Source organism: Tenrec ecaudatus, chromosome 14, assembly GCF_050624435.1.
Source record: "Tenrec ecaudatus isolate mTenEca1 chromosome 14, mTenEca1.hap1, whole genome shotgun sequence".
Taxonomy (NCBI): domain Eukaryota; kingdom Metazoa; phylum Chordata; class Mammalia; order Afrosoricida; family Tenrecidae; genus Tenrec; species Tenrec ecaudatus.
Window position 1 is genome coordinate 112,300,056 of NC_134543.1, and position 144,179 is coordinate 112,444,234.

General features: G+C 47.4%; 1 protein-coding gene across 1 annotated transcript; it reads right to left on the reverse strand.

Annotated features, from left to right (window-relative positions):
• Positions 1 to 2,351: 2,351 nt before the first annotated feature.
• On the reverse strand, positions 2,352 to 52,719 carry TNFAIP8L3 (TNF alpha induced protein 8 like 3). Its single transcript, XM_075530794.1, has 2 exons — positions 52,541 to 52,719; positions 2,352 to 3,910 (listed from the first exon to the last, which is right to left on the reverse strand). The coding sequence occupies exons 1-2, from the start codon at positions 52,590 to 52,592 to the stop codon at positions 3,348 to 3,350; spliced, it is 615 nt and encodes a 204-aa protein (XP_075386909.1). The 5' UTR covers positions 52,593 to 52,719; the 3' UTR covers positions 2,352 to 3,347.
• Between the last annotated feature and the right edge of the window lie 91,460 nt (positions 52,720 to 144,179).

Here is a 144,179-nt window from a genome sequence, read left to right on the forward strand (position 1 = left end):
GAACACCTGTCTTCCTCCCTGGGGGTGGGACACAGTCTCTCTGCTTGACATTCCTGATGACAAGTTACATGGAGCTACCCTGATAGAGTCACAGCCTTGGAGCTGGAGGAGCCATGTGGAAACCCCTGACAGTGCTGAGATGCTTCCACTGCCATTGGGCCCACCAGACTTTCCACCCAGTGACCTGTGATCTTCCTGCATTTGGTGTCATTGCATGTGTAGCCTGAGTGTGAAGAGAAATTTATAGACTGGTAGTGGACATATGGGCTAATGTTGGACTTATGGACTTGATCTGGATTGGGCTGGGCTGTTTTCTTAATGTACAATTACTCTTTATATAAAGCTCTTTCTTATACACATCTGAGTGTCTATGAATTTGTTTCTCTAGTCAACCCGGACTAACACACCTTTACTGCGAGCCTCCCTTCATATGCTGTAGCGGTGTGTTTCACCAATGATAACTTTAGCCCTTGAAGCCCCTGAGGTGCCCTGCAGACCCATAGCAGTTGCCAGGCATAGTTTGGAAAACCCATTAAACTCAATGGCTTTCTTTCGCTTGAGGTGACAATCATCATTAACAGCATTTGAGACATGGAGACACCGGACCCTGAAATTAGGTGGCATCAGTGGCTATTAGCTCATCATCACTACATGCTTCATGGTGTATAGAGTGAATAAGTTATTGCAATTTAACAAAAAGGCCTAAAAACTCTTTTTGGAACTCAACCCCCTACCTGCCCTCCACCATCATCTTTCAGGAATACTAGATGGTCTTTACTGAGGAAAGTTCTTGTACAAGTCTTTCCCCTAATAAGCAAGACCTCTATCTAAGACAAGAGCAGAAGCTCTACCTGGCTGGGAGTCCCTGCATGATGCAAAAGGTGAACAGCTCAACTGCTGGGAGATGTGGAACCTTCTGCTGTAAATGAATTTCCCTGTGGTTCCGCTTCCTGAGAGTTTGATCACATCTGAGGTTGATGAGTGAGGGCCAACACTGATGAAGGCTCAGATGGTCATGTGGCAAGGCCAATAAAGACCTTGGAAGATGGAGGTTTACTGGAGCTTCCAAGCTGGAGAGAATGAACATCTGCCCTGCAAGAGGGAGCTCTGTGTTGAGGTTGCTACCCTGACCCTAACCAGATTCACATCTATTGAGTTGATCCCGACTCTTATCGACCCTATAGGACAGAGAACGTACTCTCATGAGTTCCTAAGAGTGCAAATATGATGGGAATAGAAAGCCTCATCTTTCTCCCATGGTGCTCTTGTGGCCACCAGGAGCCTGTGTGAAGCTGGTGGTTTTGAACTGACCTTGCATTTAGAAGCCCAACTCATAACTAGCTCTGCCTCCGGAGCTCTTAAGTCCCCTCCTTGAGCCACCCCCACCCCTTTTGTTGGATTTTAAAAAATTATAAAGTCTTCCCCCTCAATTTTGTGAGTTGTTCCATCAGATGACCAAACCTAAGAAATAGAGAAGGGACTGGTAAACCCACTGATCTGGCCCCCAGGTAATAGTGATGAGAGGAGGAACCAGTGCCAGCGGGCGTGGCCCTGGGAGAATGGGATGGGAGAAAAAGGGCGGTCTGGAGGAACTGGTATTGGAATTGACCAGGACAGGGAAGCTGAGATTCCATGGACTGGCCTGAAACTCAGTTACCACTGCTGATGAGAGGATGGAGGTCTGTGTCCTTTTGGAAGAAAGGCTGGGTATGGACTTTTGAGAAAGAATGCATTTGAAAACCCTGTGGTGCCCAGTTCTACTCTGACACACACATGGGGTTGTCGTGAGTCAGACTTGACTTGATGGCAGCTGGAGGATCTTGCTTGGGCTGTGGCTCCCAGGGCAGGTCCCGTGGATGCGATATGACACCCTCCCACAGCCGTCTCCTTGTGCTCCTGGTGGGGGCAGAACGGTGAAGAAGCCACGTGGCTGAGCAATGATATGGCATTTCCACATTGTCTTCCGGTGAAAGAGAGGCACACTGGGGAGCAAGAGGCCTGCAAGGGGGAGCAGGTCTCAAACGTGGTAACTTGCAGATGTTGTAAGGAAATAGACATAACTCAAAGGGAAGATGGTAGAAGCCTTGGTGTGAAAGCCTGGCCATCATCCCTCCAGAGACGGTGGCTGGTGGGTGATTCCCCTGCCTGTGTGCTGGCTCTCTCCATACCACACCCCAAGTGCACTCCCCACCCCATCCCCTGAAGCCACTTCCTGTTATGGCTGAGGCGCCCGTGGGTCTCGCTTCTCCTTTCCTTCTTCCTTCCAAACCCACTACTCCGAACTCCATGTCTAACGCCAAGAGGTTTGATTTTTGAATCACCACTCCAAGACCTCTTGTTTGAAGGGTCATTTCAATTTATTAACAAACCAGAGGAGACAGCACAAAATAACCAAGAAAGGTCAAGGGCGATGGGTAGGGATTCATTCTGCCTGATTCTCTAGTACTTCCTGGAATAAACCAACCTTTCTTCTGATTTGTGCACAGTGCTTCTGAGACGGTGTATGTGTGTGTGGGGGTGGGTGCGTGGGTGCGTGTCCTTGCGCCAGGCACGGGGCTTTTCTGCTTCTGTGTTATGGGTGACACACTCTCCTCCATCCTCTGGTGTCCCTATGGGAAACCTCCCTCAGCAGAATCATAATCCTGTACCTCTAAAACCCACCAAGGGTGGGGGAGGGGCTTTGAAAAACATCTTCCAGGTTTGCAACTTTTGATTTTGTTTGAAATAGAACATTCAGAGACAGATGGGCAAACCAAGCTCATTGGATACTATTGCTCTTTTCTTCTCTGCTGCGTAATAGCCAAGAGCTAGGTTTCACTCTTGCACACTCAGAAGAGAACACAGTAAGACCTCACGTTAAGAATTTTGAAAGGTATGAGTATACACGATCTCATCTGCTCCTCACAACAGCCGTGGGAGGTGTGTGTGTGCATATGTGTGTGCAAGCTCAGTGGGGTGGGCAGGCATCTCCGTTCCAGGGTCCAGAGGACAGGGTTGTCACTGGTGGAGGAGGTCTTGACTACTGGCCCAGAGGTCCTCCCACTGTGCAGGCTGAGCCGGTGGACGGACTTCAGGGTATGCAGAGCAGCCTTTGTGCTCAGAGTAGATGAGGTGCCCAGCGAGCTTGCAAATCAAGGGGAGGCGAAGCACGGACCTCCTCAGGGAGCTCAGGGGACACACACGCCTGCTCACAGCTCAGCGTCAGAGGGATGCACAGGACAGAACATCAGCATCTTCCACAAGCGTTTCTTGTTGTGTCTTGACTCGCACTCAAACCACAGAGGGCGCTGCGCTGTAACCTGCAAGCAGCCAAGTCCAGCGGGGGTTGTGGTGGGGTGGGGAGGCATTCACAGGACTTTCTCGTCTATTAATTTATTGATCCCCTCGCAAATCCTCTTGAGGCTGGGCCTAGAGTCCCCATCCAGGCGGTAAAGGGTGGAGAGGAACTCCGTGTCGGCAAAGTGATTGAAGACGTGGTTGATACGCCCGTGGCTCCTGGGCGTCAGGTGTCGCTGCACCAGTTCGTGCACCAGGTCCTTGCACTCATGCAGAAGCTTGGAGAGCACGTTCTTATCAAAGGTGTAGTCCACCTCATAGAAGCTGACCATGGTCATGGCGGTCTGGTTCAGCTTCTTCCTGAACTTCTCCACGATCACCATCTCCTCCGGGCTGAACTGGCTGTTTCGGTAGAGGATCCCGATTTTGATCGCCACCTTGATTAAGTCTTTCATGATCTTGTGGGCTTCTTTCTTGTTGCGGGTGTGCTCCTTGGTGACCCTGTAGAGCTCATCGAAGATCTCGCTGCTGGTGTCGTCGATCAGCATGTTGGCCACAGTCTTGCTAGCTAATTTGCTCAGAATCTTCTTCTGGGCTTGAAGGGCAAGGCTCTTGGAACTAAACACATCGGGACCTATGGCAAAGAAAGAAAACAAAGAGTTGTAGAAATGTGAGAACCCCTTATGATCGTTCGGGAAACGAAACCCGAACTTGAGCTGATGGTTACAGAGCACATATGTAATGCCTTTATATCCTACAACCCCCACCCCAGAATCCTCACCACACGTTTCCATTTTGGAACTTTCTAAACTGTGATTAAGCTCCTCTCTCCGCTGCAGGGAGAAGCGCCTTCTTCTTGTTCAAGCCAACACCCACTGTTTTAGACCCACCAGGTCTTCCCAATGCTACTACCTTTACAACTGCCATCACACTCAAAATAACGCAGCCGTGTGAAGCACACAGGAGAAGGGGTTGCTTCATGGCAAAAAGGAGGCCCCATACCCAGCCCCATTCCCTTAGTAGACGCGGGTCTTGATCATGGCGGCCTTTGGACTGAGTCATGGATTTCTTAGCCTTAAATATATGCTTTCACTTGGACACCTTGGAAACTGGACCGTGTCTTACAATCCTTGTTGCAAGGTAGCAGTTGTGCTACAGTGCTAGTAACCTGGGCGCACATCAATTTAGAGGTCAGGTGTCAGTGCGATGGAAGAAAAGCCCGGAAGCAATGCTAAAGCACTCCTGGATGAAGTATCGCCTCGTCAGAGCTCCTGGTGACCCAGAGACGGCACCACGTGGAAGACCCGCCAATGACTTTAAGTAGCGAACGTCTCAGAAGAGTCGGGCTGTGAATGGAAAGAAGCCCTAAGGAAATTTTTTATTTTGCTGGTTATTTTCCTCTCATTGAATGAACGAGAGCAGTGGACTAAAACAAAGCAGAACAAAGCTATATCCAGATGCACCTCGAATAGCTCTTTCAGTAACTAGCAAATAAAATTCTAAGGAATTAAAAAAAAAAGCAATGGTTCTTAACTTGATGGATAGCATTTATTTTTTAAAATTTCTTCTTCATCAGTTGCCGTTGAGGCTACTCCGACTCACAGTGCCCCTACAGGGTATGCCAGGGTTTTCAATGCCGATTTCCGAGAAATAGATCTTTCTTCCAAAGTGCGTGTGGATGGACTTGAACTACAGGAGGTGGTACAGGGCAAGTGGGCCTCAATAATGAGTGCGTTAAGTGTATGCACCACTCAGAGACTCCTTTCTTGCCCTCACTGCCATCGAGATGATGCTGATTCATAGCGACCCCATAGGACAGAGCAGAACGACTCCTGTACATGTCTGAGACGGTGACTGTGTAGAGTAGTAGAAAGCCCCATCTTTGTCCCGGGAAGTGGCTGATGGCTTTCAACTGCTGACCTCATGGATTGCAGCCCAATATGTAACCACTATGCCACCAGGGCTCCCTTCTTACTTTAAGAACATATAACTTAATGGCATTTACAACTGGTGGCATTTTATTTTATTATTATTTTGGGTTATAAAAATGTCTTCTTTAATCAAGGGCTTTTAAAACATGGAACAGATTTCGTGAATAAGATGGAAAGTTTCCAATACACCAAAACACACATCCGCAGTCACCATACACACAGTACCCGGCAGGGAAAATAAAAAACAGAAATACAAAACACCAACAACAGCAAGTTTACACAACACTTATAAACTGAGCCCTGTGATCTTATCTTCTCAGGTGCTTTCTCCTCCTGCCAGGGGTGCTCTGCTGGACACAGCTCACCATGGCTGCTGGGGCCACGGGCAGCTGAGACCGGGGCCCACAGAGCAGAGCTAACAGGGCGGCGTGGCTCTGCGCATGCGGCAATGCAGACGAGCATTTTGGATTGATTCAATACATGGAGCCAACGACTGGCTAGAGTTTGTGTGGCAGTTACATAATCTCCTATCAATGAGGGGGTGGAGTCTAGCCTGTCAATCAAGTAGCAGCTTGATGACCTCATTTGGAGGCATCACGGAAATAAAGAGCTCACTGGAGGCCAGATACTTGCTCTACTTATCTTCCTGCTACACATTCCTGTTGAACAAGTCACATGGAGCTACGCTGATGGAGCCAGGGACCTGTGCCAGCGCTGAGCTTCTTCCACCGCCACTGGATCCACAAGACTTTCCACCCACTGGCCTGTGATCTTCCATTGCATGTGTTGCATGAGTGTGAAGAGGAATTTATAGACTGGTGTCGGACATATGGGCTAATATCGGACTTATGGACTTGATCTGGATTGGGCTGGGGTGTTTTATTAATATGCAATCACTCTTTTATATAAAGAGCCTTTTCTCACACACATATGAGTGCCTCTGGATTTGTTTTTCTAGTCTACCCAGACTGACATGGTTGGCATGTGAGTGGAGCTTGACTTCTAGACTTATCTTCCCAAGGTGGGTCAAGCTGCCTGAGAGCAGGCACAATATCTCCCACAGCACCTCGCTCCGGTCAGAGCAGTGGAACAGATAGCTATGAAGAAAAGACCAGAGAAATGGGAGAAGCCAGGAAGTATTATTACAAAACCATAGAAACCTTTCTTAAACAAAAAGATCAAAACATGAAGCGGGGTTTCTTGGCGCATCCTCCATCTGGGCGATCCACTCCGAAAAGGCAGCGTTTCCATCTCTCTGGCCCTTCCCCAAAGCAGCCTGCGCGCTGACCTTCACGGTCCAAAGAGCAGCGCTGGCACTCTCCAGGGCCTCAGACCGCGTGCCTGTCCCCCATTCTTTGAGTTTGGGGAACAAAAAGACACCTGAAGGAGCAAGGTCAGGACGGGAGGGGTTAGGGTATGGTGTGCCAGCACTGTACTCAGGAAATGCGCAGGGCACTATGGTGATGGAAACAATTCCTGGGAGCAGCTTCCTTGGCTTTTCTTAAAATGTCTTCCTAATAGGTCTCCAGGATCATCCTGTGCCTCCCAGGGAAACTTTTCCGAGATTGCCCCCCTTGGAATCCACAGATAACCCCCTCAATGTAGCCTCAGGAACTAACCTCTCTGCCTTGAATTCATCTGTGAGATCTACCCGACATCCTTTAAGCACTTAATCCATATAAAAGAAGTTGTTGTTGTTGTGTGTGTGTGTGGGGGGGCAGCAATCTCATAGGCTTGTTGCAAGCTTCCGTGACTTGAGACGATGTCCACTTAAGCTGTGTTAAAAATGTGACATTAACTCCCTGGGCTTCAAAATAATTTTTCCCTCTGGCACAACAAATCTCTCTCTTTTTGGAAGGCACCTCAACAAGACTAAGACAAGTGTCTTCCAGAGAGCACTTGTCTGTGGCCATCCACCGACTGCAGAGACAGACTGAAGCAGGTTTGATTTGGAATAAGTCTGTGCAGCTATAAACTGGAAACCCAATCGTATTTCTTTTTTGGCTCACCCTCATATTTCAATAGAATTATAAAGCAATGAATTGCAGTGCAGAGGAAATTTATACTAAGAAACCCGATTTTCCTCAGTAAACATCTTGAGGGTCCTCTAAGAGGTCACAGAGCCCCGGGACTGGCTCTCGCCCCAGCCAGTGTTCTGTGACCACACCGAAGTGGCAGGCGGATGGCCAGATTTCCCAGTGTTTGCTCTCTTTGGCCCAGGATCTCCACATATTGCATCCCACCCTCTCTGCTCTCCATATACCCGCTCTCCCTGTGGTCAGTGATTAATCTCTAGAAGCCCCAGCCTCTCAGACTCAGACTCAATAAACACTCGAAACACAGTTAAACAGAGCCCTGACACGCCCCCTGCGTGCCTCGCCCTCTCCCCGAGAGGTCCCGCAGTGCAACTTCAGCCACGTCTTCCCCAATCAGCAACCCCTCCTGTTCCAGGGCTTCTTCTGGCCCTGCTGGTCCTTGCTGGGCATGGTCTGGAGTGGCTGCTTTGGAATCAGCAGAACTCAAGCAACAGGCTTCTTGGGCACCCATCACCCCAGGAAGCCCTGTCCCCCAAGTTAAGAGACCACACAATCTCCACAGCCAGGTGAACCTCACATGCCTGGGGTTTTCCCTTAGACCTCAGAGCCAAGAGTAAACCCATTCTTCATGGATGGTGCACAAGGAATTAACAGCAGCTCCCGTCTCGTCTTTGCTATGAAAAAGCTCCAACTAGATGAGTCAGTCAGGGTGCGATGTAGCACCGATGAAGAATACAGCTTTCCTCCAATTCCTAAATGCTTCCTCCCCACCCACCCCAACTACCATGATCCGAATTCTACCTTGCAAGTCTGGATAGAGCAGAGGTTGTACACTGGTGCAGATAGGAGCTGGAGGCAAAGGGAATCCAGGGCGGATGATCCCTTCAGGACCAGGGGTGTGAGGGGTGATACTGGGAGGGTAGAGGGTGAGTGGGTTGGAAAGAGGGAACTGATTACAAGGATCTACATGTGACCTCCTCCCTGGGGGACGGACAGCAGAAAAGGGGGTGAAGGGAGACGCTGGACAGGGTAGGATATGACAGAATGGTGATTTATAAATTATCAAGGGCTCATGAGGGAGGGGGAAGCGGGGAGAAAGAGGACCAGATGCCAAGGGCTTAAGTGGAGAGCAAATGCTTTGAAAATGATGAGGGCAAAGAATGTACAGATGTGTTTTATACAATTGATGTATGTATGGATTGTGATAAGAGTTGTATGAGCCCCTAATAAAATGTTGTTTTTTAAAAAAAGAAACAGCTCCAACTTCCCGACAGACACTTCCAGAGTTTGCAGCAGACATTCCCCCTCCAGTTTTATCGCCTACCAAGTGATCTCTGTAGGAATGACCTTTGCTCCAAGGGGAGGAAAAATCAAATTTGTCCTCCAAAGACAAATATTTGCAAGCATTAAGGAGGTTCAAAGATTGTGCTGTGTGCTTTGAAGTGAAGTCCAAAGCAGAAGCTTAAAGATAAGTTTGACTAATGGCCCTGTCACTGAGCATCTGCGTATGCCTCCTCTGGCAGATGATTTGGATGCGGCTAATGCAATGGAGGTGCATCCGTTAGGGAATTTAAAAAAAAGTCATATCTTTGTAGTCTCAGTTCCTAAAAACTGTGTGACTAAGGCACTTTTAAAGGCTCTCTGGAAAACCAGCCAACATGCGTTTATTCGGGCGCAGTGGAGTTCCTGGGTAGTACCATTAACTAATGAGCTTGGCTCTGATCGAAAGGTGGAGGTTTGACTTCACTCCAAAGTACCCAGAATAAAGACCTGGCCATCTACTTCGAAAAACAAAACAAAACAAAAAACCACCCACTGAACACCCTAGGGAGCATGGTTCTATGCTGACACGCATCAGGATGCCAAGAGTTAAAATCCACCCTATGGTAACTGATTGGGCCCTTCTACCCACAGAATGTTTTTTAACGTGTGGCGAAAACATACAGAACAAAACATATGGCAGCTCAACAATTACATGTGCAATTCTGTGACGTTGATTATTATATCCTTTAAGTTGTGAAACTCCTCTTGCATCCTTTCCTTTCCCAAGGTACTTTAAGACCATTAACATGTCCATACTCCATGGCCCCAAGTAAGAACTGCCCCCTTGGCCCTCCTTCTACCCCTGGGGACCTTTGTGGTTTCTGTATGTTGCTCACCATGGAGCCCCCGCAGCATAGGGGGCCACACGGCATGCTGCTAACCACCAGGTTGGCAGTTCGAATTCACCAAGGAGGCTTTCTGCTCCCATCAAGATTTCCATGGGGCTGCTATGAGTCAGAGTTGACTTGATGGCAGTGAGCTAGTTCTTACATATTGCACTAATGCCATGTAACTGTGATCCCGTCATGTCTGTCCTCTTGTGACTTTCTTTGCTCAGTGTGATGCTTTCTAGGTTCCTCCCCTCTGTGGTCTGCACCAGGACGCGCCTTCTTTTTGTGGCTGAGTAGTAAGTAGTTCATGGGGCATACGCATCACACGTTGATACCCACTGGTCATCGGATGGGCATTTTGCTTGGTCCCACCTTTGGCCTGCTGTGAACAGTGATGCAGGAACATCCCATCGTCATGGCGACCTTCCCTTCTGGGTCTACAACGAGGGCTGGGGTTGCTAGGTTGGTCATATGACAATCCTATGGTTAACTTTTTGAGGACCCACAACTCTGGTCTCCCCCCAACCCCCCGCCACATCCCACATACCATTTTCCATCCCCACCATGAGGGGGCCTAGTAGGCGGGGCTTCTTAGTTCCTGAGAAGATTCCACTAAGTTTAAAGCTCCACTTTTTCCATGAGCTTCTGGATGCCCCCGCATGTTATTTTTCGAGCTTGAAAATATTTGATTTGGTCACTTCTTAATTCTATACAACTAAAGAACGCACACCAATCTGAGTTAAGTGAAAATAATGTTCTGATGAGCACCAAGCATATAAAAGATTTCTTCTGGGTTATCATGATCATTTCGATGAGATTATAATTTAGATACTTAGTGAACATTAAAAATAAAGCCATTAGAAATGCACCTCTCGTGGAGATGGGTGAGGTTGCCTTATTTAAAGGAGATACCCCTAACACCCGCGTTGTACGCGGGCTCCTGGTTGGGCCAGGGGGGTTCTGCACCTCGGGTGATACGGCACCTGCCTGCTCTCATGGCGGCAGCCTCATGACAGCGACAGGGAAAAGAAGCGAGAGTCGCCACGCTTTGGTCTCAGGTTTCTTCTCAGGCAGATATGCGCTCGGAGAAAAGTATGCATGGAAGTTGGAGAGAGCAGTTTGGATCTCGCAGCCAATCCCCTCCCAACGCTCACATCTGCATGACATCGCGGAAAGCCTGGGCTCTCGGGTCAGACTGCTCACGCTGCCGGTCAGAGGGCAGCTCTGTAGGGAAAGAGCATCCACGGCAGGAGATGCTAGTCGGGCGTCCAAAAACGTAAGGCTAGGAAACACTGGGGGAAGAAAAGCCATGCGGTCTTTCTGTAATGTGACTTTAAAGATAGTTCTTAACACCGTGAGGGGTTTTGTCCATCTCCCAGAGACGAGCGAGGCTATGAGGGAACATGTCCCAATGAATCTGATCAGAGATTGGGCTCCCTTGGGCTCCTCAGTGGGGTGACCCACGATCGAGTTGTGCCCAGGCTGAGAAGCAGTCCGGGCAGAGGACCTTCCGTGCTAAAATCAGGAAAGTTCCGGACAAGTTGGTGCATACTGAGGACATGAGAACTGAAGGGCAGAGAAGTAACAGAGGGAAAACAGTCAAGGGTGGAAGAAGATGACACCCCCCCCCCCGAGTTTAAGGTTCAATCACCTTCTCGGGGAAGCGGTCCGGCCGTGTGGCCACATTGGCTTTTAAAGCCTAGAGTTTACCATTGGTTCCTGTTCTCTGTAACTGTTGAGCATTCAACTATCCATTCTTGTCTACATAAAGTATTCTGGGGGAGTCTGTCCAAAAGGATTTAATTGGGTCCTACTCTGAGGGAATATATGGTCCTGCAGTGAGGCAAGAAATAGACAAAAAAAAAAAAATACAGAAGCATAAAAAATCACCCATCTCAAACTGGCCTGAGTGGGAACAGTTTGGGGCATCCCCATGGGCCAGGAAGGTGGACGTGAGTGTGGGTGGATGGGCATTGCCAGGAGGTTGGGAAGTAGTTTTGAGTCATGGCTCTAGGCTGGTAATTTCCCCCAAGCCACAAAGGCCCTGGGTGTTAGTCCTGTTACGTTTCCAGTCACTTGCTAGTCTAAGAAGATGCTATTTCTCTACAGGGGGACTTGTGACACAGGCGTCCATGGTGAGATCTCACAGAAACTTATCAAAACCCCAGGAAAACTTTATGAACAAACAGTAGATTCCATCAGGCTACCCCAGACTGTCATTATCAAACTCGTTGGAAGTCGCTCAGTAAATCACACATGCCCTAAGTTGTTGGGGCGTGTTGCAGGAAGGGTCCCCTGGTTATGACAGCATGCTCCGGTGTGCATCCTGCAGGGCAGGACAGTCAGTCTGCAGACGCCGACACCCCATGCAACCAGAGAGCTTAGGCCTGTTCACTCGCTGCAGGCCTTGAGAAGCCCTGCAGTAAGGACATTCGTCTAGTTTCATTTCATCTACTACTTCCCACACTTACTGGACTTAGAATGAATGAAAAAACAAAAGCCATTTATCTATCATCCATCCATCCATCTATCCATCCATCCATCCATATATCTAATCCATCCATCCTATCTATCTATCTATCTATCTATCTATCTATCTATCTATCTATCTATCTATCTATCTATCTTTCTATCTATCTAATCTATCCATCCATCCATCCATCCATCCATCCATCCATCCATCCATCCATCCATTTGTTGATGGTGGCTATGGGTCATAACTGACTCAATGGCACCTAGCAACAATAGCGTCCACCAACAGTGGGTGGTGCACATTATCAGAAATGCTGGGACATGGTTGAGAGAAATTACATCACGACACTGTGGTCAATAGAAGACTTTTGCAGCTTCCAGGGGTCCCTGGGGGGAGGTGTGGGGAGACCCCATGGTTTCCCATGTGCAGATATCATGGAACACATGACTTACGGATTAGTGTGTGCACTGAGGAAGAGACTTCTGCCAAGGAACCCCATTGGTGACCCACCAGGAGGGACACTGCAGGCTGAGAGCAAGCAGCTGAGTCGAACTTGGGGAATCAAGGTTGGGAGTACACCTGGGATTCTTGGAAAAACAGGCCTCCCCAATAGACACATGCTTCTTTAGAGAAACACTGAAAGATCTAGGATAGGACTTGGCAAAAATTCTTCCTATCCACAAAAATCCCTAAAACTCAAACTCACCGCTCTAGGGTGTTTTCCCATTCACAGAGACCCTACAGGGCGGGCTGGAATTGCCTTGGTGGGTTTCTGAGAATTTAATTCTTTATGGAAAGCTTCATCCTTCTCCCAAGGAACAGCTGGTGGATGGAGACGGCTGGCCTTGGGGTTGGCAGCCCAACACATAACTACGATGCCACCAGAGCTCCTGACACAGCTTTAAAAAGGTCGTTTTAGCCAGCACCATGTCTCTCAGCCATGTTTGAGCCAAAGTCCCATTCCCAACCAGGAAAGGTGGCGGGGCTGTCCGCCGTACTGCAGATTCTCTGAGAAAGGGAGAGGATGACGAGGCGATAGTAGAGTTCACCTCCAGCACTCGAGACAAGATCGAGGAAGCTGTGAAATCCACCCTGAGGCGGGGAGCCACGGGGGTTATCCTCAAACCAACATGGATGGAAGCGTTCACATGAAAGGAATCTGAAGGCAAGGATCTGAGAACACGGCCCCTGAGGACGTGTCCAAAGATAGGCCAGGCACGGCCGATGCTGGGAACTTGGAAGGGCGTGGCGTCTCGGGAAGGAGTGTGTGGGACACTTGTTCACCAGGAAGGACAGCTGTGTCAAAATCATGAACTGGGACATGACCTGTGTCGCAGTTGCACATGGACAGTTCCCACCTCACCTCTGAGAACAGCTTTCGATGTCAACAGGAAAGGGAATGAGCTCAGAGCAGTAGGTAGGAGTGAGGAGTGGAGATGGTACCCCAAGACAAGCACTCTGCAATAAATGAATCAGGAGCCCCAGGCAAGGCGGGGGATCTGAGGTTCAGAGAAGTGAGGAGGGGTCAGCACCTGGGCAGAGGGCAGTCATGGTGACCAAGTGTGTTAGTCCGGGTAGACTAGAGGAACAAATTCATTGACACTCATATAGAAAGAGCTTTATATTCAAGAGCAATTGAATATTGAGAAAACATCCCAGCCCAGTCCAGATCAAGTCCCTAAGTCTGATATTAGCCCATGTAGCTGATACCAGTCTATAAAGTCCTCTTCAGATTCAGGCAACACATACAATGATGCTGAATGCAGGAAGATCACAGGCCAGTGGGTGGGAAGTCTTGTGGATCCAGTGGCAGTGGAAGCATCTTAGCGCTGGTAGGAGTATTCACGTGGCTCCTTCAGCTGCAGGGCTCTAGTGTCGCTCCATGTGCCTTGTCAGCAGGAATGTCTCGCAGGGAGTGTGTCCTACCTCCAGCTATTTACCTCCTTAGCTCAACTCTCTTTCATGTAACTAGTAAACCAAGTTTCTGTCATTCACCTGGGCCGATGGAGGGAGAAAGCTTTGAACAAGCTTCCACAGACAAGGCAGCTTCACAAGCTACTTTGAACTTGACATTTCAGAATGAGCACGCAGCTTTCTGTTCATCTGCTTAACTATCCAGAAAAGCTACCTGGATCTGTCAAATCCCTACTGGGGACTCCCATCTTCTACAGCGGATAGTCCCCCTGCCCCCAGCCCGCCCACTTTCCACATCCTTTCCTGCTTCCTGAGTGTATGACGAGGAAGGGCTTGGTTGGGTGGGCTATCTATGACCAACCATCTTGTTGTCTTTCTTGGTTGGCCCTTAGAAGCTGGGGGGACATAACTATTCAGAAATTTCACAGTGTTTTGAAAGGCAAATGGAACACAGTTGCAGTTTCCAGAAGAAATAACTGAATTGTTGAATTTCCAGGGGAACAAAACTAGAAAACATTTTTTTTTCCTTTTCGTATCAAACGGTGGCCTCTATCTTTCTCTGGGGTATTAAAGCAAGAGTGCGGAACTGGGGGATCTTGGATGGCAAGACAATGCCAAGAGATAAGGTGGGGCCTTTGTGCTGGGGGCAAGCAAGCGCCTCAATCGCCCCTCCATCTGAGGGGGAATGATCAAAGCTTAGATGTTTATGAAAAATGCCTTTGGTTGGCTCGTTCCTCTTTGTGCGTAAGTAAGCGAGCACTCCCGGAGCTCAAGACAGATATTTTTGGATATCTGGAAGGCATCACTATAAAATAGATCATCTGGGAGGGTAGGGGTGGATCTTTTGCCTGGGGGTTAGCTCAGCACATCATCAAGGCCTTCTTGGGTCTGGCTCCTCCCAAACTTTTCAAGGGAGCAGTTTGCCTTGGAGACTTCTTTCCTGGCTCACACTTAAAAAAAAAACAACAATCACTTTATTTGGGACTCCTACAACTCTTATCACAATCCATCCATTCATCCTTTGTGTGAAGCACATTTGTACACTCATTGCCCTCATCATTCCCAAAACATTTGTTCTCCACTTAAGGCCCTGGTATCAGCTGCTTATTTCCCCCTCTCCTTCCCACTTTCCCCTCCCTCATGAATCCTTGATAATTTAAAAATTATTATTTTGTCATATCTTACACTGTCTGACGTCTCCCTTCACCAACTTTTCTGTTGTCCATCCCCCAGAGAGGAGGTCACATGTAGATCCTTGTAATCGGTTCCCCCTTTCCAACCCACCCTCCCACCACCCTCCCAGTATTGCCACTCTTACCACTGGTCCTGAAGGGATCATGTGCCCTGGATTCCCTGTGTTTCCAGTTCCTATCTGAACCAGTGTACATCCTCTGGTCTAGCCAGATTTGAAAGGCAGAATTGGGATCATGATAGTGGGGGTGGGGCCGAAGCATTTAGGAACTAGAGGAAAGTTGTGTTCCATCGTTGCTACATTGCACTCTGACTGGCTCCTCTCCTCCCTGCAACCCTTGCCTAAGGGGATGTCCAATTGCTTACAGATGTGCTTTGAGTCTCCACTCTGCACTCCCCCCACCCTCATTCCCTATGGTAAGATATTTTGTTCTGATGATGCCTGATACCTGATCCCTTCTACACCTTGTGATCGCACAGGCTGGTGTGCTTCTTCCATGTGGGCTTTGTTGCTTCTGAGCTAGATGGCCGCTGTTTACCTTCAAGCCTTTAAGACCCCAGACGCTATATCTCTTGATATCCTGGCTCACACTTACTGCAGGGAAGCCCTCCCAAAATCAATCCAACTCACTTCCTGGTGGGTTTCCAAGACTATAACTCCTTCCAGGAGTAGGAAGCCTCATCTTTCTCCTGCAAAGGAGCTGGTGGTTTCAAACCATTGACGTTGTAATTAGCAGTCCAATTGCACCACCAGGGCTACTCACTGGGAGGACTTAGGGTCCCCCAAATTTCTACCACCTGCTATAATAAACAGGCAGCTTGCAGGTTCTACATTTAAGGTCACCAGGACTTGGAGGCACCAGCAGTGGGGTGTGAAAGTACTAATAACTAATCCATAGGCCGACCTTGGCCCCTCACTGGCATCCTGAGGAAAGAAAGGAAGGTCCCATTACTCTAGAGGCCACCATTACACTGTACAACATCACGCTATCCCTCCATTTCAGAAGTTTTTAATTTATTTCTGCATGTGTCTGCTTGATTCCACAGACTTGTGGATTATGTTACCTAGTTCTACCTAAGCCAGGTCTCACAAAATGGACTGGTGTATTCAAAAACTCCGGCAAGAAATCAAACTGGTCTGAAGATGATGCCCAAAGTCACGCAGGCACCTGCGACCAGCAAGGAAATGGCAGTGCCGGCAACGATCCTACTTGTAGTAAGAGCTTTTCCCCAGCCACACTGCAGGATACACGCAGTGATCCAATCAGACAGTATGGCAGGCTGCTGGCTTAAGTTAAAAGAACTGGAGGTAAGATTATGATGAACCAGATCAATGAAAAATGCTAACGGGCTTTACCAAAATGTCTGTATATACAGGCTACAGGTCACACCCGAGGAAACTCCCTTTCTACCGATTGGCTACTCATAGCACAAATCTCAACCTGGAGGTAATTACATTGTATCCGATCTCATCAGGGGGAGAGCTACATCATTGTATAACTGCCAAACAATATAACTGCCAACCGCTGAGAATCAAGGCCTAACCAAATGGACACATCACCTTAACCATCACCGGCGGTAAGGGAAAATGAGGTTCTATGTAAGCATTATGCTGGTGGTGGTGGTGAAGGTCATGTGTCAGCTCGGCTGGGCCATCATCCTCACTGGTTTGACAGTCATATCCTGATATAGCAGTCATCCTTCCGTTTTGTGATCTGATGTGGTCATCCTTCATTTTCAATGAATGCCAATTTTCACATGACATTTGGATCTTTTATTCCTAGCTTATCCTCTGGGAAAGCACAACAGGAATGGCATGAATGACTTTTGGGGGAGGGATAAGCCAAAGAGGACACCAAGTGCGTCTTTTCAGGGCTTGGAACCAGTTCAGTCTGTTTGGGCCCTACCAAGAATTTGTCTTTCCATCACTGAAATATTGAATTAGACAAAAGACATTGATAGAGGTATAACCAAAGGCATTTACATATGTAAATATATTAATATAGAACAATAGGGATACAGGTCTATGTACATATACTTATAGGTTAAGTATTAAGGTAGAAGAAGGACATGGGCCTTTACTCAAGTCCTCCCTCAACGCAAGAACACTTTGTTCTAATAACCTGGCATTCTGTGATGCTCACCTTTCAGACACGATTGCTGAAGACAAAACGTGTGCAAAAGCAAATGTGGTGAAGAACGCTGATGGTGTCTGGCTATCAAAAGAGATAGCATCTGGGGTCTTAAAGGCTTGAAGTTAACAAGTGGCCACCTAGCAGGGAAGCAACAAAGCCCACATGGAAGAAGCACACCAACCCGTGTGATCATGAGGCGTCGATGTGATCAGGTATCAGGCATCAGAAGACCCAAAGCAAACAGTCACACCAATGCAAGTGCGGAGGGTTGGAAAGGAGACCCAAAGCCCATCTGTAGACAACTGGACATCCCTTCACAGAAGGGTCACAAGGAAGGGACGAACCATCCAGGGTTCAGTATAGCACTGACCAAACACACAACATTCCTCTAGTTTTATAATGCTTCCTCCGCCCCCCCAATCATGACCCAAGTTCTATCTTATTAATATGGCTAGACCAGAGCATGTACACTGGCACAAATAAGAGCTCTTGACACACAGAATCCAGGGCGGATAACCCCCTAAGGAACAATAATGAGAGTAGTGATATGAGGGTAGGGGGGAAGGGGGAGAAAGGGGTAACTGATCGTAATGATCGATGTACCCCCCCACACACACACATACCAGGGGGATGAAAAACAGAAGTGTAGGAGAAGGGAGACAGAGGATGGTGTAAAATATGAAAATAAAAATAATTTTTAAATTATCAAGGGTTCATGAGGGTGGGAGGATAGGGGAGAGAAGGGAGAAAAGATGAGCTGATATCAAGGACTCAAGTAGAAAGAAAATGTTTTAGAAATGATGATAGCAACATATGTACAAATGGCATTGATACAATTGATGTATTGATTGTTATAAGAGCTGTAAGAGCCTGCAGTAAAATGTTTTATTTAAAAATAAAATAATAAAATCTGGTATTAAAAAGAAGAAAAGAAATATTGAATTAGAGCCTACGTTTGAACAGATCTCCAAGTGATCCTGTAAGATTCTTATAGATCTTGTCATGCTTAAGGATGTTGAAATATAAATTCTAAATCCATATATCTGAGTCAGAAAGGCAAATTCTCAGTAGGGGGCTCTACCAGAGACAGTTTGAACTCCAACTAGAGCCTTAAACAGGCATCGATTTTAAACCCCTCCTAACAAGGTGACTGAACATGCATCTTTGTATCCTCTGAACATCTTTGTATCCTCCTGAACATGCATCTTTGTATCCTCCTAACAAGGTGACTGAACATTCATCTTTGTATCCTAATTATGTGATAGAACAATGCCACCTATTCATGCAAGGCTTTCATCTTTAGAAGGGATTCTATATATTACAACAGAGCAACCTAATTGATTTTGTTTTTCATACTGACTCGACAGCCGGCTCTGAAAACGGAATGAGTGTTTGATGATCTGACTTGTGGAGCTGACTGAAGCACATCCTATGAAATCACTGGGGGGTGAATCATGTTCAACTCAACAGGTTAATTTTGGTTTATTTGAGAGATATTTTTGTCTCACTGCATTAGATGAGCAACCATCACTGAAAACAACATTCCCTTCAATGATTCCTTTTTAACAAAAGCTTATTTATTCTCTTGATCTCCATTGCTCCCCTGCTCCCTCTCCTTCTTGCCCCTCGCTTCTGTTTGTCGCTCCCTCTCTGACTTCTCTAGTCTCTTCTTGAATGGCAGGTCAAACTCAGGCGTATTAATAAGAGACCACTTGTGTTACACACACTCTTCTGAACGATGTCTGCCTAGAAATGCCTCAGATATTTGCAACAACTCTTTGCAGTAGGTACCAATATCCTCATCACCCAAATTTTACATCTAAACAAAACCAAACCCCCAGACCCACTGCCATGGTGCTGATGCCGACTCAGTGGGACCCTATCGACTCAGTGAGACCCTACAGACAAAGTAGAGCTACCCCCAATGGTTTCAAGGATGAAAATCTTTAGGGGACCCAATTGCTTCATCTTTCTTCTGCAATATGATGGGTGAGTTTCTAAGAGTCAATCTTCTGGTTCACAGACAAGCTCTTAGCTTTTCAGGAGGTGGCAGAGCAGGGATTCAGATCCAAGCAGTCTGCCCAAGGCCTGTGCTTTTAGTCAGACCCATTAAACTGCATTCATGAGGTGAAAGATAGTGGCTTAAATGCTTTTTGAATTGTTGCCCACTTTCAGATGGTGATTATGCAATTGGGGTCCCCCCCCGAAGAATTACTTGTTTTAAAAGCACGAAGCAGTTGCAACACACTGAACAACAACATCATGCTTGTGTTGCCATCACCCATGTTGAATAAATCAGTATTTTTCCCCCTCAAAGTTAGTCCCCTTTGTTCTCAACTGCCTCGCTCCTTCTGTCTTCCCAGAACAAACTCCACTCTTGAAGCTGATGTGTTGCCGTCCTCTCTATATTCATCTATATTTTTTACCTTATCAGTACAAGGGAACTTCTGTGTTCAAAGTAAAATTCCATCATCTTTAATTTTCATTTTCCATGGCCTTTCTGCAGCTCCTCCTATGGATACATCAACATTTCATTGCTTAGGTCGAGAGATTTTCAACTTTCCATAAACGTTCCCAACACGATTGCTGAAGACAAAGCGGGTGCATAAGCAAATGTGGTGAAGAAAGCTGATGGTGCCTGGCTGTTAAAAGAGATAGCATCTGGGGTCTTAAAGGCTTGAAGGTAAACGAGCAGCCATCTAGCTGAGAAGCAACAAAGCCCACATGGAAGAAGCACTCCCACTGGTGTGATCACGAGGTGCCGATAGGAACTGGTATCAGGCATTAAAGAACAAAAAATCACATCATTGACAACAAGGGGGAGTGCAGAGTGAAGACCTAAAGACATCTGTAGGCACCTGGACATCCCTTACAGAAGGGTCACGGCGAGGGGATGAACCAGTCAGGGTGCAGTATAGCAACAATGAAACATACAACTTTCCTCTAGTTCTTTAATGCTTCCTCCACTCCACTATCACGATCCCAATTCTACCTTCCAAATTTGGCTAGACCAGACTATGTACACCAGTACAGAAAAGAGTTGGAAACATAGGGAATCCAGGACAGATAAACTCCTCAGGACCAATAATGAGAGTAGCGATACCAGGAGGGTAAGGAAAAGGTGGGGGGACAAAGGGGTAACCGATCAGAAGGATCTACATATAGCCCCCTCCCTGGGTGACAGACAACAGACAAGTGGGTGAAGGGAGACATCATTCAGTGCAAGACATGACAAAATAATAATTTATAAATTATCAAGGGTTCGTGAGGGAGGGGGACAGGGAGAGAGGGGAAAGTGAGCTGATACCAAGGTCTCAAGCAGAAAGCAAATGTTTTGAGAATGATGATGACAACAAATGTACAAATGTGCTCGACACAAGGGATGTGCGCATGGATTGTGATAAGAGTTGTACGAGCCCCCAATGAAATTATTATTTTTTAAGTGCCCGAGCACACCAGTTGATGCAGGGGCCCTGATGGTGGAGTGTGGTTCACCTGTTGGGCTACTAACCGCAAAGTCAGCAGTGATACCGGCAGCCATTCCACGGGAGAAAGACGGGGCTTTCTACTCCCGGAAAGAGTTACAGTCTCAGACACCCACAGGGGCAGGTCTAGTCTGCCTTCTAGGGCCTCTCTGAGTGGACAGCGACTCGATGGCAGTGAGCTTGGTTTATATGAATCCTTCTGCCGCAGTTCATTCACCACGACGCTTTCCTCATTTATCCAGGCCAGACATCTAATTGGCTTATCAAAAAAGATATTAAAAAAATAAAGGAAGCGAAGGCAGGGGGCACCTGTTGCCCTTGACCAGTGCTGACTGATGGTGGCCCCACGTGTTACAGAGCAGAACTGCTCCGGAGGACGGTCGTGGGGCTCTGACTCTCAAGGGAGTGCATCTCCAGGCCTTTAAGCTCAGGTTCGCTGGGTGGGTGTGACCTGCCAACCATTTGGCTCGTCACTCACTGCCATTGGGTCAATTCTGACTCATAGTGATCCTATGGGACGGGGTAGCACTGTCCTATGGGGGTCTCCGAGACTGAAATTCTTTACGGGGGCGTCGAGTGCAAACCATTGTGCCGCTTTAAGAGCTCACTGGAACTGAGCTGATTCTAACTCACAACTAACCTACTGGTCAGTGCAGAACGGCCACCGGGACTTTCCAAGCTGGTAAACCAGGGTGCTCAATACATTGATTGTGATCTACTAGTCGCTCACAAATCTAGTGCGGGTAGATTGCATGGCATTAAAAAAATAGACGTAAGCCTATCATCAATCCCGTCACATCCAGCTGAAGTCCAGAGCGCATGAACAGTTCTGGAATTTACTCACGGAGGGAAAGTACCCAAACATGAGAAAATGTGCTACCTGCTTGACTGTATTATTCGGCTCTACTTATTGATGTGAGTCAGCCTTTCCCACATACATATCATTAAGTCCAAGTACCGCTCCACCATGACTGATGATCACTGGAAGTGTGCTTGAGGCTGGCTGTCAGCGGCTACTGTCCGGACTACGCATCCCTGGCTCATTCCATTCAGTTCAAGTCATCAGAGCAAACTCAGGTCAGGACAAAAAGTGTACATAGTTAATTGTGTTGCGTAATATGGACGCATGCGGTTCCACAAGGCACATAAACGCACACTGTACATATAAAGAATTCTCAATGCCTTAATGAATAAATGTAATGAATAAAATATGTTTTGCATTTTTGTACTTGGTAGATCATTTTGACTTGATCATTTTCTAAGTAGCTCGCATGCTGAAAAAGTGTGAGCCCCCCCTGCTGTAAACCTTTGTCGAAGCCAACCCTCTTTCTCCACCCAACCCTGGGGTATTATCCGTGGGTGGCCATTGAAGTTCTTCCCACTTTCTGCAAATAAGTCCACAAACACGTCTCCCTGTGCACGCACAGCACTCTCCGGGGTTTCAGACCTGGACTCCACCTGCCACGTCAGCCAGCACTCATTTGCACTCCCGGCGGCAGCCTCTAGCGCTCCCGCGGTTACCCCCAGCCCCCCCAGCCTTTTCATTTCCGCCAATCTGACCTGCAGGAAATGGTATCTTCTTTTCATTTGCATTTCCCTGATTGAGAGGGAGCCGGAGCAGTATTATTTTGTGTGTTTATTAGTCATTCAGGCTTTCCTTGTCTGTCACCTGCTTGCTGGTTCAATTTATTCGTTCCTCATTGGGACTATATGCGTTTCCCTGGTTCATGTGTAGCAGTTTAAAAACTGCAGTCTGGGTGCTAATCCTCTGCTGATTGCAAAGTATAATTCTGAACTTCCCAATCCGTAGCATGATCCTTTATGGGATGTAGATTCTGTATGTTGTTATTTAACAACAAGCAAACCCTTTCCTCGTGTGGGATGGTAAACGAGTCTCATACAATTCCCAGATGTTTTGAAGTTTTCCTTTTCAATTTAGGGCTTTAACTCATCTGGAGTTTATTTGTGCCTCTTGTGGGAGAGAGGGCATCTTCCTTTCCTCACAATTTATTCCGTTCATTGAATAGTTCCTCTTTCCTTGATTGGCTGTTAGGCCGCATTATACCATACCAGACCACTATACAGCACAGGTTTACTTCTGGACTTTTGACTTTGTTTCTTTTGCGTAGGTCTGTACCAACATGGGCTGTGATCTATATGGTTAGCGGTTCAAAACCACCAGCAGCTCCACAGGAGAGAGACTGGGCTTTCTACTCCCGTAAACGGTTCCAGTCTCAGAAACTCACACCGGGGTCCCTAGGACTCAACATTGACTCGGTGGCGGTGGGTCTAGAAGTACCAACACCACATTGTCCTAGCTATGATGCCTTCTAATAAGTCTTAATAGGCCATAGGGGAAAAGCACAAACCTTATTCTTTTTTAGAAATACTCTTAACTATTTTTGCCTTTACTCTTCTATACGAGCTTCAGCATCACTAGTCAAGTTCCACGAGCATCCTGTATTTACGTAAAGTGCACCTGCAAGATACGGACTTTCTCATTCCTGGACGTCTCTCTCGAGTCAGACCTTTGCTGTCCTTCAATGTCACCTCCACAAAGCTCCTGCATATCTTTCCTTAGAGTTATTCTTAGATCCTCTGGAGTTTTGGTTGCTACTGTAAATGTAAAGTTTTTCCCTATTAGTTTCTAAGCGGTTATTAGTAGTATATAGGATCCCAATTGCTTCCTGGATTTTAAAACTGCTATTCTAGTTGATTCTGCATAGCATCTCCCGGACTTTTTCATACTCACAAAGCCTACGCAAAACCCCTGTTGTCACCCGCCTCTCATTCCTTTTTCTAGCCTTCCTGCACTGTAAGCTCATCCAGCAGGATGCTGAGCAGCCACCTTTTCCTTCATCAAGGTTGCCTCTAGCATTTCCCCAGTGACCACAGCGTCTACTATGGGTTTTGGATGAATACCAATGACCAGGTTAAAGAGTCGTCCTTTGTTTCTGTTTGCTAAGGCTTCATTTGCTTTTCATTAGAATGTCTCTTGATTTTAGCAAACATTTTCTTTGCCCCTATTGAAAGCATCATGATTTAATCTCCAAACTTTAAGTGTTGACTTAAGCAATAATTTAAAAACTTATTTTCTTCATAATTACGGGGTTTATTAGAGAAGAAACAGTTTACAATTCAGGTTCGAGAATGACCCAGGATACAGTGTTTCAATCAGGACAGCCTCTTCTCAGCTGTGCCTCAACCTCTTTGGGCCCTATGGCCCCCTGACTTCTGCCTTTTTCAGGTAAGTGATACAAAGTTCGTTTAACTCTGCCAAGTAAGTGCCCAGCAGGACTCCACTCTGCCAAGGAGCCTGGAACCCAAGGCGGTCTCTGCCTCCCTGAGTAGGTGTGCCTAAACCACGAGCCACCCCACCTGCCAGCAGGCCTCCTGCTCAAAGGCACTTCGTCTTTTCCCCTTGTGGGTCTAGAAGCCAATTGCAGCATCTCCTGCCAGTCTTGGGGTTCCATGGCTCTACTGCCACCACCAACTCATTGCTGCTACTTATAGCAGGCTCCTGGATTGAGGAGGTCCAGCGTAGGGATCTTGGGTCCAAAGGACGCACTCCACCCCTAGCTCTCCCCTCTTCCTTCCTTCCTTCCTTCACATACATACAGTACAATTGTTCAATCATATTAAGAAGAATTGTGCAGTCATCAGCACAATCAATTTCAGGGAATTAATAGATATATAACATATATTCCCTTTATTTGTGGATTTCAGGGAATATATATATACATATATATATATATTTCCTTTTATTAATGGATTATAACAAACACAGGGGAAAACATGGAAAACAAGGGTGTACATAGCCCTAGCCGTCAGAACAAGGACCGCATCCCAGGAAGCTCCCTGTGCAGGGGACCCTATCTTTTCTTCTTCTGCCCCACACCCTCCTTCCTTCAACACCTTCTCCCCTCTCTCCACCCCACTCCCATTCCCAGCTCACCAGAGCCTGCCAAGTGTGCTTCTTTGTGGTGTGAAAGCATTTTTCTCAGTGTTTTCTTTTATAATCGTGATCTCACGTAATACCGTATCTGTCGTTGTGAGGCTGGCTAACTTTGCTGAGCACCATGTTCCAGTCCTCTCTTTGTCTCCTGTGCGTGGGTGTTCTCCACTATATCTGCTAGTGTATTTATACCTTCCGTTTGTCCCGATTTTTTCAATGATGATCTTTATAGCTCAGGGTTGATATTTATGTCTCAAATCTATCTCGAACTCCTTTTTATATACGGTCTGAGATATGTGTCCTGTTTCATTCTTTTGCAGTCGGAGAAGCAATTTTTCCAGCACCATTTGTTGAAAAGACTGGCTTTTCTCCATTTAATGTGTTTGAATTCTTTACCAGATGTTTGTCGGTGCTTGGCTTTATTTCTGGGTTGTGTGCTCTGATCCATTGGTCTCCATATCTATTGGCGTACCAATACCAAGTTGCTTTGATTGTTCTTGCTGTATCATCAGTTTTGAAAACGCGGAGTGAGAGGTCTGTTTTGTTGTTAAGTAGTGTTTTGTTTATCCTGGGTTTTAGAGTGGGTGATTAGTTTTTCCATTTGGATTTGGATTTGGATCAGAATTGCATTGAATTTGTAAAGTGGTTTTGGAAATACTGACATTTTAACTATATTAAGTCTTTATTTGTGAACCATGAGTCTTCCATTTACGTAAGTCCCTTTTGTTTTGTTTTTTTGTAGAAGTGTTTTATAGTTTTGGTTGTATAAATCTTTTTGTGTCTCTTTTTATTTCTAAACATTTTATCTTTTGGGTGGTTATTGTAAATGTTTTTAAATTTTATTTTAATGTTTTTATTTTATTTAAATTTTATTTTAATGTTTTTAAATTTCCTTTTTTCGAATAGTCCTCTTTCTCAATATACAAGGATCCTATTTTTTTGGTATGTTGATCTAAGCAATATTTTTTTAAGTTTAAACTTAATTTTTTGAACCATTATTGCATTCCCAAAATAAGTCCTATGATGCATAAGTATTTAACATGCTGCTGAATTCTATAGTAAATATTATGTTTAGCATTTTATAACTGTTTGATGATAAAACTAGGCTGTAACTTTTCTCCAATACTGTTCTTGCCCAATTTTGATGTTAGCCTCATAAAATAGATTCAATAGCTTTTCCTCTGTTCCATTCTGAGTCCTCTTCCTTAATATCAGGAATCTGATTCCTATCTTCTTCCTCTGTTACTTGTGTGAGCCAAGGATTAACAGTCTTTTGAAGGATTAGTAAAAGTTATCATGAAGCTCTTTTGACTGGTATGTCTTCTGAGAGCGGGAATCAAGTACAGAATCCATTACTTCAACGTTTACTGTTTTCTCGGGTTTGTAAAGACTAACCATCCTCCCCCCGAAACAATACATATTACGTTTCACCTTAACAACTACTTTAAGCTTCCTCACTCTTTCTTTTCTTGCCCTACAGGGCCCACACAGTAGCAACCACGCCATGGTAGCTTGGCTCAGGGATAATGTGATGAACGTCCTTCCTAGGGATAATGCCCAGCACGACCCCTTTGTTTATCTTACGGGGAAGACTGAGGAGCGATCTCAAAATATTAAAAAAATAATTTTATAATTTAAAAAAATGCATGAACCCTGAGAAATGTCAGAAACGACCAGTCAGCTAATGGGAGGAGAGGAGTCCTCTGCAAGCCCACCATGCATCTTGCTAGACATCGTGTTCAGTCTTCATCCTGCTCGACATCATTGTACCCAGTCTGCCAACACTCTCCCAGGGAGATGCACTGTGAGACTCACAAAACGGGATAGTTTCTAATCTGCATGGTCGCTCAACATATCGAGGGTGTCTTTTATGTCCATAAATATACGACACTATCGTTCAAATAACTGATTTATGTTGTTCAGAATATACACAGTAGGATGTACACCAATCCCGCCATTTCTACACATACAGCTAATCGCCACTGATGGCATTCTTCAAGGTGGGCAACCATCCTCACCTTGTTTCCAGAGTTCTTCCTCCATCATCGACATAAACTCAGGGCCCCTCAATTTCCCATCGAATCTTTGACTCGCTGTTGTCCATTTGATTCCCCTTAGGTAGATCTTAAACTCTGTTTGCTTGCAAGAAGACTCCAGGGGACCTTTGGAGTTTAAGGTATAAAACTTATCTCCGACCAAGTGAGAAAGACTTCAAGTTCAGATATGGGGTATCTAAACCAGGAAAATAAGAATGATTGGTCCCTGGATAAAAGCTATCAACAGTCCTTTAGAGAGAACTATAAGTCTAGTATCTAGGTACAGCAATCCTTACAGAAAATAAGGATACTCTAATGTGTCACCCTCCTTAGTAAACTGAAAGAATTTAGGAGTTTAATGAAGGCAGACCATGTATGCTTTAAAAATTACTAGAAACATGCAATTACTGGATCCACTTTGACTGGCAATATTCGGTGTGCATGCACACATCCACCACAGACTGTGTCCTTCCCTGCAGCTCATGTCTCATGCCTGCCTGGCAGCTCCAGCATCTGAAGTTTCAACACCTCCAATAAGCATAGCACAAATGTTTTAATTACAGTTACAAAATAACATAAAGATATTTCAATCTTTACAAAATAAAAAGTATGCATGACTATGGCTAGAAGTCGAATAGTTAAGGTGAGATAAAGGCAAAAGCAGACCAACCTCCACAGTGACTGCACTTCTGCCCACCATTCACAGACTCTACACAAAAGTGGGCAACCACCAGTCTTCTGAGGCACTCCTGATGCAGCAGGCACCCCCTCACTCCCTCTGCAGTGCCCCAAGCTGCCATGGGCCACCATAACGGCTTCTTCTGAGATAATCCAGTATAGCACCATACTCGTGGGTCCATCAAAACCCAACTAGTGTCCCTTGAGAGGGACACTATCCAACTTGCCCCTCCAAATAACAGAATACTGGTCAACAAGGGAAAGAGTGAAGCAACAGGAGGATAAAGCTGCAGGCCAATTACATAGTGAAATTAGCTAGGCACTTTGAAGAAGCATTCTTACAAGTCTTTCAGAGAGAGCCAGTGCTCTTCAACTCACTGGAAAATAGCACGTGCCCCCTCTAAAACAACGCAATGCAAAAAGCAATTATCCCCAGCAACCTCAAGAAAAAACAGGAAAAACAAAAGGCAATGGCAGGAGATGGGCTGAAGCTAACAACATGCATAGAAGAAGCAGATATTGATCTGCCACAGAAAGATATTTTCAGAATGCTGCTTGGATAAGGTGACCAGATTTTAACATTGGTAAAGTGGAACACCATTGATAAAACTCATATCCTGGTAAAATAGTCACATGGCAACAGAAAAGAATATACCCTAGCTTGTCGTGCATTCTTTCCAAAAATCGGGACTTTTTGAAAACGCCGCAGGACATGGGACAAATTGCTACAAATTGGGACTGTGCCGCCAAAAATGGAACATGTGGGGTAGTCTACAGTCCTCCTCTCTACCAGCTCAGCTATCGAAGGGTGCCCGAATACAAGATGTTGAACAGACCAGGTAGCAAACACCAAGGAACATCATTGTGTGATCACCTTCCTCACTTAAATGCTGAAGATGATTGTGTTCATAAGCAAGTGTGGTGAAGAAGGCTGATGGTGCCCGGCTATTGAGAGACATAGCATCCGGGGACTTAAAGGCTTGAAATTAAACAAGCGGCCATCTTGCCCAGAAGCAACAAAGCCCACATGGAAGCAGCACAACAAACAACAAAGGCAGGGGTGGAAAAATCACATCACTGTGAATGAGGGGGAGTGCATGATGGGGACCCAATGCCCATCTGTATACAGCTGGACATCCCTTACAGAGGGATAGTGGGGAGGAGGTGAGTCACTCAGGGTTCAGTGTAGCAACAATGAAACTCAAAACATGCCTTTAGTTCTTGAACGCTTGCTCCCCTCCTAATTATCATGATCCCAATTCTACCCTGAGGACCTGGTAAGGCCAGAGGATGCACAGTGGTGCAGTAGGGATCTGGAAACACAGGGAATCTAGGACGGATGAACCCCTCAGGACCAGTGGTGGGAGTGGCGACACTGGGAGGGAAGGGGGTGTAGAAAGAGAGAACCGATCTTGGGGATCCATGTGTAACCTCCTCTCTGAGAGATGGGCAATGGAAAGGTGGGTGAGGGGAGATGCCGGGCAGTGTAAGATAAAATAATTATTTATAAACAATTAAGGGCTCAGGGGGAAGGGGAAAGCAGGGAGGGAGGGGGAGGGAAAAAAAGGAAACTGAGCTGATTCCAGGAACCCAAGTGGAAGGCGAATTTTGAGAATGACGAGGGCAATGAATGTATAAGGGTGATTTACTCAATTGATGTATGTATGGATTGTGATAAGAGTTGTATGAGACCCAATAAAAAGATTTATTAAATTAAAAAAAAAAACACCTTATCTCCGGCCAATCATTTCAGGGGTTCATCCAGCCTCCATGGCTCCTGCAATTCCGGATTCCATGAGAGTTTGAAATTCTGTTCTGCTTTTCCCTGCTTTTGATTAGGGCTCTTTTCTAGAACCTTTGAGTGACACGGCGGCAGGCAGACACCATTGAGTTCTTTTGGTCTCCTGGCAGAAGGGGAAGCCATGCATGGAGGCAGTTAGCTCCATATGCCTTTTTCTGCTACTCCTGACTCTAAGGAGTCCTAGTGGTGCAGTGGTTCAGTGGTTCAGTGGTTCAGTGCTCAGCTGCTAAGCAGAAGGTTGGCGGTTTGAATCTGCCGGCTGTTCTATGGGATTCAGGTGTGGCAGTCAGCCTCCATAAAGATCTTCAACCTTGCCTACCTTATAGGGCACTTCTGCCCTGTCCTATAAGGTTGCTCTAAGTCAGAATCGACAGCAACAGGTTTTCTGTTTTCAATATTCCTGACTCTCCTTCCTCTGTTGCTTCATGCAAACAGAGACCAACTGTTGTGTAATTGATGACCACTTGCAGACCTGTAAGAGCCCAGGGACTACACAATGAACTAGAAGAGGCTAGCCAGAAACACCAGCACGTTATTAAGCCAATTAACTCAGGTGTCCCGGGAAATCATGACTGCAAACCCGAGAGAACCAAATCTTATCAGGTGTTTAGTTGTATCTAATGAACTCCTTTTTGTTGGTGGGGGAAGGGGGTCATTGTAAATGTATTCACCACACAGCTTTCCCCAATTCAGTTTCTTACCCATGTACAACTTAAACAACATTAATAAGCTGCACGACTGTAGCCTTAATGTGGTTTTTACATCATTTTGATGACAGTATAATATTCCACATCACAGACATGCCAGAGATTCCTCTATCCATCCCCTTTAAATAGATTTTAAGCAATTTCCACTTTTGCTATGACAACATGAGGTGTCTGCAGAAAGTAATAAACAACCCAATACCAGCATATACAATGAGGAGGGGTTGTCTAAAGATGTCCCTTATTAATTCACAAGACTCCCTTTTAAGGACCCTTCCTAAGCCAGGAAGTGGCAGACACCATTGCTGGGGAGCCCCTCAGATGGGCTCACTGGCCCTGCCCAGCCCCACAGGCCTCCTACCAGAGGTCTTCCTGTCCAAGATCAGTCAAAGGATAGAATGAAACCAGGAGGCAAAGAGCAGCAGCTCAGCCCTGCACAGACGGGGCTTTGTCTTAGCCCAACTGATTGACGATGGCCAGGTGGGTGAGAACATGATCAGACATCAAGTCCTTTCTCCCCGAGGGTGGTTTCCTGCCTCCCAGCCGTGCCTGGGTTTCCAACAGACCTTTGCCTGGTGGAAGAGGCCGAGCAGTACTTCTCTGTCCCAGCTGAAGGACTTCTCCAGTTCACAGATCCCCTTGCCCACTTCACCTTTCTTCCCAGGTGAGCTCTCTGCTTTCCATACCTGGTGCCTGGTGGATCACTAGAACTAGAATAGAATCTAGCTAAGGAGATGTTATTCAGTAGATGTCTCATCGATGAATGACCACATGAATAACATTAGGGCCATCTTTCTCACTCTGTGAGGTCCCGATCTGATCAGTTTAGGACTTATGCCTGGAACAAAGCATGGAGTCAGAAAGTAGAGGTTGAATTAAATGCACTCAAATGTCTTCCAAACTGAGCGTGAGATCTACCTCTTGCCTTCCACACATCGACACTTTGTCAGCTCACTAGGGCATTGCCTGTTTATACCTGGACATGTAGCGTCAGAACCCAAGGGGGTCAGTTGTGTCTCTGTCCCCTGCCCACACACCCATTGTTTAATAATAGCAGGAACCCTCTCTCCATGGCATCAGCACCCATCCCTCTTGCCACCCCCAGAGCCTCCCTATTCCCTCTCCTTCACACTCACAGGCTATTTTAATGCTTGGGAGCTGTCAGGGATCAGAATAGCACAGGCCAGTCTGTCTCTCTGGGTGATCCTCTCTCCAGGCAGCTCCCAAACTGTGCTCCACCACAGGCGGCATTCCCAAGCCCAGGCTCGAGCCACCAGGCTGCCAGCAAGGAGGCTGGCAGGATGCCATGTTTAGAGTCATGCATGAGTGCCAACCTGGTACTATTTGAAATTAGTAAATAGGTCAATGCAATGACAAACACCAGGCTTTGCCTGTATTCAAAATCCCGAGTTTAGACCAGTGGTTCTCAATCTTCCTAATGCCTCGACCCTTTCATATAGTTCCTCATGTGGTGGTGACTCCTCACCACCCCAACCATAAAATTATTTTTGTTGCTACTTCATCACTGTCATTTTGCTACTGTTATAAATCGAGCGACCCCTGTGAAAGGGTTGGTTGATCCCCAAAGGGGTCGCGACCCACAGGTTAAAAACCACTGGTCTAGAGACATCGCCTGCATTTGTTAAAAACTGGGCAATAAAGTGGAACATAACTCCATCCCCTAGTGAAAACCCGACCAACAGAGGACAGTGTAAGGCAGTGAGGGTCTCTGGTTAGAAGAGCCACAGCCATGTGTTCGCGCCCCGTCTAGCAAAGTTCAGACAGAAGAGAAAGAATGCACCGTGTGCTGCAGCTAGCGAGGATGGAGCGGAGCCCACGAGGCTCAGGAAGCCAGAAGGCACTCTGAGAGAGACATGGCTTGGCAGACAGCACTATGCCTGATGTAACGTTCTACTTAATTTTTTAAAAAAGTGGAATCTGCATGTTGTACAATGACATTTGGGGATTTCAGTCAGTCTGAATGTGAACAGCAGGAAAGAGGCAGGCACGTGCAATGTGCAATGCGCTGCTTATGGGCTCGCTTGCGAACATTCTGTAGTCATCGCCCTTGTTCCTTGACGGGAGGGCCGGCAGTTAGCGGGGCGGAGTGGCAGTGTGGAGGGAGGTGGTTTGCAGGGGGCTGGTGGGGTGCTGAGGCCCTCAGGGAGAGATGTGGGTGCCGCACTCACCTGCAAGTCCCCCCAGGTGGGGTCCCTAAGCTCTGATGGGATACCTACTCTGAAGGATCACTCTCAATCCAGGGAGAGTCCCATTGACATCAGTAGGGGCCAAGCTAGCGGTGGAACTCTGATTTCCTAAATCTCACACACACACACACACACACACACACACACACAGAAAGAGAGAGAGAGAGAGAGAGAGAGAGAGAGAGAGAGAGAGAGAGAGAGAGAGAGAGAGAGAGAGAGACAGAGACAGAGACAGAGACTGAGTCTTCTTGTTTAAACGGGATTCTCCCCATATGTGCTTCTCAAAGGCGTTGTGTCCAAGGAAGATGGTACCCCACGGGGAATACAGAATGGCGCCCTCACAAGGGCAGTAGTCCTCTTCCTTCCCCCGCTGGGTCTCGTCCTCAAATCAAGTCACCAGGGGCAGTCACTCAAAGAGGCTGAGGACGATTGCCCTGTGGACTCAAGGTGCCAGGGCTGTGGCCAGAGAGAGAGAGAGAGAGAGAGAGAGAGTTGCTGCACAAACCGTGGGCAAGTCACAGAGCCCGCAGCAGACGTGGAGGGAAACCCGGTTCCAGTCCGCCCTGCTGCTCACCCTGTCCTGGGAGCCAAGCCCGTCACCCCTCCGAGCTCTCCGCCTGGTAAATGAGCGAGCAGGTCTGCTGCCTTCTTTCATAGCCTCGATTTGAATAGGAAGCTCTTGCAAATCAGAAATCGTTTTCCCCTTTAATCCCTAAGAAACAGCAGTGGGTGCACACCAGACGTGTGCTGACGCAGCGGCGGCTGGATTATCAGCCTGCCTGTGCTCCCACGCGGCCTCCCCTCCAGCCTGGCTCGGCTCCTGCCTGCTTTGAACTTGGTGCCACGGGCATTCACCAGGGAGCCTCCCAGCTCTCCTCTTTGGTGGCTTCCCGCCGACATGCAAGCCCCTGACTTGCCCGATTTCCTGGGGCCCTGGTCCCCGGCTGCTCACCACAGGCCCGCTGACTGTCCGCGGGCCTCTTCCTGCGCTGGCCTTCGTGCCCACAGAGCAAGCCGCAGACTGCCAGCCCCACCAAGCCCGGCCCAGCGGGGGCCTCAGCCACTGTGCTGGGCAGCTCCACCCGGGAAACCTCAAAGCTGGCAGCCTTGCTAACACCAGGGGGAAGGCGGCTCAGCCCTTCCCTGGTCTCACCCCGTTTTGCTCTGGGCGCCCCTTCTCCAGCTCCCAGCACCCGCTCTGCTACCCTCCCACTGTCTAGAACAAGCTCCTTAAGATCCCGGGGTTCAAAGTTCTCCCTTCTCACCTACCGAGGCCTGTGGCTCACTGTTACTTTCCAGAGGCCGGGGACGCCCGGCGGCTCTGTTCACTATGGTATCCCTGGCGCACAGGGGCAGCTCAAGGATAAAACTCACGCCAGTAGTGACCAGCACCAAACCTACAAGCGAGCGTAATCATTGTCCTCTTCCCGTGACCCCATCTCTACTCCAGTGCCCAAACCACCAGGAAGACAGCCTAGCACAAAACTAAAGCACCAGGTCAGTTCTAGCCCTGCACGTGGGGCCCAGACCCACCTAAAGACCCCCAGCAAGAAAGACCCGAAACTAAACAGCCGCTATGATGGGGTGTGGGGGTGCAGTTATCTCCGACCAGGGTGGGTACATAAGGAGGGAGGGGGTGGCAGTGAGCAGTCTAGTTTAGTGAGTTAATAAATTCCACAGTGGGTTGCTTACAGCTCTTTTACACCTTGATCACCTCTGTCTGAAAGTGCAGGTCCATCAGGACGGTATGTTATGGTCCATATAATCAGGGAATTGCAAAACTTGGCAAATTCCAGGTGCTTGAGCAGCATGAGTGTTCCATAATTGGGTATGTTCCCACCTGGACTGAGTAAATATTTAAAAGTCTCAAATAATTTTAAAAAAAGCCAAACAAAAACCTTCGCCCATTCACAAGAAGAAGATAGTGATTGGTCAGCCCAGGAAGTGATGTCATAGAAAAAGAGGTTGGGGGGTCCCGTATATCTGTGCAGGCTGAGGAGAGGAGAGCGCAGAGATATATGGGGAAGTGGGAGGAGGGAATGGGCAGGGGAACTATGGCTTTCGGTTGGTCTTTCACTTCAAACCTAAGTGCAATGCCCTGACCACTCCCTAATTGTCCCCCAGGACTGCTTGGAAACAGGGGAAGGCATTTTTGGTTTTCCTGGTGTGGTGTGGCGTGGCGTGGCGTGGTGGTGGTGGTGGTGGTGGTGGTGGTGGTGTGTGTATGTGTAGCCACACTAGTGTGTATGTGTGTGGGGAAGGGTCCTACAGGCTATTAGTGGGTGGGGCTAATCATCTTGTAACACCTGGGCAGTCCCTCAGAGACATCAACTTCTCACACCTGGGCTTACCTGACCTCAACGGGTATTAGCCTGTTTTCCGGACCTACCTTCTCCTCGACTTCTTCCTCTGCCTACGCCTTCTTGAGGTCTGCCTCTTCTTCTGCCCAGGCCTGCAAATTCCATTGAGTGTACTCTGGGCCCCCTTCTCTCTGATATGTCACCCCTTCCCCATGACTGACCCTTTCTACACGCTCCCCTAGCCCAAGCCCCTCTCAAGAGGCCACCTCCTGATCGATACCTGCCTGTTGGACCACTCCCTCCAGATTCCCACAGACCACCTGGTCAACATCAACACACTCCAGGCCCCCTCCCTCTATGACACATGGCTCTGCTGTCTGCCTAGTGTCCAGGCCAGAATCAAGAGCTATGCTTGTTTTCTTTCTCTCCGTCACCTCCCGCATCTACTGGGCACCAGACTGAATTCAGCCTCCTCTACACCTTCAAAAGCATCTGCCTTGCTCTGCCTCATCCACACGGCCTTATTGCAGACCCTCAGTTTTCCCCTAATCACCTATATCCCCTTACTGATTTCTCCACCATGCTTTCAAACTTTTTTCCTTGGTGCTGAGGGCAGGGCTTAATAATGCTAGAAGGCACCTTGACTGGCTTCCCCTAACCTTGTGACTCTTCAGCATGACATGTCAGGGCACTGCTGTGATGACTCATCTCCCGCTCTCCTCTCCAGCATCACCCTCTAGACTAGAAACTCTTGAGCTCAAGGCACCAGGCTCTCTCATGCTGTCCCCGCGGTACCTTTGCTGTAACCTGTGCCTGGATGCCACGCTGCCCCACCACACACACTCCTGCTCAACCTCTAGACCTCTGCTGAGTGGGGTCACCTCCTGAAGGACCTCTGGGCGGGTTCTCTCAGCAATCGTTGTTCCCTCTCGTCTATTCTTATCATCTGGCAGTCTCATCATCCTTTTGGACACGCGTTTCAATTTTCGGGTCAAACCTCAGCAGCTACGTTGGGATGATTAGATATCCTTCACAGCTGAGTCACACACTCTTTCAGGGTACCCATGAATGCATTTCCTTTCTTGCTTTCCCAGGAGCCAGACACTGCCTCGTCTCCCATCCAGAACTCACGTCATCTCATGTTCTGAGGACGTGTTATCACGAGGGAACAGTCCCTGGAGAAGGGCACCATGCTTAAGCAGAGGGTCAGGGGAAAAGAGGAATGCCCTCAATGGATGGACTGGATACCATGACGACAATGGACTTAAATACAATAGCCACCGTGAGGATGGCTCAGGCTGGGCAGTGTCTCATTCTGTACTTGTACGAAAGGCTGGTCGATACGAATCATTAATGGCCAGATTGAACCTAACAGCACGAAGACTTGCTCATTCCCAAAGAAGAGTGTAATGTTCTTCTTAAGAGGTTCAAGCATAGCTAATAATAATAAGACTTCAGGCCACGCACCCTGCCCCTTAGAGACCCCTATAGAAGTTCTCAGTTCTCTGACTCAGATCTGGGAATCTATCACTCACCTCTCCTGTCTGGATCCTATTTCTTGGCTCTCAAGACTTCACCTTTTTTAGTTTGTTGCCCTAAGTCAGGTGGGTACACCATCTGGCACCAATTAAAAAAATAAAACTCATTGCCATCAAATCACTGCTAACTCATCGTGAACCTAGAGGACAAGCTAACACTGCCCCTCTGGGTTTCTGAGACCATAAATATTTCTGGCAGTAGACAATCCTTCTCCTGGGGAGTAGCTGGTGACTTCAAACTACTGACCTTTTGGTTAGCAGCCTAACCTGTACCCAGTATGTCACCAGGGCTCCATTTCCCATAGGGGCCAGCAAACTACCTTAATGAGCCAGAGTATTGGGCCAAAGGTCAAACAGAGGATATTAGGTGGCACTTATTAAAAACCAGCCGCCAAGGGTTGGTTCTGACCCGGCGTAACCCCAGGTGCGCCCCTGTCAAATGGTGCTCCATTCTCATTGATTTTTCTAAACTAGAACCCCATGTCTTTCTGCCAAGGCACCTCTGGGTCGACTCAAACCTCCCACCTTTCAGTTAGCTTCCGAATGACGTAACCATTTGTGTTACCCAGGAGCTCCATAGTCTTGCATAGTCATTTAAAAATGTAGAGGCCATTCTTGACCATGTGGACCATCGAAAACAGGTAGAAGGCTGCATTTGGCCCGGGGGTGCAATTTTCCCACCCTACGTCTAGCAGCAGCCCGAGAATGGGAAATTAGTGAAATATGGAATACAATAAACTTAGGTTTTATGCATCTTAAAATCTGTTTCCCTCAAGATTTACAGCCTCGGAGGCCCTGTACCAAGAGTTGCTCTGAGACTGAACTGATTCAATGGTGGTGGGTTTAAGTTGAAGAGGGGGTATCCCTCAGGTGGTGGGTACCCAAAAAGGCTGAGGCAGGCATGACTGGCATGACTGAGGCAGGCATGACTCTCAAGAGAACAGGGCCCATCCTACAATCCTGCCCCTTTCACTGTTCCTGTCACCTGGCCTCATCTTCTTTTATTAAAACAACAAGTTACTGGGAACTGGGTGGAGGTTTACAAAGCAAATACGTTTTCCATGCAAGAATTCATACCCAGTTTGTTTCATGTCATTGATTGCATTACCCACAATGTAACAGGACTTACCCATTTGCCCTTTCTCTTTCTTTCCTACCCCCTTCCTGCCTTCTCAACTTTGCCCTTGAGCAAAGACTGCCTTGTTGATCTCAAATGGTTGCTGGTTCTAAAAAGCACACGCCTCCCGAGTCTGACTGCACTCCTTATAGAGCTGTCTCTTGTTTGGCTGCAAATTGAGAGGGCGTAGATGGGTGGTTGGTGGGTTCTGTTTTAGGTCTGAAGGTTGTCTATAGCCTCCAGTTAGCTTTTTTTAAAACTTAATGTTTTGTTCCATATTTTTCTCCCAGTTTATTCAGGACGTTTCAGAGTTGTCAGTAGTGGTGGCCGAGCACCATCTAGTTCTTCTGGTCTTAGGGTTATAGCTGACATTTGTGTGGAGTATTAGTCTATTGGGATCATTATTTCCAAGTGTCCTTGAGTTCTTCACTCTTTTTTTTGCACCCTTACATGGCCACACACAAGCTTCTAAGACACTACCATTCTGATCTATGTGCATATATTTATAGGCTTAGTACTAAGGTAGCAGATGGACATTGGGCCTCCACTCAAGTCCTCCCTCAATGCAAGAACACTTTGTTCCATTAAACTGGCATTCCATGATGCTCACCTTCCCAACACGATTGCTGAAGACAAAGCAGGTACATAAGCAAATGTGGTAAAGAAAGCTGCTGGTGCCCAACTATCAAAAGATATAGTATCTGGGGTTTTAAAGGATTGAAAATAAACAAGTGGTCATCTAGCTGAGAAGCAACAAAGCCCACGTGGAAGAAGCACACCAGCCTGTGCAATCACAAGGTGTTGAAGGGGTCAGGGATCAGGCACCAAAGAACAAAAATCATTCATTGTGAATGAGGGGGAAGTGCGGCGTGGGGACCCAAAACCCATCGGTAGGCAACTGGACATCCCCTTATAGAAGGGCTATGGGGAGGAGACAAGCAAGTCAGGATGCAGTGTAGCAACAATGAAACATACACTTTCCTCTAATTCTTAAATCCTCCTTCCCCCACCCCCCACTATCATGATCCCAATTCTACTTTAAAAATTCGGCTAGACCAGTGGTGGTACACTGGTACAGATGGGAACTAGAAACTCAGGGAATCCAAGGTAGATGATCCCTTCAGGACCAGTGGTGAGAGTGGTGATACTGGGAGGGTGGAGGGAAGATGGGGTAGAAAGGGGGAACCCATTATAAAGATCTATATATCACCTCCTCCTTGGGGGACACACAACAGAAAAGTGGGTGAAGGGAGATGTCGAACAGTGTAAGATATGACAAAATAATAATAATTTATAAATTATCAAGGGTTCATGAGGGAGAGGGGGTGGGAACGGAGGGGGGAAAATGAGGAACTGATACCAAGGGCTCAAGTAGAAAGCAAATGTTTTGAGAATGATGATGGCAACAAATGTACAAATGTGCTTGACACACTGGATGTATGTTAACTTGTGTTAAGTGTTGGACGGGCCCCAATAAAAATGATTATTAAAAAAAGAAGAATATTCACAGTGTTGCACAGTGACCACCACTACCTATTTCTAGAACGTCTTCATCCTCCCAAACAGAACCTCTGCGGTCACCAAACAATCACTTCCCATTTTCCCCTCCCCCAAGTCCCTGGTAACGGCTGTTCTACTTTTGGTCATCAGACATTTGCTTGTGCTAGAGATTTCATGGAAATGGAACATAGAATGGTTGTCCTTTGTGGCTGACTTACTTCACTCAGTACAACGCTTTCAAAGTTCATCCACGTTGAAGAAGCACCACGATTTCATTCTTCTTCATGGTGGAACACGATTTCTAGTCCATTGTGTGGTTACACCCCACCTGGCCCATCCAGTTACTGAGGGACCCTTGAGTCCCATCTGCCTGCTGGCTAGCGTGACAAACGATGCAGTGAATGTTAGTTACAAGGCAACCGAGTGCCCTGCTCTCCCTCCTTTGGGGTATATACCTAGGTGTGGCATCGTGGGATCCTGGGGTAAAGCTTGGCTTAGCTTTTTGAGGAGCCGCCAAACTTCGTCTGAAGGAGCCACATCATTTTTCTTTCTTTTTTTTACATTTTATTAGGGGCTCATACAACTCTTATCACAATCCATACATGTACATGCATCAATTGTATAAAGCACATCCGTACATTCTTTGCCCTAATCATTTTCAAAGCATTTGCTCTCCACTTAAGCCCTTTGCATCAGGTCCTCTTTTTCCCCCTCCCTCCCCGCTCCCCCCTCTCTCATGAGCCCTTGATAATTTATAGATTGTTATCTTGTCATATCTTGCCCTATCCGGAGTCTCCCTTCCCCCCCTTCTCTGCCGTCCATCTCCCAGGGAGGAGGTCACAGAAGCCACATCATTTTTCATGCACACCGTGAAGGTTCCGGCGTTCCCATGTCCTCGACCACACTTGTTCGTTTCTGTCTAGTTGTTTGATAAGAGCCATTCTCTAGTGGGTGTGACTCGTATCTCACTGCACTTTTGATTCGCAATCCTGAATGACTCACGGGCCGGGGCACCTTTTCAGGTGTTTCTTGGCATGTCTTCTTTGTAGAAATGTTTCTTCATTTCTTTGCCCATTTAAAAAAAAATCAGACGGTTTGTCCTTTTGTCGAGTCATGCTTTCATGAAAAAGTCCTTCTCTGTCTCATAGCGACCCTACAGGGCAGGGTAGAACTGCCCGGGGGTTTCAAGACCGTAACTCTTTCAAGGCATAGAAAACCTCGTCTTTCTCCCGAGGACTGAGTGGCGGTTTCAAACTGCTGACTCCATGGCTAGCGGCCTCCCGAGGCGCTGACCACTACACCACCAGAGTTTCAATGAGTTGGAATGGCCTCAATGGCAGTGAGGTAGGTTTAACGGCCTCCCGAGGCGCTGACCACTACACCACCAGAGTTTCAATGAGTTGGAATGGCCTCAATGGCAGTGAGGTAGGTTTAACGGCCTCCCGAGGCGCTGACCACTACACCACCAGAGTCTCAATGAGTTGGAATGGCCTCAATGGCAATGAGGCAGGTTTAACTCTTCCTCCAGTTGTAAAAGTCACACAGATCCAAAATCTATGTGTAAATGAAAAGGATGTAGGTACATATTTGGAATGGGGCAAGAGAGAGAGAAGTCATGGAAGGAATGAGCATCCAGGATACCAGCAGTCTACCTAGCAAGGGGACAGTCAGTAGCCCAACGAGTAACTTACGACACCCCCAGGGCTCCTCGCTCTGTTCTGTAGAGCTGGGATTGACAGTGGATTTGGTTGGAGGGTTGTCTGTATACATGCATATAGCAAAACTGGGGTCACACATTATCAAGCGTTCTTTCTTGACGTGACATTGTAATATGACCATCCCAACACCATGAAGTATTCCTCAGACTAGTTTTTTTCTCAACAGCTGACTAATGTTCCAGTCGGTGGAAATGTCGTGATTCATTTAAGCAGGCAGCACACAATGGAGTGAATATTTAATAGTGTGTTTATTAGGTTGGATATGTAGATGCGTTTCTCCCTTCCTCACCCCTGCTTCTTGTACGCGGCAGCTTTAAATCGGGCACATCTGCCATTTGCCGTGCGGCGTGGGGTCATTTCATCTCTGGGTCTGTTTCTTACTCTGAAACCAAGGCTAGGAACGCCTGCTTCGTCCGTGTTGTCGGATCACAAGCAGATCTTATGGGGGGGGGAGGGGGTGGCTATCTCATTTGCATGACTTTGCATTTGTGTGACTGCCTTGGTGGCTGCCAGGCCACGGGCAGAGTTGGGGAGAGGGGGGAGGGGAAAGAATGGGCCTTCTGAGCAGTCTTCTGGGCAGTCAGGTCCAGGCTCTGGGGAAAGGTAGGAGTCTTGCTTAGGAGAGAGGCCAGGGTGGGACGCACAGCTTTGCGGAATCTCACGCTCCCTGCGGTAAGAATGGGTGGTCGTTCCCAAAATGAAAGCGTGTTGTTGGCAAGGAACAAGGTCCATGTCTGGCCACGGGGGGGTGGGGGGGGGGAATAAGTGGGAAAAGAAATACATATTAATGAGAAGGAAGGACTGAGGGAGGGCACGGAAACCCCAGGATTAGACACAGAAAAGTCAAAAGGAAAAAATATGGCCAAGAAAAATCCAGGTTTAATTCCCCCTAGACACACCTCTGGGCTCTCTGCAGCCGGCCCTGTCTAAGCTGTGTTCTGACAGCCTTGCTTGGTTGGGACGCTGTCAGTAAATTGTGCAAGGTAAATCCTAAAGGTGGGGAGGTCTAGCACAGATGAACAAATAGCCGTGGCTCTTTACACTGCCCACACCCCCAACAAAAAATAAAGAAGAGAAAGAAGACAAGTCAATCGATGCAAAGATGAAACCTAACTGGAGTGTCAGAAGCCAATACATCAATTCCTGAAATTGACAGCTATTTAATAAGCTCAACAGAAATGGGTGTCTCAAAACCTAACAAATGCCCCAAACAAAACCAAAAATATCATGTTGATGTGAATGAGGGGGAGTGCAGAGTGGAGACCCAAAGCTCATCATTAGACAATTGGACATCCCCTTACAGAAGGGTCACAGGAAGAGACGAGTCAGTCAGGGTGCAGTACAGCATCGATGAAACATACAACTTTCCTCTAGTTCTTTAATGCCCCCCTCCCACTCTCATGACCCCAGTTCTATCTTACAAATCTGACTAGATCACAACATGTACACTGGTACAGATAAGAGCTCACAACACAGGGAATCCAGGGCAGATAATCCTCTCAGGACCCATAATGAGAGTAGCAATACTAGGAGGGCAAGGGAAAGGGGATGCGGGGTAGAAAGGGGAAACCAATCACAATGATTTACATATAACCCCCTTTCAGGGGGACGGACAACAGAAAAGTAGGTGAAGGGAGACAGTAGTTGTAAGACATGAAAAAACATGTATAAATTATCAAGGATTCATGGGGGGTGGGAGAAAAAAATGAGGAGCTGATACCAAGGGCTCAAGTAGAAAGAAAATGTTTTGAGAATGATACTGGCAACAAATGTACAAATGTGCTTGACACAATAGATGCATGTATGGATTGTGATAAGAGGTGTAAGAGCCTCCAGTAAAATGATTAAAAAAAAAAAACCTAACAAATGCCTCTTGACTCTTAAAAAAAAAAGTAACAGATTTCCATGAGCTCCAAGGAGGGCTATACTTAATGAGAAAGGGAAGGTGTCTTGGGGGTCTGAGCCTGGGCTAGGGACAGTCCTGGGGGTCTGAGCCTGGGCTGGGGATAGCCCTGGGGGTCTGAGCCTGGGCTGGGGACAGCCCTGGGGGTCTGAGCCTGGGCTGGGGACAGTCCTGGGGGTCTGAGCCTGGACTGGGGACAGTCCTGGGGGTCTGAGTCTGGGCTGGGGACAGCCCTGGGGGTCTGAGCCTAGGCTGGGGACAGCCCTGGGGGGCTGGAGCCTGGGCTGGGGACAGTCCTGGGGGTCTGAGTCAGGGCTGGGGGATGGTCCTGGGGGGGATGGAGCCTGGACTGGGGATAGTCCTAAGCAGACTGAGCCTAGGTGGAGGGACCCAGGAGGAGGAGCCACAGGAAAGAAACGGTGAGCAGAAGGCACTGGAAGAACACAGTGGAAGGTGCAAGAAGGGAAAAGGGCAGGGGTCCTGGTGCTGTCCCAGTACCCAGAATACCCCTGGAGGCCCAGCGGCACTGGACAGGGCAGACAGACCTTTTTTGATGACCGTGCACACTTGGGGGTACGAAGAGAGGGGCTGGCCTCCCCTTCTAGTTCTGAGTCTACTTAGCAATACTTCGCCATGTTATAAACCATATCCCCAGTTGGACATTTCAGAAAGGGGGTGGGGGGGGCAAGGGTCTTGCTGTCTCATACCCTCCCACTCCCCTCCAAGAAAGGCCTCTCATTTCCCATTCCTTTGGGGCTCACACTTTTCCTTTGGGAAAAGCTCAACTGTTCTTAGGGTTCAGTGGACCACTCTCTTTGAACGCTTTCACATGCTCTAGAGCAGGCGTCCTCAAACTACGGCCCACGGGCCACATGCGGCCCGCCGAGGACATTTATCCGGCCCGCCGGGTGTTTTACCCCCATTTGTTTTTTTCACTTCAAAATAAGATATGTGCAGTGTGCATAGGAATTTGCTCATAGGTTTTTTTTTTTTAAACTATAGTCCGGCCCTCCAACGGGTCTGAGGGACAGTGAACTGACCCCTGTTAAAAAGTTTGAGGACCCCTGCTCTAGACAGAGCTTCTAGAGTGAGCTCACATTCCTTGGTTCATAACACACTGAACCTAAGAGTGGTCACCGAGAGACAAAGTGGGCTGGACACTGGTCCAGCGAGGCTTCGCTCGGCAGCCGCAGCCGCATCTGTGAGTTTTCTCTCCCCCTGGTGTCCCGTGGGTCCCCATGTCCCATGGACTCTGTACTTGATGCGATGCTGCATATTGGGGTGGGGAGGGGGAGGCTAAAGACCTGGCTTAATTGCATTCTAAGAGAAACACCTCCCTTCCCTGTTTTCCGCTCCTCCTCCGTCCTCTAGGGGCCTGCCACACTCCTGTCCCAGAGGATGCCTGGTGCTGTGGGGTCTTGCAATGTCTTCTCTCCCTGGCGGGGCCTTGTGGTGACCCTTGCTCACCTGTCCTCTCTTCACTAGCCCCTTGCTCCGTGGGCCATGCTGGCCAAGCCTGGCCCGAGTGTTAGTGGGCTGGTACAGGTCATGCCTGCAGCAGAAAGAGAACTCTCGGGGATGTGATTAAGATGCCCGGTGGCATCTACCAGCCTCCCTGGACAGGCGCAGACTCTGGCTTCCCATCCTCTGAAGAGCTCGCTGGCCTTGAACAAGTCCCTTAGCCTCTCTGCGCCTGGGTTTCCTGCTCTGTGCAAGGGTGCTGATAGCACCTAGCCCAGAAGGCTGCTACGGCATTAAAAACCTCACCGTTAGCCGAGTCCCCGAGGCACGTAGTTGTTGCTTCTGTTAGCTGCTGTCAGCTGGTCCCTGAGACTCATGGCCAGCCCCGCCCCAGCCCATGATGAGTTGTGGCTACCACTGCTGCTATTTGTCGGGTTTCCACGGGATGATTTTTAGGCGTAGATCACCAGGCCTTTCTTTCTATCTGCCTCACTCTGAAGGCTCTCCTAAAACCCGTCTCGTAGCATAGCCACACACAAGCGCTGCTGGCCAGAGCGGTGGCGGCTACACAGAACGGCACTGGCCAGGACTTGAACCCAGATCTCCCACACAGTGGAAGTGAAATCACTATTATTTTTCATATGAGATCCACCCCATCGGTGCAGACTCTCTAGGGCTTCGGAGACTGTGCATCTCTGTGGGAGCTGACAGCCTCATCTTCCCCAGGTTGGGCCTGAGCTGCCGACCTTGCAGTTGGCATTCCAATGCCTTAGCCCATGTGGGGCTGGATTCTGGCTGGACGGAGGCCGTCTTTACAGTTTCTGATATTATTTACTACTCCCCATATTTGCCACATTGGCAATTTGTCAACTCCAGCTCCTCCTGCCCACCCCAGTCTCCACTCCCCACCCCACCACTCCTGCCCCAAGGCCCTCACTAGCAGCAGCTCAACGAATCTTCTCCTCACATGAAACTGGATGCCCCCACCAGAACTGGGGGGCTCCCCCGGCCACTGCGGCTAAAATCTGCCTCTCAGAGGCTACGGCAGTTTCGCAGAAAGCATATTCTATTTTTGAAAACTGATCCCAGAAGCTGTGTTTGTGTTTTAAACAGTTTAGAGCAAGCTTTGGACACAACCAAAGCATCTCCTTTTTCCCTCTGAGAACCGAGTTACAACATACTGGTTTCCATTAGGGTGTGGCCAGCACTTTCTGGGCCGCCAAGCTTTCCATTCGACAGTCTGCACGCTCACAGATTTTCCATGGACCGCCTCAAATTTATTCGCAGGCAAGGATGTTTAGAAAGCCAACACGAATGTGAAATTGTTCTATAGCAGCTCCAGAATCTGACCATTAAGTTACCAAAAAAGCGCATTTCTCTCTCTCTCTCTCTCTCTCTCTCTCACACACACACACACACACACACACACACACTTTCTCCACATGCCTGTGTGTGTGTGTGTGTGTGTGTGTGTGTGTGTGTGTGTGTGTGGCTAGTCACTCTTCTTGTCTTCGTATATATTTCCTTGCATTGGGCTGTTAGGGGAATTATTTTTAAATTCTCCTCCTCTCTCCTTTTCATTTCTGTGCAGCCACAGAACACGGCCCAACCACCCACCTACACAAGCTTTTTACATACAGTTGGAAGCCAAGTGGCTGAAAAACAACGTAACAGTGTCTTTATAGGCCCTACCATGCGCATCCCACCAGGAGCCGGTGGTAATGCTGGAGTAACATGAGCCCATTCGAGAAAGCTGCGAATGGAAAGTGCGACTATCATTTAGTTTTGCTGACAAATGGAAAAGCAGGTGCCCTATTTCCTCAAGAGAAAACAACGTAGGGGATAGAGCCGTGGATGTACACACTCGTACCCATTCTCTCTCCACCCCCAGACACATACACGCGGCTACAACAGCGGCAGTGACATCCAGCGCTGCTTCTGGGTAAGACACTCCCCTTCTCTCACTAATTTAGGGGCTCCTGTCCTGCCAGTCTGCCCACGCCTTCTGTTTCCCTCTAGCCGAGCCCTCTTTCTTCTCTTCCCATTCAAATCCCCCCACCCCTTCAAGGGTCCTCCATGGCGTCTTTCCTGCAGAGCTCAAGGCAACAGGTTTCCCCATGTTCCAAATCCTACATGATGCACTGCTGATGCCACTCTGCCCGCCAGCTCGGTCTCTCCTGCACAGCACTGCCTGGGTCTAACCAGTTTCCCAAAGTGGACGATGCCGCCCCCTGGTGGGGGGGTCTGGAACAACCCAGGGGAGCTGCACAAACAGATGCCTACACTTTATCCTGGATGGACGGCTGGAACACAAAGGTCTCTCATTGCCAAGGGAGTGCTCGGTGATTTATTATTATTACTTCTGATAAGGGGATACTAGACCAAATAAGTTTGGGAACTTAAGGTCTAAATCATCTTAAACAGGACTAGATAGAGTTTTACAGCTCCACAACTCTCCCCTGAACTCTGCTAGTAGACCAGGCCCCTGTCTCTAATAAAACCTCCCTAACAACTTCTGGAGTCACCTGTAGGGCTTTGCTGTGGCAAAGGGCCAGGTTTGTTCTTCGGAATGGAGGGCTTCTCCACTGCCTGTTGGGTGTGCTCCCTGCAGACAGCCCTCGGCTGAAGGGCACAGTCTCGCCCAAGGCTGCACCTCAGGATGCCTGATCCCTGTGGGAGTTATGGGAACTTGACTTCTTTCCCCGACTGAGAACAGTTCTGAAGAGCCATCCTGGCACATGAGCTCTGTGGGACTGGTTGGGGCTGTAGTTGCATCTGCAACACACACGTCAGCTTCTCTTTCTGCCTAGTCTAGTTTAGCTTCCCTTCCCTTCCCCAGATGTGGATCCCAAGGGCAGAGTCTCCAATAAGCCTTCTGCATGCTAAGCTCTAGCCCAGAGTCTACTTCCTCAAGAACCAACCTACAAGTCCCTCCTTTCCTCTCCCCCACCCTCTCTCCCTCTATCCATCTAACAACCTGCTATGGTGTTTAGGGGATATGGATGTGTGTGTCTGTGTGTGTGCTGATGCAGATGAAGAAGACCCAAATCTTGCCCTTAGGAAGGTAGCTGGGTGCAGGAGATGAGATGGGTACAGGAGTAGCTATGGGTTGCAGAGTCGGAAATGACTGGTATCAAGGAGGAACACAGCAGAGAAGGAGCCATGTGGAATCGCAGGGCCGGGCCGTGGCAGAAGCCTTCTTCATACAATGCCTTGGTCCATGGCCACTATGCAGGGGATCCCCCTCCCCTATAAGATGACATTCTAGAGGACAGGACAGACTCTGTCCCCATCTCCCTCCACCCCCATCCATCCTAACAGAGCAGGAAGCACAAGAAATCTTAAAGTTGGGCCCCAATTAAAATTTAAAACCTGCCAAAGGGACGTTTCGGCAGTTCTGTATTACACGGCAGGTTCCTGGCTCCCGCTCTGGCCTTTTTTTGTGCAAAGTTCTCAGGAGGCACCTTAAGATGCTCACTCATTTATTATGTCCATAAAATCTCGGGAACATGAAAACGCACAAGGCAAGATCTTTATCCTCAAAGCAGCCACAACTCACTGCGTGGAACCGGCAGACACCCACCGGTCCAACAAACAGGAATGAGAAGTAGAGGGCTCTGACGAATAGCCAAATGATGTGTGATCCCCCAGGTTGGTCCCTACTGTCAGTTGGCCTGCCCATCAAACTGCCGGTTGACAAGGTGTACTGAACGGCCTCCGCCCCCCCCCCCCCCCCCCCCCAGTCTGGGTGTGAGGAACAGGACAGTGAGAGTCAACAAACTTCACAGCCCCTCAAGTCAGTGTGCTGAAGGGGGTGTCTGGTTAAAGGGGACCGTAGGCTACAGCCAAAAAGCTCTGTTGGGAAGTGCCTGGTGGGAAGGAAGAGAGGAGCGGGGTGCCAGAGGTGGCGGGGGTGCATCTCAGGCTGGGGGAGCCACCGCCTGCCTTTCCTGCTTCTAGGGCATTTTCCCTGGGCCCTTCTGCCCTCACCCCAGGGAAACGTGCTGTAGCATGCATCCCACTCTCCTCTCTCCTCCACTGCTTTTGTACAATCTGTTACCAACTTCTGTTGTTTGTTTCTGGGAAATGCCATTGGGAGCCTTCCTATCCTGCCCGCCTCAATGTCGCACCCCCTCCGACAGGGTGACCCCAGGCTGGCAGTGGAGGCCTGGGGCCTAGGTCACCCCAGTCCGTCTCCAGGCTGGCACGGCCTCATTTAGGAATACCGGCTCTCATTCCGTTCAACCATCAGCCACGGCTCTCTAGGCACCATCAGCTCCAGGTTTTTTAAGACCTTGTCATTATTCAGCACGTCTACACTGGTCTAAGGGCACCCTGGTCATGCGACAGTTCGGCACTCCGTTGCAAAAGGACCGACTGGCAGGTCACACCCAGCCGCTGGCTCTGTGGGAGCTAGCTGACGGCTTAGAAAACCCTCTGGGGCAATTGCACTCTGCGGCTGAGAGCTGAAATGGACTTGGTGATGGCTAACAAGAATAACACGGCCCATCGAGTGGGCAGGGGGAGCTATGAGGTGCGGTTCTTGCTTTCCATGTGTGAAAACTGAGTTGATTTCTAGCCTCCCAGCCTCATCTGATTGTCAGGCGGAGGCCTACCTGTTGCTAGGATGCTGAGCAGGGATCGGCAGGGCTTCCAGACTCAGAAGGGGCTCTGGTGCCATAAATGGGTTCCCCAGAAGGTCAGTGGTTTAAACTAGTCAGCTGCTCCTTTGATGACTTAGAAACACCCTTGGGAGCCCTAGGGGCAGCTCTCCTCTGGGCTACAAGGTCACCACGAGCTGGGAACAACTTGAGGGTAGTGAGTTAGTTATTTATGTTTCCAGACTAAGATGAGCTAGAAAGGCCTGGCCATCTACCACCAACAATGAAGACACCGGAAATCCTCTGGATCGAAATGGTGCCGCTGTAACCAACCACGAAGATGTGCATGATTCAGGGCCTCGTAACAGCACCAATGGAACTTTATTTCCCATCTCTCCTGGTGTGTACCAGGCACTCAGGTGCCTTTCTATTTATTTGTGCCTTTGCTCAAGCTGTGTCTGCCCCCTGGAAGGCCGTCCTTCCGCTTAGTCACATATGAAGCCTACCCATTCCTTGTGCTTCTGTCCACGTGGGCCAAGCTTAGGCCCTGGGGAAGGGAAGGTAGGAAGGACATTCATGATTAGGAGTCCTCTGCTTTCTCTGGTCTTTATGTCTGTAGAGGACCCCTTATCACCGAGTGACAATGACAGATGGCAATGCTTCTCTGCAGCAACTACCTTGCTGCCTGGACGCCCCATCAGCTCAACTGCCCTGGCCCAGCTAGCTGTGAGTGGACGTGGCTTGTCTTCCCTCTGAGCTGGATAAGACCATCGTGGTCTTCAAAGTCAGACAGGGCAAAAACTGACATTGCTAATGATTTATTTATTCCCTGTTGCTTCTTAGGAAGGGCTCAGTTGCGGAGTGAGCCCACCAAGCTCTATGACTTCTGAGAGAGGCAGCCAAGTTAGGTCTGTGGAATGGATCCAGTGTCCACAAACCCTGCCTCCTTGCTACTCATCAAAGGAACCCCAAAACGCCAGGAAGGCAGAGAAGAGGTGCAGAAAGAGAAGGGCGCAGAACCACCAGCCTGTGTTTCCTTGAAGGCCCAGAAATACAGCTTGAGATGAAGCAGGGGGTTGCTCTGTGAACGATCTGCACAGCCCGCAGTGGGGGGGGGGGGATCTTTAGACACGTGTCTTGAGAGGGGTACGGTCAGGAATGAGGGGACACAGAGATTTCCTTGCTCCTTGGCTGACATGTGACTGGAAAGAAGACTGTAGTGGGGAGGAGGTGAGGTTCTCCTCTGCTCCCTGCCATCTTGAAGGGGGACAGCTCCCCAGTATAGAGCAGGGGAAGAAAGGGCGTCTCCTCTGCTCATCTGAAGTGACTGGAAGAGGGCCCTCTCCCATTACCAGGCTACAACTTGGTACCGAGTCCGCTGCCTTTTTATCACATTCCCTAAAGCTGGAAGACGGGATGGTGGGAAGATGTGGGTTTGAATGTCCCTGTCTTTAAGTCTTGAGCTAGAAGACGGCTGTGGGTGGAAAGAGATCAAAAACAAACAAAACTCCATATAGACACATGCATTATGTATACGCACACACAAGCCAGAGGAAAGAGAGTAAGAAGGAGTTGAATGTTCAGAAGAGGTCTCCCCAGGCAGTCTGAGCAAGGTGAGGCTAAGGGTCTTCTAATTGTGATGCGCATTTTACGGGCTGCCTCATCTCATGGTGTTCACCCAATCAGGTGGTAACAACAGCCCCCATTTACTACCTGGCCACTGCACACCAGGAACATGTTTCATGTTATTCTATGTCATCTCCCTGAGCTCCTTGTGGTCCTGCTGCTCTCCCTGAATTGAAGAGTGGGAAACTGAGCACTGTCGGGGCTAAGTAACTTGCCCTGCAGATGGAGACTTAAAACGTCCCTCTAATTCCACAGCCCAGGCTCCTATGGCTGTCCTGCGGCTTTTCCACACGTTTGCTGAGAAAAACAAAGCAGTCTTCCTAGTGGTGGCATTGTGATTTTAGGAAAGGAGTAGGTGTCTCCCACTGGCACACTCTCCCCGGAGTAATGGATAATCGAGAAGTGTCCAGGTCAGTATCAATATAATGATGAGCCTTTCTCCGCCAATGAGGACCAAAAGTCTCAGACACCAACCAGGGGGGTTCTACTCTATCCTACAGAGCCGCTATGACTCAGAATCTACTCGATGTCCGTGGATAAGAGGAGACAGTGGACTGCAGATGGCAAGGTAAACAGTTCAACACCACCAGCAGATCCAGGGGAGAACGATGAGGTTTTCTACTCTGAGAAATTCTTGTCTTGGAAACCCATGGGGGATTGCCAAGAGTCGGAATACACTGTATGGCAGGGAAGTTGCTTGTCTCTTTTCCGGGTTACATGCACACAGACACACGTGGCAATATTCCAACAGGTCTCATTCAGGCTGCATCTTTCTCAGTTACACAATTCATCATCTCGTCTGCTTGCCTAGAGACAGGGCCCCCGATGAAGGACAAGTGTCCTGTACGCACAGAGGCCCACCCCCATGGATAAGCCCCATCACCCAACCTGTACCTCACTGCTGCTTCCCCCTTGAAAGGTGCAGCCCGGGCAGCGAGGCAATGGATTCGAGGCTTTAGGAGAACACGGAGTGAGACAGAATGACATTTAGCAGAATGGCTTGTGACATTCTAAGAAACGTTCCACTTGTGAGATTCCAGCCCACGGAAAAGGAAGAAACGACCCCAGAAAACAGTAAGGTGAAACAAATGGTAACAGCGCACAAGAGCCGGCTGTCCAACTCCGCAGCTGACCAACCCAACACTGGCTGTCAGTGCTGAGAAGGACTGATGGGAGCATATACAGCGACACACCCCACTGGCGGCAGGGGAGCAGGGAAAGGCACCAGGGTACTAAGAACTCCTGCTCCCCTTCACCCCAGTCCAAACGATCTTGTCCTTTCTTGCCCCTCCCTCTCTCGCTTCTCCAAAGCCATCATGGGTGGGGAAGCAAGAAGAACTATGGAAACCTGGAATCCGGGGAGAGGGGAAAGGTCATGCCCAATACCCTGGCCTCTTGGGCTCTAGAAAGAGACTCAGATGCAGGCCCCGCTGAAACTTTTAAGTGACAAGAGGAAGTCTGTGTGTCTCCATGTGTTACATACAGTCAGAAAGAAACCCCAGAGCGCATGCGTTAGAGTGATAGCCAGGCATACCTACCCAGCGCAGGCGGCCCTTAACACACACAGGAGCCTTGGCAAGGCCACCCTTCCTTTCCGCCCACAGGTGGCCACCACCGCCTCCTCCTCTGGCTGTCCGAATCTCTGTAAAATGGGGGTACTGACCACCTCACCGATTTCGATGATGATTCAGGGGGATACTATATGTATGGTCCTTGGGACAACGCTGGGCACGGCCCCCCCTGGCCCTGGGTCTACCTTTCCTACACCTCCGCCTGGGCTGGCCTCTCCTCACTTGTGCCCCTACAGGGCTGTGCCTAGCATTTGGGGAATGCGAGGGCCACTCTGGGGTTTCCAGCCTGTGCCAGAAGATGACACCAGGCAGGCCACAGGTCTGCAGAGCGCCGCTGGCCCCCAAGGTGCTGGGAACCACAGGCACAAGGGGCCCCAGGTGTGTGGGCCTGGGGCAGGATAGAGTGGTAGAAGCCAGCGGTTAATGGCCCAAGGTACTGGGTGGCTGGCTCCCTCCTGGCGCTCAGTATCAGAGAGAGACAGGGGAGGGGTTCGTTTTTGCTGTTCCCCCACCTAAGTACGCATCCACCCATTGCTTCCATAACTATTGATGGTGAAAAGCTGGCGGAGCCTCTGAGAGACGGGGTTCGGCTTCTGCGCGCCCCCGCGTCGGCGTCTGGGCGCCCCCCATCCGCCCGGACCTCCCCCGCTCGCAGCCCGCCAGGGCTGGGCGAGCACTTCGCCCCCCCCCCCCCCAGTTCCCCAGCAGCCTAAAGAACCACAGCCACCAGCTTCGATCTGACCCCTGCTCGTCTCTTTCCTGCGCGCAGTATCCCGTCGCGCCGCCTCGGACCCCGTCACCTGCCCCCCAGCGTGGTGCCGGCGCCCGGGGTTCTCAGATCAGGCCGATGCTCGGAAAGTTATTTCAAAAGGCAGCTATGTTGCAACCATCGCTGTCGCCGGCGACGGGACGTGGGGTTCCAGGACCCTTCCCCGCCCCCACCCAGCCCGGGGGACCACCACCGCCCCCTCCCCGGCCCGCTACAGCAGTCGGGCAGCAAGCCCCCAAGACCACCTCCCCGCCGCCCGCGCGCCCATGCCCAGAGGACAGGGGAGCCCCAAAGCAAACTCACGGAGCGGAGGCAACCCCCAGTCCCGGCCTGGCAGCGATCGGGCCGCTGGGGACCGGCCTCCCTCCCGGCAGCTCGGGGGAAAGACTCGCGATTTCTGCCCGGCCTCTCCCCCTCCCCGGCCCCCGCGCCCCCGGGGGGCGAGCGCGGCCCCTCGGTACCTGAGGCGGTCCCGCTCTCGCCCTCGCTCTGCTCCCCGGAATCCGAGTCCATGCTGCGGGCGGCCGGCCGCGCTCCGCGGGGCTCTGGGCTGCGGGCAGCGGGGCGGCGCGCGGCGGCCTCGGTCAGGGGGCGGCTCCGCAGCGGCGAGCGCCGCCCGCACCCCGCTCCCCGCTCCCGGCGCCCGCCCGCCGGCCCGCCGGTCGGGGGCTGCGCGCAAGACGAGCGCGGGGCGGAGGCTGGGGCGTGCCGGGGAAGCCCGGAGGAGGGAGGAGGGCGGGGAGGAGCCGGGGCGTCGGGCGCCCAGCGAGCCCAGACTGGGTTTAAATACCCCCCGGGGTGGGGGCGCGGCGCTCCTCCCTCCGCGGGCCGGGGCTCCGCTGGGGGCCCGGGCCCGGGGCCGTCGGGGTCGTGGCCCTCCTCTTGCGGGCGGCCAAGTTTGGAGGCCCCCGTCGGTGGGAAGGCGCTCTTGGAAACGCTGACTCTGAGTCCGAATGCACTCGGTGGCCAGGGGCGCGGGGGAACGGGGGGGGGCGCTCGGTGGCGCGGCGGTTAAAGCGCCGCCCTGCTAAGGTCGTCGGGACCCACCCGCTGCTCTCAGGGCACACCGAGTCTGGGAAACCCTATTCTGCCCGATCCGTTCGCTTTGAGTTGGGAAAAGCTCGCTGGTCTTGGCGTTCGTTTGGTGCCCGCACCGGGAAAGGCGAGGCTCCCTCCCCGGGGGCCAGTCCCGAGGCTGCCCAGGTTCCAGGTTCCAGCGCGCGCGGAGGGCGCGGTCCAGAGACCCAGCCTCTCTCGTTCCCCGGTCGGTCTCCGCAGCCGGAGCCTGGAGACAAAGACCCTTTGCTCTCGGTAGGGGTGGGGGCTACCAAATGGGTACACTGGTGAGGGGCACAGGGCAGGGCCTGGCACCTAGTGAGAAAGGCAACCACACACAGTAGGTCAGGCCGTCTTGGCCGGTTAGGAGCATTCTGCGTGTGGCGTGGGCGGCGCGGGCTGGGGACGCGTCCGCTGAGCTGGTTCTATGCTGGGTGCGCCGGGCCAGACTCACCCTTCCAGTCCAGGAACTGTGCTGCCAATGCACGCAGCCAACTCAAGGGGCAGAGCTTGATTTTTGAAACCTTCTGGCTGTCTAATAAAGAACTCAGAGTGCTAAACTTCCTCACCAGCCCCTTTCCTTAAAAAAATGTTTTGGGGGGTTAAATTTACTTATTAATCTTTAAAAAGAGACTAAATTATGGGGAGAAATGCACGGAGCAAGAAGGGCTCTGGAGACCCTTTGTTGCTCCGTCTCAATTCTCCACGCAGCTTCATGGTGTCTGGAGTCCCAGGCTGGCTTCTCTGCACACAACGTGCGTTTAGAAAGTGCCAAGGAATGTTACTGGCTTGAACAGAAACAAAGTGGGGAGGGGCGAGCAAGCCCTCTAAAAGACGCCCTGCTCTGGATGTCTCCTGGACCGATGGCTTTAATTGAAAGACCCATTGGTGCTCTATGGAAGTGAAAAATGGCTGCGAGTTGGCAGATTCATAGAGGTCACCCTATATGAATATGCTTCTCCTTGACAGGTGTGGACACTGAGCTCCATCAGGGAGTGGGCGAGTTGGTACTTGTTGGAACCAGGTCACAGTATCTCATCTAGACCTGCTCTTAACTTTCAAAATGCAGTGTCTCTAGTGAGTTTTGGCTTCTTGGCTCCCTGGGAGCTGCCTTTCGTGAAGGTGCACAGGTTTCAGAAAGTTCTCTGGACGGCCACACACATGAACTTTAGTGAGAAAGTTCGGTGGATTTCCATGGAGTTGTCAGGAGCCCCCAGCTCGCTGTGTTGACTTTGGACAGGGGCTTAAGCTCCCTGGGTTTCCTCCCAGTTGGCAGCTCCTTCCCAGGGTGGTGTAAGGAGTAAATGAAATAATGGGTGTGGAAATGATTGCCCAATGCTAGGCCCACAATTAATGTCTGATAAATCTCAGCCACAATCGCGGAGAGAACTTTAGTTCTTGGAGCTAATGGATCCCATTTAGACAAATCACATTTCCTGAAATGGGGGGTGGGGAAGGCAGTCAGGGCAAAATTGGGAGATGAGTTTGGGCCGTGAGTGCAATGTCCCGGTGGTAAGGACACACAACAACGATAGGGTCCCAGAGCAGAGCTTATTGGATTGAAAGACATCCACTTCCTCTAAAAGCTAGTGTGGAACAACAGGAAACTCGCTCTGCTCTCTCGGACCTCCTTTCCTGGTACTTGCATATTGTTTTGGAACGGACAGGTGGTGTGAGCTGAAGGATGAGAGAGACAGAAACACCACGAGCAATTAAGGAAGATGGGAAGTCCGTGCACTGGAACTTGGTCAACTGTGAGAGAAGTATCAGGGGCGCGCCTCTCGGATCCACTTCTGCCTTTCGGATCTCCACCAGGGCCTGGGGGTAGGTAGAATGGCGAAGTGAGGAGGGCACTAGGCAAACTTCCCCTAAAAAGTTTGTGAGGTGAGTTGTTAGCTAAATCAAACCTGTTATTTTATATACACTTGTACCCAGCCACGGAAGAGAGCCCTGCTGGCATAGTGGGTGACACAGTGGACTGCTAACTCCAAGGTCAGCAGGTCGAATCCACTAGCTACTTATCTGGAGAAAGATGTGCCTTTCTGCTCTTGTAAAGATTTACGGCTTCAGAAGCCCACTGGGGCAGTTCTACTTTGTCCTCAGGGTCACTGTGCATCAGCATTAACTAGGTGACAGTGAGCCTGTTGGTGTGTTTTTGTATTCACTTGGCTGCTAACTAAAAAACCCAAAGTTTGAAACTACCTAGTTGCTGCATGGGAGAAAACCCCCGAGGATCGATTACAGCCCACGGCAATGACAGGAAGCCTCGTGGGGCAGCTGCCCTCTGCCACGTAGGGGTGAGGTCAACAGCACTCCACAAGAACAACATCATTAGTCCGTCATGACAGATTTCGCCCAAAAGGAAGAAGGCATGGAAAATTGACAACGACAATGAAATCCCCATCAAGTGACAGTAAAAAAAAAAAAAAAAGGAATGTGGAATGAAACAATGGAGGAGAGAGATCCAAGCAAAATAAAGTCCTCGTTCCAGTTTCCTATGCTATGCAATCTGTTGCCATGGGACAGCAAGACAAAGGGAAGTGGCTGCTAGCACGCGCGTGTGTTCAATGAGGAACACGCATAGAACATGCCTGATCTGGCCTCCCCGGCTGGGAAAAAACTGTGCACAAGAAGGAAGCCCTTAAAGTAGTAGCTAGCCCACGACTGACACTTGATGAAATCTGAAGTGGGGGGTCTCCTGCACAAATCAAATCCTAGTGCATGTCTCAAAAAAGAAAAAAGAAAAACAGCAACGGCAACAATCTCTCTTAGGGAAGAGAAAGGGCGAAAGGATTTCTTCTGTAGTTCCTCTGTATATTTTTAGAAGAAGGTAATGACTTTACAGGCTTGAATCTCGAGTCTGAGGCGTATAAGCCACCTTCCTCAGTATTCCCACTACATCTTTTTCGGTCTGGCTGCCCTGCAGGACACACGAGTTTTTAACTCTTGCTGGTCATTTTGTAACCTCAGCGCATGAGATTCTTTCTTTTTTTGTCTTTTAAAGGAATTGCTTGCCTTGTGGGGAAAGGATATCTATTTGTAAGGTGTCAAGAATCAGATAATAAAATAGATTCATTTCTGCTAACACAATAATACCCCCGAATCCATGTCAGTGCTATGACTCATCTGCCTGTCTCTTGTGGGATGGAAAGGGAGCTGTCTGCAAACCTTCAGCCGCTGGGGGGAGGGAGTGAAGTGCTCCCCCAGCCGCCCATGACTGCTGCTGCTCTGTTTTAAAAACCCACAGACTCTGAGCAGCCTTTTTCTCTGGGCTGAAGTGGCCCCTGATCCTGAGGAATGAAAGATGGGCCAGGATGTCCACTGTTTTTTGCTGGCTTCAAGCAAGCTTGTCTCCGGTGCCAAGGTGGCCTCCATGGAGTGTGTGTGTTTGGGGGGGGGGGGACTTTCCCTTTTTATTCCTTTCTTTTCTTGCAAAAATAAGCTTTTATTGTTTCCCCCCCTTATTTCAGATGCATTGCACACCACCGAAGAGAAGTTTGGAAAACGCGTGTAAGCCCAAAAGAAGAGAGCCATTTAAATCCATTGTAATTCCATCCGTTGTGATCCCCGCTAACCTATCTTGGAAAAATGTCCGTTTATGGACGGCATTCTGTTTAGGAACTTTTCTTGTTCCCTTTCACTGCTGTGAACTCCGTTCCATCTATTGCTCAACCCCGTGACTTTCCGTAGTGGCGGCGCGGTACTACATTGTACGGGTGTACCACAGTGGACTTAAAAAATCCTCTTTTGTTGTCTATTTAGACGGGTTCCAATTTTCTGCCACACGAGACAGTGTCTGGGGGCACTCGCATGTCTAAATCCGGGCACACACCTTTAATTAATAGGCTCCTTTGTTCCTGGGAGTGAGAGAGAAGATAGAAGAGAGCAGCGGTCTAGATCCCAAGACTTTCAGGTGATCAAGAATGTTTGTGAACATCATCCTTTCAGGTGAAGGGTGAGTTACTTGAATTCATGGTTGAGCGCATGAAGCATTGCTTGAACCAAGCAGGCGTGGGTGGGATGGGAAGTTTCCCTCCATCCTTTCTTTGTGGACAGCGTGTCCTCAGAGAAGCTCCCTCTAAGTCCAGATCTTTTGTGGGAAACAGAGGCAGGTAATGCTGGCCACGCGGCCATCAGGCTTTTCTTCTGAATCCTTCGCTTCTGTCCTCAGGAGCTGCCCCCAGGTCAGCTTCCTGTGCAGCGAATGCATTGAGAGTGACGCTAATAGCACTGACTCAGAGAGCCGGTGATCCTGGGGAAGTGGGAGGGGAAGAGAAAGAAGAGGGAGAAGAAAACGCAAAAGGCTCACACTAGTGTTCCAGGGGTTATTTGTAAATATCTGACAAAGCAGCACCAAGAGCATCGGTCACATCTGATGGGAGACTCTGGTTGTACTTGTTTTCTGGTCTCACCTGTGGCGTTCACTCTGGGGACTATAGGATGTGACTGGGATATGTAGGAGCTGCTCTTCCAGGGACCCAGGTGACTCTGATGTAGCCACCCCTCAGTGACAGTTCAGGCTGGTCCTGAGGCCTGGCTATCCTTCTAGGGAAGACTTGGGTCATATGGACATGATATATGAGCCATGGTTTTCCCTGAGCTCACCCTGAGTCAACAGTTAAGTGAAAGGGCATGCGAAGGGTCAGTGTATTCCCATTAGGTTTATGCAGCAACTAGAGCCTCGCAGTGTGCAGGAGGGCGGTGTGTTAGTACTTTAGAGAAACAAATCCACAGAAACTCATGTATAAGAGAGGGTTTTATACAAAGGTTAAGTGCATATTCAGAAAACATCCCAACTCAGTGCTGCCCAAGCCCACAAGTCCAACATTAACCCATATGTCAGACACCAATCCATAAAGTCCTCTTCCATCTCAGCAAACACACACAATGATGCCGACTGCAGGAGGAAAGCCATGTCAGTGAATGTGTAAACATCTCAGCACTGGCAGGGTGCTTCAGCACCCAGGGCTGTATCGGGTTAGGTCCATGTGGCTTCTCCTCAGGGATGTCTTGCAGGAAGTGAGCCTTGCCAGCTAAAGCAGGGAACTAACTGGCTAAGACAGCTGCACTCTGGTCCGACTATCAGAAATCAAGAGATCCGAGAACTAGAAAGGCGAGACTCACTGAGCCATTTATCTCTCCGCCCTTCAATTGACCCCACATGTGTTTATCAGCCAGGCTGGCACAGTAACTGACTCAGACGGGAGCACACCCACAGACTGGATATGGGCAGTGTTGCTGCTGTTGTTCCTAAGAAGCAGAGGATTTCATATGCAAGAAATCAGTGAGGTTTTTATTGCTTTCTAGCAAAGGTCTGGGATATGTTTATAAATGTTTAAAGAAGAAATCAGTGATCAACCGTAGCCAACATGGCTTCTTTAAGATCATGCCCTGCTGAAACAACCTTGTGAACTTCTTAATTACATTAGGTGTAGGAGCAAGAACTTTCATCCCACTTCAATGTAACTGAGGTAGTTAGCTTATTGTACCAACCTGGCAATAGATAAACACGTGGGGTTAATTGAAGGGCGGAGATATAAATGGCTCAGTGAGCCTCACCTTTGTAGTTCTCGGGTCTCTTGCTTTCTGATGGTCGGACCAGGGTGCAGCTGCCTTAGCCAGTTCCCTGCTTCAGCTGGCAAGGCTCACTTCCTGCAAGACATCCCTGAGGAGAAGTCACATGGATCTACCCTGATGCAGCCCTGGGTGTGGAGATCCCTGCCAGCGCTGAGATGCTTACACATTCACTGACTCGGCTTTCCTCCTGCAGTCAGCATGATTGCATGTGTTTTGTGAGATGGAGGAGGACTTTGTGGATTGGTGTCAGACAAATGGGCTAATGTTGGACCTTTGGGCTTGGGCAGCACTGGGTTGGGATGCTTTCTTGGTGTGCACTTACCCTTTATATAAAACTCTCTTTTATACACATGAGTTTCTGTGGATTTGTTTCTCTAATGTACCCAGACTAACACAGTAACCAATGTTAGCTGAGCTCCCCTATAAGGCGCTCTATGTGCAAAGTGAAGGGAACGGACTGCCCCAGATGCTCTATGCTGCGATTTAGGTGTTGAGGATGTCTTGCATAATTCCCTTGCTGTGAGGTGGCTCTGCTGCTGATGGGGGCCACCCTACCCAGTCAGTCTTGACTTAGGCTCTGAGTTAACTTGGAATCTCTAGTGGAGTGTCACAGAGCTCCCTATCCTTGGCCCTAGTCTAATCTTTGGTGGGGGGAGGGCTCAGAGAGGGGGTTAGTGGTTTAGATAAGGAATTAAATGGCTGTATTTTCCCATTGTGTAGATGACCCTGGTAACACAGGTTAGGGAAGGCTTGCATCATACAGAAAAAAAAATATGGTCCTTGTTTTGTTCACAAGCTCACCCCGAGTCAACAGTGGGGTATTTATGTGTGACTCCAACATGGCAAGGGATAGTGCTTTTGTATGTGAGCTGATCACCCTACATTTGGCCATTAAGGACATCTGGTGCACATGTTAAGGAACTCTGGTGGCACAGTGGATTATGAGTTGGGCTGCTATTCAGAAGGTCAGTAGTTTGAACCCACCAATTGCCCTGAGGGAGAAAGGTGAGGCTTTCTGCTCCTGTTAAAATTTACAGCTTACTCTACCCTATAGGTTCACTGTGAGTCAGAATTGACTCAATGGCAGTGAGTTTAAGTTTGGTGCCACATTTTAGGGAGAATACCAAGAATTTCACAGAGGGAACAAACAGAATGATGAAGGAGACGAGGAAATCATTTGGATCAGGACATTTGAGTGCTAGGCTGGGGAAGGACAAAAACTGAGGCACAATAGAATGATACCAGAATAGAATATATAATGAGTTAAACTTTAGGTGGATGCTGGACTGACAGAATTTCTAAGAAAGGAGAGTCCGGTTCTATGCCAATCCTGGCCTGCTTGTCCCCAGACCTGTTCCTCGACAATTCCTGCTCTGTGCATTTGCCAATCTCCTGTGCCAACTGGTCTCTACCTGGATCCAGTCAATGGAAGGACTGACTGAAGAGTAGAGGGGAGGGAGGAAATAAGTCAGGAGACTCCCAGTCCTTCATATCTCCAGCTCGCACCAGATGGACTCGCAGTGGTTCCAACTTCCACCAGGTGACTCTGGCTCTGGTCTGTTATCATCCCCTTTTCCCTTGGGTCCCTCCAGCCCAGGGTGGTGGTGGCTGCCTGTGGTGGCTACTGTTTAGGTTGCCCCATTTTGGCTTCGCAGTCTCTCTATCACCTATTCTTTCAGCTCCTTACACTGCATCCCTTCTTGTAAAAATATTTAAATATGATTTTTGTTTCCCTGGTTGGACCCTACAGGGAGAAGAAAGAGTCTTCTGGTGAAGAAGGAAGAATTTTCTCGTGATTGGAGTTAGATGACCATGCTGTGGGAGGCTCAATTCCATGACTTTTATGACCCTGTTCAGCCTGTCTTCAATTGGTAGATGATGAAATTGAGACACAGAAGGGAAAAGGCATGCCCACATTTGGGAAGTGGCCGAATTAGGTCTAGAATTAAAATTTCCTAATCCCCAGTCCAGCATTATTTTCTTCTGATATTGGTTCTTTCATCCTGCATTTATCATTATTAACCATTCAACTATGGGATATGTTCCTCTTCTGATTGATGCAAGAGAAAATGGAATCTCCTATTTTTTTCCCCCTTTCGGGTATATTTCTATGACAACCCGGTTCAATAATGCTTACTTGCTAATTATTTTACAGAACAAATACTGCTAGCCAAGTGTTGAATGGAACTTTTTTTTTCTCCCTCCAAGCATTTTTCTACTTCGAAAAGCTAAGTACATGTTCCAATTTGGAAGGTTTCATTTGCATAAGTCTGATTTCATAACTGGCATGGTGAATCGAAGGCTGTGGAGTGGGGAAGCCACCTCAGAGAGCATATTATCTGAGTTTCAAAATAATGGGATGGCTTGTCCGGAGTTAGTGACAGAGCTGGGATCAGAACCTAGGTCTCCTATCAGAAACATTTATAGGCATTCTACTCTACTTCACGACATCTGGTTTTCTTTTGGCATCCACCCTGCGCTCCCAAATCTTTCTCCCTAGTATTGATCTTTCCCCTCTTTTCAATTCTTCTATGCCACTGTCCCATTATCCCATCTCCACTTGGAAGGGAAGTGATCAACAGAAGAATTTGTTGATCTTTCTTTGCAGTTGAAATAAAAATCCCTGCATCTCATCAATGACTGCTCTCTCTCTTTTTAATCTCCCTAAGTCCTCTCCCCTTCCCTTCTGGACTCTCCGACTTTCCATCCCTCTTTAGTCAATTCATCCCACATGTCTTCCCTTAGCATGGAGCGGCATTTCATCAACCCTCTCTTCCGGGTTCAAAGCCAATCTATTTGGTTGAAGCCATCAATACTTCTAAGGGAAGACTCTTCCAGGCACCAGATTTGAGCACTAGTTGTCACAAACCATTGCTCATTCTCTGAGGAACGGTGAACATAATGCCACGCCTGAGAAGGACTCCTGGGCTTGGTTCTGTTACTTCCTTGGCTCACCAGACTGTAGATGGGAGCATCTTCGTACTTCAAGCAGTATAGCAGAGATGGGCCATCCTCCCAAGGCCCCAAATATCACATTTATGTTAGTTCAGACCAGTAACACCAAATGATCTGATGAGTTTCCAGTGTCTCAACAACTTTCTTCTTTGGCTGTCAGTATTCATCTTAGCTGTTTTTCAGATCTTTCCAAGTTTGTATTATTTAGACATTCACGAGTGGATAGATTTACTGAAGCTCTTTCAGGACATGATTATAGCGCAATATGTGAGTCACAGTGACCTTGTTCAAAGGAGCTACCCCTCCCCCCAGAACAGACATATTGATAGCATATTTCCAGTTGGCTTTATTTTGCTCCTCCACCCTTCCAAATTCAGCATTGCTTTTTTTTTTCCCCCAATGTGGATTTCATCTTAATCGCATCATTGTCAAGCTTCCAGGAACCCAGTTCACCCTTCGCATCCCCTAACCCTTGCTTTAATTACTCTTGGAGAAGTTGATGCACACAAGGATCCAGCCTTGGGATTCTGTCCCCAGACAACAAATGTACAGGACACCTGCCTTCGTGTGTGCAAGTGATACTACAGTAAGAGGTAACAGACATGGGGGGTTGTGGGCAGGAGAGAGGGCAGCCTTAAGAAATGAGGCATCTGCTCCATCTTGTTCTGGATGTAAACGTGGAGGGTGGGTCTGCAGTGCCGTCTCTCGGCAACGAACACTCACCTCTTTCTAATGGCTCCATGCTTCCTCTAAGTGCCGGCGGTTTCTCAACTTCTCAGGCTCATCATCTTCAAACGATCTCTTATTTTTGTCTTCATTCCACTCTGGCATCTCAAGTCCTCTCGAATTCTAAAGCCTCTTGATTTTACCCTGCCCTTTCCTTCTCCCCAGCCTCCCTTCTCTGGGTCTTTCTCTTTGGTCTTGATGACTATGTGAATGTGTGTGTGGGTGGTGGAGGAATCTTGAGCTCTGGTTTGGGTGTAGCAGGATTTGGGCACGACTGGAAAAGAGAAGAGCAACCAGCCAAGAAGGTCAGGGGATGCTGTAAGAGCCATCAAGAATTCAGTCCACCCAAAAGTGATGTTGATGTGCTAACTCTTGTCTATATGAACATGACTTTGAGTAGCATGGATGTCTCTGCCTTCCTCTTCTGCTCCACACCACACCACAAGCTCTGAAGGCATGGCAAAAGGAAGAACTGGCCAGAGTCTAAGCAGTGATGTTGAGTCATTGGTGGTTCAAGGTATTAACCCTGCCTTCTATACGGCAGACCTAGGTTTGGGTCCTCACCTGTGCACCTACTGCCAGCCACCACCCATCTGTCAGTGGAGCCTTGCGCACAGCTGTAACGGGGTATAGGTTATGACAGAGCCTAACCTATATCCAAAACCTAAGACTAAGAAGAAAGATCGGATGTTGTACTTCCGAAAACCAGGCAATGGAAATCCTATGGCTCGCAGCAGTCTGATTCCCAGCCAATCACAGGGGTGGTGCCAAGCAGGACAGGGCAGCATTTTGTTTCATTGTTCACTGCGTTGTCGTGCGTCGGGGACCACATTGATGGCAGCTCACAGCAGCTGTGATGGGCTTGTCAAGGCCGATGCAGCCTCTCAGCCATCCCACTTTCACTCTCTGTGTTCCCTGCCCTGTCCCCACACGTAATCTTTCTGGTTCTCAGCTCCAGCTCCAGCCTCAGCCTTGGTTTGTGAGTTCGTCACCTCTCCTGCCCCAGCTTCAGGCCAGTCTCTTCCTTGCCAACCAGCCAGATGCTTTGCTGTAATGACTGGAGGTTTTGACTCTTTGGCTTGGCCTTCATCCCTTCTTCCCAGAATCACCCTCCAGAACATCACACATGGCCACTTGTGGCTGGGATGCCCTAATGCTCCTGGAATTCACATCTTCTTCTTGGCTTTGCCTCTGGAAGGCTGAGTGTTGGTTGGGTAATTTTGGCCATGTTCGAGTGAAGACACCTGGGTTTTTGTCCTGGTTGTTCTTGAACTTGATAGATTTCCTTCAATAAGTCGAGGGTTGCTTCTTTGTTCCTTGGGGGTACTGTGACAAAAAGGAAAAATACTGCAGATGATGACTTTAAGAATGGAATTTCATCTTCTCATGTTTACAGGGGCTGGAAGTCCTGCCAGGGTCTTGGCCAAGTCAATTCAGTCAGATTTCTCTCCTGGTTTCTGTTGTCTGCCAGTGACTCTTGGTGTCCCTTGGCTGGTAGATATGTCCTCACAAGGTGTCTTTCCCTGAGAGGGAGTCGACTCTTTTGACGAGACCCTTCTCAGATGGGACCAAAGTGAGGATCCGTGCTACTCAAGGTCATGGTCATATACACAAGAGTTAGGACATCAACATCATTTTGGGAGGGACTGAATTCAATCCATAACAGATTGTCTGCACCAACCTTCTTCACATGTCTGTTTTGAGGGTTTGCGTGCACCCCTCTTTCCTTCCAGCACAGCGTTCCATCCTGACCACGGCCCATTCCTCATAGATGGTGAGGGAGGGGATCTGTCTTAGTTTCTCCTGATGGGGTAGCTGGACTCCTGCCAGCCACTGCCCGCAGTTTCCCCTTTGCCTCTGAGTGCAGAAGCCAGGCGCCTGGCTCGCCTCAGCTTCCCCCTTTCTCCCACATGTTCTTTTTGGAATATTGTCCCCTCATCCTGCACACTAGCTTTTTCTGGCTAGTCCCCAGTACTTGAAGTTACACAAATAAGTTACTTTTTGTCTCTGGTGGAGCTTGTTTAGCCCAAACTGCCATTTAGCAGACTCCGCTTCAAATATTAATTTAATTAGAGCTTTAAAAAACTTACTGCCAGATGCCTTGAAGTACCTTTAAAAAAATGTTAATCAAAAGCCAGGAAGGAAGCAGAAAGTAAAGAGCTCTTAGTTATTACGAAAGGCAGCTTTTACTCAAACTTACACCCATAAATCTAGTTTTCTTTCATTACACCTACATTCTGTGATGTGTGAGGCCATGAGGAAGGTGTGGAGGGCCTGCTCCAGGCAGGGACTTGTGCACCACACAGTAAGAGCTGCTTTCTGTGCCCATGCCTACATCCCCTTGGCATCCAAACCAAACCAAACCCAACCCAAACCAACCCAACCCAACCCAACCCACCCCAACCTAAATCAACCCAAACCCAAACCCAAACCCAAACCAAACCAACCTAACCCAAACCAATTGAACTCAACCCAATCCAACCCAACCCAACCCAACTCAACCCAAACCCCAACCCCAACCCCAACCCCAACCCAACCCAACCCAACCCAACCCAACCCAAACCAAACCAAACCAAACCAAACCAAACCCAAATCAAGCCCAAACCAAACCAAACCAAATCAAACCAAACCTAACCCAAACCAACCAAACCCAAACCCAAACCCAAACCCAAACCCAACCAAACCATACCAAACCAAACCAAACCAAACCAAACCAAACCAAACCAAACCAAACCAAACCAAACCAAACCAAACCAAACCAAACCCACTGTTGCTGAGTCCAGTCCAGCTCATAGCACCCCTGCAGGCCAGAGGACAGCTGCCTTGTGGAGCTTCTAAGGCTGCGCCTCTTCCTGGGGGCAGACTGCTGCGTCTTTCTCCCACATCCGCCAGAGCGACTGGCAGGTTTGAAATGCTTTCGTTTAGCAGCCAAGCACTTTAACCCCACCCCCCATACCACCAGACCTCCTTGCCCCTTTGCACACACCTTCCCGTCTGGTCTGATGGCGTCTTGCTACAAACATCTGTAGGCTTCTGGAGATGTCGGAACATTCAGAGATGTTGCCACAAAGCTTGATGGACAGAATGTGGTGGAGACGATCTGGGTTTCTGTCCCTCATATGAGACAGCTCTCCATAGTGTCCCGGGGCCCCCGTGGGACGGAATCCTGGCTGTCCTCAGTGGTAACTGCTCCTTAATCAGTTAGGGTGGGCTTGATTCCAGCTCCTGGTGCCCCACGTGTGTCAGAGTAGAGCAATGCTCCAGAGAGCTCTCAATGGCCAGTTTATCAGAATGAGGTGGCCCCGACTATATTCCGAGGCAGCTCCGGGTACACTTGTACCTCTAACTTGTCAGTTAGCAGCCAACCATATGAACTTAGTAGCTGTTTGCATTACCCGGGGACCCCAGGTGCTCTTCAGTGCACCTGTGTCGCCTTCTTTTGCCTTTCTGACTCATTGGGTGCTTCCAGGACTACCTCCCAAAGAAACCACCTCCTCTCCCATATTTCCTGCCCATCTGCCTGTGGGGTAACCCAAGATGTATTACAAGAATGCGGAGCTGAAGGCTGCTGGAAAGTGAGAACACAGGAGAACTGGAACAGGACAAAGGCAAGAACTCCACTGTCTTGGCACCCAGGGGTCATTTAGCAGGTCTGTTGGGACCAGAGGGTGTGACATCATGCTGTGCATCCCAATGGCCATGGCGATGGTATGGGGGTCGCAGTTTTCCATCTAAGGAGACTGGAGAAAAGTATCCCACCTGAGTATCGTTTCCCCATGAAAGAGTGGGAGTAGGTTGTGAACCTGAAAGAAATAATCCCTCAACACTCGGGAAGCTTGAGTGTCCTAGATGCCCCTTCTCCCCTGACAGACAGAGCTGACTGAGTCGCATGTGAACTCAAGTCACTGCCGTCAAGCTTCAGAGCTCCCGGCTCCGGCCGTGTGGTTCCCTGCGTTTCATATCCTGCGTGCTTTTCGCCGTCTTGGGATTTCATCCCTCCTGGAGCATGCTTGCAGAGTTCTTGTGGCAAAGTTCGCCTGCCTGCAGGAGCCCACTCTGCCCGTGACCATTCCAGTGGCCCTTTCTGACCACCATTATCTCATCCTCTGGGGGAAGGGGGGGGGATCTGCTCTGCATTCCGTGTTCCGAAGTCCAATGCACTGAAAGTTGTCCTTCTGTTTTGTTTCCAATCCAAATTGATTATTTTTTTTGCCGCAGTTTTCATCCAGATGTTTGATATCATGTAAACACAGCTGGAAAGTGGCCCTGAACTGCTTACAGATGTACACCAGTGCAACCCTTCCAAAATTACATATAATGATGCTCTGGGTGTATTTATATCTATGTCACAGTCTCTGGCTTGAGCCTTAGCTAGAAGACTAAGTTAGAAGGAAAGTGGAAAAATCCATGTGTGGCGTGATTTGTCTACTGGGTTGAAGGCTTCAAATAGTTAGCAATAGTCAGAGATTGGTGCCTTTTTTTCTTTCCACTGAATGCTTGCATGCCTGTAACTATGGGGATACAGTTTCTGTAGATCCATTTAGCTATAGTCACTCTGCCTATAACGCCTGCTGTGTACTCACTTGGAGCAAGCCAAGACCTCTTCACGGGGTGTTAGGCATAAGAAAGATACCTTCCAAGCTCCTAAAGTCTGGTCAACTCTCATCAAAAGCTTGACTTCAGCACAGGAAACTGAGAAACCATGAGCAAAAAGCAAGGAACACAAAGAGCAATTCCAATCATTTTGATCATTAAGAGGTGACCTGTCCTTCTGGTTATTGATGCCTTTACAGGTTATTTATTATCCTTATAGTTTACTTCCAAAAGGGTGTCGTTGTAGATGGTTTTCTCTCCCGACCCACATGCATTGATGCATCGTGACCTTGACACCCCTCCTATCAAGAAATGGGGCCTGGCACCCTCTTACTGAAGAGTTGTGGAGAGGAGATGAGCCAGTCAGGGTGCAGGGTAGCAACGATGAAACATACAACTTTCCTCTAGTTCTTAAATGCTTCCTTTCCCCCACTATCATGATCCCAATTCTACCTTACAAATCTGGCTAGACCAGAGGATGTACATAGGCACAGATAGCAACTGGAAACACAGGGAATCCAGGACAGATGACTCCTCCAGGACCAGTGGTGAGAGTGGCGATGCCCGGAGGGTGGAGGGAACGTGGGGTAGAAAGGCGGAACTGATTACAAGAATCTACGTATAGCCTCCACCCTGGGGAATGGAAAGCAGAGAAGAGGGCAGGGGGAGACATTGGACAGTGTAACATATGACAAAATAATAATGATTTGTGAATTATGAAGGATTCATGAGGTAGGGGGAGTGGGGAGGGAGGAGGAATGAGCAGCCGATATTAGGGGCTCAAGTGGAAGGCAGGTGTTTTGAGAATGACGATGGCAACAAATGTACAAATGTGCTTGACACAATGGACGTATGTATGGATAATGATAAGAATTGTACGAGCCTCCAATAAAATGATTTAAAAAAAAAGAAATGGGGCATGGCAGCCCTCTGGGGGGCAATGAGTGCTTTCTCTAAGCCCAGAACAAAGAAGAGTGGAGAAAACCAAAGATGCAAAGAAACCATTTCTCCAAAGGATCAACGGTCTGCCTGAAACCCAATCTCTAAGACCCTGTGACCAGAAAAAGTACATGGTACCTGGCCACCATCTCTGGCCGCTCTGAAAGAGTTCACGTTCGAAGGTCCTGGGAGGAACATGTGGAACCAAACTCAAATCCCCCCAAAACAGACAGGGCTTGCTGGTCTGGTAGAGAGTAGTGACACCCCCCCAGACTATAGCCCTTAGGCACCACTCAAGCCAGGAATGGAACTCACCCCTCACTCAACTTTCAGCAAATCAATAGGCCTATAAGGTGAACAATAACACCAGGAGGTTCATACTCGTGAGAATGATCAACCGTCTGAAACAGGAGATGGAAAGGGGAGAGCTCAGCATGCAGGAAGAGACAGAAAGGAAGGATGGAGGAACAGGCAGAGGTGGAAGAGTGCACCTAGAGGGTGGGGATTAGAACCAGTGCTACGAAACAAAATGCGTGTGGATCGCTGAGTGGACAACCAACCTTCTCCGCCAATGTTCAACAGATCACAGATTTAAAATGGAAATAAGTGGGGTCTGGGGTATCCTTGTGTACCTGCTGCCCTCAAGTCGATTCTAACTCACAGTGACCCTGGAGGGGCGGAGCAGAACTGTTCCTGTGGGTTTCCGAGATTGTAAAGGTTGATGGGAATAGACAAGCTCCTCTTTCTCTTCTGGAAGGGCTAGTGGTTTCGAACCACTGACTGCAGTTAGTAAAACTGCGCTCTCCTCCTCCCCGCAATGTGTTACCCTACTGCGCCATGTCCTTGAGTACAGAATGTAACGGTGGCCAGTATGATTACTGATTTGGGGTCTTATCAAGGGCAGCGTGGCAGGGGTGCTGTCCACTTGGCGTATGATCAGGAGCTGCTGGAGTCCAGCCCCATGAAAGCTATCCTGTCAGTGGTACACTAGTTCAGCCAGTCTGTTCAGACTGACCAGAGGATACTCGGGTTCCCGCTGTCCCTCAAAGCTTAACAGTTCCATCATCATCATGCTGTCAGCTCTGTGGGCGGCCCCTTCCCAGGCCTGCAAGTTCTTCAAGGAAGAATGCGACTATCTGAAGGGCCATACAGAGTAGAGCGCCGGATGAAGCCACCTCCCTTGGGTGGGAACAGGGGCAGAAACATCGCAACCTGGAAAACTCCAGACTGGGACCCAACTCTAAGGGAAGCTCACAGACTTTTGGGACCAATAAAGGACTAAGGACATGATTTAAAAAGGAAAGTCAAATGGACTACTGATGGGCTTTTGGTGCCCACTCTTCCCTACCCTTTATTCCCATTGATATGATTTTTTTTTTGGCTTTGTTTTGTTTTGGGTCTTTGATGCCTGATACCTGATCCCATTGACACCTCATGATTACACAGACTGGTGTGCTTCCTCCATGTGGGCTTTGTTGCTTCTGAGCTAGATGGCTCCTTCTTTATCTTCAAGCCTTTAAGACCCTAGATGCTAGATCTTTTGATAGCTGGGCACCATCAGCTTTCTTCACCACATTTGCTTATGCACCCATTTTGTCTTCAGAGATGGTGTCGGGAAGGTGATCATCACAGAGTGCCATGTTAGTAGAACCAATTGTTCTTGCATTGAGGGAGTACTTGAGTGGAGGCCCGATGTCCAGCTGCTGCTGTAATACTTTATAAATAAATATACGTACATAGATCCATTCCCCTATCATTTTATATAAATGTATTTACATATATAAATGGCTGTATTTAGACCTCTAAAAATGTCCTTTGCCTCCCAGTTCTTTCCTCTATTTCCTTTTATTTTCCTCTTGTTCCACTATCATGTTTAGCCTTCATTTGGATTTTGGTAATTCCTCTCAGCTATATTGCCCTTGATCGAGCCCCCCAAGCATCCTCTGCTCTCCTCACCATCAATTTTAGATCACTTGTTGTTCCCTTGTCCCTGGGTTTGTTGACACCTCCTGTCAGAAGGACCACAGGAAGAGACGAGGCAGTCAGGGTGCAGTATAGCACCAACAAAACACACAACCTTCCTCTAGTTCTTTAATGCTTCCCCCACCCCCACCCTCACTATCATGACCCCAGTTCTATCTTTTCTCTTTACATTTAGAAACTGTTTAATTGTTGTATGTTTTGCTATTTCCATCATTTTTTTCTATTTTTAAAAAATGTTTTATTAGGGGCTTATACAACTCTTATCACAATCCATGCATACATCAATTGTGTAAAGCACATCTGTACATTCATTGCCCTCATCATTTTCAAGACATTTGCTCTCCACTTAAGCCCTTGGCATCAGGTCTACCTTTTCCCCCTCCCTCCCGCTCCACCCCTCATGAGCCCTTGATAATTTATAAATTATTATTTTGTCATATCTTGCCATGTCCAATGTCTCCCTTCACCCCCTTTTCTGTTGTCTGTCCCCCCAGGGAGGAGGTCACATGTAGATCCTTGTAATCAGTTCCCCCTTTCCAACCCACCCTCCCTCTACCCTCCCAGTATCGCCACTCACACCCCTGGTCCTGAAGGTATCATCTGCCCTGGATTTCCTGTGTTTCAAGTTCCTATCTATACCAGTGTACAACCTCTGATCTAGTCAGACTTGCAAGGTAGAATTCGGATCATGATGGGGGGGGGGGGGAGGATGGGCGGAAGCATTTAGGAACTAAAGGAAAGTTGTATTTTTCATCGGTGCTATATTGCACCTTGACTGACTTGTCTCCTCCCCTAGACCCCTCTGTGAGGGGATCTCCAGTGGCTGACAAATGGACTTTGGGTCTCCACTCTGCATTTCCCCCTTCATTCACTATGGTAAGATTTTTTTTTTGTTCTGATGATGCCTTATACCTGATCGCTTCGATACCTCATGATCACACAGGCTGATGTGCTTTTTCCATGTGGGCTTTGTTGCTTCTGAGCTAGATGGCCGCTTGTTTACCTTCAAGCCTTTAAGACCCCAGATGCTATACCTTTTGATATCCTGGCACCATCAGCTTCCTTTGCCACATTTGCTTTTGCACCCGTTTGCCCTCAGCGATCGTATCATGGAGGCGTGCAGCCAATGATATGATTTTTTGTTCTTTGATGCCTGATAACTGATCCCTTCGGAACCACGTGATCACACAGGCTGATGTGTTCTTCCATGTGGGCTTTGTTGCTTCTGAGCTAGATGGCCGCTTGTTTATCTTCAAGCCTTTAAGACCCCAGATGCTATCTCTTTTGATTGCCAGGCACTATCAACTTTCTTCACCACATTTGCTTGTTCACCCGCTTTGGCTTCAGCGGTTGTGTCGGGAGGGTGAGCATCATAGAATGCTAATTTAATAGAAGAAAGTATTCATACATTGAGGGAGTGCTTGAGTAGAGGTCCAAGGTCCTTCCGCCACCTTAATACTAAACCTATAAATATAGGCACATAGATCTATTTCCCCATCTTTATATATATATATATATATATATATATATATATATATATATATATATATATATATATATATATATATATTTGCTTATGTACATGTCTTTGTCTAGACCTCTATAAATGCCCTTTGCCTCCCAGCTCTTTCCTCCATCTCCCTTGACTTTCCTCCTGCCCCACTATCATGCTCTGTCCCACCTGGGTTATAGCTATATCTCTTCGTTACCTTACCTTACCCTTGATCATTCCCTACCAGGCCTGCCACTCCCACCTAACCACCAATTTGGATCCCATGTTGTTCCCTTGTCCCTGGATTTGTTAACACCATTTCCTTACCCACCACCTCCCCCTAACCCAAGTCCCCCCGGAACTGTCGGTCCCATTGTTTTTCCTCCAGATAGTTCATCCAGCCTATCTTATTTAGACAGACCTGTGGAGATAATAATATGCACAAAAATAAGACAGAGGAAAACAAAGCAACGGTATACAACAAAACAACAACAACAAACCACTGACAAAGAACAAAACAAAACACATCAAGAAAGAAAAGCTTGTAGTTAGTTCAAGGATCGTTTGCTGGCCCTTAGGAGTGTTTTCCAGTCCAGTCTGTTGCGGCACCATGCCCTGGCCTCAAAGTCCACTTTCAGCATTCCCTGGGGACCTTGCCGCTCCATTCCCTTGCTGTTCTGATGCACACTCCCAGTGCTTTGCCTCGGTGTGGTAGGATCAGCTCAGGTGCAATTCCCACACTGTCTCTGGTGCTGTCCCCTGTAGCGCTATGGGTCAGTGAGGGGCATCATGTCTCATAGTGGGGCCAGCCATGTTGTCCTCTCTGTGAACTTGCTGCTCTAATCAGGGACATCATCCTCATGGCCTGGTGGGCCAGGCTGTGTTCCACTCTCTCTTCCTGCCCCTTCATCTGCTCCCGTGTGCTCTGATCAGATATGTCCCTCTCCGGGAGCTTCAGAATCAATGTCGTCCTTTGAAACAAATTCTTCTGGGGGGAGGGGCAGGAATCCACTTAATTTTTGGTACAGGGGCCAGCCTCCCAGACCTCTCCACTGGTTCCCTACTCCACGCCGGAATGTTGCATTCACACCTTGAGGCACTGGGTTGAAGTCTGGTCCCTCTTTCACTGTGGAGATATAAGCAATACCCTCCCCTTGGGTGGGTTAGTGCCCCATGCCCCCAGCTCCCCTTTTCTTCCTTATTTTCATCCTTTTTTTTTCTTTCCCCACCTCCTCCCCAGTTGTCTACCATGTGCATCCCTGGATTTGACCTGGTCTCTGCCATTCTACACAGTCCTCACCCCAAAAATGTTTGTATACAGTAGCTTTTTCCCTATGCCCCCTTTGCATTTTTTTTATACTTACCTCAACGGGTTCATGTTGTACTTGTCCTTTTGTGCCTGATTTACTTCACTTAGCATGATTTCCTCCAGTTCTTCCCATGCCGCTATGTGCTTCATACGTTCATCACTACTTTTTAGTGATGCGTAGTACTCCATTGTATGTATATACCATGGTTTTTAAATCCAATTGTCAATTGATGGAAATTTGGGTTGCTTCCAGCTCCTTGCAATTGTGAACTGTGCCGCAATGAACATTGGAGCACAGATGTCTGGCCTTGGTTTGTTTCTTGCCTCTTCTGGGTATATGCCCAGTAGGGGGATTGCTGGGTAATTCTATTTTCATCTGTTTTAGATATCGCCAGATTGATTTCCATAGTAGCTATACAGACTTACAGGTCCACCAGCAGTGGATGAGAGTTCCTGTCTCCCCACAGCCCCTCCAACACTTGTTGCTTTCTGATTTTTTGAATTGGGCTACCTTTGAGGGTGTCAGGTGGTACCTCATTGTTGTTTTAATTTGCATTTCTCTTATGGCTAAAGATCGGGAACATTTTCTCATATGTTTGTTGGCCATTCGGATTTCTGTCCCTGTAAAATTTCTGTTCAAGTCCTTTGCCCACCTTTCAAGTGGGCTATTGGTTTTTTTCTTTTTGGAAGCTAGCAGAGTATTGTAGATTTTAGTAATAAGGCCTTTGTCTGATGTGTCATTGCTAAAGATGTTTTCCCAGTCTGTGGACTCTCTTATTACTCTCTTGGTGAATTCTTTAGATGTACACAAGTGTTTTATCTTCAGTATATCCCATTTGTCAATGTGTGCCTCCTCTGTGTGTGTATCCTTCCCTATTTCTGATAGCCGGTGTATTTCCTGTGCCAAAGTTCTCAAGTTGGTCCCAATTCCCTCATTGATGGCCCTAATAGTTTGGGGTTTAACTTCAAGGTCTGTGATCCACCTTGAGTTTATTCTTGTGTATGGAGTGAGATGAGGGTCTTGCTTCATTTTTCTGCAGGTAAATATCCATTTTTTTCCAGCACCACTTGTTAAAGAGGGCATCTGCTTTCCATTTGTTATTTTGGGGGCCCTTATCAAAGATCAGTTGTCTTTATTTCTGGGTTTTCAGTTCTTTTCCATTGGTCTGAGTATCTGTCATTGTACCAATACCATGCAGTTTTGAGAACTGTGGTTGTATAGTATGTGCTAAAGTCAAGTAAAGCAAGCCCTCCCACGGTGTCCTTCTTCTCGAGGAGTTCTCTGCTAATTCTGGGCTTCTTCCCTCTCCATATGAAGTTGGTAATCAGTTTTTCCATTTCTTTGAAGAAAGATGAGGGTAATTGTATCGGGATGGCATTAAACTTATATAGTGCTTTTGGCAGAACTGACATCTTAACTATATTGAGTCTTCCAATCCATGAGCATGGGATATTCTTCCATTTGTTGAGGTCACTCTTGTTTTCTTGTAATAGTGTTCTATAGTTTTCCCTGTATAGAACTTTTGTTTTTTCAGTCAGGTATATCCCTAGATATTTCAATATGTATTTGGCTATTGCGAAGGGTATCATCTTTTTTATCTCTTCTTCTTTGGTCTTATCCGATGTGTATAACAGTCCGATGGACTTCTGCTTGTTGATCTTGTATCCTGCTTTCAGTACTCCCCTTGTGGAACTTTTGGGATTTTCCATATATAAAATCATGTCATCTGCAAATAACGATAGTTTCACCTCTTCCTTCCCCAGACGAATACCTTTGATGTCTCTTCTTTGCCTTATGCTGTTAGCTAAATCCTCCAGCATGATATTAAATAGGAGTGAGGACAAGGGGCAACCTTGTCTGGTCCCCTTTTTCAGTGGGATTGTGTTAGTCTTTTCTCCATTGACTACCACATTGGCTGTTGGTTTTTCATATATAACTTGTATTGTCTTTAGAAACTTTCCTTCCATTCCTATCTTCGCAAGTGTCTTAAACAGGAATTGGTGTTGGATGTTGTTGAATGCTTTTTCTGCGTCTATCGATATTATCATGTGGTTCTTATAGTTTTTCATGTTAATGTGACGAATAATACTAATGGTCGTATGTTGAACCATCCCTGCATCCCTGGTATGAATCCCACTTGGTCATGGTGAATTATTTGTTTTATACGCTTTTGTATTCAGTTGGCTAGTATTTTGTTAAGGATTTTTGCACCAATGTTCATTAGGGATATTGGTCTGTAGTTATCGATTCTTGTGGGATCCTTGCCCGGCTTGGGTATCAGAGTTATACTAGCTTCATGAAGGAGTTCGGGAATTTGCCATCTTTTTCTATGTTCTGGAAAAGTTTGTGTAGGATTGGTGTTAGTTCTTCCCTAAATGCTTGGTAGAATTCTCCAGTGAAGCCATCTGGTCTAGGGGATTTTTTGGTTGTTAACCCCTTGATAACCTTTTCTATTTCTTCTATTGCTATGGGTCTGTTGCGATTCTTGATGTCCACCGAGGATAGTCCAGGGAGGGATTGTTTTTCCAAGAATTTGTCCATGTCTTCCAAATTGTTGAATTCATTGGAGTACAAGCCTTCATAGTACTGTGTAACTATCCTTTTGATTTCATTGGGGTCTATTGTAATGACCCCTCTTTCATCCCTTATTCTTGCTATTGAAATTTGTTCCCTCCTTTCTTTGGTTAGGTTTGCCAGTGGTCTATCGATTCTGTTTATCCTTTCAAAGAGCCAACTTTTAGCCATATTATTTTTTTCCATAGTTTTCTTATTTTCCCTCTCCTGGATCTCAGCCCTGAATTTTTATAATTTCTTTCTTTTGTTATTAGTACGATTGTCCTGCTGACTCTGCTCTAGTTTTTGTAAATTTTGTGCCAGCATATCAATCATGAGTCTCTCTTCCTTTCTCAGGTGTGAATGTATTGCTATGAAACTTCCTCTGATGACTGCCTTTGCTGTGTCCCATAAGTTTTGGTACGTCGTGTGCTCATTTTCGTTGGTTTCTAGAAATTTCCTAACTTCATCTCTGATCTGCGTCAGTACACACTCCTTTTACAGTAGAGAGTTATTCATCCTCCAATTATTTGCTCTTATTTTCTTTGTCTTCCTTTTGTTGACTTCCAGTCTTATGGTGCAGTGGTCAGAGAGAGAGGTCTGTATTATTTCAATGTGATTAAACTTATGTAGATTTGTCTTATTCCCCAACATGTGGTCTATCTCCGAATATGTGCCATGTTAACTTGAAAAGAATGTTAAATTTTTTGTATTGGGTTGAAAAGCTCTGTAAATATCTATCAGGTCAAATTATATCATTGTGGTGTTTAGCTCTCTAGCCTCCTTGTAGAGTTTCTTTCCCTCTGATCTATCTTTCTCAGTGAGTGGTGTGTTGAAGTCAACCATTATAATTGTCAAGTCTGTGATTTCTTTCTTAATCTTTTGGAGTGTTTGGTTGACGTATTTGGCTGGTCTCTCATTTGGTGAATATATGTTTACAATGCTTAATGGTTCATTGTCTGTGATTCTCTTGAGCATTATATAGTGTCCCTCCTTATCTTTTTTTATGGTTTGTACTTTGAGGTCAATTTTATCCGAGATTAGGATTGCAACCCTTGATTTTTTTGTATTGCTGTTTGCTTGGTAGGTCCTTCTCCAGCCTTTGATTCTGAGCCTATTTTTGTCTGTAACCTTGAGATGTGTCTCCTGTAGGCAGCAGATTGATGGGTTGTGTTTTCTAAGCCAGTCTGCTAGCCTCAGTCTTTTAATGCCTGAATTCAGGCCATTGATATTCAGGGTTATTATCTCCATCTGTGGACTCTGTGATGTCATCTTATACCTTTTGTGTTGGGAGTTTTCCTACTTTCTTTTCTCATTAGTGTGTTGTGTGTGTGTGTGTGTGTATCATTCTTGACTTCTTTACATCCTTAAGCCATTGCTATCTTGGGGTCTGTGTTCTCTTTGTTGCCCTCTGGGTGAGGTTGTGTTGACACCAAGCTCCGCTAAGGCTCCAAATGGTCCCGACTCCCGGTAGATCCAGTGGCTGGGCTAAGGTCAAGCCCCAGCCCGCTTCCACTGAGGTAAGCCAAAAGCCCCCAGCCCCTCAAAACCCCGTGGATCTGTGCCTACTTATCTTTATGATGCGCCTCCTGTGATCCAGCAGGGTTGAATTTTCCTCTAAGCAACTCTCCTGGGTTGGATTCTGAGGAGTCCCTCTGTTGTGTGTCACTCCATCGCCATCTTCCCGGAAGTCACCATCAGCTTTCTTCACCACATTTGCTTATTCAACCACTTTGTCTTCAGCGGTTGTGTTGGGAGGGTGAGAATCATAGAATGCCAAGTTAATAGAAGAACGTATTCTTGCATTGAGGGAGTACTTGGCTACCTTAATACTAAACCTATAAATATATGCACATAGATATATTTCCCCATCCTCATATATAAATATATTTGCATATGTATTGTTAGGTAAACTGAGGCACGAAATGAGAAGAGACGGAACATACTCGCCGAGGACTGATTAATAAGCAGGCTTTACTGGGGACAAGTGGATGGGTTCAACAGCCTACAGTAAAGTGAAGCTGTGGAAGCCACCCCAGGAGAGCGCTTGAGGGTTTTTTTATACGCCCCCTCCTTGTTGAAGTTTCTGGAGAGTTGACATAAGGTGAGGTTTTGCTCAGTGGGTGTACGTGGATGTACATGACTATTTGCTCATTGTACGAGGCCAGTCTGTTCTGGTTCTAGGAACAATGATATGGGTGATCTGTGCTTTTAGAGGGTACAGTTCACAGAACTAGCCGTTTCTGGGAAACTCAGTTTGGGGGAAGGGTGTCCATGCTTTTACCAGACATGTACATGTCTTTATCTACACTTCTATAAATGCCCTTTGCCTCCTAACCCTTTCCTCTATTTCCCTTGACTCTCTTCCTGTCCTACTATCATGCTCCGTCCCCACCTGGGTCCCAGTTCTAACTTATAAATCTGGCTAGACCAGAACATGTATACTGGTACAGACAAGAGCTTGCGACACAGGGAATCCAGAACAGATAAACCCCTCAGGACCAATAATGAGAACAGTGATACTAGGAGGGTAAGAGAAGTGGGGGTGAGGAGTAAGGGGGGACCGATCACAATAATCAATGTATGACACCCCCCACCCAGGGGCACAGACAGCAGAAAAGTGGGTGAAAGGAGACAGTGGTCAGTGTAAGACATAAAAAAAATAGAGAATAATGTATAGGTTATGAAAGGGACATGGGGGAGGGAGGGAAAAATGAGTAGCTGATCCCAAGGGCTCAAATAGAAAGAAAATGTTTTGGAAAAGGTGATGACAACCTATGCACAGATGTGTTTGACACAAGGGACATATGTATGAATTGTGGTAAGAGCTGTAAGAGCCCCCAATAAAATAATTCCTTTTTTAAAAAAAGGCAAAGAAGAAGTAGAAAGGGGGGGTCTATATCTTCTCCCCCCAAATCCAAGTGAGGCTGTGACTTGCTTAGATGTAACCCACAGCAGTGGAAGAGCCTGTATCTTTTCGGATGCTAGGTCAGCAAGGTCCATCCACATGGCCTTCTCTCTGGCTGTCGGGATGCTCGCATTTAGGGTCCTCAGTCTCCGTGGAAGAAGAGTGGCCTTTGAGGATTCCATGCAGCGAGGCGACCCCGACCACCTGTCTTTACAAAGTCCCAAACGTGGTCGCAGCCAAGAGCCAGCTTCAACCATCAGACATGAGGGGAACAACACCTCCAGATGAAAGGCCTTAAACATCAAGGAACAGAGGTAAGACATCGATAGTGTGCCCTGTCTACCTGGCACACACGCAATTATAATCAAAATAAAGTAATTGTTTTCAGCTAGGTCTTGTCCCGCCCTGCCCCCCAGGTGTATGCACTGATAGTAACTGGAACCACTAAACTTTTCATTGGTTTCTCCATCGAGTAAGAATCCACACCTGGGTTAAGAGGAGACCCACCTTGCATGAATCTTCTGTTGTGCAGTTACAGTGAGGTCCAGGAAGTTCAGAGCCGATCCTAGGAAAAGACATGGTCACAAGTGACCGGTCTTGGCACAACAGACTCCATTTTGAGTCCTGCACCTCCATCTTAGCTCTCAAGATTGACTCCTAACCGACCTCCCCTCCCCTGCTCAACCCCAAATTCTGGGAACCAGCTCATCCCAAAGCCAGAATGTTTTCTGAAGATATGGTCACTCCACCCATCCCTGACATATAGATAAGATTAACAACCTTCTCCCTTCTGAAGCACCTGTGTGCGCAGATCCTCCCCAGCTTTGATCCTCCCCAGCTGTGCCTGCCAGCAGTGGGCGTAAAAACGCCGCCAGGATTTTTTCCCGGCGTGGCTTCAATAGCTCAATATCCTGAGTTGCTGAACCCGCCCGCAAGCTTCTCAATAAAGCCTGCTTCTAAAACTTTGCTGATTGGATCTTTGGTTCTGTTTCGCACCCCAATAAACCTTACAACAAGGTAGCAATATGGCTCAACAAGTATAAGGTTGGGCAGATGGACTGTCCACCCTGTGCCAGGGCAGGTCTCCCCCAGCAGGAGGCTGCCAGGGCCAAGCAAGGAGCCCCCAGAAGGGAGAGAGGGCAACGGAGAAGTGTGTCTTTGGGGTGTTCTTTGTAAGGTGGGGGATGTCTGGGTCAGAGGACTCTCACAGCAGAATTTGGGGGTCCTTCTTAGTACAGTATCTGGGGTGAGCAGACATTTGGTACAGTTATACAGTGGATGTAAAGCAAGCAGTCTCTTAAATGGCTAATAATCTCTCATCTGCTTATTTGGGCGATTTAAAAAATAATTGAATGGATAAAAAATTGTGATTCGTTCCAGTGGGATTGGGGGGCACCCAGGAGCCCCCCTTTGCTTTGCTGTTGTCAGTTATTGTCAACTTGGTTGTTCACAGCAACTCACCGTCCACACAGCAGGACACAGCACTCCTGCTCCCAGGCCGTCCTCACAACCATGCCGGCGTTTTTGTTGATCATTGCTGCCACTGGACCAATCCATCTGGAAGAGGGTCTTCCTTGTTTTTACTGCCCCTCTCCTTTCCCAAGCATGATGTCCTTTTCCAAGACTGGCAACATGTCCGAAGTCCAAAGTCCAAAGTCCATGAGATGAAGTCTCATCAGTTTTGCTTCTAGGAAGTGTTCTGGCTGTACTTCTTCCAAGACAGATCTGTTTCTTCTCTTCACAGTCCGTGGCACTTTGAATATTTTCCACCGACACCATTGTTCAAATACATTGATGTTTCCTCCGTCTTCCTTATTTGACATCCAACTATCAGATGCATTTGAGATGCATTCAGGTGCAGATGATGCATATGATAGTAAAAATACCATGGTTTGGAGCAGATACACCTTGTTATAGGGAAGTAAATGACTGGGACCAATGCACAAAGGCCATTTTAATTTATTTACTTATTTATCTAACAGCAGCCCTCTCTCAGTGCCCTGGCTTGTACCGTTGAATGGGTAGGAGACAGCTCTTCTGCAGGGATATTGTTGAAGGTGAGGCCAATTTCACTTAGCTCATCATGGCAGGAAAGCCAGTACTCAGCTTTCCTTTGCCTTCTAGGAAGCTCAGGACCAACTCTGTGCCTAACTTCTCTCTTTGTATCCTGTGGAGTGTGTGTGTTTGTGTGTGTATTTCAAGGCCTCTCAATTAATTTTTTTGAATAAGGTGGGTATGTACAAATAAATGGAAAAACGAATGCTCTTCAAGTCACTTGAGTATTTGAGAGTATTACTAGACCGAGCTAATTCTGACCTTGTGTTAGTCTGGATCGATTACAGAAACAAATTCATAGACAGTCATATGCGTAAAAGAAAGAGCTTTATATACAAGAGCAATTGAATATTGCGAAAACATCCCAGCCCAGTTCAGATCAAGTCCGAAAGTCTGATATTAGCCCATATGTCTGATAACAATCTATAAATTCTTCTTCAGACTCACAAAACAGATGCAATAATGCCGAATGCAGGAAGATCACAGGCCAGTGGGTGGAAAGTCTTGTGGATCCAGTGGTGGCGTAAGCATCTCAGCACTGGCATGGGTCTCCATGGGACTCCTTCAATTCCAGGGCTCTAGCATAGCTCCATGTGTCGTGTCATCAGGAATACCAAGCAGAGAGTGAGTGTGTCCCACCTGCAGTCAGCTATTTATCTCCTTTGTAGCTCCAAATGAGGTCGCCAAGCACCGACCTGATTGACAGGCGAAACCCCACACCTTCACTCTCAATAGTCTCAAGTAGGCAACAGGTTATGTAACTACCACAGACATGCATATATATTATAACTAAAATCTAAACATTCTCTACATGCTTTAAAACACAAGAAACTCAAAGGGCTAGCCTGGATTCAGAAGCAAATGGGGAACAAGGGATTTATCATTGCTGATGTCAGATGGATCTTGGTTGAAAGCAGGCTACCAGAAAGATGTTGACTCATGTTTTATTGAGTGTGCCAAGGCATATTTGACTGTGTGGATCATGACAAACTGCGGATGAACTATGGAGATATATATATAAACTTGATTGCCATGGTGTGCATCCATGTCAACTTTGAGGCTCTGTCAGTTAAGATGCTTCCCTCGGGGCAGAGGAAGCCACCCTGCGATGCAGCCCTCCCATCGGGTGGGATTTTGACGGAAGTGGCTGTGACTGAGGCAGATTCAGTGGCTTGGTCTGCAACAGCGGTCAGGGAAGGCCCGTTCCAGTAGAAGGAGCAGTGACACTCTGAGCCCCAAGGGACAGCCTCTTACGCAGTCACGCTTTCCCAGCTCACACGTTCACAGACTAAGTGTCAGTTCGCCTTCTTCTAACTAAGTGTCAGTTAGCCCTTTCCGTGTTAACACTGCCGTGCCCCACCCACTTGTGGAAAATACCACGCTTGCTTCAAAGAGGCTCCCTGCAGAACCACGTGGTTGCTGGCCACGGCTGTGGGTGAGAGTCTGCTTGTTTCTGGGCACGGTCACATGTAGGGATGGGGGCTGGAGAAATGTGCTGCTGCTGCCAGAATAACTCATCGCAGTGCATTCAGCCGAGCGCTGGCAGGCACCTATCAGTGTCAGGGTCTTGGGCGGACTCGTACGTTCCTGCCACTGGTGTAATGTCCCTCTAGAGATCCTCTGCTTCCCAGGCCCGTTACCAGGCGGTGATTTTAAGCACCAGAGAGAAAAACCCCAGACATGTGGGCAAGAACTCCAGCCAAGCTTTAACCGCAAGCTGTCGCGTATCTGTGTAATACCACGAAAGTCATGACTTCACTCACTCCCCACGTTCTTTAATGGCGTGCCTGCACAAATGAGCTCGTGGCTGCTATTAGAGACAGCTCGCTAAGTAGGTATTAGGTTAGCTCACTCAGGGGTATGATTTGGGCTGAATCAAATGGCTCAGCACCTTCACCCCCGCTGGCTATGGTGCCCCAGGGCCCAACCACTACTGACTCATGCCACTGAATCAAAAGTAGGTTTTCAATATACAGGAGTCCCCTAATAAGGTACACATCTCCCTGATGGGTACGAGAAGCAGGCATACGGGAACTCTGAGGTGAGCTGTTGCCTTTGCCAACCTTAGCCTCCCTGCCACCCCTAGGCCTCCAGTACTGAGTCTGTAAGACCAGGGTTGGATGACCCGATCAGCAAGGAAAGCACAGACGTACCTCTGCTTATTTACTAGTCTGTAGCGAACACTTTTACATCATTCAAGATCCTGCTTCTAGGCCTGGTTGGCATGTCTCTCTCCCCACCTCACGACAGCTTCCGACAGAATCAAAGCCTCCTGTCAAATGGACAATCCCTGACCGGGACCAAGTGCCCAGTAAGCAAGGTAAGCACAGCCATACTGGTGCTTATGTCCTAATCCATACAGAACAGTTTCACATGTTCCCTACCACGACAAAGGGGCAGTGAAACCCACGTAAAATTGTTCACTACAGGTTAGGAAGTAAGCCCAAGTAAGCTCTTGCTTACCTCACCTGTTTGGTAATTCATCCCTGCCTATGACCGACCTTGCAAAGCTGGTGTTTCTGACCCCGCCAGCCAAGGGCTGGGTTTGGAATGTTAGTGTCCTTCCCTGCAGGGTTTGGCAGTTCATTCACTCAATCGTTTATTCATCCAGCTGATTGTTTGGAAGCCCTCAGGTGCTCAGGTGCCTAGGCCCTGAGGATACTGGCGGCAACAAAGTCTCCACCCTCTTAGAGCTCACCCTCCTGGGCAGGAGACTATCTGTGAAGGGCTCCTCCAACCATTTCTTGATTCTCAAAGTTCTGCAGCAACCTGCCCACAGAAAGAGCTTCTGATTCCTATCAGACTCAGCCTTATCAGTAAGGGTGGAGTAGCCAAGGTGTACCGTGTAGAGCAGCTGCGAGGGGCCCATCCAGCCTGCGAGAGAAGCAGGTCCAGTGGTCGCATCTGGAATGAATTGTTTGAGCAGGAGGGCCCTTGAATGATGTCCTGAAAATCCAGAGGGCCCTCGGCAGAAAAAAAACTGCTGGCCCTTTGCCTTAGGTAAGTCACACCGCTCCACACCTTTGGTCATAAGGACCTTAAGCAGTCTCACCAAGAAAGGTGTGATGCTTAGGATACCTGGTGGTGTGGTGGTGTGGCCCAGCTGCTGAGTGAGAGGTCCTGTACCCTCAGTGGCTCTGTGGGAGAAAGATCTGGAATGTTCTGCTTCTGGAAAGCTCACAGCCAGGGAAGCCCAGTGGGGCAGGTCCGCCCTGCCAAATGGGGTCGTTGATGAGTTAACCATCAACTCAACGGCACCCGACAGTAGCAGCAGCAGCTGCAGCAACAACCTCCTTCCATGAGGCAGGCCATGTGGGGTGAGCGGCCATGCTTCCATCGAAGGATTAATGCAATTAGAATCTGCTTAAAACATACTGGGTCGGCCAAGGGTAAGTGCTATGGAGGAAAACCAGGCCGGAGGAGAGGGTTAGAGAGGGATAAACTCACATACCCATGGCCATCAAGTTGATTCCAACTCATAGAGACGCTATAGGATAGAGTTGAGCTGCCCCCGAGGGCTCTGGAGAAGTCTGGGGTAGGGAAAGGTGTGGGTGGTCTTTTGTGGGTGCAGGGCACTCAGGAAGGTTCTGCCCAATTACGTAACACCCGGGCAGTGGCTGTAGGCAGTGATCAAGTCAGCGCTACAGAGGAGAGCTTCCCTGGCATAAGGGGCACCTAGGGCGTAAAGGTCTGAGTGGGGAGCACACTTGGTGTGGTTGAGGAACAGCGAGAAGGCCCCAAGTCCAGATGGAGGCCCAGGGACCATGTTAGGTGAAGAAGCCAGAGAGGTGGGTGGGCAGGAGCGGTTAACCTTGATTCCCCAGTCTAAGTGCCTAGAAGGTTGGAACAAACCTTGGTCGACATTTACCAAGCTGGGTCCTCTTCCCCAAGGGCAACGGAGCTCTACCCAGAGCCCCCGCTTACTTGGATGGGCTCTGGAGACTGCTGGCCAACTCCCCTGGAGCTGCAATTTCCTTCTCTCATCAGTAGCCTACTCTAGGATAGGCTCCATCCCAAGCCTTTCTCTTGGATGGACTCAAGTAGCCCTCAGTTGGCCACTTGTTAAAAACTACCAGGTGGGGAGCAAGCCACCTGGTCAGTTAGTTCGTCTTAGCCCTAGGCCTGCTCTGTTCCAGCTTCTACACGATATTGTCCCTGTCCTCCCCTCAACCCCTCCCCAGAGGTTTGGACTATTTGTAGGACTGACTGAAGGACAAGGAGCTGGTGAGAAGGATTATGGGATGGGACCTTTCACCTCTTAATTTTGGCCAGGGCCTATCCTTTCCTGCTCTTGAGATATTAACTGAGCACTTGATATGGACCAAGGAGCTCTGGTGGTAGAGAGGTTATTCGTTGGGCTGCTAACTGCAAAGTCAGCCGTTCGAAACTGCCAGCTGCTCTGCAGGATGGAGACGAGGCTTGTTACTTCTGTCAAGAGTTCCAGTCTTGGAAGTTCACAGGGCCAGCTGTACCTTGTTGGATAGAGTCACTATGAATTGGCATCAACTCCATAGCAGCGAGTGTGTTTTGGTTTAGTAAGGACCAGATACTGTGCTTGACCCGTGTGGAGATGGCACTTAATCTAACCCCACTTCCCAATAAGATATACATTACTTGTTTTATCCCCACTTTATAGATGAAGAAACAGAGGCTCAGAAAGGGACGCCATCTGCTCAAGGTCACATTAGCTGGTAAGCTGTGAAGCTTACGTTGAAACCCAAATCTGCCTTTCCTTTGGGCTGAGAACCCTCAGAAAACAGGAGATTAATAAGGGTTGAATGTAGGTGAGATAGTTAATGTTTATTGTGCCAACTGGGCCGAAAAACACATGTGGGGTTAATTGAAGGGCGGAGAGAAAAATGACTTGGTGAGCCTTGCCTTTCTAGTTCTTGGATCTCTTGTTTTGTGATGGTTGGACCAGGGTGCAGCTGCCTTAGCCAGATTCCTGCTTCAACTGGCAAGGCTGGCTTCCTGCAAGACATCCCTGAGGAGAAGTCACTGGATCTACCCCGATGCAGCCCTGGGTGCTGGAGCAGCCGTGTGGAGACCCCTGCCAGCACTGAGATGCTTACACGTTCACTGATTCGGCTTTCCTCCTGCAGTCGGCATCATTGCGTGCGTTTTGTGAGATGGAGGAGGACTTTGTGGATTGGTGTCGGACATATACATTAATGGGTTAATGTTGGACTTGTGGGCTTGGGCAGCACTGGCTTGGGATGCTTTCTTGATGTGCACTTACCCTTTATATAAATCTCTCTCTTATACATATCAGTTTCTGTGGATTTGTTTCTCTAAAGTACCCAGACTGACACAGGAGCCTCCACACGTGGGAAGAGGTTCTGGCTTGAGTCCTGTAGCAGGGGAGGCTCTGTGACTCTAGCACTGAGAGGACTGCTGGGTGCATCCTGCCTGCATGGTTTTCGCAGTGGCAATGACAAGCCTGGAAGCTCGCCCACCCTCAGCAGCGCCTTGACACCAGCATCCCAAACAGGGTTGCCCCCCCCCCACCTCCCCGGCTCAGAGATGCCTGGTTCCAAAGGAAAATGGTCATGCCTTTGTAGCGTAGTCCCCATTGTATAAATGTTCACGTTGCTGGGCTCATGCCTGGCTTCCCACATCAAACATTCACCGAGTGCTTTCTGGGTACCGGGAACTGGGGACACAAAGCGGTGTACAGCCTGGTCTCTGCTGCCACGGGGTCACCCAGCGCAACGGGACCAAAGAGCTTCTGGAGCTGGCTCCCCTGTGTGCCTGCTTTCTTAAGGACAAGCCTTGCACCTTCCCACCCCCCATTCACACCCACTGTTCCTAGTGAGCTCCCGCTCTGTGTGAGGGCAGTCTCAGAGCTGAGAAGAGACCCTTTCAGCCTTCAGGAGCCAACTAGATTGGGCTGGGGGTGGAGTGTTTGGGCAAGCCTCTGGAAGACTCGATTCAAAGGCCTCTTCTTGCTTAACTCTGTCAGTTAGAAAGAAAACACAACTAAGGTGAAATAAACACAATCCTTTTTCAACAAACTGAGCCTAAAATGAAAATGTAAATGGGCATAAAAAATTCTTTCCGATTGCATTTAAAATGTCCGTATTTTTTTTCCCCTCCACTGAACTGGCGATCTGGAAAAATGTCTACATTTATTTCCCCCGATTCTTCAATCTATTTCCAGCAGATTAGGGAGTGCCTGTGCAATTGTTTAAATCTGTTTTTCTGTTTTCCAGATGTGAACATCACAGGTTAAGTCACCTCCCATTTTCCAGGAGTAATGACAAAAACATAGGCGGGGGCACCGTCCCCCTCTTGGTTTTCTGGGGCCGTCTCACTGACTGTGCAGGAAGCGCTGGGAAGCTTCTGACACGCAGGAGGGGTTCCAGCTGGACAGGGCACTGCCCCCGTCCTCACACAGCGTAATTTGGAAGATGCCAGAAAGCCCCCTCTGCCACGCAGAGAGGCCCTGGCTGCCTAACCCAGTGTCTATAACTGCCCCACTGGGGCGCACTTCCTTTGATGAAGTTTGGGAGGCCACTGGAGTACACGGGGCCCCTTTCTACACGTGAACATGCTTATGCTACGCTAAAGAGACATGCCTGGAGGGAGACCACCCAGATGAGCACTCAGGCTCTCCTACCCCTTGGATCTAGGGCCAAAGACATCCCCTGGATCCCATCCAACTTGCTTCCACAGCCCAGAGAAACCCAGGGGTGTGACAGCTTTGGAGTCCCCTCATTCCCTCGCTCCTGCATGCCCCTTTCTACCACGTGTCTGTCTCATACCCAGTCCAATGCGGAACTGGGCTGCTTTCCAGGTGCCCCTCCCCCATCTTGGCCAGTGTTCCGTGAGCTTTGCAGACACTCCTGAAGATTTTTGGGGTGACTGCAGGAGAGTTCTCTCTATCAGCATACTCAATCATCCACCCCTTTGTCCTCTCCTCTCTGCTCCATCTGCCACAACATCCCTCCACCACCCACCCCCCTCCCACCCAGCCATGGCACTTGGGACTCCGGATTCTGCTCCCTGCATTTGTCCTAGCTGCAGGTGCCCGGCTCTGCATGGGCACCGCAAGGCTGTCCCAGCCTCCCCATGAATCAGACTCCTTCCCCTGGCTCCTGAAAACCTCCTTCATCCACCTGTGGCTCAAGCCAGAGACCAGCGCTATCTTTGCCTCCTCCCTCTCCTGGCCCTCCCTGCTCTGAGGATCTCTGTTCCTCCAGGCTAGGCGCTGTTGTTGTTAGGTATCCTAGAGTCAGTTCCGACCCATAGCGACCCGATGTACGGCACCATCCTCACAAGTGTTCGTATGCTTGAGCCCATTGTTGCAGCCACGGTGTCAGTCCATCTCACGGAGGATCTCCCTCTCTTTCGCTGCCCCTCTACTTTACCGAGCATGATGTCCCTCTCCAGGGACTGTCTCCCTCAACAATACGTTCACAGTACGTAAGATGAAGTCTCACCATCATTGCCTCTAAGGAGCGCTCTGGCTGTACCTCTTCTCAGACAGGCTAGTTTGTCCTTTGGGCAGTCCCTGGTATTTTCCATATTCTTCTCCAGCACGATCACCCAATACATCGGTTCTCCTTTGCTCTTCCTTATTCACCTTCCAACTTTCATCTGAATAAGAGGCAACGGGGCATACAGTGGCTTGGGTCAGGCACACCCTGTCCTCAAAGTAACATCTTTGCTTTTCAATATCCTACGTCTTTTACAGTAGATTTACCTAGTGCAACACATCATTTGATCTCTTGGCTGCTGCTTCCAGGAGCATTGGCTGTGGAGCCAAGCAAGATAAAGTCCTTCACAACTTCCATCTCATTTCTGTTTACCGTGATGGTCCCTACCAGTAGAGCTGGGAGGATTTGGGTCATCTTTCCATGGAGTTGCAATCCCCACTGAAAGTGCCAGAGCTTGATCTTTAACAGCAGGTGTTTCAAGCCCTTCTCGGTTTCAATAACAAGGTTGTGTCATCTGCATATCTCAGGTTGTCCGAAAGCCTTTGGCCAATCCTGATGCCACATTCTTCTTCCTATAGGCCAGCTTCTCTGATGATTTGTGCAATATTCAGATTGAATAAGTATGAGGAGAGGACACAACGCCCACGCACACCCTTCCTGATTTTTCAACCATGCAGCCTGCCCTTGTTCTGTTTGCACTACTGCCTCTTGGTCCAGCCACAAGTTGCACATGAGCACAATGAAGTGTTCTGGGATTCCCATTCATCTCAAGGCCATCTGTAGCTTGTTAGGATCCACACAGTCGGATTCCTTGGCTGGCTACTGACTTTCAATGTAGGAGGGTGGTTGTGTTATAGTGGTTTTCCAGGGCTGCCATCACAAAATACCACAACGTGGGTGGCTTGTAAGAATGGAAATGTATTGTCTCACAGTCCTGGAGGCTGGGAGTCAGAATTCTGGGTGTTGAAAGGGCCATGTTCTCTCCTCAGTTCTAGCATGAAAGAACCCTTCTCCTCAGTTCTAGCATGAAAAAACTCTTCTCCTCTCTCCCGGTTCCTGGTAGCCCCGACATTCCTTGGTTTCCAGTGGAACTCTGTCCTCGCATGTCCGTGCTCCCTGCATCTCTCTTCTCTCGTAAGGATGCCACTCCAATTGGTTCAAGATCTACCCTACTGTGGTTGACCCATGTGTACTGATAACACCCTCAAAGACCCCGTGTCCACACCACATCACTTTTCCCGGTACCAAGGGTTAGGCTGCCACCGTGTCTTTTGGGAGCCCACAGTTCCATCCCTGGCAGAGATAACCTGCTGGCAGAATGGTGGTCCGTTGGAGGGAGGGAGGGGTGTTTGAGGCTGGGAGTTTATTTCCTAGCGGCAGATGGATATAGCAAACACTGTCTTCCATCTGATGATCTGTTTCTTCAGAGTAATCTTTAGAGGTAAATTGGTAGAGATTACGGTACACCTTGTGGATGACCGCAGTGGCCTTCCACCTGCACTGCCGGTTCTTCCATCTTCCTGATTGTTTTCCCCACAGCCCTCCACGTGGGCTCTTTGCTGTTGTTGTTTTTAATAGTTTTATTAGGGGCTCATACATCTCTTATCACAATCCATACATACATCAATTGTGCCAAACACATTTGTACATTCATTACCCTCATCATTCTCCAAACATTTGCTCTCCACCTAAGCCCCTGGCATCAGGCCCTCATTTTTCCCCTCCCTCCCCGCACCCCCTTTCCTCATGAACCCTTCATAATTTATAAATTATTATTTTGTCATATCTTGCCCTGTCTGACATTTCCCTTCACCCACTTTTCTGTTGTCTCTCCCCCAGGGAGGTAGTCACATGTAGATCCTTGTAATTGGTTCCCCCTTTCCAACTCACCCTCCCTGTATCGCCACTCACACCACTGGTCCTGAAGGGATGATCTGCCCTGCGTTTCTAGTTCCTATCTGTACCAGTGTACATCCTCTGGTCTAGCCAGATTTGTAAGGTAGAATTTGAATCATGATAGTGGGGGAGGAGGAAGCATTTAGGAACTAGAGAAAAATTGTATGTTTCATTGTTGCTACATCACACTCTGACTGGCTTGTCTCCAACCTGAGACCCTTCTATAAGGGGATGTGCAGTGACCTACAAATGGGCTTTGGGTCTCCAATCCGCACTCCTCCCTCATTTACTATTATATGATTTTTTTTTGTTCTGATAATGCCTGTAACCTGATCCCTTCAGCACCTCGTGATTATGCAGGCTGGTGTGCTTCTTCCATGTGGACTTTGTTGCTTCTGAGCTAGATGGCCGCTTGTTTACCTTCAAGCCTTTAAGACCCCAGGCGCTTTGTCTTTTGATAGCCGGGCACCGTCAGCTTTCTTCACCACATTCACTTATTCATCTGCTTTGTCTTCAGCAGTTTGTCGGGAAGGTGAGCATCATAGAATGCCAATTTAATAGAAGAAAGTATTCTTGCATTGAGGGAGTACTTGAGTGGAGGCCCAATGTCCTTCTGCTACCTTAATACTAAACCTATAAATAGATGCACATAGATCTAGTTCCCCATCCTCGTATATAAATATATTTCCATATGTACATGCCATTATTTAGACCTCTATAAATGCCCTTTACCTCCCAGCTTTTTCCTCTGTTTCCCACATGGGCTCTTTGAAAGGTGGAGCTGCTTGTGCTGTACCCTGGTGCCTCGTGGTCCTTCGGCTAAAAACACAGATCCGTCTAGCATCTGTTCCCCGTCTCCCAGATTCATGCTGCCTGTTCCAGCCTCGCGTTCATTGTCCATCACTTTGCATATTTATCCGCACCTCTCCAGGTGCCCTCATAGCGCAGTGGGTTACACGTGGGGCTGCAAACCACAAGGGCAGCGATTCAAAAGAAAAGGGCTCCTGCTCCCATGGACAGTGACAAGGGCAGTTCTACTCTGTCCTATGGGCCCACGTGAGTCAGAATCCACTCAAGAGAAGCCAGTTTGGCTTGGCTATCTCTCCCTGGGATGTGCGATGAGCCTGTAACACCTGGTGGGCCCCTCTGCGTCTCAGCTTGACTCCCCAGTTGAGGCCTCACTTCCTCTGCAATGTTTCCTGCCGTCCTCTTTGACAGTGGGCTGGCTTGGGGCTTTTTATGTCCTCTCTAAATACCCAGATGGAGGTGCTAGAGGTCAACCCAGAGGCACCTTAGAGGACAGATCTGGTCACCTGCTTCCAAAAGCAGCTAAAAACTCGACGGAGCGCTGAGCTACAGTGATGCATACGTGGGAGTTCACAAGGCATTGGAATTGACTCGACTACAGTGGGTTGACCCAGATGGAGGGCTTCCTTGGCCAGCTCTGGTCTGTCCTGATAAGCCGTTTTGCCTGCTGTTGCTTGCCCAGTGTCTCTCCGAAGCCAGGCAGGCACATCACGGTGCCTAGTCAACACGTGCTGTAGACATGAATGGACGAATGAACGAGGAGGGTGTCAAAGACATGCTCCCCGATGTTGAAGGCTGACCCAAGGCTGCCCCGGGAGACTGCTTGAGGGTCAGAAATCCTGTAAGTACCCAGCACTCATTGAAGAGAATCCTCATGGAAGGGAAGTTCTCCCCACCGTGTACCTGTCCCTGTCTCTGTACCTGTACCTGTCTCTGTACCTGTCCCCTCACTCCCACCTTCCTCCGAGGCTTGAATTAGGGGCAACACGCAGGCAGTTCAGAGAAACAGGTTTCTTCCCCGGGGAGGGAGAACTTTCTAACAGAGCAGTTGGAAGAGGAGCAATAGCTCTGTGGCTGTGACATCCCACCCGGCATCCTGAGCTGCTAGAGCAGGGGACCAGGCCCAGAGCGGAGGCAGAGGGCGGACCTGCTGTCCTTCGGGTTTCCCCTCTCCCCGAGCAGCTTTGAAATGATTTCGTGGGTTTCTTTTTTTTCTAATCCTTTTTCCTTTTGTTGCCTTGATTTAAAATAGGTGTAGGGATGCGGCAAACTCAAATATCAGAAATCTCAAGAAAATTATGTTGCTAGGAAACCAAAAAAGGTTTGGCACTCTTCCAGGAGGAATTTCCATCCTGTTGCCATATATTGTTCCCGAGTCTTTGCCCAGTCAAATTCCTTCTCTGCGACCCGAATGTCTCTGGACTGGGCGCCTTGCCCCAGTGGCCAACACACACGGGTTCTGAGCCTCAAAGGCCACTCCTTGGTTTCCAAGCTTGCCTCTTTTTCCAAGCAAAGTGGCGATTTGTTGTGGACCTTTGGGGCTCCGTGGAGGAAATACATCCGCTGTCCAGCTCAGGCTTTCTCCACCTGGGTATCTTGTTGTGGGCAAGAGGGGGCCTGGCCTGTGTACTGCAGGGCCATTAGCCGCGTCCTTGGAGTCTGTCAATGGGATGCCAGGAATGTCTTCTTAGTTGTTCCAAGCAGAAGTGCCTCAAGAGACATGCCAATGTTTCCTTTGGTGGTAGTTTGTGTGTGTGCGGTGGAGTGGGTGGGAGGGGGGGAGCAGGCGGACAAAATCACCCCTGGTTGAGAACCATTTCTCTACATAAGAAGTGTGAAAACCAGCCAGCCATCTAGGTGTTGAGTTGGTTCAAGTAATCAATCAGATGGCACACGAGACCCAGCTTTTCTAACGACTACAGGCAAGAAGACCCTTCTGCTCTGTCACATGGGGCTGCCGTGAGTTGGAGCCAACTCAGTGACACTCAACAGCAGCCACAACTTGAGTTTAAGAGGCAGGACCTTAGTGTGACGGTTAAAACTGAGAACCTACAAGGCAAATGTCTTGGGTTCAAATCCTGGGTCTTCAGTCTCCAAGTTACTAACCTCTGTAAACTTTAGCTTCTTCATCTATGCAATGGAGATATTGATCATACTTACCCCATTGGGTAGTTGAACGGATTAAATGAAATAGCATTTGCATAAATGAAATAAAGTTTGCACAGTGTTTACGATAGTGTCTGACATTGAACGAGTCCACAACCCATGAAGCGTATGACTGTTTGTGACAAAACAAAAACTTTACCAGACTGAAGCAAACAAACAAAACCACATCCCCAAACTATTCTTTGGCAAATAGCTTAAACAACCAGCATGCAGTTTATATAGGTGCATACTAACTGTGCTAGCAAACCACCTTGACATTGAAGTGGCTGAACACATTGAGAGCTTATTTTTCACCCACGCAGGTAGTCTAACACTGGTGTTTCTGGTGGGCCGCGCTTCTGAGCAGCTCAGCTTCAAGCCGGCATTTTCAACGTCTATCTTGGGGGCCTGCCTTCTCTGGGATCTTGGGGTTCTCTCTATCGAGCCTTTTAAGAAACATCTTTCCACATATATTCTCATGCTTTCTCTCCTTTCATTATTTTAATAGCTGCATGTAATTCTATGTTGGATGTGATAAAGCTATGCGTTCAAACATCATTTCTTAAACAACCTGATTTTTCAGGTTTCCAGGGCTAAACGGAGTTAAATGGGCTCAGAAGTAGATAGAAAGATAGAAGATAGCTTAGGTGTTAACTTGGAAGACATTTTCCTTGTTCGTATTTTTTCCAATGGTGGTTCCTTTAGGAGCTGCCCGTTTCCTTTTTATAGCCAAACAATGTTTGCAGAATCACCCTCCGGGCCATTGTTTCTTATGATATGTGGCTATTTTATTTTCAAAGGAAAACTAGACTGCCTCCTGATCTGAGATGCTGAGACAAACTCAGCATCACGTACTTGGCATTCCTGCCCAAGGGGGCAAAGACGAAGCATCAGACAAACCCAAATGGGGACAGTCGTCCTAGCACCTTGCTGGTCAGTCTCAAATTACGTCTCAAATAAAATTTAAAAGTAGAGATCTAACATGGAAAACTATCGATGAAAGGACCAAGGTAAACCCTTTAATTTTTGTGACCCCCAGAAGACTTGGACAGAGTCGCTGTAAATGTTTACTTGAAATGGATTGATTCGTGACTCATTAATATTCAGGGGGAAATTTTAGCCTTCTTTGTTCACGCTACTGATTACTCACTCACTGTCATGCGTGCACCATCTCTCAGCTCACTACTCTCCCGCACGTGGCCTTCTCTCACTGAATTGGTCCATCCGTTCACATCACAACCCCTTCTCTATGCGACCACCGTATTACGTGTATCTCTTTAGGGTTCCCAAAGCTGAGGGGGGGGGGTGTCTTAGCAAAGACTCAAGATTTCAGTGTCAGATCCATTGCTGGAGACATTTTCCAAAACTCCACCTTGCCCTCATCGCCCCACCGTATGACATGGTAGCATAAAACCTACTTAGACTTGAGAATGTTTAGTATCTTCCCTATGCCCCCACATCCATGTAGATTCTAGTTTTTGTTCGTGTTGACGGTGCTTTTAAGCTGTAACTCCGTATGAGACCATGCACATCAGGAAACCGATGCCTTCACGCATCAGCCTCTGCTCCTTGCCTTCTCCTCAGAGAGTTTATATTTAAAGGGTCTCTGAGATTTCGTGATGCAGGGAGACTGGAGGGGGAATGCTGAAAGGGAGAGGGAAGACATTGCCAGGAAATTGAAGCTGACCCGTAGACTGAAGAGTTGAGAAAGAGAGGGGGGGGGAAGACACGTGGGGATGCAAATGAGAAAATGGCAAATAAGAGGCTCTGGGGTTTATGACGTTGAGAGGTGGCGCGCAAATGGTCTGCCAAGCTCGAGGTGCGCAGTTTGGACCTCTGTAGAGTGTTCTGAAGAGAAGGCGGCACACTGCTTTTGTTCAGGCTACAGCCCAGAAAGCCCCATGGGTCCCTTCTGTTTTGTAAAATGCAGGGCCCCACAAGGTGGAAGCGGCTCAACGGCAAGCAAGGACAACAGCAATGAGTTGGAGAGCTGGAAGGAAAAGTTGAATTCTATTTTTGTTTCTTTTGCTTGTGCCTTTAAGTTATCACTCCATATAGAAGCTATCTACGTGGACCTGGGATTTTTCAGGGTCGTTACTGTTTCTGGTAGCTGCTGTGGGGACCCATGCACAATGGAGAAGTGCTACCTCATTGTGTGCCATCCCTGTGATTGGTTGTGGACCCAACCATTGTTCTAAGGGTTAGGTTATTCATAGCCCTTCAGTAGCTACCTCCTGCTTATAATTGATAAATTCTTTAATCTTGTCTCCAAGCCACCTACATCACCCCTAGTCTCCCCTGTTCTATCCTAGTATGAACTGCCTTTCTAGCTTAACGGACAGACCCATGGTCCTCCATCTATGCTGAGCAGTGCACACACTTTGTGGTACTGTTCACCATTCTGAGTCAGTCTCCATCTTGAAAACTCATTTCCCCGAGAGTCCTAGGCTCCAAGTGTTTCTCACTCCTATTTGCTATGGATCTTCTCTCCTCCTCTCTATCTGTATTTCTTATGTTACCACCGCTGCTGCTTCTGCTTTCAAACACGATTTCTTTCTTTCTTCTTTCTTGTTTTTGAGAATATGCACAGCAGAACAACCACCAGTCCAACAAGTCTCACATGGACAATTAATTCAAGGACACTGATTACATCCCTTGAGTTGTATAGTCATCCTCACCCTCCTCCACTAACATAAACTCGCAGTCTTCTCGTCTTCAGGGATGCTGCTGTTAATTTCATCTCACATCGATAGATCCTAATAAGGTTTCAAGATGATGTCAGGGCAATAGTTTCACGAGTTCAGTCTCCATGGTTCCAGCAAGTCTGGTTCCCATGGCAATAGGGAAGTTTGTTACGCTTTCCTCCCCTTTTGATCACAATGCTTCTGTAGAATTGTTGATCAACCTGTTCAATTATTGTAGACATTTCTCTGAAAGCCCCAGGTTGTCTGAGAACACCAGCCAGTGCTTTTCGTCTCATGACAAAGAAGGCTGCGGTTAATGGAGGCAATGAGCCACCCATTCTATTTCCTACTCTTCTTCCTAATGCTCTTCTTCATCAATTGCTCCAAGAAAATAGAGACCAACTGTTTTATCTTGGATGGCTAGTTGCAACGTTTAAGACTCCAGACATTGCACAACAAACCAAGAGGCAGAACAGATGTACTAAACATATTACTGGGCCAATTAACTGGGATGTCCCATGAAGCCATGAACCTAACACTCTAAACCAAAGAGCCAAATCCCATGCAATATTTGGATGTACATAAGCAGTCTCAGCAGCTATTTTTTCTTTTTTGTTGTAGATAAATATGTCACACAACTTTTGCCAATTCAACTTTTTTTAAAAACCAGTGTACAACTTATTGAAAGCCACGGCACTAATACGCTGTGCTTTGTTTTGTTTGGTTTTTTTCCAGTCACTGTAAACTGAAACTCCTCACGCACCAACTCCTCGCTTCCACCCTACCTCCCTCTCCTGCTCGCCACGACTGAACTTTGGTCTCTATACATTTGCCTGTTCTTACCTTTTTATATAAGTGCGGTCATTCAATATTTGCCCTCTTGTGATTGGTTTATTTCACTCAGCATATGTGTTCCAGCTTCAATCATATTGTAGACTTCATTGCTCTTGATGGCTGAATAGTACTCCCTCATCTGTGCATGTCACCTTTTGTTTAGCCATAATATGTTGATGGGCATTTAGGCATTTTTCCCCTAGTGGCAATTGTGAGTATTGCTCCAATGAACAATAGTGTGCAAGTCTTTGCTCTCAGTTTTTGGGGAATATGCCTAGGAATGGGATTGCTGGGTCACATGGAGGGATCCAGTCCAAAGAGAGGTGACTCAACAGAATGCACAACTTATAGAACACCACCATTGATATCACATGCAAGTAAAATCTTGATGAAGATCATCTAACATCAGTTGCAGCAGTACATTGACAGGGAGCTAGAGGGTCAGACCGGATTTAGCAAAGGATGTGGAACAAGGGCTATCGTTGCTGATACCCCTTGCTGCACAAGGATCTCTTTGCTGATGGATCTTGGCTGAAAACAGAGATACCAGAAAGATGCTTCCCTGCGTTTCATTGACTATGCAGAGGCCTTTGGCTGTGTGGACCCTAACGATCTATGGCTAGCCTTGAGAAGCATGGGAATTCCAGACACTTCATTGTGCTCATGAAGAACTTGTTCATGGATCAAGAGGCAGTTGTACAAGCAGAGCAAGGGTATACTCATGGTTTAAAATCAAGAAAAGTGTGCATCAGGGATGTCATCTCTCCCCATACTTATTCAATCTGTATTCTTAGAGAATGATCAGAGCAGCTGGATTATATGAAGAAGAATGGCGGTATCAGGATTGGAGGAAGTCTTATTAACAACCTGTAATAGGCAGATGACACAACCTTGCTTACTGAAAGTGAGGAAGACTTGAAGTATTTGCTGATGAAGATGAAGCAGCCCCTGAGGAAAATGAAGGATTGCGGCCTTCAGTACGGATTACAACTCGATGGAAAGAAGACCCAAATTCGCACAACTGAACCAACAGGTGGCATCAGGATCAATGGAGAAAAGGTTGACGTTGTCAAGGATCTTGTCTTCCTTGGATCCACAATCAACGTGCATGCGAGCAGCAGTCAAGAGATGATACGGTGTGTTGTATTGGGTAAATCTGCTGCACAAGAAAGACCTCTTCAAAGTGTTGAAAAGCAAGGTGGTTTCTTGGAGGACTGAGATGCACCCCACTCACATCCTATTTCCCTGAGCTTATATGCACGTGAAAGTTGGGCACTGAATAAGGAAGATTGAAGAAAGGTCGATGCATATGAACGATGGTTATTGGCAATGAATATTGAAAGGACCATGGACTGCCAAAAGAACAAACCCATCTGTCTCGGAAGAAGTAAGGCCAGAATGCTCCTTAGAGGCAAGGATGGTGAGACTTAGCCTCACATATGTCGGAGATGCTATCAGGAGACACTAGTCCCTCAAGAAAGACACCGTGCTTGGTAAAGTGGAGGTCGGCAGGGAAAGAGGAAGGTCCTCCATGACATGGACTGACGCAGTAGCTACAACAATGGGTTCAAACAGAAGAACAATTGTGAGGAGGACCGACCCAGGAGCAGGCGGCCTTTGGATCTGTTGGGCAGAGTGCAGTGATGAGATGGAACCAACTGCACAGGATCATGACAACATCCGTTTGGAGGGACTAGTCCTGGGGAAAGAAATTACGTGTGAGAAAGTAGAAGATCAGCAAGAAAAAGGAACGGACACCGTAGCTGCCACATGGCTCAGACAGCAACAATACTGAGGGTGGTGTGAGATGGGCAATGTTTTGTACCGTTGCCCATTCAGGTACTATGAGACAGAACCGACTAACTCGACAGCACCTAAAAGCAACAACCTGGCAGTTCCGTTTTTAGATCTTTGAGGGGCTATGGGTATTTTCTCACAATGGCTGAACTGCTGTGCACGTCCAGCCATAGACATCTCTACCTGTGTTTGTTATTTTCTACTGCGGTTGGGTTTTTATTTTCTGCTTTCTAAAACTTGTGTCAGTGACATGGTATCTCTCGTGATTTTTGATGTTCATTTTTCTGACATGCACGATGCCGTGCATCCTTTCATGTGTTCGGTTTCCATTTGAATATCCTCGTCGGTGAAATGCCCATGCAAGTTCTTGGCCTGTTCTGCAATCGCTTCCTCTTCCTTTGCCACATGTTACTGACTTCTCAACTGAGCGGCGAGCTCCGTGAGAAAAGGTGTCCCTCTCTTTCAGTGCCAGTTCAGTGGCTGACCCTCGTAGGCTGCAGGACTAGGATATATACCCCGAGTACCTGCCTGTCCCAACGGATTAAACCACAGCTGTCTGTACCCTACACGCTGACTTTGCCCTCCAGAGGCCCTGTGAGCTTCAGTTCTCCCTGTCCAAAGAGCCCTCCGTCAACTGCACTGCAGTTCTTTCTAACCCCACGATTTATTTTTAAATAATTTTAGGAGCAGATTACACGCTGCCTCACCTCCATGGTTGGGTCACTAACTAGTGCTTTGCTCATTTTAGGATGACAGATTTTTCCTTTAAGACGATCATTCATCTCCTCTCCCTGGGCTATGATGATCCCAAGCAATGAGACCACAAGCAAAGGGTCTGTATTACAAGGCAACGATGTATTCCTACCCCTATTTTCATTTTTTATTTTGTAAAAAGTAGTTTTATTGGCCCATACTTCACATACCATACAATTCAATAGTTCAATCATCTTCCTAAGAATTGTGCAGTCACCACCACATTCCATTTTTAGGCCTTTACCCCTTTCCTGTTCTTGTTGTTGCTGGTTCCTCATTTCCCCTCAACCTCCCCTGCCATGTCCCTCAGAAATTGTTAATCCGGTTACTGTCTATAGATTTACTTCCCCTGGATTTCTTATCTAGAAAAAAACACAAAACAAAGACAAAAGAAACAAAAAACCCAACCACGATGGCAAAGCAAAATAGAGCAAAAGTTCAAGAGAAAAGAAAGCAGAAACTATTAAAAAGGGTCACAAGGGAGATCAAATGGTCAAGTGTCACCTTTTCACCGAACGACATCTGCCACAATTCACTTTGCATCGCGCCTGTCTGATAGCAAAGCTGTTCACGTGCCTTGTCAATGGTCAGAGAGGGGTCACCAGAGGATCCATCCGCACGGGGACGCTGCAAATGGATGTTGAATTCAGTCCTGATTAAAAAAACTTTTTTCTTTTTTAACACACTTAAAATATATTCAGTGATCTCTATTTTAAAGAGAACATTTTGCAGCAACCTTCTGATACCTCAGGAGCCTGTGGCGTAGCGGTTACGGGCTGTGCAGCTCACTGCAGGGTCCGTAGTTTGAAAACGCCAGCCCCTCCCCAGGAGAGTGACAGAGCTCTCTGTCTACTCCTGTCGAGAATTCCAGACACTTCCAGCGTCTTCTAATTGCGTCCACATTAGTCAAGAGAAGATCTTATTCTATCTTCCTAGATCTCCACACTGTTCATGCCATCCCCGTCTTTCTTCCCACAGTCTTCTCGGAGAATATCGAAGCAATGATCCCAATTGCCGTTGAGTTAACCTTGACGTGTGCGTACCCCGGCACACCTGTGCTCCAGTGATGGACTTTTCAGAGGTCGGTGGTTGGGCCTTTCTTGAGGGGTGTTTCCGGGTGGTCTCAAGCCTGTAACCTTTCAGTGAACGGTCAAGCTTATCAAGGAACTCCCAGGGAAAGACAGAGAACTCCCAGGAAAGACAGACAGACAGTGTTCTCTCCAGGATGCCTATGCTGAAAGTGTAGCAGGGCCATCCAGTGGGCACCTTTCCACGCTGGGACGCTTGCAGGGAATGGATTCCGCCCCACTTTCCTGGTGCTTCTGTCACCTCCTAGCTCGGTGCCAGACCCCCCATGAGCTTCTCCATCTCCTTATCTGTAAAGCAGGCACACCGCCTACCTCTCGAGTGTAGAAGACTGGACGAGTTAGCCCATAATCGGACCTGAAAGTGTCTGGCATCATGCTTGGTGTATTAACACCCAAACATACCCCCAAACAAACAAAGAAAACCCCACCATGCCCCAAATCACGGCCATCGAGTCAATTCCAACTCATAGTTAAGTGCAGACGTGCTCTTATGGGCTTACGAGGCTGTACATCTTCATGGGAGCAGAAAGCCTCCGGGCTCTGTCCGAAGAGCAGCTGGTGGGTTTGAACCACTGACCCTGCCGTAACCCAGAACCTACCATGTCCCAAGGCTCCTGCTTCGTGTAGACCTCACTGACATCCAGCCAATTTTGACTCAGTGACTCTATAGGCGCTACAGTAGAACTGCCCTGGTGGGTTTCTGAGACTGCAGCTGTTTATAGGAGTTGAGGCCTTCATCTTTCGTCTTAGGAGCTGCTGGTGGTTTCGAACTGCTAACCTTGAGGTTAGCAGGCCCAAGGGTAAGGCTTTTAAGAGGCGTGAAGTCTTTCCTGCCTCTCTCCCCCTGAACAGTACCTCAGAGCAGTGACCCTCCATCTAGCGTGTTGTAGAGTCTGAGTTCTTGGTCCCTGGTGAAAAAGCACGAGAGAGCCTGACTCGGTGGGTCTGAGATGGGGCCCAGGAATCTGCCTTGTGAATCAGGCAGCATTCTTAACAGGTGGTTGGCAGCCCACGCGCTGAAAGACGCCGCTGGGGGAATCATTCTGCAGATAGAGCCGGCTGGGGTCTGGAGCCCCTCATTCAACACCCCTCTCGACTTTACTGATAGAGTTGAGGTGATTGACTCCTGGCCACCCAGAGAGGCAGCAGCAGCAGGGCTACAAAACGGAGCTCAGGTCTGGACTGACAGAGTGCCTTGGCTAGCCCTCGGGCCACCGCCTCCATTTCAGGAAGCAGTGCCTTTCTTGGCTTGAGCTGAGGTTGCCCTGAGCAACTCCTTGGCAATGGCTTCTGCTTGCAGTCTTAGTCAAAAGCTCTTCTAGAAACGGCTTTTGTTGTCGTTGTTAGGGTTACGCCTATACAGCAATGTATACCTCCTTTTCATAGTCTTGTGGGAAGTGACTTCAGATTAGGAAAAATGCCCTCCATTATTGGTTTGCTTATAGTGGATACTTTTGCTGGCTCTTCCATGTTCCTCTGGTGGCCTTCTGAATTGAAGGTGGGACTTCAAACCAGGTCATACTGATTAGAACCCCCTGCTTTGGACTTGCATTTCCATCTCAGCTACACCGAATCCAACCCTGTACTGTAACAAGATCTTGGGGATCGTTCAATTCCCCTGGATATGCCTGAACGATTGAACTATTTATTGATACGCTTTGTAAATTATGTGCCAATAAAACTGTTGGGGGAAAAATAAAAAATCAATTGGAGAGCTTGTAAAACTGTAGATTCTGATTCCGTGTCGCTAGGGTACTCAAAAATCAAAACACACAAACCCTCATTGCCATCGAGGAAATTCTGACTCATCAGCACCCCGGAGGACAGGAGGGAACTGCTCCTGTGGGTTTCTAAGACTTCGACTCTTTATGGGAGTAGAAAGCCTGTCTTTCTCCCACTGACCTGTGGTCAGCAAGCCCGTGCGGCACCATCACACCCCCAGGGCTCCCCTCTAGCTGGGGCAGAATCACAAATTCTCAGCAGGGCGTCAAAGTGGAACTGGTTCAAAGTCTTGGTGTGAAGAGGGCAATACCTGTTAGTGAAAGTCATTTCTTTGATTCTTCTTGAAAGCCCTTTCCTTGAAAATGAAGACATAAATAGAAACACACACACACACACACACACACTTTTAATGTAGTGAATGCTATAAGGCAGGGGTCCTCAAACTTTTTAAACAGGAGGCCAGTTCACTGTCCCTCAGACCATTGGAAGGCTGGACTACAGTTTTTTTTTTAAACTATGAACAAATTCCTATGCACACTGTACTCATCTTATTTTGAAGTAAAAAACCCAAATGGGCAAAAATACCCAGCGGGCCGGATAAATGTCCTCGGTGTAGTTTGAGGCCCCCTGCTGTAAGGTGGCCATCCTTCTATTCATCACTCAGGGCAAGACACAGAAGTTGGCCAGCCAGTCTGCCGGCCCTGGCACACGCCCCACCTGCAGAGCCAGCTCCTCGCCCCTCCAAGGTATGAGCCCCATCCTGACTTCCTCGTACATCTTCACAGCGTTATTACCCAAGTGTGCGTCCCGACTGTGTAGGGGATTTGTCTCTATTACAACGTTTTGTGCTTTTTTTCTTTTTATAATACACATCTAGCTCCTTTCTTCGGCAACAAAAATTCTAGTCCTCAAGGACGCTGGGGATGAAAGATTAAGAATGTCTCATAAGAAGACTTTGCTTTATCCCACGTAACACAGACAAGCGTCTCAGGGTAACAGTACAGGTATCACCAACACGAATGGTCATTACCGACAGTATCAACGGGGTTGAGTGTGTGCAAGTTTTCCAAGGTTCCTTCCTTTCTTCATTTCAAAACGGTCTGTACAATGTTTACCTTGGCAATTTCCAAGTCGGATGGTACACTCTCTTCCTGTCACAGTTGGATTTCCCAGGACTCTGAAAAAAAAATTTTTTTTTCCCCTAAACTTCACTGTCACCAAGTTGATTCCGACTCACAGCGACCCTGTAGGATGGAGCAGAATTGCTCCTGTGGGTTGGTGACATTGGGAATCTTGATGGGAGTTGGCGGTCTCATCCTTCTCCCGTGGTTTCAAACTGTTGACCTACAGGTTAGCAGCCCAACGCATAACCACCATACCACAGTTTCAAAGGGCCTGCAGTCAAATTTCTGTGGTGGGTCTTGGGAATCCGTGTTTCTAGAAAGCTTTTACAAGGCCCTTTTGGGCAGAAAATATTGGCTGTGTTTGTCTGTCCTAACTTGTGGAAAACCATGCACAGTAGAACAATATGTGGCCTTGCCCTCCGGCTGCCCCACAGAGTGAACCATGGGCCTTTCACTGGCCATGGGAGGCGGGTGGTCAGAAATCGGGTTGCTAGCCACAGGTCAGCCGTTAGAACTTACCAGCCGCTCCATGGAAGAATGATGAGGCTTTGTATTTCCAGGAGATCTTCCAGTCTCGGAAGCCCACAGGGGCAGGTTCTACCCTGTGCTAGCAGGTAGAACTGAAACAGAGTTGACTCGATGGCAGTGAGTTTGGGGTTTGGTTTTGGTTGGTTTTCAGAGGTAGATGACCACGCCTTTCTTCCCAGTCTCTCCTGGTCTGGAAGCTCCATGGATACTTGTGCAGCAATTGAAGCTCAACCCAAAGCTCCTGCTCTCCAGCCAGATCTGACTCACAGTGACCCAGAGAACAGAGTGGACAGCCACAACTCCACGGCCATGGGCCTCTGTGGGAGCCGCCGGCCACTGCTTTTTCCAGGGCACAGCTGACGGCTTCCCACTGCCGGCGTTGAGTTAACCACTGAGCCACGAGGGAGAATTTTCAGCATCGTCCCAAGAAAGCCCACTGCCAAAGATTCAAACCCGACTCATAGCAACTCTAGGCAGGGTTTCCGAGGCTGTAGATTTTTGCAGGAGCCCAAAGCCTCATCTTTCTCCCTGGGAGCAGCTGGTGGGTTTGAGCCTCCAGCCTGGTGGTCGTCAGTCCAGCGCCTACCTGTCAGCATCCAAACCTTTCTTAGGTACTTTTTAAAACTAGTGAATCCCAATGATCTCGCCAACCCATCAGTGTAAAGCACCCCTCACCCACCCTTCCTTCCAGTTTTCCTGCCTCTGGTTTCTCTGATCTTGAAACTTCTGTTCAGAAGGTCGCTTCTTCTGGCCATGCAGGAGGGCCATTGCTGGCAATGTAAACACATGGGAGGTGGGCATTGTACCAATGAACCAAGAGAAGGTAGGAAGAAGAATAAGTGGAAAGTAAATCTCTTTAAAAGCTTAGTAATATAAAAGTCAATTCCATAATGATAACTAGGGGAAAATAGTCATAACACATGTGACGGGGTCTATGAGGTACATTGGGGTACCCCTAGCTGCAGCACCTTATAAAATCATCACTCTATATGGCCAGAATGGAAATGAATTTCTCCTACGATGCTCAGAGAAGGTGATACAGTTGAGCAGACAGCTCTCTTCCATGTGGAGATTCAGTGACCCAGACTCTTGGTGCTTCGAGTACCCCCATCTTTAACTCATGGTCTCCAAGGTTGTTGCATAAAGGGACGGATCCAGTGGGAATCATATAGAACAGGACCGGAAGTGGCACATATCATTTGGACCCATAGTTCATTACGTAGACCTCAGTTCATGACTATGCTTAAGTCCAACCTCTCACCACCTCCGCACAAAGGAGGCTGGCTGTACATAGGAGGATGAAGAAAGCGTGTAGGACAATCACTAGCCTATCTCTACAACAAAGGAATGATGCCTGACAAATTGATCACGAAAAGGCAAACATCTCATTAAAAATGGGCAAAGGATGGGAACAGAACTCTCACAGAAGCACAGATCCAAATGGCTAATGAACATTGAAAGATGCTCAAGAGCCCCGGTAGACAGAGGGTGGCCAGAACCCAAAGTAACAGCGGGCTGTCTCTTTCCCCCCATCTGATTGACAGACACGAAAGGGATGTGACACCAACTGCTGGTGGAAAGCAGGAGAGGGCACACTGCTGGACTGCTAGGAGAAATGTGGATGGCTACTGTGATTTGGAAAGCAATCTGGCATTGGCAATTAAAATGGCAAATAAGCATCCTCTCAATCCAGGAATCCCATGCCAGGGACTCTCTCTCTCATAGAAACCAAAGCTCTGCACATGACTCGATCCAGGATCCCTGGTGACACAATGGTTAAAGGCTTGATTGCTCACTGAAAGGTCGGTGAATTGACGCCACCAACCACTCCACGGGAGAAAAGATCTGCCCCATGAAGATTCCAGAAAGAACTGGAAGCATTCCTATGCTGGAAGCATTCCTCTGGGGCATTCCTACGCTGTCATATATGGTTGCCCTGCATGGGACTATCTTTTCAAGACAGACAGACTTAAGACCTTCAGTGTGCTCTTGGCTCAGGGCGAGACAGAGGAGCAAACACTTTGTGCCAACAGAGGAAGAATGGGGTACTCTGGGACCAAAGGAGAAGATAGGGCATCGAGACACAAGGCGCATGACCTAGGATTGACTAACCCGAGTCTCCCAAGGGTGTTTTATTTGTATTTGTTTTAAAAGTTGGGAAATTTCATGTAAAATTTTAGATGTCTAGCGTCTCTTCTGCACAGCCCCAGAAGCCCCGTGGAACAATTCTACTTGGCCCGGTAGGTCTGCTTGAGCTAGAGTGGACACCTGGTGTTGGGTTTCTGTTTGGGGTTTGAGTCTGCTCACGCTGGGCCTGCATTTCCACATGGTGGCCACTAGGAGGCACGGAGGTGCAGCAGCCTTCTTTTAGAAGAAATCCGTAACCACGTCCCCTGCTTCCGTTCTCACTTGACGTAGTCTGTCTGATAGAATCTCTGGCAGAAAACATTGCTTATTTAATGGGTTTCTCTTCTCTCTTCGAACGTCACCCAGAAAGCCAGGTTAACTCACACGAAGTCCAAAGCCACGATGAACCTAGCACCGTACTGGGTCCATCTCCAGAAATTTCACAGCTGTAGGAACTCTGCGGGTCATGCAGTCAGACCTCCTCATTTCCAATACTCCCTGAGGCCCGAAACCCAAACCAAACACCCTGCAATGGAGTCAGACCCTATAGCACAGAGCCGAACAGTTTCCATGGGTGTCTGAGACTGTAGTGTTTATGGGGGTAGAAAGCCTCATCTTTTCCCCCAGGAGCAGCTGCTGGTTTCAAACTGCTGACCTTTTGGTTAGCAGCCTAATGCATAACCCACTATGTCACCAACTCTCCTCTCTTAAAGGCCAGACCCCTGCTTTCTCTATGCAGATAAATAGTTTTACCTGTTATTATTTTGGTTAAAAAAAGAAAGAAAAAGAAGAGTGTCAACTGGACACCTCTTTACAGAAGCGTTGCGGGGAGGAGACGAGCCAGTCAGAGTGCCGTGTAGCAACGATGAAACATACAACTTTCCTCTAGTTCCTAACTGCTTCCTCCCCCACTATCATGATCCCAATTCTACCTTACAAATCTGACTAGACCAGAGGATGTACACTGGTACAGATAGCAACTGGAAACACAGGGAATACAGGACAGATGATTCCTTCAGGACCAGTGGTGAAAATGGTGATACCGGGAGGGTGGAGGGACGGTGGGAAAGAAATGGGGAACCAATTACATGGATCTAAATATAACTCCCTCCCCGGGGGACAGACAACAGAAAAGTGGGCGAAGGGAGACGTCAGACAGTGTAAGATATGACAAAATAATAATTTATAAATTACCAAGGGTTCATGATGGAGGGGGCAACAGGGAGGGAGGGGGAAAATGAGGAGCTGATACCAAGGGCTCAAGTAGAAAGCAAATGTTTTGGGAATGATGAGGGCAACAAGTGTACAAATGTGCTTGACACAATGGATGGATGGATGGATTGTGATAAGAATTGTATGAGCCCCCAAAAAATGATTTTAAAAAGTGTCAGTTTGCCACCTAGAACTGGGAAAGTATTGCCTGCCACGTGATATTTCCTCCATGTGCAGCCCCCCCTTTTCCACTGTCATAGGAATTATCAAAAGAAAAATTTGGGAAAGCGTTAGCCGTATATTACAGCTTCCAAGTCCAGAAGCGCAGATGTCCACTGGCAAAGTTGAAATAAAATTGGAAGAAATTAAAACCTGTTTTGTTTTCCAGGCCCTGGTAATAAAAAATTCTTGCTGCAGATGAGCGCTGAAGCTCAGCCTCCTCCCCCTTATTACTAAACAAAAGCAGAACACAACAGAAATAGAAATGAATGTAGAGATCTGCCCCAGTTCCTCCTTTGTGTACCAGTGTTTCTCTTGGTCAAAGCCCAGCACGGAGAGTCCGTGAGAATGGCTGGTTCTTTCTAGCTTCCCAAAGGACTAGTATAGTGGTGAAGAAATGGGCCTGTTGCCAAGCAAGTAGTATGGGATGGCTCTGTGCACCCCTAGACTGGTTGGGAGAGTAATTAAGCATAAAAGCCTTGCCAGGATGAGCAACATGAGAAGAAGCTCTGTTCTACTGGTCAAGGCTGTAGCCTTCAAAGCCAGAGTCCAGGGTTCAAATCTTGGCCCTGTCATTGATTAGTGGTGCTGTTTGGGGCAAGGTATTTAGCTTGTTGGTGTCTCCATTTCCTTATTGCCTTATTTGTGAAACTGAGGTGATGATTTTGGCATCAGGCCCTAGGTGCATGTGGAGGACTCAGAAAAGTTAGGCCGTGTCTGACTCAATGACTTGTTCGCTGGGCCGCATGGCAGGAGAGGAGGGTATCGTGGAAACTGGGGAGTCAGGTGAGTTTGAGAGCACTGCTCAGGACTTGGGGTCGTTTTTGTTGAGAGTCGCATTAGAAGAAGGGGTGGGGGGCTCAAGCCTGAGGGACTAGGGTCGGCCGGCTGCTGGTCCTTATGGAATAGCTACCTATCTGCACCTTGGGCCCAGAGACATACTCAAGTTTTCAGGCTCACAAGTGGGACCTGGTTAGAGCACCGAGAGGTCGCGGAGGCACTTCGAGTGCAGTCTACAAAGTGTGCGTTACTGTGAGAGACGCCAAGGCCTTTGTTTCACACACATCTAGATGCTGATTCTCCAAGAGCCATGGGACCTTGTTTCAGTCATTTAATTTTTCTGGCCCTCTGTTTCTCAATTTGTGATTCAGGGATAATTACTGGGATGTTCTGATGGTTAAAGATCACAGATGATGAAATATTGGGATAGCTAGGCACCTTCCAAACCATTGCCGTTCAGTGGAGGATTAAACAGACTTGTGAAATGCATAAAAGCCAGAACTATAAGATAGGTTGTGAATTACTTTTAAGCATCAGCGGTGACCTCCCATTCCAGGACAAGAGGACTTAGAACCACACTCCAGAATCCTGTGTTTCAAGTCATCGAAGGGGCCTTCAAAAACTTCATGGAAAATTGGAATTGAAAGACCACGGGGTTTCTCCACCAACTTTTTAAAGCACACTCCTAATTGCTTGGGATACTAGATCAACAAGCTGCGGGCTGCAGAGTTAGCAGGAACTACAGCCGAGGAAAGGCAGCTCAACTCCTGGAGGCTTCCCGGAGGTGGTCTGTAAATTCTGAACCCAAAAGACCAACCCCTGGAGTCTTCTTAAAACCAAACAAGAGTTTAGGTTTACTAAAATAATGTCTGTGCTGAGCATGGTGCTCTCTCAAGATCAATGTATGTGGGATCAAACTGACAAGTGGAACTTGAAGAATGAGATAGGAAACTGGGAGTGGGGACAGGGGGGGGGGGAGGGAGTGGATGTTAATGGGTGAGGGACACCTCAGAAAAGGAGGGTTGTCCAACTTGAAGCATGGCATCAGTGTCACTGAATTGTACTTGAGGAACCCTGTTGACATGGTGCATAGTCTCCACAACAAAATTAATACTAATTAACATTTTAATTAATTAAAAATTAATTAATTTGAAAACACACACACACCTGTGATGAAGGAATGGGTTGTTCATTTCGGAAGAATCAGCTGCTGAAAATCTTATGGGCAACATGGAAATATTGTCAGATACTGAAGGTCTAATGAATGGAAGCAAAACATTGTCTGGGATGGTACCAGAAGATGACCCTCTCAGGTCAGAGGGACTTAAATATGGTGGAGGAAGAGCTGGCTCCTCACAGCAGAGTCAACCATGATGGTGTGAATGGAGCAGAGCCTGTGGGAACAAAGCCTTCAGGACCTTCATTTGCTGATGGGGCCCGACTCAAACTGAGAAGAAATAGGTGAAAAAAATCTACTAATAATTGTAACTTGGAATGCACTAAGTATGGATCTAGGAAAATAGGAAGTGTTGAAAATTAAATGGAACATATAAAGATCAGACTAGTATTGGTCCTTTTGAATCAGAAAATCATATGGCTTACTCAGCTGGGAATGACAAAATCAAGAGCAATCAGTGGTGGTGTATTCATTGCCAAACGGAACATTTCTAGATCTTAAAATACAAATGTCTTGAAGTACAATGCTGTCTGTGATGGGATTCTCCTTTATCCTTTAAGTCAATCCAATTGATACAAATATGACCCAAACTTATGCACCAACCACTAAATCTAGTGATGAAGAAGTTGAAGAATTTTATCACCAACTTGAGTCTGAAATTGCTCAAACATGCAATCAAGATGCAAAGGCAATTATTGGCAATTGGAATGTCAAAATTGGAAACAAAGAGGAAGGAATAGAAATTGGAAAATACGATCTTGGTGATAGAAACAAAGTTGGATATCTCATGAAAGGATTTTGCAAGACCAAATACTTGCTCACAGCAAACACCTTTTTCAACAACACAGTGACTATGAACATGAACTTTTCCAGAAAGCAGTCACAAAAATCAAATTGAATATACCCGTGGGAAGAGGCGACAGATAAGATCAATATCAGCAGCTAAAACCAGGCCAGAGGCTGACTGTGGAACAGACCACCAATTGCTCATATGTAAGTTCCGGCTGAACATGAAGAAAATAAAAACAAGCCCACAAGAGCCAAAATTCCCACCTGAATTTTGGGAACTTCTCGAGAACTGATTTGCTGCATTGGAGACAACTCACAGAAGACCTGGCATGATTTCTGTGGGATGATATCAAGGACATCAATCATGAAGAAAGCAAGAGGTCATTCAAAAGACAAGAAAGAAATGAGAGATCCAAGGTCAGAAGAGTCTCTGAAGCTTGCTCTTCATCATCAGGTTGTTGTTTTTAGGTACCATTGAGGGGTTCTGGCCCATAGTGACCCTATGCACAACAGAACAAAACACTGCCCTGTCTTGGCCCATCCTCACACTTATTTCCATGCTTGAGTCGGTTGTGGCAGTCAGTGTGTCAATCTCGCTCTTTAAGAGCCTCCCTCCTTTTGCTGCCCCTCTATTTTACTGAGCATGGCGTTCTTCTCCAAGGACTGGTCTCTCCTGACGACATGTCTAAAGTACAGAAGACAATAATTGTGACATTCTTCCCTCTAAGGCAGCGGTTCTCATCCTGTGGGTCGCAACCCATTTGGGGGTCGAATGACCCATTCACAGGGCTCACCCAAATCATAACAGTAGCAAAATTGCAGTGATGAAGTAGCAATGAAAATAATTTTATGGTTGGGGGGTCACCACCACATGAGAAATTGTATGAAAGGGTCACGGCATTAGGAAGGTGGAGAAATACTGCTCTAAGTGGTACTCTGGATGTATTTCTTCCAAGACAGATTTAGTTGTTCTTTTAGCAGTCCATGGTATTTTCGATATTCTTCATCAGCACCACAATTTAAATGCATCGATTCTTCTTCAGCCTTCCCTACTCAATGTCCAAGTTTTATATGCGTATGAGGCCATTGAAAACGCCATATTTTCCAACTACTGTTCCTTCCTTTTGTTTCCAACTTTGACATTCCAATTGCCAATAATTGTCAATGCATCTTGTTTGCACGTTTGATCAATTTCAGACTGAAGATGGTGGTAAAATTCTTCAATCCAAAAGCTGAACAAATAGTTAGAGAGCTGGGTATTATGAAGAAGAATTCAGCATCAGGATCGAAGGAAGGTTTATTAACAAACTGCAATATGCAGGTGGCGTAGCCTTGCTTGCTGAAAGTGAAGAGGACTTGAAACACCTGCTGATGAAGATCAAGGATTACAGCCTTCAGTATGGGTTACAACTCAATGCAAAGAAACCAAAATCCTCACAACTGATCAATGGGCAGCATGATGAAAAGATTGAAATAGTCAAAGGTGTTGTCTTGCCTAGATCCACATCTATGTTCATGGAAGTAGCAGACAGGATATCAAAGGAAGCATTGCATTGGGCAAATCTGCTGCACAAGACTTCTGTAAAGTGTTGAAAAGGAAGAATGTTACTTTGAGGACAAAGGTGTGCCTGGCCCAAGGTGTGGTATTTTCAATGGCCTTATATGCATGTGAAACTTGGACATTGACTAAGAAAGACCTAAGAAGAATGAATGCGTTTGAATTATGGTTCTGGTAAAGAATATTGAAGGTATCATGGAGTGTCTTGGGAGTATAATTAAAATGTTCCTTAGAGGCCAGGATGGGGAGACTTTGGACATGTTGTCAGGAGAGACCGGTCTCTATGGCAGGACTATGGGTCAGTTTTGTGGCCAGGGGTGGTGGTGGTGGCAAGCTCGAGAGCTGTGGCGGTCACCCTGACCCCGATCACACAGGCCCTTGTGATTTTAGAGATGGAGGTATACTGGGTGTCGGTGGGAATGGAGGTACAGGTAGAGATCGGCTGAGGGCAGTCAAGGGAGAGGGGTAGTCTGAGGGTGTGCAGGAAGCTCAGAGCTGGCCTAGCGATTTTCCAGGGTGGGGGTGGGGGGACTGACAGTCCCTTGCTGCTGTCTCAACCAGGTTGCCTGGACATTCCTGCCTGTTGCTTTTCCCCATCCAAGTCCCCAGAGCTTCACCCCCAATCTCCCTCAGGAACGCTAGCTTCTGCTCATTTTTGCCTTGTGAAAATGCAAGTACCGTTGACCTTTGAACTTTACAGGTTTGAAACACTGTATGGTGCTAATCATCTCTCTGTGAGCAGATCATCGCTCCAGTATATTTTGGACGGAAGTAAAAAAGATTGAGGTAGTTAGTTTATTGTGCCAACCTGACCAATAAACACATGTGGGGTTAATTGAAGGACGGAGGGATAAATGGTTTGGTGAGCCTCACCTTTCGAGTTCTTGGGTCTCTTGCTTTCTGATGATCGGACCAGGGTGCAGCTGCCTTAGCCAGTTCCCTGCTTCAGCTGGCAAGGCTCACTTCCTGCAGGACATCCCTGAGGAGAAATCACATGGACCTGCCCCGATGCAGCCCTGGGTGCTGGAGCAGCCGTGTGGAGACCCCTGCCAGTGCTGAGATGTTTACACATTCACTGACTCGGCTTTCCTCCTGCAGTCAGCATCATAGTGTGTGTTTTGTGAGATGGAGGAGGACTTTGTGGATTGGTGTCGGACATATGGGTTAATGTTGGACTTGTGGGTTTGGGCAGCACTGGGTTGGGATGTTTTCTTGATGTGCACTTACCGTTTATATAAAACTCTCTCTTATACATGGTTTCTGTGGATTTGTTTCTCTAAAGCACCCAGACTAACACAGGGATGGTCTCTCATGGTCCTTGTGTGTTTTTCCTTGTGTTTGGTGATGCCACCCTGGGGCCTGTAGGAAGACCTGTTACTGATGGGGAAGTGCTCTCAAGAAGCAGAGAAAAGTCATGACATGACAAGGAAACGTTGAATTGCTTGACACATACTGTAGATTGAGATCTGCCGGCTCTGGCTGCCTCCTTTTTCAAGATAAATTAATTCAATTTAAGGACCATTGAGGCGGGGGTGGGTAAGAAAGAAGGCACTGCCAAAAGACATCACTGTAGCTATCCCAGCAGGTGAAAGACCTTGCACTTATTGTGAAATACCTTTTGTGTGAATGAGCATGTAATACCGATAACAAAGAGTGGGCTAGTCAACTGCTTATGTTCCTGGTGAGCCTTCTGGTTGACAGCAGGTTATTAGTAGTTACGTTTTGAGGGGCGTCAAAAGGTGCATGTGAATTCTGACTGTGTGAGGGCTGGCATTTCCACCCCTGAGTTGCCTGTCACTGGGTCAACCGCCCCATGCTGCCATGAGAACGGCGTGCGAGCTCGCTGCAGATTTCAGCACAAGCCAGATGGCCAGGAGGCCGTTTGGTGACACTGACCACAGGAGTGAGTGGACACAAGTGTCATTTCTGGCATTACTAAATCACGTGCCCCAGTTCTATGTCTGCTGTCACAAGACTCCAGAGAGTCCAGGCTGGGGGTGGGGCTGTGGGTTGTGGGGGGCGTTGAGAGAGGGTTGGTCTTTGGCTCGCATTTGGAGCTATGAGAGTTGAACCCTTCTAGGTGCTAGCTTGGTGCAGTGGTTACCAAGACGTCCACAGTTTGAAACCACTAGCGACTAGCCGCTCCACGGGAGAAAGACAGGGCTCTCTGCTCCCGTAAAGAGTTAGAGTCTCAGAAGCTCACAGGGCCATTCCAACCTGCCTTCAGGGTCGCTCTGAGTCAGAACGGGCTCAATGGCAATGAACTTGGCTTCAGTTTAGGTGCCAGCACTGGCCATAGTCCACGGCCTGATTTCAGGAAGATGCCAGGCTGCAGAAACTTGGGCAAGCCCCCAATGAGTACCCCTGGGGAAAAATCCCTAACTACAGCTTATTCAGTTCTCTTACAATCCCTGTTTGTAACTCCAGGGTCTTCACATAACAATAATTGAATACATGTTTCTGAAGGAGGTTAGGGTAAAGGAGTGTTGGATCTTGCCCAATAAATAAGCAGTGGGCAAGGCCGGATGGGGTGACTGTCCATTTTGTGAGTTAGCTTAGGCCAGACCATGCTTACCCTTCCAACAGGGAATGCCAGTTTTCTTGATTTGCTTTCAGACACCTTTAGGAAACGGCGTAGGCCCAGCTCTGGGAGGTCAGGGCAGAGTGTGGCTGTAGGCTGTTGGTCTTGCTGGGCCCTGGTCTGAGGCATCTGTTGTAGCCCAGGCACCACTGTCAGGAATCCAGACTTTGGGACTGGAGTGGCTGCTGCCATTGAACAGAGCCTTGGGGGAATCTGGAAGAGCTGTGGATGCATCTCCAGAGATGCCACAAATCAGGGGGTGGCTGTTGAGGAGGACTGTGAAAATCCCCTGCCTAGCTCAAGGAGGGGAGGCGAGCAGGAGCTTGACTTACTCTGCCTGCCGAATCTCTCTCTCTCTCTCTCTCTCTCTCTCTCTCTCTCTCTCTCTCTCTCTCTCTCTCTCTCTCTCTCTCTCTCTCTCTCTCTCTCTCTCTCTTTCAGAAAGAATAGGCTGAAATCCCATTAGCCTCTAAAGACAAGAGGAAAAGATTGCCATCAACGCTCTGCGTGAAGTGGAAACCCAGGGTGGAGGCTTTCAGAGGTGAAGCCCATCAGACCTTGACGGGGCTCTGGAGATGAGCTGCTCTCTCCTCATTTGTGTGCTGCTTAATGTCCCCCCAGTTGGGGGTGTGCTCTTGTTATCATCTTGTCACTGATGCCTGCCTTCATTCTTCTGCGGCTGAAGAACACACTCTGCAGGCATTCAGTCCCCAGAACTGGGCTGGAGCTTGCTCTATGGGCTGGCGGATGAGCAGTTTGGGGCAACGGTCCCTGCGATCTCGAAACAATGTGTAGCCTTTTGTGGTTGGGTTTAAATTCCTTTCCGTGTTAATTAGCTCAGCTTCGTTCATTGTGATGGGCGAATCTTAGAGACTGTTTGTGGTTATTTCCCCTTGTTTGTCCCGTCCATTAACCAGCATTGTCATAATTCTCTCCTTAGTTCTGTCCAGCTTTGCTTCCTGTTTTTGAAGCTGGGTTATGAGGTACAAGCACATTTAGCAATGTTACATCTTCCCGGTGGATTGACGTTTTTATCGTTATGATTTCCCCCTTTCTTTATCACTAGAAATGCCTCTTGTTTGTTTGGAAGAGCTTATGTCCTTCCTTTTCTTGACTTTCCTGTATCCTGGTACTTAAAGTATGTCTTTTATAAACAGCATGTAAGTCATTTTTATGACAATTTCTGCCCTTTGAATTGACATTTGATGTAATTATTGATATGCTGGGTGTAATTATACGATTCTATTTTCCTTATTACTTGTCTTCTTTTGGATAAATCGCATCTTTAAAATTTAAAAAATTCCATTCATCTATTAGATGGTTTGTTGTAGACATTTTTAATCTTACTAATGACCCAGAGATTACAGCAAACATCTTTGTGACTAGATTTTATTGCAACTTAGTATTTTTACTGCTCTCAGGACAAAGAAGATGCTTTAGAACACTTTATTTTACTCTACCCCCTCCCCACCCCTTCCCTGCACGTGGGTGCTATGGCTGTTTTTACTTAAGCTCTTCATTATTCTGGTTCCTAGTGACCTTAAAGGACAGAGTGGAACCTTCCCTGTGGTTTTCAGAGGCCATAAATCTTTATGGGAACAGGGGGCCTCATCTTTCTCCCACAGAGAGGCTGGTGGTTTCAAGCTGCTGATCTGATGGTCAACAGCCCAACTCGTAACCCATCACACCACCAGGGTTCTTTGTGTTACATAACTCACTCAAAGCTCACTGCTGCCCCATCAGTTCTGACTCATAGTAACCCTCAAAACCAAACTCACTGCCATCGATCGAGATGATGCCGACTCACAGTGACCCTGAAAGACAGGGTAGAACTGCCTCTGTACGTTTATGAGGTGACAACTGTTTATGGGAGTAGAAAGCCCCATCTTTCTCCCATCAGAACCCATGTAGTCACTATTGATGCATTAACTATTTATTAGGTGTTTTGTTTATTCTTGTATTTCCATGACCCATCTGGAGTTATTTCTCTGAACTCATTGTGATGTTTCTTCAAGCTGAATACAGAGTCACAGGCTGACAATCACGTTCTCTCAGCACTTCCAAGATGGCCTGGCTTCCATCATTTCTGCGGAAAAGCTGGTTGTTGCTCTGCTTCCGACCAAGATGGATTAACAGGGATCAGATTTACCCTTGTGTCTGAAACAAGTTTAAAAAGAAAAAAACCAGACAAAATATGTAAAACAATGGTTTTCTAGACTTTGGATATCAGGCAAGAAAGGACAATATCCAGGAAACAACTGAGTGCTTCCAGTGACTGCCTTAGCTTACTGCCGGAAGGGAGTTTCCAGGAAACAGAGCCCAGGCACAGGCACAGGTGGCAGCATCTCTAAAAGAGATGGAGAAGTCCAGGAAGACCATGTGAGCTATAGTGCAGATGGCAGAAAAGGGAGAGGAGAGAGCTGCAGAGAAGCCGTGCTCCAGCCCCACCCAACAAATACTCGTGCTCTGTTTCATGACCCAGAAGTTTGTTTCGTAAATGTGCTCATCCTGAGAACTCCTTGATCCAAGCGTGACAGGTAGGTTTATTGTGCCAACCTGGCCAATAGGAACATGTGGGCTTAATAAGGTTGCAGTTTGATTGGAGGACAGAGATAAAAGGCTCGGCAACCCCCGTCCCTCTTTCTCTTGCTTTCTGGTGATGGGACCAGCGTGCAGCTGCTTTAGCTAGTTCTCTGCCTCAACTTGTGAGCGACACTACCTGTGGGACAGCCAACCCACGGATTGTGTCGCCAGAGCTTGAGGTTCCTTCGAGACCTGCTTTGCCACGCTGCTGGTGTACACATTACTTGAGCTTGAGGCCAAGCACATGTGATGTGTACGCATTAGTCTTGGTCAATTATTCTTCTTTAACAAACTCTTGTTTTTAAAAAAAAGTTGAGGCTGTTGGATCTCATCGTCTTGCATTGCTTGAGTTTGCTATCACATCAGGGCCTGCTTCGCTTAGTTCCTGAGCTGCTGACTGTTGATGACCCACCCTGCTGTTTGCTGTCTGTGGCCAGACTGCCTGCATTGCCTGAGGGACACTCGGCTGTCTGCTTCCTTGACCTTGGACCCAGTAGCCCTTGTAAGTTGAAGGACTTCCAGTACATTAACTGTTCCACAGAAGTGAGTTAAACGGAGCCTTATGTACTGCTGTATGGATTAATTAGCTGTTATATTCCTTCATTATCTATCTATCTATCTATCTATCTATCTATCTATCTATCTATCTATTCATTCATTCATAAGTGTCCTGGTTTTGTTTCTCTAGAGCAGTGGTTCTCGACCTTCCTAATGCTGCAACCATTTAATACAGTTCCTCATGTTTTGGTGACCTCCCAACCATAAAATTCTTTTCTTTTTTTTTTTTTACATTTTATTAGGGGCTCATACAACTCTTATCACAATCCATACATATACATACATCAATTGATAAAGCACATCCGTACATTCTTTGCCCTAATCATTTTCAAAGCATTTGCTCTCCACTTAAGCCCTTTGCATCAGGTCCTCTTCCCCCCCCCTCCCTACTACCCCCTCCCTCATGAGCCCTTGATAATTTATAGATTGTTATTTTGTCATATCTTGCCCTATCCGGAGTCTCCCTCACATCCCTTCTGTGCTGCATAAAATTATTTTTATTGCTACTTCATAACTGTGATTTTGCTATTGTCATGAATCAGGTGACCCCTGTGAACAGGTCGTTCGACTAACAAAGGGGTCACAACCCACAGGTTGAGAAATGGTGCTCTAGAGAACCCTCTCTGACACAATGTGAAACTTGGACATTGAATAAGGAAGACAGAAAAATTCAATATATTTGAATGGTGATGCTGGAGAAGAATATTGAGTGTCCCAAGCCCTGTTAAAATCTGTCTTGAGTGCGGTATGGTGACAGGGATCCTTAGAGGCCATTATGTCAAGACTTTGTCTTAAATATCACTTCCTGAAAAAGAACATTATTCTGGGTAAAGAAGAGGGGCAGTGAAAAAGGGGAAGGACCATGACAAGATGGTTTGATTCAGTGGCTGTAACAATGGGCTGAAGGATATGAACAATGGGGCGGGTGGCAACCATTGGTCAGAACCAACTCAGTGCATTTAGCAACAGCCACATCGTTTCTTTTATAATTAGGCAGCAAGTTTGTAATAGAAAAAATGTATAGGAACCAGGAAAGAGCAGTTGGTCAAAAGTTTAATATTATGACTAGTGTCTGGGGTCCCTCTGACCCCAGGAACTAGAAAGGGGCTCTGTAGTCAATGAGCTGACTATATTTGATACCAACACTTGAATTGAACCAAGTAAATGTATTCCATTAGTTAGCTAGGCACAGGGTTCTCAGAAAGTTGAAGGAAATGTCTGCATATTTCCCTTAATTGCTCACTAGTTTAATAAATACTATTTTGAAGATTAATATTATAAACCTTTGGAGATGTATCAGGGCCAAGCACATGTGATGTGTATGCATTAGTCTTGATCAATTATTCTTCTTTAACAAACTATACAAATGATTTTTTTTTAACATTTTATTAGGGGGCTCATACAACTCTCATCACAATCCATACATATACATACATCAATTGTATAAAGCACATCTGTACATTCTTTGCCCTGATCATTTTCTTTTTTTTTTTTACATTTTATTAGGGGCTCATACAACTCTCATCACACTCTATACCTATACATACATCAATTGTATAAAGCACATCCGTGCATTCTTTGCCCTAATCGTTTTCAAAGAATTTGCTCTCCACCTAAGCCCTTTGCATCAGGTCCTCTTCCCGCCCCCTCCCTCCCCTCAAACGATTGTTTTCAACAGTCCTATTTGTTATTATGTGCTCGCAATGTGCAGCCTCAGAAATGCTATAAAGGGTCTATATGAAGCAGAATTAGCTTGATGGCAGCGGGCTGGTCCTGCTTAACAAAGCTGAAAAACACCACCTCAAAGGATTATGCTCTTTCCAAATACCTTGTGTCCCAGAACCTAGCTCAAGTTCATTAGTGGGAGCTCTAAAATACCCTAGTGCTGTTGGGCAGGCTGTGCCTCATGGTTACCTTGGGTGTGTTAGAGTAGAACTCAGCTCCATTGGGCTTTCAAAGCTGCAACTTCTCAGAAGTGGATCACTGAGCTGCCTCTGGGTGAGTTGAAACTTTTTGTTAGTAGGCAAGTGCTTAACTGTTTGCACCACTCAGGGACTCAGAAGCCTACAGCTTAAAGTTCATATCTGACATCCAGTAAAAAAAATCACCAGGAAAATACCAGCCAGTATGAGGAAGGAAACCAGTCAACTGAAACCAGCCCCGAATGGACACAAATGACAGAATTAGCAAATAAAGGTATGAAAGCGATTATAACTAAATTATATAGGCTTAAGGAACCCTGGTGGTGTATGGATTATGGTCTGTGAACTGCAAGGTCGGCAGTTCGAAACAACTGGTCATCCCTTCAGAGAAAGACTTGATTTTCTACTCTGTAAAGAGTTACAGTCTTGGAAACTCACAGAGGCAGTTTTACCCTGCCCTACAGGGTTTCTGAGAGTCGGCATTGAGTTTGAGTATGATACATGTTTAAGAAACTGGAAGCAAGATTGAACATACCGAATAAAACAAACCAAAACACAAAACCAACCAATAAACAAAAAGCAAGCTCACTGCCACCCAGGCAATCCTGACTTAAATAGAAATTAAAAAAGAAAGAAAAGGCCCATATTAAATTCTAGAAAGAAAAACTATAATATCTGACATACTTTGAGTGGGAATATTAGCATCCTAGAAGAAAGATTAGTGAGCTTGGAGATACAGCAATAAAAATTGGGCACAAATCCAAGAAACTTAGTACACCCTCTTTTATGTTTCCTGTAATGTTGGAAAGGTAAAGAAAACTACATCAATCATAGTGTAACCCAATTGCTTTAACCAGGGATAAAGTCTTAACAGCAAAAAAAAAAACAACTTATAAATAAATAACAACCATTTTCTTAATGGAAACAATGCAGGCCAGAAAATTGTGAGACACTATCTTTAAAGTATTGAAAGAATAAATTGTCAGCCTAGAATTAAATATCCAGCAAATTATCATTCAAGGACAAAGGTGAAGTCTTTTTCAGACATCCAAAAAAGCACAGAAGAATTGATGCATTTGCATTATGGCATTGGAAAAAAATATTGGAAGTACAATGGAGTACCAGAATAACACACAAACCTGCCTTGAAGAAGTATAGTCTCCTTAAAAGGGGAGACGTCAGACAGTGTGACATATGACAAAATAATAATAATTTATGAATAATGAAGGGTTCATGAGGTAGGGGAGAGCGGGGGGGGGGGGGATGAGCAGCCGATATTAAGGGCTCAAGTAGAAGGCAAATGTTTTGAGAATGATGATGGCAACAAATGTACATATGCGCTTGACACAATGGATGGATGTATGGATTGTGATAAGAATTGTACAAGCCTTCAATAAAATGATTTTTTTTAAAGTGAGTATGGTAAACTTCATCTCACATACTCTGAACATGTTACCATCTCACATACTCTGAACATGTTACTAGCCCTTGGAAAAGGACATCATGCTTGGTACGCTAGAAGGTCAGCGAAACAGAGGAAGCTACTCAACAAGATGGACTGACACAGTGGCTGCAACAATGGCGAGGATGGCACAGGCCTGGGTGTGTTTCGTTCTGCCGTGGCTAGGGCCACTGGTTCCCAACAGACCCTAAGACACCTAACAACAACTAACGCTGAAAGGCTTCACCATCAGCAAGCCAGCGCTGTAAGAGATGTTAGAAGAAGCCCTCTGTCAGGCAGAAGGAAAATTATACCAGATGAATTCTGTATCTACCCAAAGAAACAGAGAACATTTTAAATGGTTGTTGTGGGGCTTATAGCACATACAGAAATAAAATGCATGACAATCGCATAAAGGCCTGGAGGGGAGAAATGGAAATCTACTGTTATAAGATTCTTATTCTATAGATGAAGTGGTATCATATCTCTGGAAGGTAGATTATGATAAATTAAAGACGCACACTATAAAGCAACTACTAAGAAACATAATAAAGAGTTATAGGTAGTAAAGGAAAATGATAGCTATCATACAGATATCATATTATGGAATCATAATACAAACAATCTTATTGTTTCTCCAGAGGGGAAAATGTATTTTTTTATTTGACAGGTTTCAAGATTTTTTGTCTTTGATTTTCAACAGTTTTACCATAATGTACTCAGATGTGATTTTCTTAGAATTTATATTGTTTAGAGTTCAAACGGCTTGCTGAATCCCTTACCTGGGTCTTTGAAAAATTCTGTCATTATTCCTTCAACTATTCTTGTGCCTCATTCCCTTGGTCCTCTTCCGAGCTCCGATTCCATGTATGTCATGCCTTCAAGAACCATGGAGTCTCATGGGGGAGGATCAAAGGCAGCAACTGCATTATTTCAGAAATAGATTTAAATGAATGTTACAGGGATGCAGAATAACAGTGAACTAAAAGAGTATTGCTTATTTCTTTTTCAGGTAAAAGTCTAAAGGTAGGCATCGGTTACAGATTGGATTGCATTCCTCCAAAATGTGTGCTGTAAGTCCTAACCCTTGTAGTGGTGACAATTCCACTTGGGAGTGCGTTTTCTTTGTCGAGCTAGTGAGATAGCATCAGTGTAAAGCCTGTCTTAAGGCAATTACTTTGGAGATATAAAAGAGATCAAACAAGCAAGCAAGTGAGGAGAGTGAGAGAGGAAGAAAGATCACTCATGAGCGGATACGTAGAAGAGACAAGGACTCTCCTTCAGAGCTGACAGACAGGAAGCCTCCCCTCGGAGCCAGCGCCCGGAATTTGAACTTCTGCTAACAAATGAATTGCTGTTTGTGAAAGAGCTCCACTTGTGGTACTTCTGTTAAGGAAACTACATAACGGAGACAGCAGCCCAGGCTTCATCTATTGGCTCTGAGAGGGGGGCGTTGCCTCTCCATCCCTAGGGTGTTGCCCCATCTTCCTGATGGAGGATTTTTGAAAGAGGCCTATAACCCTCTCTTCAAAGTTCTTCATAGAAGTTTCTTACCTTCCTTTCTTACATAGCCTATTGACTGGGATTTGGTCATGTAGCCACCCTTAACTGCGAGAGGCTGGGAAGTATCTTTATTCCGGGAGGCCAACATTTGGGCTAAAAGGCACAGATTCTACTGTTAAGACAAAAATCACTCAGTGGTACAAACAGGGCCAGCATTTGGCTACTAACCAAAAAGTTGTGAACTCGAGTCCACCCAAAGAGAGCGCAGAAGAAAGGTCCAGAGATCCACTTCCAACAAAAATAATCCATTGAAAACCCTATGGAGTTTACAGGAGTTAAAGGCAACAGGGACAAGGATTGCTATATCCATACTCCTGCAATAGAAGTGATGTGTTAGCAGAAGCTTAGCTATACATTCAGGCTGAACAGGTGTGGAAGAGATTTGCTATATGTAGACTCGATGGGGACATTTGTATGTGAATATTTACCATTTGCTGAAAATATATGCACAGGGGAAAAAGTTATGAGAATGTATTAGACATTTCTTAGACTTTGAGGGAATGAGTAGGGGGTGGGGGGTGCTGGAGGATCAGGGGCACCAAAATCAAAAGGCATACCTAATCCACAAAAACTATGTTCTACATCCTATGTGGATAAATAGCAAACTCAGGTCTTCAAAGCTCATGAAGCAACCATCTGAGGCGCCACGACGAGTCTCTCCTCATGCAGAGCGATGATGTCTGCAGGGAGGCAGGATACGTGGGGACCATGAGCCCCTGTTGCATGGGTCTTCCATAGTGGTTTGCAGTAGACTTGCGGCCAACAGTGTCTAGATGGGGTAGGTACTGCCACAGCCCAGTCAGATCCTCAGGGGGATCTGCCTCGTTGATTTTAGAGCAGAAGCTTGGAATTCTGTCTGCACAGCAGTGATTCTCAACCTGTGGGTCGCGACCCCTTGGGGGGGGGGTTGAACGACCCTTTCATAGGGGCCGCCTAAGACCATTGGAAAACATATATTTCTGATGGTCTTAGGAACCGAAACCTCACCCCTCTATCCGTCTCCAGGCAGGTCCGCCCACATGCAGATACGCCCATGGAGGAGTACCCAGCATGAAGACTGGTGCCCATGCTACACCATGCTTCCAGACAACATTTCATTGATTTGTCATTAGATGTAAATATTTCACAACACATAATGACATATTGTGTTTATGATTCATCCCTATGCTTTCATTATGTTCCATGTGTAATGATGATAATACACCCTGCATATTGGATATTTACATGACGATTATTAGAACAGTCGCAAAATGACAGTGATGAAGTAGCAACAAAAATAATGTTATGGTTGGGGGTCACCACCACATGAGGAACTGTATGACGGGGCAGCGGCATGAGGAAGGCTGAGAACCACTGCTGTGTGGGCAGGGGCTGTGGTGGTTAGAGAATCAGGCTCCTTCTCGGGCTACTTCCCCAGTTCACAACGGCCCGTGGCCTATGTGACTGGAGGGTGGGGCAGGGACAGTGGCAAAAGTGACTTGCTTACCACAAGCAGCCCATTGTTGATCCACTGGTTCGTTTGCAGTTCTCCGATGTTTTCCACAGCTCCCCAGGCCAGAGTCTCTGAAAGCTGAACATCATGCTGCTGTAGCATTTCTTGTATTTGTGGGGAGGGTCAGTACAATGGGCTGTTTGTACTTCCTTCTTCCCAGAATCCCCCAAATTCTCTTTTTATGTCTTACAAGGCTTTTGACTTTCCACTCCATTCTTAATGCCACAATAGATCATTCTGAGACGATTATTTCTTTACATCAGGGTGCTTATTATTACTCATATTTCCATTCATCCTCTCCTTTACCCACCAAGTTCACGATTTGACTGAGATTGTGATGGACAGATGCCCCTTGTATTTGAAGGTGGAGCTAGATAAACACAAAGTAAATGGCAAATTAAAATAATTACAAATAGTGATCAGCACCTTGTAAAAGCAAGCAAGGGGTCAATGGAGAAACGAATGATCAGAACCACTCACTTTCAAAAACATTTAGCAAATGATTTGCTTTCACTTGCTCACAGCCCTTTGAAAAGGCACCGTCCATCAATGGTATTTAAAAGAGATTGTACCTTCCAGTGTGCTTCCTGCTAACTGCTTTCTACTCGCTTTGTATTACCCCGAATAGCTTCCCTCACTTTGTCTAATGCAATTTTGCTCAGACATCTTTTGAGTCTGAGCACCCCTTGCTGGGTCCCTGATGTGGTGGTGGACCTTTCCACTTGGCTTCTTTGGTGAAGAGATTCATTTCTATTTAGAGTCTAAGCAGAAGGAACATATTCGACACGTTGAACACTAATGACAGAAGACCTGGTGATCTGTGAGAGGACATGAAGGATAACCTTCCTGAAGAAAGCAAACGGTCATTAAAACGACAGGAAAGAAAAAAGATCTGAAGCTTGCTCTTAATCGTAGAGTAGCGAAGGCAAATGGGAGAAGAGAGGGAGACCAAGAAATGAACAGAAAATGACAAAGGAAAGCTCAAGAAGACAAAGTTAAATATTATAATGAAATGTGCAAAGACCTAAAATCAGAAAAGCAAACGGGTTTCTACACACCCAGCATATCTTACACTGAAAGAACTAAAAAAAAAAAAAAAATTCAAGCCTCGAGTTGCAATCTTGAAAGATCCTATGGACAAAATATTGAGTGATGGAGCATGCATCAAGAGAAGGTGGAAAGAGTACACAGAGTCATGGTACCAAAAAGAACTAGTCAGCACTCCACCAGTTCAGGAGGTGGCATATGAGTAAGAACTGATGATGCTGAAAGAAAGCTAAAAGGCTGTAAGCATTGGCCAAAAGCAAGGCTCCAGGAATTGATGGCACACCCACTGCAAGGTTCCAACAAGTTGATGAAGCACTGCAACCACTCTCTCATCGATGCCAGGGAATCTGAAAGACAGCTAGTTGGCCAACTGACTGGAAAAGATGCATATTTGTGCCCATTTTAAAGAAAGACCCAACAGAATGCTCAAGCTACAAAACAATGCCATGGATAGTGCACCCAAGAAACATTTTACTGGAGAGCATCCAACACCAATGGAAACAGTACATGGACAGGGAGCTGCCAGAAGTTCAGGCTGGATTCAGAAGAGGACCTGGAACAAGGGATAGCATTGCTGATGTCAGATGGATCTTGGCTGAAAGGAGAGAATATCATCAAGATATGTACTTGTGTTTTATTGACTATGCAAAGGCATTCGACTGTCTGGGGCATAATAAATTATGGGAAACCTTGAGAAGAATGGGAATTCTAGGACACTTTATTGTGCTCGTTCGAAACTTATGAATGAATCAAGAGGCAGTTGTGCAAATCAGGAAAGGTGTGTGACAGGGTTACATCCTCTCACCCTACCTATTCAATCTGTAGACTGAGCAAGTTATTAGAGAAGCTGGGTTATATGTAGAATATAGCATCAGGATTGGAAAAGGCTTATCAACAAGCTGAGATATGCAGATGACACACCTTGCTTGCTTAAAACAAGAAAGACTCGAGGCACTTGCTGATGAAGATCAAGGATTCCAGCCTTCAATGTAAAGAAACCGAAATCCTCACAACTGGACCCATAGGTAACATTGTGATAAATGGCGAAATACTGAAATTGTCAAGAATTTAGTCTTGCTTGGATTTGCAATCAGTGCTCATGGAAGCAGCAGTCCAGAGATCAAAAGAACTGTTGTGTTAGGTACATCTGCGGTACGAGATCTCTTCAGAGAACTGAAGAGCAAGGATGTTACTTTGAAGACCAAGATGCGCCTGACCCAAGCCATGGTATTTTCCATTCTGCATGTAAAAGTTGGACATTGAATAAGGAAGATCAAAGAAGAGTTGATACATTTGAATGATAGTGCTGGAGAAGACCAGCGAAAGTACCCTGGGCTGCTTTGAAGAAGTAAGTAAGGCCAGAGTGCTTCTCAGAGGCAACTATGGCAAGACTTCATCTTACATACTTTGGACTTACTGTCAGGAGAAATCAATACCTGGAGAGGGCCATCATGCTTGGTAAAGAGGCAGCAAAGGAGAGGAAGGCCCTCAGGGAGGTGGACGGACACCATGGAGGCAGTGATGAGCTCAGGCACAGGAACAATTGTAAGGATGGCCCTGGGCCACGCAGTGTTTTGTTCTATTGTGCATACGATCGGTTGCTATGGGTCAGAGGCAACTCAATGGCACCTAACAACACAAAACAGATCTCCCATTAGGCAGAGATATGGTCACTAGGTTGCTTTTTGAGTCATACTCCTGGGCCCTTGTTCCATCCATGAAAATGTTTGTCCTTGTGTTGGGATGTAGTCATTGGAACATTAAATACAATGCAGGACACACTTATGCACAAAATAGAGAAGTCCCTCTCAAGTCCTCTCTACATTTACTCTTAGTCAAGGGTAACCCTCCGATAGCATGTGGGTGTGCCTCCCTCTACACCTTTTCTTATGTGTGCAAGGTGAGTTCTATGACCGGCGAATGGTGCTACCACAGGCTTAAGTGTGGGAGGCAGGGGTGCCAGAGACCAGGCTTATTGTAGGAGCCTTCTCTCCTAAAATCCACACTTCAGGGCCCTGTGGCTTTCAGCTGTGCTTTCAACTTGTTACTTGTTCTTTAAGAAGTGTGCCTTTTGAGCTAGGAGTACCTCAGTCCACCATTTGCCACTTGGAAAATTTTAAGCCCATAACAAATTACACCACTATTGGTGTTTGTGACCATCTTGTCACTGGGAACATCTAGCTTGAAGCAAATCATGAAAAGAGAGGATTGGACACCATCAAAAATGATTAAATTCAACAAAACGGACCATTTGAAGGCAACTCCAAAAGGAAACATTCAAATAATGTTTCAACAGACCCCTGCAAGTGCTGGAATGGCATAGATATGCAAAAGGTAAATAAGTTGAAGAATATTAACCAATAAGCATGGATTATTAAATAAGATGTAGTAATTTATTTTATTTATTTTTTTCCAAACCATTTCATTAGGAGCTAATCCAGACATCATACCATTCCATAGTTCAATCACATCAAGTGGTATTGGACAATTGCTACCAAGGAGATGTGTGTGTGTGTGTGTGTGTGTGTGTGTGTGTGTGTGTGTGGCTTACCTGGAATGTGTCCTTCTCAGCTGTATTTATTATTATTATTTTAATAATTTTATTGGAGGCTCTTACACAGATTTATTTAGTTCATCACTTTATAAACACTTTGGCTTCATTTTAGGTATCTGTATGGATTTAAACATGATATTCTGCAACCTGATAATTTTACTCAAAAATATCCACAGTATACAAAAGAAACAACAGATTCACTGCCTTTGAGTAAATTTTGACTCAGCGACCCTATAGAACAGGGTAGAACTGACCCCGTTGGTGTCTGAGACAGTAACTCTTTATGGGTGTAGAAAGCCTCATCTTTCTCCCGAGGAGCAGCTGGTGGTTTTGAATTACTGACCTCATGGTTAGCAACCCAATGTGTAACCACTACGCCACCAGGGCTCCTCCTCCACAGGGTGCACATACTGATTTATTTCATTCTCTTGATTCCATAGTATGAATAGTGCGTATAATCCATAGCCATTCCTCTACTGACAGGCATTACAGAGGCCCCTAATTTTGCTCTGTTATCAAGAATGCTGCAACATGTATCTTTACCAGGTGTGTTTTCCTATAAGGAAGATCATGTCTGTGTTAAAGAGCATGAGCAGTTGGAAGGTTAATGGACTTTATCATATTATCTCTCACAGTGATCAAGACAAGCATACTTTCAATAATGATGTGTGAAAATGCCCCTTTCTTTAAACCAGGGGTCCTCAAACTATGGCCCGCGGGCCACATGTGGCCCACCGAGAACATTTATCCGGCCCGCCGGGTGTTTTTGCCCATTTTGGTTTTTTACTTCAAAATAAGATATGTGTGGTGTGCATAGGAATTTGTTCATAGTTTTCTTTTAAACTATAGTCTGGTCCTCCAACGGTCTGAGGGACAGTGAATTGGCCCCTGTTTAAAAAGTTTGAGGACCCCTGCTTCCACAACTGATGGTACCAGGCCTTTACGTTTTCCCATTTTGATAGCTCAGACAGAGCATCTTGTTGTTTCTGTTCCAGTTTCTCTGATAACTAGGGAGGTGGATCATTATCTCATACAGGTATTAATCATGTGTCACTGTCACACTTTTCACATGTGCAATTCAGTGATAGTTATGTTTGTCACGTTGTTCAATCCTTTTTGACAATTTCCAGTTTTTTTGCTCACCCTTCACGGAAACTCAGTATCCTCTGAGCAATAACTCTGAATATTAAAAAAAAAAAACTCTGAATATTTCATTTCTTTCTCTGAATATTTCTTATGAATACCTTTTGTCCATTTTTCTGCTGAGTTGTTTTCATATTGATTTATAGGAATTATTTCTAGAGGGTAGGGATATTAACCTCTTCATTGTTATCTACTTTATAACCATTTTCCAGTTTTTAATTAGAATTGTAGGATGTTTAATCATGCTTTTAGCCATCCAGAAAGATGCTTTTAATTTGGGGGAGGCAATTTTCATTTTGTTTACTTTTGAGTTCTAGGTTATGTTTTTGCCCACACATCTTTCTTGACTGTAGCTGTTCAAAATCTTTCTGTTTAACTCTTTGGTTCATGCCTCTTAGGAAACAGTCTACAATGAGATTTGAGAGAGAAAGAAGTAGAAGAAGCGGAGAGGACAGAGCAGGGCAGGAGAATAAAGGAGAGAGGTCAGGAGAAGGGAGCAAAGATGACAAAGGAACAGAGAAGAGGAGGAACTTGGAATAGAGAGGAAAGTGGTTTGGGAAGTAAAATGAATAAGAGAAAAGGAGGGGAGAGAAGAGAAGCAAAGAGGGGAAGGAATGGAGGAGGGGCTAAACATCCAGACTGTAGACTCACAGGAAGAACTAGCTAGCTGCCTTTCCTGGCCTTAACTTTTAAATGCCTCTTGCTATCCCAGGGGATCTTAAGAGAGAGAGAAAGTGAATCAGACTCACTCTCTGCCATCCCTAATACCCTCCTTGCTTTTGTCGCCTGTGGTTGGGTGCTCTTGAGCCCTTTCCAACTCAGCAGCTCCATGATAGAAGTAAACAGTGTTCGGTCCTGCAGCCTCACCGTCCTTGCTGTGTCTGAATTCATCGTTGCAGCCAGTGCCAGTCCGTCCCATTGAAGAGTTTCCTCTTTGGGCTGAACTGCTACATTTCTAAGCAGGACGTTCTTCTCCAGGGACGGATCCCTCCTGATACCATTCAAAATATGTGAGACAAAAATCTCACCCTCCTAGAGTCTAAGAAGCATTGTGGCTGTACTTCTTCTAAGACAGATAGGTCACAGTTCATAGTCTGAGCACCATAGTCCACAGGAAGATATTTGGTCTTCCTTACCCAGTGCTCAGCTTTCACATACAGACACGGTGATTAAAGATGCCATGGTTCGAGTCAGATACACGTTAGTCCTCAGGGGGACACTGGCTTTTGGACACTTAGAGAGATCTTGTGCATTTGAGGTACCCACCGCAAGACATCATTTGATTTCTTTATTGCTGTTTTCATGATTCTTGATTACGGACCCAAGTAAAATGAACTTCGCAACATCAATCTCCCCCCCCCCCCCGGATGCTTTATTTTTATTAAAAGATCATTTTATTGAGGGCTCTTACAGCTCTTATAACAATTCATACATCCAATTGTATCAAGCATATTTTGCCATTTTTTTATACATTTACTTTCTACTGAGCCCTTGGTATCAGCTCCTCTTTTATTCCCTACCCCCCATGACCCCTTGATAAATGATAAATGATTATTATTTTCAGATCTTACACTGACCGCTGTCTCCCTTCCCCCAAGATTTCTGTTGTTTGTCCCCCTGGAGGGATGTGTGTTTGTGTGGTTATGTGTTGATCATTGCAGGTCAGTTCCCCCTTCCTCCCCTCCCCTCCCCTCCCTACCTTCTCCCTACCCTTCTGGTATGGCTACTCCCATTCCTGTTCCTGGATTCTGCGTCTTGCAAGCTCTTTCATCTGTACTTGTGCACATGCTGCGGTCTAGCGTGCAGTCAAAGGCAGTCCTAGGGTCATGATTGTGGGCGGGGGGGGGGGGGACTTCAGTCTTATCTCTGTTTATTATGTGTGGCTTATTGGGGCAGCTGTGAAGATTTTTATTTTCTCCATGTTGAGGTGTAATCCACACTGAAGGCTGTAGTCTTTAATCTTCCCCAATACGTGCTCAAGTTCTCCACGTCAGCAAGCCAACTTGTGCCATCTGCAGATCGCAGGTGGTTAAGGAGCCTTTTCCCTGTCCTGTGCCACTTTCCTTTTCATGTAATCCAGCATCTCAGGTTATTTGCTCAGCACGCAGATTGCATATGTGTGGCGAAACGCTGCATCCCTGGCATACCTTTCCTGATTTTGAACCATGCAGTAAATGCCTACCTCTTGATCTAGGTACCAAGAGGTCTATCCATTTCAAATGGGCATGATTAAGTGTTTTGGAGTCTACACTCTTTGCAATGTTATCCATAGTTTGTTATGATCCACACGGTTTTAATGCCTTTGCACAGTGAATAAAACACAGGTAAACATCTTTGGGGTATACTTTGCTTTCGGCCAAGATCCCTTTGATGTCAGCAGTGAGATACCCTTTTCTGAATCTGGCTTGAATTTCTGGTAGCTTCCTGCTGACGTATTCTTGCAACTGTTTTTGAATGATCTCCAGTAAAATTTCACTTGCATTTGACATTAAGGATGGAATCAATTCGGACTCATGGCTACCCTACAGGACAGGGCAGAACTGCTCCTGTGGGTTTCGGAAGACATGACTCTTTAAGGGGGCAGAACGCCTTTCTGCTCCTTTCTTTTGAAGCCACACCCAAATCTTCCAGTCGGTCGACAAGGTAGCTGGCTCCGAATTCCTTGTCATACATAAATGAAATGCTGCGTCGGTTTGTTGGAAGATTTCGATTGCTGTTCTGTGAAGCCCTAGAGATTCGCTTCTTGCCCATGCCTTCAGTGTATCTCATCCTTCTGTGAGTATCATTGGTTCTTGGCCCTGTGCTACATCCTGAAGTGACTGAACACCAATCAATTCTTTTTGGTGAAATGACTGCTCATTCCTTCAATCATCTTTTGGTGTTCCCTGCACAGATCAGTATTTTGCCCGTGGGATCCTGCAACGTAGCAACTAGAGGCATGGATTTTTCCTTCACATCTTTACATCTGAGAAATGCCATCCTTCCATGCTCTTTCTTTTTGGTTTTCTGACTCCAGGCCTCTGGATATGGTTCATGATAATACTTTGCTTGTCTTCTCGAGCTGCCCTTTGAAGTCTTGTATTCAACTCTGTTATTCATCATTTCTTCCATTCCCTTTAGCTACGATATCCATTTTAGTCTTTTCTTTTTAATGATGCTTTGCTTTCTTCATGTATGATGTCCATGATGTCATCCCACAACCCATCTGGTCTTTGGTCATTATTGCTCAAAACCTTAAGTCGATTCTTGGAGATGGTCTCAAAATTCAGATGGGAAATACTGAAAGTTGTACTTTGGCTCTGGTGGACTTAGTTTAGTTTTCTTCTGCTTCAAATTCAATTTTCATAGCAGCAGTTGATGGTCTATTCCACAGTTGACTGAGGATGTCAATGACGTTCTCCATCCCCTCTTTCTACAGACGTCATCTATTTGGTTCCTGTGCATGTCACCTGGTGACGTTCCAGTGCATACTGTCATATCTGTTGTTGAAAAAGGTATCTGTGCCAGACAGGGCAAGATATGACAAAATAATAATTTATAAATTATCAAGGACTCATGAGGGATGGGGGAGTGGGGAGGGAGGGGAAAAAAGAGGACCTGATGCAACGGGCTTAAGTGGAGAGCAAATGCTTTGAAAATGATGAGGGCAAAGAATGTACAGATGTGCTTTATACAATTGATGTATGTATGGATTGTGATAAGAGTTGTATGAGTCCCTAATAAAATGTTTTTTAAAAAAAGAATCAAATGGATAACAGCAACTCAAAAGGTCTGATAGTAAGTAAATTTAGGGGCAGTGATGTGTTCATGGAGAAGAACCAGGTGGGAAAGGAAGGTGGGAATGGTCGAGAACTTACAGAATGTAGCCCACATCACTGAGTTGTACATGTAGAAACTGTGGAATCGATATATATTCTGTTCTGTCTATTCTCAACAACAAACAATAAACTAAATGATAAAAAAAGATATCTGCAATGAGTAGCTGTTGGTCTTGTCAAATTTTATAACATTATCTCTGGTTTTGTTTCTATCGCCACGACCATAATTTTCAGTTACAGATACTTCTTTGTTTCCAACTTTGGCATTCTAATTACCAACAATTCTCGTTGCATCTCGAGTACATGCTTGATCAATTTTGGACTGCAGAAGTTGGTAAAGATCTTGCACTTCTTCTTTGGCATTAGTGGTTACTAAGTAAATTTGAATAATAGTCATATTAACAAATTTTTCCTGTAGGTGTATGGATATTATTTTAATAGTGACAGCACTCCACTTCAAGGTAGCTTGAAATGTTTTTGGTGTTTTTTTTCCCACCATGAATACATCACCATTCATGTTCCATTTGTCATTCCTGGAGCCCTGGTGGCATAGTGGTTAAGCACTGGCCTGCTAAGCACAAGGTCAGCGACTGGAATGCACTTGTGGTCCTCAGGAGAAAGGACTTTCTACTCCTGTAAATAGTTAAAGTCTCAGAAACTCACGGGGGGTAGTTCTACTTTGTCCTGTGGGATCGCTATGAGTTGACATTGACTCCATGTTTGTTTGGAATCGTAGACCATGTGATAGTCTGATTTAAAATGGCCAATACCAATCCATTTCAGTTCCCTAATGCTTAGGATATCGATCTTTATGCATTCCATTCCATTCCATTTTTGACCACTTCCAATTTTCCTCGGTTCATACTTTGTATATTCTGATCATTACGGAGTTTTCATAAGTTTCTTCCTTTTTTGGATTATGACACTTCAACAATGAAGATCCTGAAAGATTTATTTCATGCATGTCATTAAAGGGGGATCCACGTCAAGGAGGCAACTCTTCTCTGGTCGGATTTTGAGGGCCTTCCCATCGTAGGAGGCCCTAGTGACAGGGCTATGCAGTGAGCTGCCATCTGAAAGGTCGGCGAATCCACCAGCCTCTCTGAGGGGGGCTTTCTACTCCCCCAAAACAGTGATCATTTCTGAAACTCACAGGGGCAGTTCTCTCCTGTCCAGTAGGACCACTGTGCATCAGCATCGACTCAATGGCAGTGAGCTTGTTTCTTTGTTTTTGATTGCCGATCTCAGGCAATTGACACTGTTGGTCAATGGTCCGATGTTATTCATAAGCTTTCCACTGGCTTTTAAAAAAAAGAACATGAAAGAGAAATTCCGAGCTTCTGTTAAAACTAGAGTGTATCGAAGGAGCAGAACGGCCCAGGATCTGGCAGTACCTCGTCAGGACTCACCGAAGAAGGACAGTGAAAGGAACTCTTCACAGAGATTAAACTCAAGGAGGCAATTTTGATCGGTTGTCATTGACGAAGTCATTTCCCTTAACAGACGTACGATGGTGGCAAGGCCACTTTAACATTGTCTTGCTGATCACGAATTTGAGTCATTTCTCAGTTCATTCTAGGGGGATTGGAAGGCCAGCCCCCATGAGTGCTTGTACTGGGAGGGTGCCTGCAGGCTTCCCGAGGTATGCTGACGAGCTAGGTTTTGAAATTCAGCTCAAAATAAGCAGTAAAAAGCACTGATTACAAGGATCCACATGTGACCTCTTCCCTGGGAGAGGGACAGCAGAGAAGGGGGGAAGGGAGACTCCGGATAGGGCAAGATATGACAAAATAACGATGTATAAATTACCAAGAGCATATGAGGGAGGGGGAATGGGGAGGGAGGGGGAAAAAAAAAGAGGACCTGATGCAAGGGGCTTAAGTGGAGAGCAAATGCCTTGAGAATGATTGGGGCAGGGAATGTATGGATGTGCTTTATACAATTGATGTATGCATATGTATGGATTGTGGTAAGAGTTGTTTGAGTCCCTAATAAAATGTAAAAGAAGAAAAGAGAAAAAAATGATTAGGGCAAAGACTGTACAGATGTGCTTTATACAATTGATGTATGTATATGTATGAACTGTGAAAAGAATTGTATCAGCCACAATAAATTGTTAAAATAAAAAAAAAGAAAAAAAAGAAAAAAAAGCAAAAAAAAAAAAAAAGCAAACTAAAAATGCGTCTGGTGTGCATGTTTGGCAGAAGCCTCTCCTTATTCTAAGCACCTCCTGGCACTTCTGAGCTCATTGATAAGCAGGCATGGCCATGCCCTTCTTCCTAGTCTGTCTTAGTATCACCTGGAAGCCTGACTGAAGCCTGCCCCTCAGGACTGACCCTGTTAGTATCTGAAATACTGGTCCCAGTTTCCAGTGTCACGTCAACACGCAAGCCATCACAGTGGGACACCCGTCTAGCAGAGCGGTGGCCCTCGCTAGCATCTGCTCAGACCTGCTCCAGATACTTTCAATCAGCAACCTTTACGTTTGTTTTCTCTGGGCTGTGGGGCTTTGGACCCTTCTCTTTCCACAAAAGCAAGACCAACATGGTGCTCATGTCAGAAATTCTGGTGTGTGAGATGATTTTAGGTTTTGTACCGACCCAACATGAGACAACTTGGAATCACAGGATGAGACTGTTATGCTGTTAAAAAACTTTTCCTGAGCCTTTTAGCTGTATCAAATTGACATTTAGCTCGGTGGTAATGCTCTTCAAACCTCCCTAGTTCGAGAACACCTCTACAATCGCCAGACTCACATCCCTGTGCAGATAGCAATTTAGTGAGAATTTTAAAACGTGTTATTGCTTTCATCGTATGTAGTTTCTATACTCACATTCTATTTGGGGGCAAATGGTTCCTGTAGGAATTTAGAGATATAAAATGTCCCTTTAAAATGCATTTATTTTTAGAGCAGTCAAAGCACAGCTGACACTAGAATATCACAAAAATCACACCAGTGATACCCTATTGATTGGAATTTGGGAAGCAGACAGCCACCTATATCAGAACACAGCCCTTCTCAACTACACTCTCTCGTACTCCCACCCCTTGCTGGGGAGGCAGTTCCGATTGGTGGAAGAGACACTGTGTCAGGGTAGAATTGAGCTCCCAGGGTTTTCATTGGTTGATTTTTCAGAAGCAGATTACCAACCCTCACTTACGAGGCTCCTCTGGTTAGACTTCCCTTTTCCTTAGCAGGATTTGCCCCTTCCAGAGACTCCACTCCTTGCCTAGGGGACTCCACCCCCCCCCTTCATTCCTTCATGCCCTTCCCCCCTGGTTCCACATGAAGCTCTCTTTGCTTCTCCAGACACCGCGTTAAAACTGACCTACGTCCTCTGGGAGCTCTTGTCTCTAAACGGCCCCATGTTGGGGTGATCTTGGTGCCACCCCTTCTTACTTTTAGGTAAAGGTCTGCATTTAATAAGGGAGGTGCTTCGGGGGGGTGCCTTGGGCTGCTCACCGCAAGGATGGAGGGTCAGACCCACCAGTTGCTCCTCCAGCGATAGATGAAGCCCTCCCAGAACCCCTCCACAGGCCCCCCGTGACTTGGAATTGACCTAATGGCAATGGGGTTTTGTTGGTTTGTTGAGGGAAATAGATCTCATAAGAGAGGCAGTGGGAAGAATCTAATGCAATGCTCAGATGGAGCTCACGGAATTTCTGTTTTACCCTAACTTTGACTATGACTATACAGAAGTCATAAGTGACTGTGTCATGTTTGAGATTTGGGGCTCTCTACCAAGACCATCTTTGGGGGAGATAGGGGTTTTGGTAGTAGCACCCTATGTCTCCTTCCAAATGGCACTACTTGGGTCAGCCATTCCCAGACTCCTTCACCAGCCTCTCAGTTGTCCTCCAGGCATGGAGGCCGGGGTGGGGGTGGTGTTGGCGGGGGGAGACAGCCTGTGGGAACACGGCAGGGTCCTTCAAGAGTGCACCCCCCGCCCCGACATAGCAGCTCAGTAGGTGAACCTAAACTACCAGAAGCCTATCAGTGGATCACTGACATGTCCCCTAGTTTCCCAATGGAGCACGAGGCAGCTAGGAGGATACAGAGAGTCTGGGTGCAACGCTTAGGTGCAGTAGTTTCAGATTGGCAAAATCTACATTTGGGGGCTCAGGATCCAGACCAGGTGCCACTAGTTGTCCCTTTGAACTTTGCAGAAGCTGGTTACCTGGAACCACCTTCAGGTCCAACAACAGCCTGGAAGAGGCTTAGCAGAGGCTGCTTGGCCTGAGGCCTTGGGTTCCTTCCAAAAAACATCTGTGTGCAGCCAGCTGCAGGAAGCAGGAACTCTGGGGTCTGACGTTTCATTTTTTTCACTGCCATCGAATCGATGCTGGCTCATCGCCACCCAGTAAGACAGAGTAGAAAGCCCCTGTGATTTTCTGATACTGTAACTCTTTACCGGAGTGGAAAGCCCCGAGTGGCTGGTGGATTTGAACTGCTGGTATTGTGGCTAACAGCGCCATGTGGAGCCACTACATCACCAGGGCTCCGGGGGTCTGGCTAGACGCAATGTTTTGGTGTAGTGCTTGTGCTTTCGGCTGCCATCCCCAAGGTCGGCGGTTTGAAACCACCAGCAGCCCCGGGAAGAAAGACTGTGGTTTCCACTCTGGTGAGCAGCTGGTCTCAGAAACCCCCAGCGGCGCGCAGGGTGGTGCGTTCGTCTTCATGGCACTTTGAACCTCGCCAGCTAGGATGTAGTTCACCATTTGCCACCCTGGCTTGCTAACCCCTTGCCTTGAGCAAACGAACCGGTCTGGGGTGCCCACAGAAAGGCCCTCCTCTTTCCCAGGAAGGGACTGCTCGCCAGCATCGGGCACCTCCTTCAGTGCTGTTTTTCTCACGTTGGTGGCACACCCCACTGGGATCTCAGAGGAGTGCTTCCTGGCATGAGGAGCCCTTTGGCCCTGAGGGCGCGATCACGGGGTGGACGGGCTCACAGGCGGGAGGTCCGGGAAGCAGGGGCGCTCTGCAGGGTGAAGAGCGGGAAGCACCCCGTGCTGGGGAAGGAAGGGAGAGGAAACAACTGGCTGGGCTTGGGGTGAGGGCTGGCAGGCGGCAGCAGCCAGGAACGGGCGGGGCTGATGAACGGGTCCCAAAGGTGCCCTTTCCCAGGGAAATGCTGAGCGCTCTGTGCTGTGACCCCTCTGTGGTGACCCCGCAGGCTGACAGCAAAGTTGCAAAGATGCAGAATCGCGCTGGGCTGCGTTTCTGCAGTCAGCTCTGCAGGCTGCGATGTGTGCCTGCTGATTGGGCAGCGCCTCCTTCACTGGTGGTCTGAGTGTAGGTACATTTGCATCAGAGGGTCTCTCCCTCCTCCTCTGCTCTCCCCCACCCCAAAATGCTGAGTCTGCAGTGGGGAGGGGGGACATGCACGTGCGTGGAATCACTAGGCAATCACCTCCTTATCCACGGAGCCAATGACACTTATCTGTATCGGGCACTGGGAGAGGGGAGGCAGCAGTTGCTTGCCTGCTTCACGAGGCCCCGCCCCTCTGTTTGTGGGTACCCAGGTCCACTCTAACACTGTCAGGCCCTGGGTGAGCAAGAAGAACTCCCAGAGAAGTACCAAGGCCTTAAACTTGAGCATCAGTGGGCGCATAAGCAGAGAAGCTGGGGGGAAGCTGTAGGGAGACAGTACTGGAAGTTCTAGGTGTCCAATGGCGTGGGGCAGGGTTGAGAAATCCCTCTGAAAGTGAAAGATAAGTTATTGCATCTGGCCCCTCCCGACACTGAATAGGAGGGCCAACGCCCGTGGGAGCTCTTGGATTTTGGAGGAAACATATCCCTCACTTGGGTGTGCTCCGCTAGCCAATCTATCAAGTGACTCGAAATTCTGCCAGCCTTGAGGGGGACCAGAACAAGAGGAGAATCTTCAGCCGGTTTCAGGCTGCTGTGCAAGCCACTCTGTCCCCTGGGCCAGGAGCTCCAGCTGGTCCAATGGTGCGTGAGGGGTCAAGGGCAGGTAGAAATCCAGTCTGGAGTCTTTGGCAGACCCTTTATGGTGAATCACAGTGCAGATCCTTAGGATGTGAGAACAAAGTTCTGCTATCCTCTGCAGACAGCGATTCTGCTTTTGAGAAACAGTGTTTGGCCTGTTGTGGGGCCTTGGTGGAGATTGAACACCTCATCTCAGACGGCCAAGTCACCACGAGCCCTGAGCTGCCCCTCTGAACTGGGTGTCGTCTGACCCGCAGAATCCTAAAGTTAGATGTGCACAACGGCATGCCAACCTTCAATGGAAATGATATGTGCCATATCAGGTTAGGGCAGGGCCTAGCCTGTACGACAAGTGGCCCCAAAGCATGGTCTCCGCTCTTGTCACAGTCCCGCCGTCCTTCCAGGCTGCACCTGTGGCCTCATGGGGAGTTCCTCGTGATTAGCTGACCAAGGACCAGAAAAGCCATGCTTGGTTGACTGATGTTCGGCACGATCGATATGCAGGCATGGCTCAAAAGTGGACGACAGCAACCATCCTATAGGCTTTCTAGGACCTCCTTGGAGGACAGTGGTGAACGGAAGTCCTCCAGATGGGCAGGACTTGGAGCGGTAAACCTGGTTTGTTTAGTTTAGTTGGCTGAAGAACTGACCAAATGTGCAAAATTGATATACTGATTTTTGGAAGGAGCTTGATGGCAAAATCAGTGACAAGGAGGTGTGGGGAGAGGTATGTGGATAGACCCTCTGAGTGTGGATAGGCCCCAAAGGTGAAGACATTTGTGTCTCATGTGAATGCTCACCAAAGGGTTGCCTCTGCAGAGGAGGACTTTAACAAGCAAGTGATTAGGATGACACATTCCATCCTCATTCATCCTCATTCATGACACATTCATCCTCATTCCCTAGGCACTCCTGCCCTTGGCCAATGGGCACATGAACCGAGAAGCTACGGTGGCAGGGATGGATGATTATGTGTGGGCTCAGCAACATGGACTCTGTTCAAGTCAAGGCTGGCTTGGCTGCTGTCACTGCTGAGTGTACCTCCTGCTTCCAGCAGAGACCGACCCAGAGTCTAAGACATAGAACCATTCCTTGAGGGGGTCAACTGGCAACCTGTTTGATTACATAGGACCACGTTTTCCATGGAAAGGGCAACCTTTTTGTTCTTACTGGGACAGACACATACCCTGGATACAGATTTGCTCTCTCTGCATGTAATACTTCTGCCAAAATTACCATGCATGGAATTATAGAATAGCTCATCAACCAACATGGTATCCTGTACAGCAGCATCTCTGTTCAAGGGACTCACTTCACAGCAACACTGGGCCCATTGTCAAGGAATCCACTGATCTTACCATGCCCCCTGTCATCCTGAAGCAGCTGGCTTGAAGAAATGATAAAATGGACCTCTAAAGACAATGATGGTGTCAGCTTGGTGGCAGCACCTTGCAAGGCTGAGGTAATGTTCTCCAGAAGGCGGTAAACTCTAAGCCAGCATCCAATACATGGTGCTGTTTCTCCAATAGCCAGGAAGGATTCATGGGCCCAGAAGCCAATGGGTGGAAATGGGAGTGGCACCACTCACTATTAATTTGAATGACCCACTCATCACATTTTTTGCTTCCTGTCCCTGTAGCCCTCTACTTTTCGGATCCAAAGGGGGCTAAGGAGATGGAGGGGCAGGATTCTCCCACCTGGAAGCACAGTACTGATTTCATTAAACTGGAAGTTAGGAATGCCTCCTGGCCATTCTGGACTCCTCACGCCTGTGGATCAACAGGCAAAGAAAGGCATTACTGTGTAGAGTGGGGTGATTGATCCTGATTACCAAGGGGCGACGGGTTACAATTGCATCATGGTGGTAAGAAGAATATGTCTGGAATCTAGGAGATTCCTTAGGTCGTCTCTCAGCACTACCATTTCCTGTGATTAAGGTCAACAGTAAAGCACAGCACCCACTTCTGACATGCCTACTAATGCCCAGATTGCTCAGGGATGAAGGTTTGGCTCACTCTACCAGGCAAAGAACTACAACCTGCCGAGGTATTCTCTGACAGCAAGGGAAATATGGAATGGGTAATGGAAGAAGGTAGTTCTACACACACCTGCTACATTCATGTGACCAGCTGCAGAAAGGAGTATGATTGTTATGCACAATACCTATTTGTATGCATGTGCCAAAGATGCTTGTTTTGTTCCCCTATCAAATATAAGACAAAATGGGGTTAGTGTGTTTTCAGTCGTACCCATGTTACTTGTATCTGATTTTGCTATTATCTTTGGGTTACGTGTGGTTCAAGAGCTGTGTGAAGGTGGAAAGTAGACAAGGGGTGGTCTGTGATGGGTAGGGATTATGTCAACTAGCCACTCCTGGATTAAGGCATGGGTGGAACCCAATTTATCTATCAGGTAGCAACCTGACACCTCCTTGGAGGTGTGGCTCTTTGAATAAGAGTGAGACCAAGCAGAGTTGAATCCTCTTGGCCTCTTCCCCTTCTCCTGGAGGGGGATCTTGCCTCCGTCCCATTACACTGCCTGCTGGTTCCAGGAGCCAACAGCAGAACTCCGATGGTGGACTCATTCAGCTGATTTTGGATTCATGACCTCTGCGGCCACCAGCCTGTGTCTCCTGTCCACCCCCCGCCCACTCCCTCTGCTTCATCACTTTGCTTCCTGTTCATCTGCTTCCACGAGTCAGAGAAGCCTGACTTGAACCGGACTTACCTACTTCCACAACTGGGAAAGCCAGAGCTCGACACGAATCTCTATTTTATATACAAACCCGTTTCATACACAAACATAGAAACGAATTGGTTTTGTTTCTCTAGAGAACCCAACCTAAGACAGGGGTCATGTGGAGAAGTCGACATGACCCTGTGGGTGAGGGAGGGACACAGAGGGGGTGTGATTCCATCATGTTAACAGAGTCACTGAGTTAGTGGTGGGGGGTTGGGGGAGGGGGTTGGAATCACGGGAAGAGCTGCTGCACTGCTCCAGGTCGGTTGCAATGAGGGTCCAGGTAAGAACGTCAGGGATTGTATGGGACGGCAGCATTTGCTTATCTGTTGACATGGCCTCCCCGTGTGCCTGGCACTGTGCGGAGTCCTTTATACGCCCAATCCCCTTACTCAATGCTCAGTAGAAGGGATTGCTCTTTTAGTCATATTGCAGACGAGGAAATAAGTGTAGAGAGGCGCAGAAACCAGCAGAAGGGACTGAGCAGGTGAGTGGTGGAACCAGGATCTGGAGGCAGGTCTGCCTGACTTCAGGTCCTTTCCTGAACTCCTCTGCCACTCTGATCCATGCTGAATGCAGGCGCCTCAAGATTCCACTTCTTGATGAAGAAGGGATCTTCTTTAAGGGCCAGCAAGGAGTAGAAGACCTAGTCGGAACTCTCTTCCAATGCTTCTGCGATGTTACTGGACCAGTAACGTCGTCTGGTCCAGCTTACTCATAGATCTACCCTACATGAAGTCGCTTCCTCTGGCCAAGTGGACCGGAAGCCACATGTGTTCTCCTCTGGTAGCTGCCTGGGACCCATCCTTCAGAGGAAGCCGAGATGTAGCTTAGCAGGGGAAAGGCAGATTAGGGAAGAGGTAAAAGTGGTTGGTGTTCAGATGAAACCAAGTCTGCAAATAGTGTGTTGACATCAATTTTCAAGGACAGAGGCATGGAGAATCCACCCCTGCTCTCTGTTGAATGTCCTCCTCTCTCCCATTATGCCCTCACCCACCCTCAGAAACCCATAGACTACGCGACACCGTAAAGATCTGCCTAGAATTACACTTTTTTCAGAGATGAGATTTGGAAGTTTAGAGTCTGGCCCCCTCCTCTCTGGGCTTGGAAGTTCCCCCAGGGGCACCAAGCCAACTGGGCAGACACAGTTTTGATCGGCTCTGGATGGATAACATTTATTGTGTTGCTATTGAAGTTTAAAAGTGAAGTTAGAAAAGTTGCCAGCAAACCCATATCTTTTATTCCCTGGGGATTTATTAGTTTCCCAGGTCTGTGGTAAGAGATTACCACAAGGGGGTGGCTTCAAACAACAGAAATATGTTCTCTCGAAGTTTGGGAAACAAGCAGTCTGAATTCAGGCTGACCACAGAGCTCTGGGGAGAGATCCTTGTCTCCTCCCACATTTGGTAGGTCCAGGCATCCTTTGGCATTTTCCACGTTCCCCACCCCCTCACCCCCCACAGGGCTGTCTTTCATCTTGAGGAGCCATGGTGGCATAGGGATTACGTGTTGGGCTGCTAACTGTAAGGTCAGCAGTTCAAAACCACCAACTGGTCCATGAGAGAAAACTGAAGTTTTCTCTTCCCATAAACAGTCCCAGTCTCAGAACCTCCTGGGGCAGTTCTACCCAGTCGTAGAGTGTTGTGATGAGTTGGCACTGACTCGATGACAGCAAGTGTGTGACCTTCCCTGTTTGTGACCGTCTGTGCCTCTTTTCTTTTTATAAGGACACCCATCAGACTGATTAGGGTCCACTGAACTGCAATATGACCCCTTGGTAACTAACTGCACCTGCAATGATCCTGTTTCTAAATAAGGCCAGAGTCACAGGTGCTGGGAGTTAGGTCTTGAACCTATCTTTGTGGGGAGCATAACTTAACCTGTAACAGGGAATGTGCCTGGAAATTCTTGTGTTTAAGCATATTGGCAAGATCTTCTCACCTTAGGTCTTAGAGGACGTTCTCAATTATCTTCATTTCCGCAGTTTATGAAATAGCTTTTTGCAGCCCCCAGTCATCTCCTCTGACTTCTTGGATGAGAAGATGGTCTCCTTCTTAGTGGATCTAGGTTGAGCAGGGGCTAACCTGAGAGAAGCAGAATGGCTTTTAGATGACTTGCTTCTTAGTGACTTACGTGGATGTTAGCTTTCCAGATGCTTGCAAGCAAGGTTGAGCTAGCATAAGAGACAGTGGACTTTCTAGCCACCAAGAGCCTCCGAAGGTTGTTGCCATGGTGAGTCGACCATCTGCTTGGCGGGCTTGGGCAGATGTCCTTCTCATTTTCTCAGCGCCACTCATTCCACTTGAGCCAACAGAATACGCCAAAGATGGACTCTAAGCCTGAATGTCGATGTGCTGGTGGAAATAAGAAATTGTTACTGCCAGATGGACTGTCCATTCAAGGCATTCTCTACCTGTAGGTCAGGTACACAGAAAGGCAGATGAGAATCTAAGTGTCTGTGTGCGCCTAAGCCAGGAAAAAGGAGACTCAACAACAGCATGGGGATTGCTTTTCATAGCACGAGATTCCAAGGAATTCTACACCTCCATTTCCAAGAGGAAGGGCCTTGCCAGCAGAACAGAAGATTTTGGTGCCCGTGACAAGGCACCTTTCCCAGGAGAGTGCTGCATGAGTACTTTCAATGATCACGTCTACACGGCTTCCATGGCTGACCAGCTTCCTCCTGATCAATGTGGTCATTCTGAAACCAAGTCGATACCATCATGTCTTGTTGGCCTGGGGACCTCAGACGCCTGTTCACAGCTGCCGCAGGGCCAGTTCCTTGGAGAGCAGACTCTGAGACAAGGATTTCCCTGCAAGAAGTCTTATTGGGTGGGGTGGGGGCGGGGGATGGTTCTTGGGCTTCACGCTTTTGGTGGAGAGAAGGAAGGACTGGGTGGTGGGACAAGTTGAACTGCAACAGGGTCACAGCACAAGTCTCAGGTCTCTGGAGCTGGAAGGCTAGGAACCGCAGCGTTGTTCTCCCTCAAGGCAAAGGAAGGCCTTGTCTTTGATGTCTTGCATCAGCCAGTCACCGGATGTGGGCTTCCCGTGGGACTAGACAGCTCAGCTGAGAGTAAAGCCAGGCTTTCAGAGGCTGCGACAGGCAGTGGTTGACAGGCAGAGAGAGCAAGTAGGCTGATTCTTCTGGAGGCCCCCTTAGACTCAAGGAATCACCAGGGGTGTTCCTGAGACGTCTTTAAGCTTCATGACATTCAGCACCCTTCCATTCAGTCTGCCCGGGCTCTCCTTTCCTGAGGGCCAGACTTGGATTCGGACCGATGGCTCTCACAGGCTATCTCCATGTCTGCTCCACTTTCCCCTTAGGGAAATCCACACGCACACATCCTCTCTTGGTTTTACATCTCCAGGAATACACACCCATGTAAGGCTCTCCGTAGAACATATGTTGAAAGAATGAACGAATGCGGAGGCATCGTTAGGCCGTTGCTACAGTTCCAGAGATTTTTATTGATGTTTGTACTATCATAAATTATGTGACACTGCAATAGTAATAGTAACAGCAATATCATATATGTAAAGGAGCCCTAGGAATCCAGGCGGTGCAGTGGGTCACATGTGGGGCTTTGTTGATAACTTCAAGGCCAGTAGTTGGACACCACCAGCCTCCCTGAAGGGGTACGATGAAGTTTTTGTATTCCTATAAAGAAGCCTCAAGAGGCCGTTCTTGTCCTGCAGTGTCTCTATGAGTCAGAAATGACTCAATGGCAGTTGTTTATTTGGCTAAGGTGCCCTGCTGGCCATTCCTTGCGAGAAAGGTGAAGCTCTCTGCTCCAGTAAACACGTACAGCCTGAGAAACCCTGCACAGGGTCATTAAGAATTGAAGTCAACTCGATGGCCGTGGCCTTGGTCACCGCTTTT

Coding starts and splice junctions, on each gene's coding strand:
- TNFAIP8L3 (XM_075530794.1), bottom strand. CDS start 52,592: ATGGACTCGGATTCCGGGGAGCAGAGCGAGGGCGAGAGCGGGACCGCC. Junction 3,911..52,540: donor CGAGAGCGGGACCGCCTCAG/GTACCGAGGGGC, acceptor TCTTTGCCATAG/GTCCCGATGTGTTTAGTTCC.